The following is a 144179-nucleotide window of genomic DNA, read 5'->3' on the forward strand; positions in this document are numbered from 1 at the left end:
CCTTTTAGATTGATCCTAACATGGGATATGGTAGCAAAAATAACAGAAATCCTCAGACTATAGACAAGCTTGTATGTGAGAAGAATTAGAACGCCAATCACAACAACGAGAAGAATTCACAGTAAAACAATACTAGAAGTTCTCCATTAATATAATTATATTACAATTTACAATAATATATTGACATAATAATGAGTATCTTTTTTTTTGTACTTCCGTTACAAAATAAATTGTGTGGACTTTAAATAAAATCAAAGAAGTGCTCAGCAACAAATAGCATTCCTCTTTTTTGTGTTGTTGCTATCATCTGGACCTAAACACAAATTTGAATCTTTTTTCGAGGTCCATTGTTATCAAAGAAGTGCGATCTAAAAGATATTATTCTTCTATGACTTGTAGTTGATTATATTTTGTATCTTAATGTACCTTAACCAGAATTAATTTAGGTCAAGTAGTTATCAAAGGTACCAGGATTATAATTTAGTACGCCAAATGCTTGTTTCGTCTACATAAGACTCATCAGTGACGCTCATATCAAAATATTTATACATCCAAACAAGTACAAAGTTGAAGAGCATTGAAAATGACTCCTTTTTCATGGACAATCGTTACTATCCAATAATAGTAAATCATTCTATTTTACTCAGTTTGTTTCAATCTTTACCTAAATGCAAAACTTAGATGCATGTTTTTTTTTATTAGTTGTTAGTGGCTTTGAACTAGCTGTCAGTAATTGCAAGTACTCTCAGATCAGTACTTATAGTGTCTTTTTGTTGTTGGGATATAGAAGTACCCGCCCACGTCTACTCTATTTTCTGGTAGATGGATTTATATTTGTACCCATCTGATGAGTTAAGCCTTTTACAACTGATTTTCATAGTTCGTTCTTATGTTGTTCTGTTACGCCACTGTCCCAGGTTAGAGGGAGGGTTGGTATCCCGCTAACATGTTAAAACCCGCCGCACATTCTGTATATGTGGCTGTCCCAAGTCAGGAGGTGCCTTTATTTCAGTGGTTGTCGTTTGTTAATTGTGTTATATACATGTTAGTTTTTCGATCGTTTGTTTGTACATAAATTAGGAATGTTTTACGTTTATCATTTTGGGGCCTTCTATAGCTGCATGACTATGCAGTATGGGCTTTGCTCATTGTTGAAGGCCGTACTGTGGCCATTTAGTTGTTAATTTCTGTGATGTCATTTTGTCTCTTGTGGAAAGTTGTTTCATTATCAAGCATACCACTTTTTTTATATATATTAACCGTGCAAAATGACGAACAAACGTAGTAAACGTTTTTCATCCCCACAAACTCAGTTTTCATAAGAGATGATGACTTTAAATAAAAATAATGTTAAACTGGGTCTTGAAAGGGTAAAATTTATGGATTTTTTTTGAAAAAAAGTGTGTTTCCAGTTTTTGGAGAAAAAAATAAATGTTTTTGATTCTGAGAAAAAAAATTTAGTTGATTCACCCCTAGCTGCCAATATATGTAATGCTAAAATTGAATTAAAAAAAATATTTTCGACTTGTCGCGAAAAAAATAAAAATCAATAGCCCCCCCAAAAAAAATTAAATGGTTGCTGCCTAAAGTTATGTTAAACACCTACAATGAAATGCTTTAAACTGCATTTTCCATATCTGTTAGATACTTATTCATGTGAAATGACAAATTCTGAAAATGGATGCCAAAAATGACTCAATCATGACATATATAAGCTAGCGTAATATGACGCTAATGTGTTATAGAAAGCTGACTGTTTTATTTAAAAGGTAATTAAGCTTTTTTTAAACTGAGTACGGACTATAAAGTGGCACCTTGCTAAAGTTCTTCAGTAGAAAATGAACTCCAGGAATATGTCATACAAATTTCCCTTCATTCACTTCTTAGTTTCATCTTTTCCTTACAGTGGCGGATGCAGGAATTTTCGAAAGGGGGGGTGCTAGCCCAGGGCAAAGGGGGGGGGTGCAGGGGGGGTGCAAACATATGTCCCGATTCAAATGCATTGATCGGCCAAAATAAAGGGGGGGTGCGGACCCCCGGAACCCCCCCTCTGGATCCGCCACTGCCTTACTTATTTCAATCAGTTTTAAATATTGTTTACTGCCTTATGATCACATGACTTTAATAACTGTTTAAATTTGTTTGCTGGGCATTACCGTAATTTACAAATTATGGATTCGGTAATTTCCGCTAAAAAACGATGTTTACCGAATGATCTCATCATACATCAATCTCATCATACAACAATCTCATCATACAACAAAAAACGTATAATGTTGTGAGCACTTCATATAATGGTGTGAGCACTTAATATAATGTTGTGAGCACTTAATATAATGTTGTGAGCACTTAATATAATGGTGTGAGCACTGCATATAATGTTGTGAGCACTTCATATAATGCTTTGACCACTGCATATAATGTTGGGAGCACTTAATATAATGTTGTGAACACATACTATAATGTTGTGAGCACTTATAATGTTGTGAGCACTTAATATAATGATGTGAGCACTGCATATAATGGTGTGAGCACTTAATATAATGTTGTGAGCCCTTAATATAATGTTGTGAGCACTTAATATAATGGTGTGAGCACTGCATATAATGTTGTGAGCACTTAATATAATGTTGTGAGCACTTAATATAATGGTGTGAGCACTGCATATAATGGTGTGAGCACTTAATATAATGTTGTGAGCACTTAATATAATGTTGTGAGCACTTAATATAATGGTGTGAGCACTGCATATAATGCTGATCATTATCATAAGGCAGTCATGGCGTTCCATATTCAAACGTGAAAGTTATTTATACGTGTATTATCTTCAATGTAAAGTATGACATTTCAAGATTCAAAAAAGTATAAAGAACAACAAGATTATTTAATGTGATCTAATTGTATGTTTTTTCCAGTTTGTGCTGACTCAATTAGTCCTTGCCACATATTTAAAGATCATTGAACTATATCCAGCATCATCTTTCTTGAAAATTAACGCAACATTGCAAAATTGCCTTAAGTTTGTTTCTGTTTCTGATTATACATGGCGTTAAAAAATATCATTGAAAGTGTTTAATCGGATTGTTAACCTGATCTTTCCGTGATTTTAGAGATTTACACGACGGCTGATACAGTCAGTGACTTCTGATCATTAAATCACAAACCTTTCGTACTGGAGTTGCATATTTATGTCAACAAAGTGAACAACTATATTTAAGTCAAACAATATCCCGCATCTGATTGAAAATGAATACAAAAAGAAATTGATCTGTGACCACTAAATAGTATACATATATTTGACAACATTGTAACAGTGATTAACCAGCTTAAACAATCTCGTATATATATGTACATGCATCTAAAATTGTTAATCATTTTTCGAATTAGCTGAAGCCAGTCTTTTATTTTCTAATAATTACTGATGAGTTTTCTTCCTTTCTATGTTTGTTTGATTCGTCAGGGCCTACCATACGGACCATTTAAGAATAAAGAATTTGTTTTCGAAAAGAAGCAGAAAACATACATTTTGTTTACTTTCAGAAAATGTAAAACAAAAATTGAAAAAAACTAACTTGTCCTTAATAAAGTTGAGAAAGGAAATGCTGAATATGTCAAAAAGACAACAACCTTGCCAAAGAACCGAATTGTAGGTTTATTATAGTTTTTGTGTCATATTTGCCGAATTAATTCCAACCTCTTTCCACTTAAAAGATAAGTGACCGGGACCTCTATAGGTGATTTTAGTAGGAGATTTTAGTAAACTTCAAAAGCGTGCAAAACAAGAGCTACTGCTTACTGATGATAAAATTTTCGTAAAACATGAAGTTGTTGAGTGATGAATCTGAAAACGCATCCCACGGTATAACTAGCTTATATAAACCCTGAAACCAAATTTCAGAAATCCTTGTAATTTAGTTCCTGAGTGATATTCGACAAACGGACGGACTGACGGATGGATTGACTGACGGCCAGACAGAGGTAAAACAGTAAACACCCACATTTTTAAATTGTGTGATATAATTATGAACTGATACCTGTTTCATACTTACAGTTTTGAACGCATTGCAAACTTTTTGATATTATTTCTGATAACATACTCGTAGAATGTTTTCATTTGAACAAATGGACTTATTGTTTTAAGTACAGGTGTAAATATTGCGGATTAAAGCGTAGCAAAATAAAAGACGAAAACTTTCAGACAGACTTTCTTCTCTGTCGTACTTTATTTAAGCAAATGATCTCGGTGATTAACCATGTAAGATTTTCCGTATTTGGCAAGCATAATATTGCGCCAAATATTAAATTATTTCTCTTTACAATAACTTGCCGTACCAGAAGTATAAAAGAAATCTACCTGCGGAAAATAACTTTTAGCGATTTTTAGAAAATATTTTATGTCTTTTTTATAAAATATTGTTATTGTTTTTCATATATAGTGAAGAAGGTTAATACATGTATAGTATTGCATCATTACATATCGTGGTACTATGTCATCGTGAGACTTGGTGATGTGTGGGATTTTTTTTTAATATTATTTTAAAATTATTCCTCTAAAGACAATAATAAAATTGAGAATGGAAATGGGGAATATACAGTGTATGTAACAAAACAAGCATTTGAAAAGTTTTAATCGAATTTTATCACAGAATTAAAATTATGCTACGTTTAAATTTTGAATCGTGAATACGGCATTATTTTACAGAAGTAATGTACTATAAGAATATACTATCCAATTCGCATGGGTAACGCTATGTTTAGAAAAAAAAATCTCAATTTCAACGTGCAAATTATCGGTTTGTTGTACGTTACGTTCTAGCGTTGACTACAGATACCGACGTCAAATGCGATAAGGGTTGTTTTTGCTTGACGGGCGTCATATATATCCATATTCTGGACTTGGAACAACCATTTCTGGAAGAAAAAGGTGGATCAAATGTGTGTTTATAGCTAGCTTAACCTCCCACTTGTATGACAGATGTACAATATGCAATCTACATAAGCAGATACTACTAAAATCATATATTTAAAAGATTCTCACATTGGTTTATTTTCGAAGCGTCTTCTTATTTCATAGATAAACCGATGAATGAAACATGACACACAAAATTGAACAACAAAGAAGCCAAGAGCTAGAACAATGAAACAGCAGAGAACAGTTGTTTTCAAGTAGATTGTTAAATGTAAGTTTAAGAACAACCCTAAATCTAATCTAAACGCAAGCATATAATATTTATTAATCGATACATGTATAAAAGGATAATGATAAATCGGTCACAAGTGAACATCCCAATGTGTTCCTGTGCAAATAAATTATAATTTTGAGGTAATGTTGTTTCTGTCTAGAATTTAAAAAAAAACATGTTTCAATGCTATGGAAATTCCAATATCACATTTTGAAATAAATCAGAAATAAATAAAAGAGTACATAATACGCCTCTTTATAGAATAAGAAACAAAATTCAAGAATTTTCAAAGTGGTTAACTTGTGTTTGTACTGGCCGCCAAAGCAGCCAACAACATGGTGGTGGAATGCTGTATAAACTACACGGACGTTCTTTAGAATGACATGTCTGTGCGTTCCACAAATAGTCCTTTAGTAAACAAACATATCATAACCACATCACAACTTAAGGCCTCATCTGAATATTGGAATTTCCCTATTATCTATTGGTTACCTAAACTACACAAAGACCAATACAATATCGTTTCATCTTAGCATCTAGTAATAAGGGTCGTACAATTTATCTTTCTTTCTTATAACTACTTCCAAAGAACTTAACATTACTTTTTGTAATTACATATATGAACGTAGTGGAATTATTATGTTTGGAGTGTAAAATATGTTTTCGATGTTTTAGATAAGTTACGTGCTTTTCATGGTCCTTTTGGTTCTGTTGCTAGTTTTGACTTTTCAACTCTTATCACTATACTAACACACAATCTAATCACACAAACGTTTTCCTATTTAATTACATTGCCGTTTGGCAAATCTAAATGCAAATGTATTAGCAGCTGTAACTCATTTTAAAAAGCCTTCTTCTCTAATGAGAAAGGCAAATATGCTAGTTATACTTCTGGGGTGTGATGAGATGATTATAGCTGTTTACTTTCTTTTAACTTGATAATATTGATGCACTTTTCGGTAATTGAACATTTACCAAATGGTTTTTACAGTATTTTATAGTAGAATATTTTGTTTTTTTAGAATAAGGTGCAGAATTTTCAATTGTCATAGAATTTGACATGAGATGACACAATTCTTATATTTTTAAACATGACATATGTTATATCAGTCAATTAGCTATTTAGTGCAAGAATATCCTGCAAATCAAAATAGTAACGTGCGATATGTACTGGTACGATTCTATTAAAATTTAAAACGTGATAACAGTTACGATATTACAACAACTATTGCCAATAAACAGCACTGTTCGGTCTAAGCTTGTAGAATATTTCAAACTTGAGTAATTACAATAGAGGAAACATATTTAAACATCCAAAATAAATAGCAGTTTGAAAACGATTAGAAAAAAATAAAATAATAATAGATTTTGACTAAGGTTAAATAGTTGAACGTGACTGCGTACTTGTACAAATGAACAGAACCAAGCAATTTAAACTGGTATACTATACTGAAAAAAATTGAATTGAAAAAGGTGAAAAAATAAATAGAAGCGTAGACTGTGTCTTAATAAGTAATGTAACCTAAATGGAAAGCACTGCGCGAACTACTACATATATTCATTCATGGGGATTTATCCCATTTGGTGCAAAGGATTTAATTTTCTTATCCATCTTTCAAGTCTTGAATGAGTGTATCCTCCCTAGTAGTAGACCAAGCAGTGTTGTGGTCTATGATTGTTATGGTCAGTCGATTGAGATATGTATGTGTCTCTCTCTATTGTCAACATCTGGTTTCTTTGCTTTACAGTTTTACCAGACGATATACGAGTAGACCGGTACCACGATTTCCCGAAGATTACAGTATGTCGATCAGTACTTTGATTGATTAACCATCTCGAATAAAACTTCGTAAACATTTTTGTCTTATCGGCATGCATGTTTTGAAGATTTGCCCTGTACTTTATCACTAATTAGCGACAAGAAGCGTCAAGAAGCGTCAAAAAGCGACAAGAAGCATCAATTTAAGAAGCGACAAGAAGAATAATTTTAGCGACAAGAAGCGACAAGAAGACTATTAAGCGACAAGAAAATATTTTTTTAAAATAAAATATAAAGAAATATGCATTTATTATTTTTTTTAATATGCGGGCAGAAATAAATTGATATTTTTATTTATTATATTGATAGATAAGATAAGACAAGATATATATTTTTTCCAATATAGGCATAATCAGTACATAATGAATTGATTAAAATTATTCTTCTTGACGTTCCTTTTCGCTTCTTGTCGCTAAAATCTTCTTTTCACTAATTAGTGTGACCGGTTTTTTTCTATACCTGAGAGCAGGAGTACCTCGAGTAGACACTATGTCAGTACTTTGATTTATCAACCAGCTCGAATATAAAAACCTCAATTTTCATAAACCTTTTTGGTCTTATCGGCATCGGCATCGGCATGCATGTAAGATTTGTCACTGTACTTTGTCAGGTTTATTTCTATACCTGAGACCGCGAGCACCTAGCGTTGTCAACGTATATTTGTTCCACCTAACAGAAGTTCCAATGGAAACTTTGTTATAAACATTGTCATAATATCTATTCCTGTTGGAACAAATATTCTATAACATTTATTCCGTTAGGAACATATACTGTAATATTTCTTCCTGTGGAAATAATATTCCAGAATATGTTTTCCTTTTGGAACTTTATATTATGAAGGAACTTCTATTCCGTGACAGGGTAACAGGTATAATGGTCAGGTGTTGCGTTTTAAAAGCCAATCCTGAAAAGCTTGACGGAGTTATTTTCCATGACTTACTGGAGCCTATCGCGGAAAATTTTGTTTACAAATAACTTTTTACATGTTTTATATACGTATCCGGTTTTTTCATCGCACTTGTCAAACAACATGGAAATTTCCAAAACATTGACTGATTGAGAAAGAACGTTCATGCATTACGACATGTCAGCAGACCGAGAACAAGGGTTGATCAGGGTTTGTATTTATATTGTTTAATATTCAGAGTTTGATTTATGGAAAAAAGGGGGTGTCACTCATAGTCAGTGACATCGTGCCTTCTGGAGCTACATATATAAGGTTCATGCATAGACTTTTTACATAATCTCTTACATGTTCCAGGATAAACTTTGTTTATTCATATAAATTAGGGCATGGGGCTCTGAAGATGTGTGCTGATGGTAATCAGTATCCACTAATCACTTGCTAATTATAGCGACAAGACGACTAGAGATAAGAAGACAAATATCAATGAATATAGTGACAAAAAAGTTTAAATAAAACATACAAAAATAACATTGAATAAGTCAAATAATTACAGTTGATTATTTAATTTTTTTTGTAGAATTTAAATTTTTGTTAGATAGTTCCTCAAATGTATAATTTAATCTCTGTGGCGATCCAGCAAAAAAGGTTGGTGGGTCCTGTTTAGGGAGCTACCATTTGATTTTTATGGGGGGGGGGGCTAGGATGAAAAATTTTGTCCTGCCTTTTTTTTAGTTGTAATCTCTGTCCAGCCTTTTTATTTTTCACTCTATTCGGTCCTGCCATCTTTTTATTAGTTTGTCCTGACTTTTTTTCATAAATTGTCATCCTGCCTTTTTTTTTTTTGCAAAGTGTCTCATCCTGCCTTTTTTTTACTCAGAACTCCTGTCCTGCCTATTTTTTTCAAATTTCATCCTAGCCCCCCCCCCCCCCCATAAAAATCAAATGGTAGCTCCCTTATGGACAATCAATGCTGTTCAATGGGGACATATTGTTGGAACCCCCCTTTATCTTGGGTTGGGAACACTATAGGGCAAAATCATTCATAAAGTTATATACTCACAGTTTTTAATTGTACTTAAGATTTATTGCACATTTTTTCAAGCTCTAACATTTTATTTCTTTTTCACCGTGTATCATCAGTACAGCGGATATAGGTACTAACCAAGCGGGTATGATAGATTTTGACCTTACGAGGTAACGAAAATCTTTGTTTTGCTTTATCAATATTCAATGTACATTTCTCAACATTTGAAATTTCTTCTCCTAAATAATTTTCGCTTCGATTTTTCCTATTCACAAAACAACTTTGGTATTATAAAAAGAACAATTAACTTGTACATGCGCAAATAGTTGTGAATTTCAACACCAACTTTCAATTTCGATACAGTTGTTGAGAAATTTACATGTTTTATCTGAAAGAAACCTAATGTAAGGGCAAAAGTAATAGTTACCAATCATAAACCTACCTGTGATTACTCATTCCTTGAAACTTTTTGGGTAATAAACGAGTATGAAAATAAAGGTTTTGTGTACGGTGTACAACTACTTAACTATGCACCGTACATAAGGATTTATGTGGTTAGCTAAACACCGTACACAACGCTTCTTTCGGGATAATATATTGAAAAATGACATATGTATGAACGATTTCAATGCCAATTGTTGAAACAGCTATACTTATTACACACACAGAGTGGCCTTCTACCAGAAAAAGAGTTGCAATGAATATAGAATTATATCGGATGAGACGAGTGCCAACTTGTTTGACAAGTATTTGCACATGTTTTTAGTAATTGTTCTTGTTTTGGGAAAATAATGAGACATCTCTAATCATCAACCTACGACCAAATCATTTCTTAAAACAGCAATAATGTTTAGATTGAAGTACACATTGATATTATGTGAACAAAACAAAGATTTTCGTTACCGTGTAAGATCAAAATCGCTCACGCTCACTTGGTTAGTACCTATATCCGCTGTACAATGATACACAGTGATCATAATCAGAATAATAGTACTGTAGTTGAAAATTTGCCCCCGTCAATTTTGATTTGATGTTCCCAAATATCTGTTTTACCATTTCTGCAACGAGTAGCCTGTCGTAAAACTGCATTTGCGGTGGTGAAATTGCCAACTTTAGATGAGGCAACTCCTGGTATACAGCATTGTTATTCCCTTAATTGGCTTTACAGTGGCGGATCCAGAACTTTTCCTAAGGGGGGGGCCCGCTCCAGTCATGCTTCAATGATTCCCTATATAATCAACCAAACTTTTCCTACGAAAGGGGGGGCTTGGGCCTCCCCCCCCCTGGATCCGCCTATGCTTTAATGTTAGTAACATTATCTCTTTGTTGAAATTTTTTAAAATAAGATTGTTTTATTTCTATTTTTAGATAATTTAGTCAGCTACATATATACATAATGAAAACTAGTGCTTTATACCTGACAAAACACTTGACTATATTAGTGTGCATAAATAGTGTAAGCCATGCAGTAAATGTTGACGGAGGGAGATTTTCACAGGTTCTTACAGACATAGCTAATAACGCTTTAGGAGTTAATAAAATACAGGTATTATGTTGTTAAATATGTGTCTTTTTTCATTTTTCACAGGGTGGATTGAGAGAGATGAAGACATCCATTTGATTTAACCATATTATAATCCACTCATTCTCCGCATTTTATCAAGTCTAAATCCCCCAAATTAGAAATGCAATGCATGACTGGCTCCATTTATAAATATGTATGAATGCTCGATCATCAATCTTTGCAATATTAGAATTTATCTTCTCAATTTTTCTTGTCTTATATAAAAAAGATGTGGTATGATTGCCATTGAGAAATCTCTTCATAAGAGACCAATTGAAACATAAATTAACATTTATAGGTCACCGTACGGCTTTCAACAATGAGCAAAGCCCATACCACATAGTCACCTATAAAAGGCCCCGAAATGACAATGTAATACAATTCAAACGAGAAAATTAACGGCCTTATTTATGTTCAAAAACGAAATAAAAATAATAATATGTAACATTAGCATCAAGCGACATGTACAACCACTGAACTACAGGCTTCTGACAAGGAAGGGCACACACACACAGAATGTATTAGTCTATTAATTTTTATTTTCTTAATCATGTTAATTTATAACTTACTTGAAATTTTACATCATATTCTTGTAAAATGTTAAGACTTGCATAAAAAAGTCATATGTCATTTATGTGGTACTACCAACTGTTTTTAAAAGTAACTTCAATATTGTTTCAGGGATAGTAATTTTCTTTGAATTTCTGAGTTTTGAATTTAGATATTTAATATTTGTACAAATTTTCTTTAGGTTTGTCTGCAAACCATGCAAACTTTTGCAAAACCACAAAATGAAGTACATGTATCTTCAAAGATGCAATTTAGTTTTTGTTCTACAATTCAGGCACAAAAAATTGTCTTAAATCAAATGACTGGAATCTAATGACTGGAATCATTATTTTTCATGTTTGTGGGAGACCATTTTCTCCCATGGGTCTAGGTGGTTCTAGACAAATTTAAATATTCAACGTGGTACACAATTATCTATAGGCTTGTATACAGACAGTTTTATAAAACTACAAAACAAAGTATTGCTGAAAAACCCCCGATCCGCAGAAACTCAAGAAATCTTATCATTTTGTTCTTATTACACCCACACCATGTTTAGAGGTACCATTGAAAATACATTCAAATTTAAATTTTGCACAAGTGATTTTCATTACCTTTCATTTATTTCTATTTATTTTCAGGAACACTATAACAGTTTACGTTACACGAATTCATTATTGGATGGAGAAGGACTAGTAACAGAAGTAATCTAAAATAGTGTGTTTAGTGCCGATCGGCCTAAGAAAAATAGGCAGCACTGAAAACAAGACAAACAAAAACCTGCTCAAGTTGACATTAATTCATGTTCAAAATGTATAATGGTGCATGAATATAACGTTTGTTTTCTTTACCTCACAGTTCTGGTAGTTAGAAATATAATTTGGTTGAAATGCACTAAAAATTATCAATAACTTCATTTTTTGCTATCTTTTAAACCAAAAGTTATATAGAGATTTTTCAATTTACCAGACACATAGAAAAGAATGACCTACCAGTCTTACTAATTTTTGTGAGAAGTTTATTTTTCACAACCAATCTAAAAACGAAAAACAACATGAACAAAAAATTTGTTGAGATTTATATAAAACTACGATATGTTCTGATAGAAATATATGCATCAAGAAAATCAGAAAAGCATGGAAAGAAAACTGACAAGCTTAGTCAATTAAGATTGGAGTCGAGTGCTCTTGCCATTTGCGGGATTAAAAAATGACAACCTCAGTATTAACAGGATAGTTATACAGTACCACTAATTCAGGACCACTAGCCCACGGAGCTCCCTTCAATAAAAGAATAATTTCTATGCTTATACTTCATCATAATAATACAAAATAAAAATAAAGTGCAACTAAGTGGTTTTTATTTTACAGATCTCAGCTTCCTTAAGTACCAAGTTTAATGGACCGATTCAAGCTTTGATGAGAATTAAACAAGCCATTGAAGAGGACATAGACAGTTTTCCAAGCCAGACATCAATGCCTCAATGTTGTCAAGCAACGGGACTTACTAACAATAGTCAATTCAGAACAAAGGTTTGGGCTTTGCTCATTGTTGAAGGCTGTGCGGTGACCTATAGTTGTTGGTGTCTGTGTCATTTTGGTCTCTTGTGGACAGTTGTCTCATTGGCAATCATATCACATATTCTTTTTATGCCCCACCTACGATAGTAGAGGGGCATTATGTTTTCTGGTCTGTCCGTCCGTCCGTCCGTCCTTCCGTCCTTCTGTCTGTCCGTCCGTTCGTTCAGGTTAAAGTTTTTGGTCAAGGTAGTTTTTGATGAAGTTGAAGTCCAATCAACTTCAAACTTAGTACACATGTTCCCTATGATATGATCTTTCTAATTTAATTGCCAAATTAGACTTTTGACTCCAATTTCACGGTCCACTGAACATAGAAAATAATAGTGCAAGTTTCAGGTTAAAGTTTTTGGTCAAGGTAGTTTTTGATGAAGTTGAAGTCCAATCAACTTCAAACTTAGTACACATGTTCCCTATGATATGATCTTTCTAATTTAATTGCCAAATTAGAGTTTTGACCCCAATTTCACGGTCTACTGAACATAGAAAATGATAATGCGAGTGGGGCATCCGTGTACTATGGACACATTCTTGTTTTATATTTGTGTGATATATACAACATAATATATACAACTTGATAGATAGTTACTAAGTGTCTAGCTGCAAAACCAGGATTTTGAAAAATTAAAGGTGTTTGGGGGAGGGGTGGGGCAAAGTAGGCAACATATAAAGTAATAAATATATAATACCTATGGATTAAACATACATGTAGCACTTAAGTATGGTACCTAACACCTTGACTAATATTGATTTGGCTTGTTTAATTTTCCTAAATTTTTTACAAAATGTTTATTTTGACTCTTTGCCAAAAATTTCAAAACATTTGAACTAACCACTTTATCAGAGAAATTTCATTAGTTTATTTATAAAGCAGTTTGACAAACACTTATTTTCATCATCAATATATATTAATATTTTTTACATTTTAATGATTTTTACAGAGTCATCTCCCTATATTGTTGGGTACCACCTTACATGCCTTAAGGCAGGGTAAGGACCTTGTCACAAGTTGTGAGCTCCTATAAATCTGCCTCTGGTGTCTAGGTTTACATTTTTTTAGCACACTGATATAAATTTTCAAGTGATATCTTAGTGTTTTTCTTTACAGAATTTAAAGTATTCATATTATTACTTTTGAGTTTAATTCAAATGTAAAGAAAATATTTTTGAAAGGAGAGTTCTAATCTTCTGAACCTCTCACCCTATCAATCATATCCAACATTGATTTTAGATTAATCTTTTTATTTTTTTTCAATGATAGGTTAACATGAACCAAGCCTGTGTTACAATATCATCATACTCTCCACAAGAACGGAAATTCCCGACAACTAAAATACAAGATGTGATGAAAGAAAACCACCAACGTAATCCAAACCTTAAATGGCAGTACTTCGGGAAAGAAGATGGAATATATGTAAACTATCCATCCTTAAAACTAAATGATTGCTCAAATTACGATCCAAGATTCAGGTAATTATTGATCAAATAAAAACAATTGTTCCAGCAATTATTTATGAATAATTTAATTTTCAATGTAACACGTCTTCTGATTGGCTGCAGTGTTTTGTCTATTAGCCCATACACATAATTTAGTCATGTGATCATTATGTCATCAATGTTTTTTCAAGATTTTCTCCAGCTTAAAATTGAATTTAGAATTTAATTATAAGGAATGATTGTAATATTTTTTCTATCTATTGGAAATAATATAAAAAATGTTGTGCACACTAAAATAACTGCACTGTAGGTTTTATAGTGTATTCCCCATTTCTTATGTTATTTAAGGAATGACTAATATTTTTTCTGTCTATGAAGAAATAACAAAGTTAAGTTTTTTGATCATTCATGAAATCTTATTTTGAAGCTAACCGTTAGCATCAAAGGTAGTAAAATGTATACAATTACAGTTATTTTAACAGCTATTTTACTGTCATTCCTCATGTATGGGTATCGCATTCCTATCCTCTCATATAGAATGACCTACAACTTTGAAGGTTTATATACATGAAATATATATTTAATACTTATGATACCTTTTAATAATTTTTAATTTAGACCATTCTATGTTTCCACGGCAACCCCTGTGCAGAAGGATGTAGTGGTTATTATTGATAAATCTGGATCCATGAGTGACACTCATAATTCTAAGACGTTACTGCAGATAGCCAAAGAAGCGGCCATTTCAGTCCTGGAAACGCTTAATCCAAATGACAGGGTAATGTAAAAATTTAGAAATAATAAGATTAGGAAAAACTGAATAGAAACAGCTAAAAGAGGAAGAGAGAGAGATATAGTTTCAAAAATCAGATTCTTGACCTCTTAACCCAAACGATTTTATGTCCATGCTGTTTAGTAGAGGAAGCATTAAGTTTTACCCTTGGGCATTTTTACATCCGTCCATAAGTCCAGAAATTGGTTTCCCTTCTCTAACTAATTTAGTTTGCTTCAACAAAATATTATGAATCTTATACACAATGCTCATTACAACACAAAACAGATCATGGTTGAATTTGGATGGTGTCACTTTTACCGTTTTGAGTTATCTCCCTTGTATTATACACAATGCTTATAAAAACAAAATATAGATCAAGTACAAATCAAAATCTTTGTCAATTCAAAATTGTTAAAATCCAAACTACTACCATGTAGAGCTTTGCTGGTAACCTTATGACCTGAGGTGTCATTTAAAAGGACATATGACCTTTAAAAGCATTCAAATTATTTAGTTTTTGTCTTTTAAAGTTACCCCATGCCATGTGACTTAAGGGGTGTACTCTACTTAAGCACTTTGACAGGAGATCTAAATTGATATGAAATGTAACACTTTTAGAATTGATTTATTTAAATATAATATTATATGATTTCTGTTAAATAGTAAAAACAAATTTTGAGGGATATTATCAATAAGACAGTGCATGAACAAAGATCAATACAAGATTTTACTGTAAACCCATTTTTATACTTTTCCCGATTGTTACAAAATAATTATGAACATTTTCATTTTTGCAGTTTGGGGTAGTAGCTTTCAGCTCCTCTGCTAACATACCAGGATCTGGTACAATTGGAAGAGATTGTCATGGAACAGAATTAGCAAAAGCCACACCCCTAAATATTAAATTCATGAAGAGTCAAGTGAGTGTTATCAGAAGTGCTGGATCTACTAATTATGAAGCAGCAATGAGAGCAGCCTTCAAGTTTTTTGTGAACAAGCCAGATATGTCTGACGATAGAGGTATTCTATAATTTGATAAGTCAAAGGTGTCATAAAAAAACAATAATCTAAAAGGCACAGTTAAACCTGTATACATTATACTCAAATTTGATTGAATGTTATCCTGGAGGTTAGGAATTTGCTGTTTTAGAGTCCAATCAGTAATGCATTCTGGGTAATATTTTTAAAAGCATAGAAATTCAACCAATGACACAAACTAATTTCCATTTTGGTGTACAACAATGAGATTACCCATAGTTCTTTAGATTCTGTAAAGGTCAATTTAAATATGCGACCTTCACCGTCCAAACTTTGTCATTCATTAACTCAAAAATGTGAAATGCAAATCATGTAAACAGAATTAATTTATACTGGATGTTGCGAGTAACATGCTATATAATCCCAAATTAAAACGCTCTACATTATTTCCTAAAACACCAGAGAAAATGACTCAAATCGACATTTTGTTAATTTGATAGTATCAAGAAAATTTCCATCTTCTCAAACTAAAGTTGATACAAACCTTATAGTAGATAGGTTACGTATTGGATTATCAAAAGAAAAACTTCACCAGGAATGCTCAAATAAAATTGAGAATGGGAATGGGGAATATGTCAAAGAGACAACAACTGGACCAAAGAGCAGACAACAGCTGAAGGTCACCAATTGGTCTTCAACGCACTGAGAAAAACCTTCATCCAGAGTCAAGCCTTTTAAAATACCAAAGAATTAACTTCAATTTATGGTATCATGAAAATTTACTTTTTCAGGAAAAGTAATTCTGTTTTTAACTGATGGTGAAAAAACTGCTGGCGGAGAACCACTAGATGTTATAAAGGAAGAAAATAAAAAGATAAACAACAGTGTGGTGATATTGACATACGGTCTTGGACAGCGTAAGTATCAGCTCAATTTTACGATTACCATAAATTCATTTAGTTGCAAATTTGAAAGCATCCTGCTGACACCTACTTTGATCTTTAATTTTTAAATTTATAGAAAACACACCTCAGACTTCGTCCCTCGAGCAGTAAAATACCTTATAATTAAAATCACATGAATTCATTGGCAATACAACATTTGTGGAAAGTTCCTGAACAGTATATAAAATTAAAGGCTGATTCAAAACCAAAAATCTCCAAATTTAATTATTGTCATTCAATTTCACAGCAATAACTAAAATGCACGTCAGAGGGATATTTCGGCTTATGTAGACAGTTCTAGTTTTAAACAGTAATAACCTTCATTGTATTATATACAACTAGGATGATAGAAGCATTTTTATATTCTTAAGACAGCCCAAGAGAAAATAAATCTGGGATTCGACTGGAATTCTAATGGGATTCCAATTGGGATCCCACCTAATTCCACCGGAATAAAATTTCAGGAATCCCGCAAAGAAGCGGGATCCTGGTGTTAATCCCGGTGGAAATATACTGGGATATTGTGGTTATTTCAAATGGGATCCCACCTAATTCCACTGGGATAAAATTTCGGGATTCCCGCAAAAGAAGCGGGATCCCGATGTAAATCCCAGTCAAAATATACTGGGATAAAATAACAGGATTCTCACAAAAGTACGGGATCGCTATCTAAATCCCAGTGGATATATACTTGGATTTTGATTGCAATATACTGGGATTCCCGGAAAAAAGCAGGATCTCAAAAATAAATCCCCAGCAGGATATACATGCACCAATTCAAATTGCACGTACTAGACTCCACTGCCACTTGGATTCCTGGGTTATTTATGCAAAAGGATACATGTCAAGTTCTCCTTTCTGTAAATTAGTTTGCTGTCTCTGTAGTTCCAACTATAGTAAATGCTGAGTAAAGGTAACTGGAATATCTGCATGCAATCTGTTGGCAGCTCCATTTAAAAATATCATTAAATCCCCTAAAAGTATCAAAAAAATCCGCAAAGAATCATTTGTTCAAGATGTTTTGAAGCAACAAATTCAATAGAAATATTATTGCATGTTTATATAGTAGATTGGAAGCCATTTGGAATCAAATTAATTGCTCTCCCCCTTTTTAGCTCACCTGGCCCGAAGGGCCAAGTGAGCTATTCCCATCACTTTGCGTCCGGCGTCCGTCGTCGTCGTCCGTCGTCCGTCGTCGTCCGTCGTCCGTCGTCGTTAACTTTTACAAAAATCTTCTCCTCTGAAACTACTGGGCCAAATCAAACCAAACTTGGCCACAATCATCATTGGGGTATCTAGTTTAAAAAATGTGTGGCGTGACCCGGTCAACCAACCAAGATGGCCGCCACGGCTAAAAATAGAACATAGGGGTAAAATGCAGTTTTTGGCTTATAACTCAGAAACCAAAGCATTTAGAGCAAATCTGACACGGGGTAAAAATGTTTATCATGTCAAGATCTATCTGCCCTGAAATTTTCAGATGAATCGGTCAATCGGTTCTTGGGTTACTGCCCCTGAATTGGTAATTTTGAGGAAATTTTGCTGTTTTTGGTTATTATCTTGAATATTATTATAGATAGAGATAAACTGTAAACAGCAATAATGTTCAGCAAAGTAAGATCTACAAATAAGTCAACATGACCAAAATGGTCAGTTGACCCGTTTAGGAGTTATTGCCCTTTATAGTCAATTTTTAACCATTTTTCGTAAATTAAAGTAATCTTTTACAAAAATCTTCTCCTCTGAAACTACTGGGCCAAATTAATTCAAACTTGGCCACAATCATCTTTGGGGTATCTAGTTTAAAAAATGTGTGGCGTGACCTGGTCAACCAACCAAGATGGCCGCCACCGCTAAAAATAGAACATAGGGGTAAAATGCAGTTTTTGGCTTATAACTCAAAAACCAAAGCATTTTGAGGAAATCTGACATGGTATAAAAATGTTTATCAGGTCAAGATCTATCTGCCCTGAAATTTTCAGATGAATCGGTCAATCGGTTGTTGGGTTGCTGCCCCTGAATTGGTAATTTTGAGGAAATTTTGCTGTTTTTGGTTATTATCTTGAATATTATTATAGATAGAGATAAATTGTAAACAGCAATAATGTTCAGCAAAGTAAGATCTACAAATAAGTCAACATGACCAAAATGGTCAGTTGACCCCTTTAGGAGTTATTGCCCTTTATAGTCAATTTTTAACCATTTTTCGTAAATTAAAGTAATCTTTTACAAAAATCTTCTCCTCTGAAACTACTGGGCCAAATTAATTCAAACTTGGCCACAATCATCTTTGGGGTATCTAGTTTAAAAAATGTGTGGCGTGACCTGGTCAACCAACCAAGATGGCCGCCACCGCTAAAAATAGAACATAGGGGTAAAATGCAGTTTTTGGCTTATAACTCAAAAACCAAAGCATTTTGAGGAAATCTGACATGGTATAAAAATGTTTATCAGGTCAAGATCTATCTGCCCTGAAATTTTCAGATGAATCGGTCAATCGGTTGTTGGGTTGCTGCCCCTGAATTGGTAATTTTGAGGAAATTTTGCTGTTTTTGGTTATTATCTTGAATATTATTATAGATAGAGATAAATTGTAAACAGCAATAATGTTCAGCAAAGTAAGATCTACAAATAAGTCAACATGACCAAAATGGTCAGTTGACCCCTTTAGGAGTTATTGCCCTTTATAGTCAATCTTTAACCATTTTTCATAAATCTAAGTAATCTTTTACAAAATCTCCACTGAAACTACTAGGCCACAATCATCTTTGGGGTATCTAGTTTGAAAAATGTGTCCGATGACCTGGCCATTCAACCAAGATGGCCGCCACGGCTAAAATTAGAACATAGGGGTAAAATGCAGTTTTTGGCTTATAACTATGAAACCAAAGCATCTAGAGCAAATCTGACAAGAAGTTAAATTGTTAATCAAGTCAATATCTATCTGCTCTGAATTTTTCAGATGAATTGGACAACTGGTTGTTGGGTTGCTGCCCTCCAATTGGTAATTTTTAAAGAAGTTTTGCCGTTTTTGGTTATCTTGAATACTATTATAGATAGCGATAAACTGTAAACAGCAATAATGTTCAGCAAAGTAAGATCTACAAATAAGTCAACATGACCTAAATGGTCAATTGACCCCTTAAGGAGTTATTGCCCTTTATAGTCAATTTTTAACAATTTTCATTAATTTGGTAAATTTATGTAAATTTTTACCAAATATAGTCTTCTGTTACTAATGGGCAAAGTTCATTATAGATATAATTGTAAGAAGCAAAATCGTTCAGTAAAGTAAGAACTTCAAACACATCACCATCACCAAAATACAATTTTGTCATGAATCCATTTGTGTCCTTTGTTTAATATGCACATAGACCAAGGTGAGCGACACAGGCTCTTTAGAGCCTCTAGTTTATTCACAGAAGATTAAAAAAGTAGCGACTTATTATTTTCACCAAAATAACCCTTCACACAACTCAATTAAATTTTTACATACCTACCAGTTTATATGCCTGTTATGTGAAAACAAGATTATTCATTGTTTGTTACAGTGGTGGATCCAGGGGGAGGGTTCTTGGGGTTGGAACCCCCTTTTTTTTGGACGATCAATGCATTTGAATAGGAACATATAGTTGGAACCCTCCCCTTTGTCCTGGGTTGGGACCCCCCCTTTTTAAAATGGCTGGATCCGCCCCTGTGTTAAGAGTAAAAATAGTTTCAGTTTATGCTTTCATACTTTCTGGTGTTGATTTGCTCAAATAAAAACCATAAAAATCATATTTCCTCAATAAATTATATTTATAATCATTATATACACATGTTAAATTAAATTATTAATGCACTGACAATGCCATGGTTAAAAAAGAAAATGACAAACAGACAAATAATAGTACAAAAGACACAATATACAAAACTAAGCAACACAAACCCCACCAAAAACTGGTGGTGATCTCAGGTGCTCCGGAAGGGTAATTATAAGCAGATCCTGCTCCATATGTGGTATCCATTTTTAGCCTAGTCGCTTCTTCATGAAAAAGCATTTGTGCAATGAAGTTTGATTATTTTACCTGTACTTTTATTGGGAAATGTGCTTAGTTTTTATACACCCGTCAAAATTTTGACGGGACATATTATGTTATACAAATGTCTGGTGTCTGTCCGTCTGTCCCTCCGTCCTTCTGTCTGTCTATAAGACAATAAGATTAAAACTTTTTGAGTTATGGCACTTTGTAACTAAAACAGGGGGGTGTTTTTTTCACATGTCGCACCGTATATCAAAAACGATTTTTGATTATAGCTTAAAACTTTACACAGTATACTTTTTGGTGATGATTCAAAATTTCGTTTTTGAGTTATTGAGTATTTTGTAAAAAAGGGGGAGGGGTTTTTTACATTATCGTGCCGTATCTCAAAAACGATTTATGATTATTGCTTTAAACTTTACACACAAGATGACGGGCGTATCATGCGCTCATGGCGCAGCTGTTTATTAGTAATCAACATCACACTAATGTTTAAACTGACAGCACAAAACAGAAGGTACGACACTTGAGTTCAGCAGACTACTAAATGAATAATTTAAATACTGCAAAGTCAGAAACTATTATAGGATGTTTTTATTATTGAAAAAAATGCAAAAGGGTTATATTTGCAACAATTTAAACTCACATTTTGAAATTTTTATTTGAATTAAACAGGATATTCTTTCATATTGCAAAAATTGAAATTGCATCATAGGTTGAAGTGACAAATTCGCAATAATAAAACGCACACAATAATTTCTGAATTTATAGAAAACAAATGGAGACTTTATATCTGATGTCCAAATATTTACAAGTTCAGTTCAGCTACATTTTGCCATCATTGCCTATAGCTATATCATTTAATACATTGCATATAGTTTTATTTCAGAATTAAATGTCAATGCCATACAGAAGTTGAAAGATATGGCCGCTCAGACAAGGACAGATGCTAGTTATGGTGAAATAAAGGTATATTGTATTGTTATTAGAATATAAGAGTACTTTAAAAAAGAAGATAGAGTATATATGTATGATTGCCAACAAGACAACTAGTCAGTTAAAGATTGTTATGTGTTTACTTTTCTACATTGGCTAGAGGTATAGGGGGAGGGTTGAGATCTCACAAACATGTTTAACCCCGCCGCATTTTTGCGCCTGTCCCAAGTCAGGAGCCTCTGACCTTTGTTAGTCTTGTATTATTTTTATTTTAGTTTCTTGTGTACAATTTGGAAATTAGCATGGCGTTCATTATCACTGAACTAGTATATATTTGTTTAGGGGCCAGCTGAAGGACGCCTCCGGGTGCGGGAATTTCTCGCTACATTGAAGACCTGTTGGTGACCTTCTGCTGTTGTTTTTTTCTATGGTCGGTTTGTTGTCTCTTTGACACATTCCCCATTTCCATTATCAATTGTATGTATGATTGCCAACAAGACAACTAGTCAGTTAAAGAGCTCACCAGAGTTTATGTTTTGTTTGTTATTATCATGTATATTATGTTGACTAACTTACTTATTAAGTACCGGTACCCACCAGAGTTCAAATGACTATGATGGAATTAATTAAAAGTCACAGTACTAGTGGTTTGCAAGTCTTTGAGAAATCAATTGGACATTTGGTCCATTAAACCATTCTTCCTAACAGAACATTTACAAATGTCATTTGGACAAAACTTCACTGGTCATTTGGTAATGCATATCAAACTGGTCTCTGGCATTTTCCCGATGTCCTATGACCTTGGTTATGTCTTCATTTTGATCTCTAAAAATAAGAAAGACCCATACCTTATAGTCAGTTATATAAAAGACCCTAAAGTGAAACTAGTAGTTTTTATGAAAAAACCTAAAAATGTTTATTGAAAGTATGAAAAAAACTGTAATTGTAGAACTGTGATTTTTTTCATGATAATAGCCCAAAAAAGGGGAAAAATTGATGAAAAATGGGATAATCATCAAAATTGGCTACTTTCAAAGGGCCGTAACAAAAAAAGAAGTGCACCACCATATGATTTTTTCTACACCAATTATTTATTTACAGTCATATAAACCTAAAAATCAGGTTAAGAAAAAAAGTTTAATTCTAGAATTTTTTGACTCCTCAGAGGAGTACATCCTTAACCTTTATTTTAGGTTTCATTGACTTTTATAGTTTTTTGTCTCAACTTCAGATTTGAATAAAGTTTATTGTGTTACTATAATACAAATTTACATACTGAGAATTAAGTTATGTACGGTACAATCTTTTAACCAGATATTAAATTGGTATTCGATGATATGACGTTTAAACATTTGGACTTATCAAACATAAGAAATTATCTGCCAACATTGAAATACTAAAATTGTTCTTATTTATATTTTTTACAGCCTAAATTCAGGCCATATTTATTAGTATTCTAATATCTGTATTTTTCTTTTCACATGTGTAAAGATTGGTGAATTCAAGCACATTTCTGATCCTGACTTCCTTAGATCTTCGATGGCATCATATTACAATCGTTTCAGTAGCAGTGAAAAAATTCAGAACCCAATATTTTCTGTACCATACCAGGATTTATTTGGAATAGGTATGTTTGTGTTAAGGTGGTATGTGTGTCTTTCGCCATCTTTGATTCTAGAAAAGAGAGAACCTAAGGTTCAGATTTTCAATCAAGTTAGCATGATTTGATGCAGGGATGAAGTGTAGATTATTTTTGCTTGATTTTTAATATTTTTAAATTTGCATTCTAAGTGGAGATAACTCTGAAACAGTGAAGGAATCTACATGGAATTTCCGATTTTGTAATTTAGCTGGAAAAAATGTACAGTGACCATCTTTTCTTTTGATATTCTCAAAGCATTTTTTAAAAGCTATCTTCTCATAATTTATTTTACAATTCTATTATTTAGTTTAGGTTTTAATCTCATAATGATGTTTTTTCCTGTATTATCCGTCATTTTGTCAAACCTGTAGCTTTAGAAAATGCACGGTGACCTATCATTTTAATTATATTTTGAAGATATATCAATGATTACTACGTTTTGGCAAAGAATGAACAAATTCTATCATTTTGAATTTAGACACCCATACGACCTTAGATTAGAACAATTAATGTTTGATCCATTTTATTAGTAAAACGATATAAGATACGGTCTACAGTCAAACCTGCCTCAGAGACCACCTGTATTGAACAAAAACCTGTGTTATAAGACCATTAGATTTAGATCCCTCTGTAGTACATTTCATATATATTAAATTGAACCTGTATTACAAAACCACCATCATATATATATATACTCAATATTTGGTACCAAGCTGTATTATACAAGAAAAGGAAAAGATACCAAACAAATTTTCAAACTCATTTGACGAGGTCAACTATATATATAACAATGCCTTTGCAAAAAAGGAAAAGACCAAAGGACCCCCACAGTATACAAAACACAAAATAGAAAGCTAAAGACATAGCAACATGAACCCCACCAAAAAACTTGGAGGGGATCTTAGGTGTCTCAGAAGGGTACTAAACAGATTGGCTTTATATGGACCCTTGTTATGTTGCTAATGTTAGTACAAACTCTGTGATAAGTCTAATTTCACATTCAAGGGAAAATAGTATGGGATTGTGGGTCCCTGTAAGATGATTAAAAATTATCCATCTTTATCATTTAATGGCTGGATCCCCCTGCATCTCTAATAATATAATGACCTTTCTTCTGACTAATTATATATAATTTTTTTTATAAATGATGAAATTATAGGTTAAATTTAGTCTGTATGCCTGTCTGTCTATTGACCTGGTGGGGAATTGGTGGGCGTGGCTTGTTCTGATATGACTGTCAGTAACTTAAGGGCATACGATACAGTTACAGGGAAGGTAATGACGCTGCTAATGTAAAATGTTATTTTCGCGACGTCAAACTCTGACATATCGGGAAAAGATGCATTTTTCGACTGATTTTTACCATTCAAACTGATTTGATTTGGAAACGAGTGCATGGACCCCTATTTTTTAAAACAGCAATTTGTTTCATTTTGCAAGGAGATTATGTGACCCAAATTTTATAAAACTGTAAAAAGCGCAATTTTTTTAATTTTGATAAACATGCAGCAAAAATTGACGTTTTTTCCTCTATTCATGAACATTTGATAAATATAGAGTTATTTCGGAATAAAAATTGCAAAATTTTTAATAATACTTATAAAATACATAAATTACCGATTATTTAACAAAAACCATTTTGTGTTTATCTTTTAAAACAAAAAAGTTATGTCTTTCTTTCGAAAAAGAAAATAAGGACACAAATCTGAATTTTGAGCAAATATACAAAATTTCGACCTTATTTTACTCAAAAAGTAGCACATGAAGGTATATTTTTTAGTACATATTTGATTTAATCAAGTAAAAAATAGCCTATATGCAAATTTTCATCAACTTGTAAATACAGATTCAAAACTGAATCGTATGCCCTTAAAGGCAAAATAGATCGCTAAATGAATTGGTTTAGACCAACTAAAGTTAAGTGTAATATCAATGACAACCTTTATATTGAATAATTATAATTTTTAATTATGTTGCAATTATAGGTTTGATTTCTTCTATATGCCTGCCTGTCTATAGACCTGGTGGTGGAGAGTTGGTGGGCGTGGCTTGTTCTGATGCGACTGTGAGTGACATCATGTCTCACATTTCATACTTCAGACAAGGAGAGTTATCATATGCATTCATTATTGACGGAACAGGAAGAACTCTCATTCATCCATTGTTACCATTGCCTGATAGTGTGAAGGATGACCCAATATATGTAAATATTGAACATTTAGAACGCTCCTCATCAGCTACCAACGTTATAGAATCAATGAAAATGTAAGTAAAATAAACACTATTCTTTTACATTTATTTTTTATGCCCCACCTACGATAGTAGAGGGGCATTATGTTTTCTGGTCTGTGCATCCGTTCGTCCGTCTGTTCGTTCGTTCGTTCGTTTGTCCGTCTGTCCAGCTTCAGGTTAAAGTTTTTGGTCAAGGTAGTTTTTGATGAAGCTGAAGTCCAATCAACTTGAAACTTATTACACTTGTTGCTTATGATATGATCTTTCTAATTTTAAAACCAAATTAGACTTTTGACCCCAATTTCACGATCCACTGAACATAGAAAATGAAAGTGCGAATTTCAGGTTAAAGTTTTTGGTCAAGGTAGTTTTTGATGAAGCTGAAGTCCAATCAACTTGAAACTTAGTACACTTGTTGCTTATGATATGATCTTTCTAATTGTAAAGCCAAATCAGACTTTTGACCCAATTTCAGGGTCCACTGAACATAGAAAATGAAAGTGGGAGTTTCAGGTTAAAGTTTTTGGTCAAGGTAGTTTTTGATGAAGTTGAAGTCCAGTCAATTTGAAACTTAGTACACATGTTCCCTATGTTATGATCTTTTTAATTTTAATGCCAAATAAGATTTTTGACCCAATTTCAGGGTCCATTGAACATGGAAAATGATAGTGCTAGTGGGGCATCTGTGTATTTTGGACACATTCTTGTTTGTACATTAGTTAGGCTGTTAGTTTTCATGTTTGAATTGTTTTACATTTGTCATTTAGGGACCAGTTTACTAGCTGACTATGTGGTATGGGCTATGTTCATTGTTGAAGGCCATACAGTAACCTATGATTGTTAATATCTGTGTAATTTGGTCTCTTGAACAGGAGAGTTGTCTCATTGGCAATCATACAACATCTTCTTTTTATATAGCTCACCTTATGGGATAAAAAATACTGTCCTGTGTCATATACTATATATTATAAGCATGCTTAAGCCTACAAGTCTGATTATTATGAAATTTGAATTTGAAAAAAAATTAGATGCTGATCAAACTAGTTTTTTACAGGCATAATGTTCCTTTAAATGTGTATGTTATGGAAAGTTGCATTACATTAGCACATTCAGTGTCAGAGTTATTGCCCTTGGACATTTATTATAATTGCGTCCATTGGCAGCGGAAATTGGATCATATTTACTGTTTCATGTGTTATTTTAAATATTTTTGTAGTGGAAAAACAGGAAATAAAACTCTTTATTCCAAAAGAACAGTTCCACGGGGTAACATGCTGTATGAGGGAATTGAAACTGAAGATGTCCTATCACATTATTATTGGAAACCAGTAAGTAACTTATAATATATCATTTGAAAAGGTTTGGTACTGAGACTCTCTTTCAGTTTGTATGATTACCAAAATTTGTTCACTACAATATGACATCTCAGTATCATGCATCAGAAAGACATGGCGTAAAAAGTGTACGTAAAAAGTGTACATAAAAAGTGTACCGTATAAAGTTGATAAACAAAAATTAATTGTCATTGACATTATTTATCTCTTACAATCTTATTCAGTAATTCTTGCGTGAGTTTATAAAATTTCAGATTTACAAAAAACAACAACAAATAAATATTGCTTATTTTGAAATTAAGAAAAAATCAACCATTCAATTGCAACCAATTTAAAGGTTTCTATTTTTGTAGGTCAGCCAGAGTAATTTTTCTGTGTGTATTGTTGTTGGTGATAATGATAAACAGCCTATACTAGATCCCCAGACTGTTACACAAGACAGTTTTGTTTATCATCGATTGGACTATACAATAGATGAAAGGTCAAATTGTCAACATTTTACACGGTTTGGTACAAAAGGTAATTATCTCCCCTTATTAAACAGCCTATACTAGATCCCAAGACTGTTACACAAGATAGTTTTGTTTATCATCGATTGGACTATACAATAGATGAAGGGTCAAACTGTCAACATTTTACACGGTCTGGTACAAAAGGTAATTATCTCTCCTTATTAAACAGCCTATACTAGATCCCCAGACTGTTACACAAGATAGTTTTGTTTATCATCGATTGGACTATACCACAACAGAAGGGTCAAAATGTCGACATTTTACACAATTTGGTACAAAAGGTAATTATCTCCCCTTATTAGACTGTTACACAAGACAGTTTTGTTTATCATCGATTGGACTATACCACAACAGAAGGGTCAAACGGTCGACATTTTACACGATTTGGTACAAAAAGTAATTATCTCCCCTAATTAGACTGTTACACTAGACAGTTTTGTTTATCATCGATTGGACTATACCATAACAGAAGGGTCAAACGGTCGACATTTTACACGATTTGGTACAAAAAGTAATTATCTCCCCTTATTAGACTGTTACACAAGATAGTTTTGTTTATCATCGATTGGACTATACCACAACAGAAGGGTCAAACGGTCGACATTTTACACGATTTGGTACAAAAAGTAATTATCTCCCCTAATTAGACTGTTACACTAGACAGTTTTGTTTATCATTGATTGGACTATACCCCAACAGAAGGGTCAAAATGTCGACATTTTACACGATTTGGTACAAAAGGTAATTATCTCCCCTTATTAGACTGTTACACAAGACAGTTTTGTTTATCATCGATTGGACTATACCACAACAGAAGGGTCAAACGGTGGACTTTTTACACAATTTGGTACAAAAGGTAATTATCTCCCCTCATTAGACTGTTACACAAGACAGTTTTGTTTATCATCGATTGGACTATACCACAACAGATGGGTCGAACGGTCGACATTTTACACGATTTGGTACAAAAAGTAATTATCTCCCCTTATTAGACTGTTACACAAGACAGCTTTGTTTATCATCGATTGGACTATACCACAACAGAAGGGTCAAATGGTAGACATTTTATACGATTTGGTACGAAAAGTAATATACACTGTGAATTCAGTTGTGTCCCAACATTTCTATATTGTAGGATTAATTTGACCTTGACCTCATGGATCTTTGACAATGATAACTTGTAGTAAAACCCCTTCAACCAAAAAAAAAGAGTAAAAATCTGATGTTTTCATTGTGATCAGAAAATAAAACTCATCCTTTTTGTTATGTCTAAAACTCCTATTTGAAAGTAGCTCTTCCTTTCCTGAACCAAGTCTGTGGGTCTATCTTAATTATATCCCCACTTTTAAAAAGGGGGTATACTGTTTTACATCTGTCTGTCCATCTGTCCCTTCATCAGTACGTCAGTCCATCAATCCATCAGTCCACAGTCCATCAGTCTGTCAGTCCATCTGTCCCATGAATATTTTTGTCACATTTTTCTCAGGAACTACACCACCAGAATTTCTAAAATTTGGTTTCAGAGTTTATATATATGTCAGCTATACCGTGTGATGTGTTTTCAGATTCATCACTCGACAACTTCCTGTTAACCGAACACTTGTATCATTTTACACCTGACACCCAAGTTGAAAATTTTCGTCACAATTTTCACAGGAACTATACTAAAAGGATTTTTAAAATTTGGTTTCAGGCTTGATATAAATCTGCTATATCGTGTGATGCATTTTCAGGTTCAGTACTCGACAACTTCCTATTTACTAAACACTTGCATATTTTTACACTATTAATATTATCCACTTGCAGTGGCTTGCAGTTTCACTTGTTTTAAGCTATTTTTGATCATTTTTAACAAAAAATTAGAGGCGTTTTTGTGACTGTAAATGCTAATAAATAAATGAACATCTTATCTTGTGTTGTCACAGATCCCCGTTGCAAACATAAGCAAAAAGTTTCAAAATTGAATGTCAAATCAATATTTATTTTAGGTTACTTACAGGAAATAGAGCTCTGTTTTCTAAAACTTCACAAATGTGGGCTTATGTTCAGTAATACTTAATTTAATTATCTCCCCTTATTTGAAGACATATCTTGAGGGGGATAGGACCTTTTTTTGGACTCTCGGATCGGGACTGTTTTTAAGCTGAGGATTTCAGGATTGACACTTTCGTGATCCGGAAATTCTTTTTTTTCTTATTTTGGGGACCTCAGGATTTCGTATTTTTAAGCCGGGGATCAGGACCCCTCCTATCCCCTCTCTATCTTCAATAGTTACTTGCTTCAGAATATTAATCAGATATATATTTTTACATGTAATATAGCTATAACTGAAGGATGATATAGAATCTGTTTTATGTTACAGATAAATCTGTTGTTATGTTGACTCCTGGTGCATTTCTAGAGCCATTTAATTACTTAGATGTCGATGAAACTAAAGCAATGATTACCAAGTATGAAGATTTTTTAACAGGGAAAAATGTCCTGAATAATCCAGGGTTAAAGGTCAGTATATGTCAAGTCATTTGTTTTTAAATTAAACTAATTCTTTTGTTAGAAACCCCTTTATTGAATTTGGATAGTACAGTAGAAGGCTGTATGGGCAGGTCACCAGGCTTCCAATCAATAGTCAATACTTTTTTTAGTATGGTATGTTTTTTTCTATTTAAATAAAGAAAATTATGTCAATATTGATAATTATAGCATTGGTTGTAATGAATTACATTGACTTCCCAGTTAAGGGGGCTGGCTGGTCTAAATCAATTTTTATACGACCGCAAAAATTGAAAATTTTTTGGTCATATATTGGTGTGATGTTGGCGTCGTCGTCCTTGTTGTTGCATCATCGTCATCCGAAGACTTTTGGGATTCGCAACAGTTTAGGTATAAGGGGCCACAAAGGGCCCAAATAAGCATTTTCTTGGTTTTCGCACAATAACCTTAGTATAAGTAAACAGAAATCTATGAAATTTTAACATAAGGTTTATGACCACAAAAGGAAGGTTTGGATTGATTTTGGGAGTTTTGGTCCTAACAGTTTAGGAATTAGGAGCCAAAAGGGTCCAAAATTAAACTTTGTTTGATTTCATCAAAAAATGAATTATTGGGGTTCTTTGATATGCCAAATCTAACTGTGTATTGAGATTTTAAATTTTGATCCTGTTTTCAAATTGTTTTACATTAAGGTCCAAAGGGTCCAAAATTAAGCTTAGTTTGATTTTAACAAAAATTGAAATCTTGGGGTTCTTTGATATGCTGAATCTAAACATGTACCCTGATTTTTTATTATGGCCCAGTTTTCAAGTTGGTCCAAATCGGGGTCTTAAATTAAACTTTGTTTGATTTCAACAAACATTGAATATATGGGTTCTTCAATATGCCCAGTTATCAAATTGGTGCACATTGAGGTCTTAAGGGTCTAAAATTAAACATTATTTGATTTCATCAAAAATTAAATTCTTGGAGTTCTATGATATGCTGAATCTAACCATGTATTTTGATTTTGTTTATTGGACCATAACAGGTAAATGTCTAATTTAAAATTTTTAAGTTTTTAAGTTTAAGTTCTTAGACCACATTCATTCTGTGTCAGAAACCTATGTTGTGTCAACTATTTAATCACAATCCAAATTCAGAGCTGTATTTAGCTGAAATGTTGTGTCCATACTTGCCCCAACTGTTTAGGGTTGGACCTCTGTGGTCGAATAAAGCTGCGCCCTGCGGAGCATCTGGTTTTTGTCGAGCCTGCAATCTGTTGCAGAAAGCTCGACATAGGGATAGTGATCTGGCGGCGGCGGCTGTGGTGTTAGCTAACTTCTTAAAAGCTTTATATTTTAGAAGGTGGAAGACCTGGATGCTTCATACTTTGTATATAGATGCCTCATGGTGCGAAGTTTCTGTCAGTCACATGTCCAATATCCTTGACCTTATTTTCATGGTTCAGTGACCACTTGAAAAAAAAGTTCAGATTTTTTGTAATGTTGAATTCTCTCTTATTATAAGTAATAGGATAACTATATTTGATATGTGCGTACCTTGAAAGGTCCTCATGTCTGTCAGACAGTTTTCACTTGACCTCGACCTCATTTCATGGATCAGTGAACAAGGTTAAGTTTTAGTGGTCAAGTCCATATCTCAGATACTACAAGCAATAGGGCTAGTATATTCCGTGTATGGAAGGACTGTAAGGTGTACATGTCCAAGTGGCAGGTGTCATCTGACCTTGACCTCATTTTCATTGTTCAGTGGTTATAGTTAAATTTTTGTGTTTTGGTCTGTTTTTCTCATACTATATGCAATAGATCTACTATATTTGTTGTATGGAATGATTGTAAGGTGTACCTATCTAGCGGGCAGATGTCATATGACCTTGACCTCATTTTCATGGTTCAGTGGTCAAAGTTTTGTTTTGAGTTTTGGTCTTTTTTATCTAATACTATATGCCATAGGTCATCTATATTTGGTGTATGGAAATATTTTATGATCTTTATGTCAGTCCCGCAGGTTTTATTTGACCGTGACCTCATTTTCACGGTTCATTGCACAGTGTTAAGTTTTTGTGTTTTGGTCTATTTTTCTTAAACTATAAGTAATAGGTCAACTATATATGTTGTATAGAAGCATTGTTAGCTGTACATGTCTGCCTGGCATGGTTCATCTGACCTTGACCTCATTTTCAAAGTTCATTGGTCTTTGTTTAGTTATCTTGGTTAAGGTTAAGTTTATGTGGCAGTTGTATTAAAGCTTAGCTTTATACTTAGGACTATCAACATAATATCAATGATTAGTATAGAAGGCGAGACATTTCAGCGTGTGCACTCTTGTTTTAGTAATATAGGATTTTGCTATATTTTTCTATAAATTAACTTTATCTTATACTTAATAGAAAAATGAAATAAAAAAATGGGGTACTCGTTCATTTACGCTCACAATCAGCCTTCGAAAGAAGCATACATTTTTATTAATGTCCCTTTTTTCCCTGTTGAACTAATATGAGAAATAGTGGTAATTTGGAAATAAAAAAAGAACTAAATTACAGAAATCGCTTAAATTTTACAATTATTATGTTTATTTACAGCTTATTCAAAAACAATAATAAAAAATATAGGTCACCGACGAGTTAAAAAAGATATTTCAATTTTAATGCCAAAAAATGGCATTTTTGCACCAAAGGAGATAATTTGGAGCTTTTTCAATGATATCTACATTTTAAAAGTCTCTTGGGCCCAACATGTATCGATTTTTTGGAATGATTTTGTACCATATGATAAAGTAACAACTACTAAAGGTAATAAATAAAATTTGTAATGAAAAATAAATGTTTAATTTTTTTCTGAAAATTTTATACCTGCGAATCCTCCTTATTAAAATAAAAACCGATAATTTCACATGTGAAATAAACACACATTCATGAATTAATGTGTTGTTTGGTCACTTGTTGAATGTTTTTCTATATTTGAATTCTTCGATTAGTTGTTCTCTAATTATCATTTCTCTTCTGCTGTTCAGGATTAATGGTCCTTGTTCATTTGAAAGAAATATACATTCATCAGTTCATGTCATTTCCAAAATGTTCAACCAGAAATATAAATTATTTTTTTAATTATATACTGTTCAGTATAAATTGAGAAATTATTGCGTTCATTTATTATTGATTGCGATTTTGTCATTTTAGACTAAAATGAGATTTTATGTTTTCCGATATTGATAACAATTCTGTTTAAATCATATAAAATAATTCAAAGTGCAAGTTTAAATTATTGCGATTCAAACTCTGTCAAAATTTTCCCAACATCAAAAAAATTGCAATAGTTTCTGAACTTACAATCTAGTATAAATTATATTTCAGGAATCCATATTGAATTCTGTTTCCTCAACATACCCTGTTGAAAGTATCTGGAAGTCTAGTAGAGAGTTATCTGAATTTGTTGTATGGAGATATATCGGTACAGCAGATGGCGTGATGAGGCTATATCCAGGTGTTGAACTACCTAAAAATTATGACCACACAAGAAGGGCATGGTACGTTGATATCAGATGAACAATTCAATTTATTTAATATTACATTATATATTTTTTTAACCTTCATTTATCTACCTTTTTGTCTCGCTTGACAGAGTCAAAAAGCGAGACATAGGTATGCTGTTTCTGGCCGTGGTGCCGGCGAAGATGGCGTCATCAATGTATTAGTTTGTAATGAGGTCTAGTTGATGTTCAACAGTCTAGTGGTAAGTCAAATATATTTGGTATGCAGTTGTATTAATTAGTATTGGCACATCTCATTACCATGGAGATAATTTGGCCCTCACTCACTCAGCCCCTCAGTTACGGTCTATTGACTTTGAAATTTTGCTTATTTTTGATGTATTAGTTTGTGATTAGGTCAGTTTAAGAGGAAACACTAGTAGTAAGTTAATGAGGCCTAAATTAAAATATTGTTTGTTTGCTGTCAGCCGACCGACCCAAGTGTGGTAAGTTAATGAGTATTATAAGTATGTAGTTGCATAAGCATTGGAATTATCTATATCTCATTTCCATGGAGATAATTTGGCCCCGCCCCTCGGTCAAGGTTTATTGACTTTGAAATTTTGCTTAGTTTACATGTATTAGTTTGTGTTTAGGTTTGTTAAAAGAGAACTATTTGTGATAAGTCAATGGTAATTTGTATGCAGTTGTATTAGCATTAGCACATCTCATTTCCATGGAGTTATTTGGCCCCGCCCCCTCTGACATGGTTTATTGACTTTTTCTTAGTTTACATGCATTCAGTTTATGTTTGTTAAAAGAGAACTATTGATGATAAGTCAATGGTATTTGGTATGCAGTTGTATAAGCATTGGCACATCTCATTTACATGGATATTTTTTAGCCATATACTTTCAGTCATGGTTCATTGACTTTGAATATTTGCAAAACTTGCATGTTAAAGTGTTACTATTTTAATTTTAACATTTGCATTATCGAAATTACAAAAAAGCGAGACACATCTCTGTGATAACAGTTTATTCTTTCAATTCATTTGATACCCCAAATTTTTTAAAAAGTTAAATATTTATGTTTTACATATTCAAATTGCTTACTTTTAGGATAAAACATGCATCTTGAATTGAATATTTATAGACTGTAAGAAAAATAATCCTATTTTTTATCCTAATCATCAAAAATGTACCTCTACTAAATACAAAGTATTCACAAACATGTTTATGCGCCTGTCCCAAGTCAGGAGCCTCTGGCCTTTGTTAGTCTTGTATTATTTTAATTTTAGTTTCTTGTGTACAATTTGGAAATTAGTATGGCGTTCATTATCACTGGACTAGTATATATTTGTTTATGGGCCAGCTGAGGGACGCCTCCGGGTGCGGGAATTTCTCTCTACATTGAAGACCTGTTGGTGACCCTCTGCTGTTGTTTTTTATTTGGTCGGGTTGTTGTCTCTTTGACACATTCCCCATTTCCATTCTCAATTTTATTTTAATTGATCTTACAAGTATGATTTGTATATTAGTTGTACATAAATTATACCTATATTTTAAAAATGGGGCTATGTTGAATATTGAATTTAGTCACTGTCTGTCTGTTTGTGCAAGTATTTCTGCCAAACCTATCTTATAATACTATTAAATAAGAAGACCTCATTTTGTTTGTCGCTTCTCTTCCTTCTACAACAAATTAATCATCATACATTTGTGTCATAAAGATACCATGCATAGTTGCATTTGTCATCCTCGCTTATGATTATTCCGTTTGGATTATTTTGGGAAGAATATAAAAATAAAGGCATCCTGATATTGTTTTCGTCATTGTACAGGCTTTGTGTCTCCTTGTCCTGTCTGGATCTGCATGCATCAACTGTCAGAGAACAACACTATGTCCACAGCATATAATTATATAATTATAGGTATAAAAGAACTATAGCACTTAAAGGACAGGATGTGGTGTCTGCTCCCTACCTGGATCTTTGGGGCTCTGGATACCTGATTACACTCAGTAAAACTATTACAGAAGGGAGGTAAGCCAATTTGTATCTCAGTCGATTATTAACTATGATGTTAAACAGTTACAAAATGTAGAAGTCAATCCTTACAGAGTGCATTTAAACTGTTTGATAATTTCTAAATTTATAATTAGTTCTGGAAAATTATGTTTGAAATTTTTTTACTTACAGTGACTTGACTGTTAGTGTTGCTATTCAGCAAATTTTGACCAAATTGCAATTTGTTTTATTAACCCAAATTGTTCAACTGGTCAAAATATTGAACAAATTGTTCAGCCAAAATGTGAAAGTGCAAAATGATAAAATAAAACATACTAACAATCCTATAAGACTTGAACTCCACTTTAATGATGTTGTGACAAAATGAGTCTATCAGTTTTTATAGGTATATTATAGTCATTTCCATGGTGAAGGAACTGTCAATATTTTGAATTGCTGTAAAAATGTCCAAACTAAGCTTTCATATAGTTTTTCTTTCTAAAAGTATATCTATATTGATAAGAATCAGATATCATTTTTAATTAAAATATCATAGATTCAGTAAAATATGTGTGAAATATATATAACAATATGCTCTTGATAAGTTTCCATGGGGAGATAACCTAAAATATTATTCTTTTGAATAAAGACTTTTTGGAAGAAATTTTTTTTATCTCCCCATGGACACTTCCTACAAACATATTGCAATTTTACACATATTTTACTGAATATGAAATGTTTTAATTCACATAATGTCTGATTTTTATGAATATAGAATACTTTTAGAAAGAAAAACTATATGAAAGCTTAGTTTGGACATTTTTATAGCAATTCAAAATAATAACAGTTCCTTTAGCATGGAAACGACTATAGTATACCTATACAAACTGATAAACTGATTTTGTCACAACATCATTAAAGTGGAGTTAAAGTCTTATAGGATTGTAAGTATGTTTTATTTTATCACCTTGCACTTTCACTACTTGACTGTGGTTTTCTACAGCAGTTAGTTCAAATTTTTCACCAGTTGAACAATATGATTTTATGGAACAAATTGCAATTTGGTCAGAATTTTGAATAAGTTGCAATTGGTGGATAGCAACACTTACAGTCAAGTCACTGTAAAATAAATATTAATATATAAGAAGGTTTGAGGTATAAAATCGATATTTGACAGCAACCCAATGACTTATATAAATAAAAAAAAAGTATGCCTTGGAAACAATGTTAATTTCAAAATTTAACCCCCATCATATACCTGTCTGTCTGTCTCTCTGTCTGTCAGTCGGTCGGTTGGTCAGTTCGTCTGTTAGTCCATCAGTTAGTCGTTTTGTCAATTGAATTTGTCCGTTAGTTGATCGGTAGGTAGCTCAGTAGGTCGGTACTATTGTCTATAAACTATTATTAAAATAAGGAGACATGGTATGATTACCAATGAATCATTTATGTGTACTACAATGTTAATTACATATTTATTCTTTATAGTGGATCAACATCTGGTCAGACTGTAGCAGTGATTGGGACAGATTTTACAATCAACTATTTTTATCAGATGATGCAGAACACTTACTCAGATTGTCAAAATACACAACAGTACAGGTAGGTCAAAATATATGTCAGTACCGGTAATTTAGAAATACGCTTAATCTACAAAACACTCATCGGTGTGTGGCCGCTCTCAAATAAAAAAAGGATTTTAAAGTACAAAGTTAAAGAGTATTGAGGACCTAAATATGCGATAAGGTTGTAACAAATACGGTGGTCAGGCCTTCAGCTGTTGTCTGCTCTATGGGTGGGTTGTTGTCTCTTTGACACATTCCCCATTTCCATTCTCAATTTTAGCTAAGGTAATCAATTAGAAGGGGGTAGAACATTTGAGTATTTGGAAACGTTCAATTTTTTTTAACAGTAAATTTAATCTTGACCATATCAATCACAATTCATTCCAACACAGTGCTCAGTTGTTGTAAATAACCTAAGTATCATTGATACTTCAGGATTGCTATTGTGGAATATCCTAGGTCATCTTGAATATTGTTGCTAAAACTCATGTATTGATAAATAAACTTCATCCTTTAAGGTTAAGAGGCTTTTTTGCAGATATATCAAAATGATTGTATCTTGTTATTGTATCTTGATTTAAAAAAAGTTTGTTATGGATAATCTCCCTTTTTAGCTCACCTGGCCCGAAGGGCCAAGTGAGCTTTTCTCACCACTTGGCGTCCGTCGTCCGTCGTCGTCGTCCGTCGTCGTCCGTCGTCGTCGTCATCGTTAACAATTTACATTTTGAACTTCTTCTAGAGAACCACTGAATGGAATGGAACCAAACATGGCATAAATGTTCCTTATGAGGTGCTGACCAAGTGTTGTTACTTTGTAGCCGATCCATCATCCAAGATGGCCGCCAGCGGGGGACTTAGTTTAACATAGGACCCTATGGGAAATGCATACAAATGACTTCTTTTAGAGAACCACTGAATGGAATGAAACCAAACATGGCATGAATGTTCCTTATGAGGTACTGACCAAGTGTTGTTACTTTGTTGCCGATCCATCATCCAAGATGGCTGCTAGCCGGGGACTTAGTTTAACATAGGACCCTATGGGAAATGCATACAAATGACTTCTTTTAGAGAACCACTGAATTGAATGAAACCAAACATGGCATGAATGTTCCTTATGAGGTGCTGACCAAGTGTTGTTACTTTGTTGCCGATCCATCATCCAAGATGGCCGCCAGCGGGGGACTTAGTTTAACATAGGACCCTATGGGAAATGCATACAAATGACTTCCTCTAGAGAACCACTGAATGGAATGAAACCAAACATGGCATGAATGTTCCTTATGAGGTGCTGACCAAGTGTTGTTACTTTGTTGCCGATCCATCATCCAAGATGGCCGCCAGCCGGGAACTTAGTTTAACATAGGACCCTATGGGAAATGCATACAAATGACTTCTTTTAGAGAACCACTGAATGGAATAAAACCAAACATAGCATGAATGTTCCTTATGGGGTGCTGACCAAGTGTTGTTACTTTGTAGCCGATCCATCATCCAAGATGGCGGCCAGCGGGGGACTTAGTTTAACATAGGACCCTATGGGAAATGCATACAAATGACTTCTTCTAGAGAACCACTAAATGGAATGAAACCAAACATAGCATGAATGTTCCTTATGGAGTGCTGACCAAGTGTTGTTACTTTGTAGCCGATCCATCATTCAAGATGGCCGCCAGCGGGGGACTTAGTTTAACATAGGACCCTATGGGAAATGCATACAAATGACTTCTTCTAGAGAACCACTAAATGGAATGAAACCAAACATAGCATGAATGTTCCTTATGGAGCGCTGACCAAGTGTTGTTACTTTGTAGCCAATCCATCATCAAAGATGGCCGCCAGCGGGGGACTTAGTTTAACATAGGACCCTATGGGAAATGCATACAAATGACTTCTTTTAGAGAACCACTGAATGGAATGAAATCAAACATGGCATGAATGTTCCTAATGTGGTGCTGACCAAGTGTTGTTACTTTGTAGCCGATCCATTATCCAAGATGGACGCCAGCGGGGGACTTAGTTTAACATAGGACCCTATGGGAAATGCATACAAATGACTTCTTTTAGAGAACAACTGAATGGAATGAAACAAAACATTGCATGAATGTTCCTTATGCCGTGCTGACAATGTGTTGTTACTTTGTAGCCCATCCATCATCCAAGATGGCCGCCAGCATGGGACTTAGTTTAACATAGGACCCTATGGGAAATGCATACAAATGACTTCTTTTAGAGAACCACTGAATGGAATGAAATCAAACATGGCATGAATGTTCCTAATGTGGTGCTGACCAAGTGTTGTTACTTTGTAGCCGATCCATTATTCAAGATGGCCGCCAGCAGGGACTTAGTTTAACATAGGACCCTATTGGAAATGCATACAAATGACTTCTTTTAGAGAACCACTGAATGGAATAAAACTAAACATTGCATGAATGTTCCTTATGAGGTGCTGACCAAGTATTTTTACTTTGTAGCAGATCCATCATCCAAGATGGCCGCCAGCAGGGGACTTAGTTTAACATAGGACCCTATGGGAAATGCATACAAATGACTTCTTTTAGAGAACCACTGAATGGAATAAAACCAAACATGGCATGAATGTTCCTTATGAGGTGCTGACCAAGTGTTGTTACTTTGTAGCCGATCCGCCATCCAATATGGCCGCCAGTGGGGGACTTTTGAATGAAATTATATATAAACATGTTCCTTTCCTTATCAATGAGGTTGTGTTGTCACTTTTAGCCAAATTTTATATTTTTTCATATGATTTCAAAAACCCAAGTAGAATCAGGTGAGCGATACAGGCTCTTGAGAGCCTCTAGTTTCTGTTTAAAATGAATTTTGCAGTGACTTTTCCTGAAAAAAAATTTGTGAAAAATCTTTAATCTTATTATAATAATTAAAATTGATTGTAAGTTATACTGAAATGTGTATTACTTACAAGTTGTTATAATCTGATTGAATTTTGTGAAAATATCCACTGCTATTTGTGTAGGATTCAGCCTTTGCAAGGGCTGTATAGCCATGTAGTCAAGAGGGTTACGTAATGCCTTACTGTCAGGCGTCAAAGGGCCATTTTCGGCTACTTTTATCATCAAATTGATTAAAATTTTACAGTGATTTGTCAAAATATTCTTATCATGATTCGTTAGAGGTCTCAAATGATTATCGTTTCCATTATTTTTGTCAAAAAATTAATGTGTTTCTTCAAAATCATTCCATTTTTAGCTCACCTGGCCCGAAGGTCGTCGTTAACTTTTACAAAAATCTTCTCCTCTGAAACTACTGGGCCAAATTGAACTAAACTTGGCCACAATCATCATTGGGGTATCTAGTTTAAAAAATGTGTGGCGTGACCCGGTCAACCAACCCAGATGGCCGCCACGGCTAAAAATAGAACATAGGGGTAAAATGCAGTTTTTGGCTTATAACTCAAAAACCAAAGCATTTAGAGGAAATCTGACAGGGGGTAATATGTTTATCAGGTCAAGATCTATCTGCCCTGAAATTGTCAGATGAATCGGTCAACCCGTTGTTGGGTTACTGCCCCTGATTTGGTCATTTTGAGGAAATTTTGCTGTTTTTGGTTATTATCTTGAATATTATTATAGATAGAGATAAACTGTAAACAGCAATAATGTTCGGCAAAGTTAGATTTACAAATAAGTCAACATGACCAAAATGGTAAGTTGACCCCTTTAGGAGTTATTGCCCTTTATAGTCAATTTTTAACCATTTTTCATAAATATAAGTAATCTTTTACAAAAATCTTCTCCTCTGAAACTACTGGGCCAAATTAATCCAAACTTGGCCACAATCATCTTTGGGGTATCTAGTTTAAAAAATGTGTGGCGTGACCCGGTCAACCAACCCAGATGGCCGCCACGGCTAAAAATAGAACATAGGGGTAAAATGCAGTTTTTGGCTTATAACTCAAAAACCAAAGCATTTAGAGGAAATCTGACAGGGGGTAAATATGTTTATCAGGTCAAGATCTATCTGCCCTGAAATTTTCAGATGAATCGGTCAACCCGTTGTTGGGTTACTGCCCCTGAATTGGTCATTTTGAGGAAATTTTGCTGTTTTTGGTTATTATCTTGAATATTATTATAGATAGAGATAAACTGTAAACAGCAATAATGTTCGGCAAAGTTAGATTTACAAATAAGTCAACATGACCGAAATGGTCAGTTGACCCCTTTAGGAGTTATTGCCCTTTATAGTCAATTTTTAACCATTTTTCATAAATACATGTATAAGTAATCTTTTACAAAAATCTTCTCCTCTGAAACTACTGGGCCAAATTAATCCAAACTTGGCCACAATCATCTTTGGGGTATCTAGTTTAAAAAATGTGTGGCGTGACCCGGTCAACCAACCAAGATGGCCGCAAGAGCTTAAAATAGAACATAGGGGTAAAATGCAGTTTTTGGCTTATAACTCAAAAACCAAAACATTTAGAGGAAATCTGACAGGAGTAAAAATGTTTATCAGGTCAAGATCTATCTGCCCTGAAATTTTCAGATGAATCGGTCAACCTGTTGTTGGGTTGCTGCCCCTGAATTGGTAATTTTGAGGAAATTTTGCTGTTTTTAGCTCACCTGGCCCAAAGGGCCAAGTGAGCTTTTCTCAGCACTTGGCGTCCGGCGTCCGTCGTCCGTCGTCTGTCGTCCGTCGTCTGGCGTCGTTAACTTTTACAAAAATCTTCTCCTCTGAAACTACTGGGCCAAATTTAACCAAACTTGGCCACAATCATCATTGGGGTATCTAGTTTAAAAAATGTGTCTGGTGACCCGGTCAACCAACCAAGATGGCCGCCATGGCTAAAAATAGAACATAGGGGTAAAATGCAGTTTTTGGCTTATAACTCAAAAACCAAAGCATTTAGAGCAAATCTGACATGGGGTAAAATTGTTCATCAGGTCAAGATCTATCTGCCCTGAAATTTTCAGATGAATCGGACAACCCGTTGTTGGGTTGCTGCCCCTGAATTGGTAATTTTAAGGAAATTTTACTGTTTTTGGTTATTATCTTGAATATTATTATAGATAGAGATAAACTGTAAACAGCAATAATGTTCAGCAAAGTAAGATTTACAAATAAGTCAACCTGACCCAAATGGTCAGTTGACCCCTTTAGGAGTTATTGCCCTTTATAGTCAATTTTTAACCATTTTTCATAAATCTAAGTAATCTTTTACAAAAATCTTCTCCTCTGAAACTACTGGGCCAAATTAATTCAAACTTCGCCACAATCATCTTTGGGGTATCTAGTTTAAAAAATGTGTGGCGTGACCCGGTCAACCAACCAAGATGGCCGCCACGGCTAAAAATAGAACATAGGGGTAAAATGCAGTTTTTGGCTTATAACTCAAAAACCAAAGCATTTAGAGCAAATCTGATGTGGGGTAAAAATGTTTATCAGGTCAAGATCTATCTGCCCTGAAATTTTCAGATGAATCGGTCAACCTGTTGTTGGGTTGCTGCCCCTGAATTGGTAATTTTGAGGAAATTTTGCCGTTTTTGGTTATTATCTTGAATATTATTATAGATAGAGATAAACTGTAAACAGCAATAATGTTCAGCAAAGTAAGATTTACAAATAAGTCAACATGACGGAAATGGTCAGTTGACCCCTTTAGGAGTTATTGCCCTTTATAGTCAATTTTTAACCATTTTTCGTAAATCTTAGTTATCTTTTACAAAAATCTTCTCCTCTGAAACTACTGGGCCAAATTAATTCAAACTTGGCCACAATCATCTTTGAGGTACCTTGTTTGAAAAATGTGTCCGATGACCTGGCCAACCAACCAAGATGGCCACCACGGCTAAAAATAGAACAGGGGTAAAATGTAGTTTTTTGCTTACAACTCTGAAACCAAATCATTTAGAGGAAATCTGACAAGGAGTTTAATTGTTAATCAAGTCAATATATATCTGCCCTGAAATATTCAAATGAATTGGACAACCTGTTGTTGGGTTGCTGCCCTCCAATTGGTAATTTTTAAAGAAATTTTGCTGTTTTTGGTTATTATCTTGAATACTATTATAGATAGCGATAAACTGTAAACAGCGATAATGTTCATCAAAGTAAGATCTACAAATAAGTCCACATGACCTAAATGGTCAATTGACCCCTTAAGGAGTTATTGCCCTTTATAGTCAATTTTTAACAATTTTCATTAATTTGGTAAATTTATGTAAATTTTTACCAAATATTTTTCTCTGTTACTAATGGGCAAAGTTCATTATAGATATAATTGTAAGAAGCAAGAATGTTCAGTAAAGTAAGAACTTCAAACACATCACCATCACCAAAATACAATTTTGTCATGAATCCATTTGTGTCCTTTGTTAAATATGCACATAGACCAAGGTGAGCGACACAGGCTCTTTAGAGCCTCTAGTTGGTTATTATCTTGAATATTATTATAGATAGAGATAAACTGTAAACAGCAATAATGTTCATCAAAGTAAGATTTACAAATAAGTCAACATGACGGAAATGGTCAGTTGACCCCTTTAGGAGTTATTGCCCTTTATAGTCAATCTTTAACCATTTTTCGTAAATCTTAGTTATCTTTTACAAAAATCTTCTCCTCTGAAACTACTGGGCCAAATTAATTCAAACTTGGCCACAATCATCTTTGAGGTACCTTGTTTGAAAAATGTGTCCGATGACCTGGCCATCCAACCAAGATGGCCACCACGGCTAAAAATAGAACAGGGGTAAAATGTAGTTTTTTGCTTATAACTCTGAAACCCAAATCATTTAGAGGAAATCTGACAAGGAGTTAAATTGTTAATCAAGTCAATATATATCTGCCCTGAAATATTCAAATGAATTGGACAACCGGTTGTTGGGTTGCTGCCCTCCAATTGGTAATTTTTAAAGAAATTTTGCTGTTTTTGGTTATTATCTTGAATACTATTATAGATAGCGATAAACTGTAAACAGCGATAGTGTTCATCAAAGTAAGATCTACAAATAAGTCCACATGACCTAAATGGTCAATTGACCCCTTAAGGAGTTATTGCCCTTTATAGTCAATTTTTAACAATTTTCATTAATTTGGTAAATTTTATGTAAATTTTTACCAAATATTTTTCTCTGTTACTAATGGGCAAAGTTCATTATAGATATAATTGTAAGAAGCAAGAATGTTCAGTAAAGTAAGAACTTCAAACACATCACCATCACCAAAATACAATTTTGTCATGAATCCATTTGTGTCCTTTGTTTAATATGCACATAGACCAAGGTGAGCGACACAGGCTCTTTAGAGCCTCTAGTTTTATTGTCTAAAAGAAAATGCATATTTATCGTCATGCACCAAAAATTAACTGTTAACGTCATTTGGAAAGAATTTTTACTGGTATTTGTCATGAACTTACCCCCATCACCACCCTCAGTGAAGGTCGTTAAAAACTTCCATCATCATTGAAGAAGATAGCTGTGGTTATTCAAATTATATCATGATCTTATTTTACTTTTCAGTTGTTTTATAATAGACAGCAGTGGTTATATTGTTATACATGAAGACTTTGCTAATCCTGATTCTACCTCACCCCAAATAGAAAATGTTCATGTAATTTACAAGGTAAGCTAATAAGAATAGATTAACAATTTCAGTCACAGAAAGAAGATGCTAAAAAGTGGCACATTCTAAAAAGAAAATAGCTTTGTAACGTTTGTAAACAAGAAGTTAAAATTGTTTGGGTTATTGGGGATAATTTTGAAATTGAATTAGTTTACCTGATATTGAAGTCTCTATTTAAAATATATATGTATGATTGATTTACTAGTTTATTTTATTTGCAGGAAAGTGCAATAGCTGAAGACTTAATAAACCAGAATATGATGAATAAAGCATCATGTATTGATTTTGAAACTATCAAGGAGCAGTTTACATACAGGGTAAAATTTTTGTACATAAGTATAATTACATAAGATGTATGTTTCATTATAATACATTATTTTGATTGGCTAATGGCAATCTCGTGATATTCCTTAAACAATTGCATTACACAATGCATCTTACACATTCATGATGACACCAGGTCCCACAATAAAGTGCTCAGGTAAATTAAATAAATAATCTTGATAAAAGTCGTGTTTTCATGTTCCTAGCTAAATAATGTAATTGAAATATGTCATTTACGGGGAGATAACTCTTTTATTAAAAAAAATATACTGGAATGATAGGAAAATTTTCAATTTTTACTTCAAGCAAGAAAACATGTTTGGTGACACCATTTTTTCTTTTTATTTTCTTAAAACATATTATAAAACCTATCTTGCTCCGAATTTATTTAAAAATTCTATATCGTAGAATTTTTTTTATACACAAAATTTAGTTTTTTCATGAACAATCTAACCAAATTTAGGCAATTTGCAACGACTAGTAGCTTGGATAATAGCTCGGTGACCGATCCTTTTTATTATACTTTTGAAAGAAACAGTGAAATCTTCATTTTGGCAAAGTTTAAGAAAATTCTGTCTCAAGAAATATATACCTATGATCTACCTTAAGCAGAAAAAAAACACAGTTTTTGCAATTAAACCAGGAGTTAAGAAATAAATAAGAAAAAAGGACATAAATTTCTATGTGACAGCAACCTATCAACAAGACTTCAGAAGATCACCATACATTGACATTTCTACATACTGTAAATTCAGAAATTATTGTGTGCATTCATTAATACAATTTTATCATTTTTGACTAAAATGCAATTTTAATTTTTGTGATATTTAGAAAACTCCTGTTCAATTCATATAAAAAAATTCAAGATGCAAGTTTAAATTATTGGGATTATAACCCTGTCACAATTTTTGCAATAATAAAAACATTGCATTAATTTCTGAATTTACAGTAGTATGTCCAGCTGTAGATTTTTAAATTAGAATCCTTAATATATATACAAAAAACAAATAAACAGATTAACCATGCTGCTGGAAAAAGGTTGTTGAAGGACGTTGACCTATAGTTTGTTAATTTCTATATCATTTGTTCTCTTGTGGAGAGTTGTCCAGTTGGCAATCATACCACATCTTCTTTTTTTATCTCACCTGGCCTGAAGGTCCAAGTGAGCTTTCTTATCACTTTGCGTCCGTCATCGTTGTTAACTTTTACAAAAATCTTCTCCTCTGAAACCACTGGGCCAAATGAAACCAAACTTGGCCACAATCATCATTTGGATATCTAGTTTTAAAAATGTGTCCAGTGACCCGGCCAGCCCACCAAGATGGCTGCCATGGCTAAAAATAGAACATAGGGGTAAAATGCAGTTTTTGGCTTATAACTAAAAAACCAAAGCATTTATAGCAAATCTGACAAGTGTAAAATTGTTTATCAGGTCAAGATCTATCTGCCCTGAAATTTTCAGATGATTTTGTGTTGGGTTGCTGCCCCTGAATTGGTAATTTTAAGGAAATTTTGCTGTTTTTAGTTATTATCTTGAATGTTTTTATAGATAGAGATAAACTGTAAACAGCAATAATGTTCAGCAAAGTAAGATCTACAAATAAGTCAACATGACCAAAATGGTCAGTTGAACCCTTAAAGAGTTATTGCCCTTTATAGACAATTTTTAACAATTTTCATCTATTTGGTAAATTTTGGTAAATTTTTACAAAATAATTTCCTTTGTTATTAATGGGCAAAGTATTATAGATAGAGATAATTGTAAGTAGCAAGAACGTTCAGTAAAGTAAGAACTTCAAACACATAATTATCGCCAAAACACAATTTTGTCATGAATCCATCTTTGTCCTTTGTTTAATATGCACATAGACCAAGGTGATCGACACAGGCTCTTAAGAGCCTCTAGTTCGTAAATCTTAGTAATCTTTTACAAAAATCTTCTCATCCGAAACTTCTGGGCCAAATTAATCTAAACTTGGCCACAATCATCTTTGGGGTATCTAGTTTATAAAATGTGTCCGGTTACAACGCCATCCAACCAAGATGGCCGCCACGGCTAAAAATAGAACATAGAGGTTACATGGAGTTTTTGGCTTATAACTCAAAAACCAAAGCATTTAGAGCAAATTTGATGACGTGAAATTGTTTATCAGGTCAAGATCTATCTGCCTTGAAATTTTCAGATGGATCGGACAACTGGTTGTTGGGTTGCTGCTCCTGAATTGGTAATTTTTAGGAAATTTTACTGTTTTTTGTTATTATCTTGAATATTATTATAGATAGAGATAAACTGTAAACAGCAATAATGTACAGCAAAGTAAGACCTAAAAATAAGTCAACATCATCATCATAGACAAAAATGGTCAATTGACCCCCTAAGGAGTTATTGTCCTTTATAGTCAATTTTTAACAATTTTCTTAAAATTTGGAAATTTTTACTAACATTTTCCACTGAAACTACTGGGCCAAGTTCATTTTAGATAGAGATAACTGTAGGCAGCAAGAATGTTCAGCAAATTAAGATGTACAAACACATCACCATCACTAAAACACAATTTTGTCATGAATCCGTCTGCTTCCTTTGTTTAATATTCACATAGACCAAGGTGAGCGACACAGGCTCTTTAGAGCCTCTAGTTTATACTTGCAAATAAATTTAAAGTGACCTGATTGAAGGCATAGAAAATGTGTTATTTAAATAAAAAATATAAAATAAAATACCCATAAGCATATGAAACGAATAATACATCCCGTATGTCTGCCTACGCCTAGACATATCTATCATCAAACCAACTTCTTTGGAGTTTAGTATGGCATTCATTATCACTGAACTAGTATATATATTTGTTTAGGGGCCAGCTGAAGGACGCCTCTGGGTGTGGGAATTTCTCGCTACATTGAAGACCTGTTGGTGACCTTCTGCTGTTGTCTGCTCTATGGTCGGGTTGTTGTCTCTTTGACACATTCCCCATTTCCATTCTCTATATTATTCTGTAAACATGACTTTTATTCACATTTTGGCAACTGAATGTGATTTACAGGATTTACGAATGATATTAATTCTTGCCCAATCTTTTTACTAGGATTTGACTGTTCATTAAATATTTGTTGTTCTCACTTGACACTCAGGCTTTTTTCCCCAATAAAACAATGGCTGCCACAGAATAGCAATTGTGCTGAAAGTGGCATTTAAGGTGGTACCTAACACTATAGGGAGATAACTCTGTAAATTCAGCTAAACGTTTTAATTACTTTGTGTTGTAAAAGGAATATTAAGCTTCTCAATGATCAAAATTGGTGTTTGTCAAACTGCTATATAACCAGGGTAATTTTTCTGACAAAACGGTTGGTTCAAAACTTTTGTAATTTTTATATTTTTGTTAAAGGGTAAAAGTAAATACTTTGACCAAATTTTGTGAAAGGAGCCAAATTAATTTTTGTAAAAGTGTTGGGTACCACCTTAATGAATGAAAAATAATAAATCAAGTAAATTAATTTTATACCGTATGTTTTGTTTCAGGTTGCAACAAATGGTAATGATAGAATGAATACAAATGCTAAATACAAGATAGATCCAGTTCCTAACAGCAATACATTTATTGTTATAAGACAGAGAGTCTACACAACGTCTACAAGGTGTTGTAGTGTAAGTCATTACCAAATGTACAGTAATTAGAATATGTTGTATGATTGTCAATGAAGAGAACCATACCTGCCAAGTTTACAAAATGCCCATGTGGGTTTTGCGTGCAAGATGGCTGCCATACTTCTAAAAAACCTTCAAGGGGGCCTTCAAATTCAGTGTAATGTTGTTTTTTGGCTTCTTCATACTTTTATAATCCTCTATTCATTTTAAAATTAATTGTTTTGTTAAAATTGTGGACATAATTGCTCTTGAAAAATTTCAATTTGGGATCCTCCATGGGGGAAATCCCCCGCAAATAGTGACAGTTGGCAGGTATGGAGAACTATCAAATATTTGTCAAATGACATAGATGTACTGTACAGCCTTCAACAATGAGCAAAAATCAAATACTATACAAGAGAATATTTCTTGGTCAAAGTTAGCGTTCTCATGTCATTTTTATTATAATATTTTAATGAATTGTTGTAAGAAAAAATCATATCATGGAAGCCTTGATTAATTTTGATTAAAAATACTGATCAACTATATTTTGCAGGAGTTAATTATGTCCTTGAAAATATAGAAATTGTGCATTGTAATTGATGCATTTCTACATTTATTGAAAGATAGTAACGAAAAAATGTTAAATCAACAAAAAGAATTTTATTAAATCCTTAACTCTTCTTTATTGAATTTATGTTGCATTTCAATTTATTCAACAAATATTTTGATGGGTTGAAACATCTTTGAACCTTTCAGACTCCAAAATTACTCAACAGAATGACTTCATAATTTTTGGTCAGCTGCGCTCACTTGTAAGTTGTGCGTACGTTTTTTATCTGTTATACTCCTTTTTCTGATAATTTTAATTATGAGTGAGTTTATGATTGGTCCAACAAAATGTGTTTTAATAGCTATAGGCCTAGGATTTATTATCTAAGCAAATTTAATACATCCTATTTTTATCTTATATTTTATTTTTATAGATTTATGGAATATCACCTGATTCCTATAAATGCAGTTCCAGATCATGTGACTGTTTGTGTTATACAGATGCCGATTTTAATTATTGCAACAATGCATACACTTTGTTAGCGTAAGTATACGCAAGAACATAACTAAAGATAGACGCATAGGGAATTTAATAATTTAAGTCAAATGAGATACAGAAAAAATCCAAATAGTACTGTATTTATTGCAGAAAATTTTATAATATTTTAATAGTTTGCTCACATAATATAAGAAAGCTTGAGTGGAGCATTGTTGTCTTCAGACACATACTTATTTTATACCAACAGAGACTGTATTTATATATATTTCTGTATTTAGAAACTCTGATAAATGAATTAGTTTCCTACTGCTTTTTTCACAGTGATGCTGCACAAACATGTAGTCCTAGAGACCCAGAACTACAGACAGAAAATCTGAATGATGCAGAAAAGATTAAAAATCTTCAATTTTGCTTTGATCCAAAATGTTCAACAAGAACACAGAAATTGTAAGTTTTCTTTTAAAATGGCTAATCTTTTGAAGCTTCCTTTACCCTACAGTTATTCCAATAACTATAACTGGTATAATTGGCCATTGGGACAGGATAAAAAGGTGTCATCATACTTTTGTCATTTTGAGGTTTTGAAAGTTATTTAGACTTTTTTATTCATTATAAAATGCAACAGGATTAGAGTTATGTATCTTTGAAATGTAATTATATTGAAAATGTCATTGTTAGGGGTCTCATTATAAAAATAATCATTGCCAATGAGACAACTATATATCCAAAATCAAATAAAGTGTATGTAAGCAATTATAAGAAACAGTACGGCCTTCAACAATGAGAAAACTTGTTACGGTATACATGGTATAGTCATCTTCATTTCTTGTAAGATATTTATTAAAATTTAAAACAGAAAAAACAAATAAGGAGGTTTTTCTTTTTGACAGATCAAATATATGCAATATGCTGGTGACATTTAGAAAGCTGTTCTTTTATCATGTTTGTTTAAAGAAATAAGTCTTGATGATACACAGATGTAAATACTCGCTATTTTAGTATAACCTTTCTCATTTTTTATATAGATTAGACCGTTGGTTTTCCAGTTTGAATGGTTTTACACTAGTAATTTTGGGTCCCTTTAAAGCTTGTTGTTCAGTGTGAGCCAAGGCTTCGTGTTGAAGGCCGTACATTGACCTATAACGAAATAAAATATATAATTTAACTATAATGGTTTACTTTTATAAATTGTTATTTGGATGGAGAGTTGTCTCATTGGCACTCACACCACATCTTCCTATATCTATTAAAAGAATAAATAACATTTCAAAACATGCTTCATTTTTTTGGGCAGCCAACTGTTGTTTTATAAGTCATACTTTTATTTGGTTTGTTTTGATGATATTGGGAAATACTTCCTTGATAAAAATGCAGTATACAGCCTTTATTATTTATCTGTTTTTTATATGTTTTATTTAATGTTAATTCATGACAGAAAAATCCAAACACTTTCAAACAGTGTATTAACTTGAAGTGTTAGTGACATTAAATGTTATTTTACTACTCCCTCTAGGGATTGTTTTGGAGTGGCAGGGTGCAGTTGGTGTGTCAGGGATTCTAATGACAAGGAACTACAACAGCCATATTGTGCCTTACAGAGTGTCTGTTACTTTGGACAAGTTGGATCTAAAGACCCATATAAAAATTGTGTTGGAGGTAATGTCATAGTTATTGTTAAAACGAATGATTACCTCCATGATTTTTAGATCCTACAAATTCAAATTTCTTCTCATTTATTGATTTCACTTCAGTTTAATGTAAGTTTATTTTTAGCTCACCTGGCCTAAAAGGCCATGTGAGCTTTTCTCATCACTTGGCGTCCGTCGTCGTCGTCGTCGTCTGTCGTCGTTAACAATTTTTCAAACATCTTCTCCTCTGAAACTACTGAATGGATTTGAATGAAACTTAAAATGATTGTTCCTTAGATTATCCTGCACAAAGTGTGTGCTTCGATTTTTGATCCGTCAAAAAACATGGCCGCCGTTACTTAAAATAGAACATAGGGGTCAAATGCAGTTTTTGGCTTATATCTCAAAAACGAAAGCATTTAGAGCAAATCTGACATGGGGTAAAAATGTTCATTAGGTCAAGATCTATCAGCCCAGAAATTTTCAGATGAATCAAACAAACCATTGTTGGGTTGCTGCCACTTAATTGGTAATTTTAAGGAAATTTTGCAGTTTTTGGTCATTATCTTGAATATTATTATAGATGAAGATAAACTGTAAACAGCAAAAATGATCAGCAAAGTAAGATCTATAAATAGGTTAATATGACCAAAATTGTCAATTGACCCCTTAAGGGGTAAATGTCCTTTAATGACAATTTTTCACAATTTGTTCATCATATTTGCTAACTTTAAAAAATCTTCTCCTCTGAAACTACTGAATGGATTTGAATGAAACTTAGCATGATAGTTCCTTAGATTATCCTGCACAAAGTGTGTGCTTCGATTTTTGATCCGTCAAAAAACATGGCCGCCCTTACTTTAAATAGAACATAGGGGTCAAATGCAGTTTTTGGCTTATATCTCAAAAACGAAAGCATTTAGAGCAAATCTGACATGGGGTCAAATGTTCATTAGGTCAAGATCTATCAGCCCTGAAATTTTCAGACGAATCAAACAAACCATTGTTGGGTTGCTGCCACTTAATTGGTAATTTTAAGGAAATTTTGCAGTTTTTGGTCATTATCTTGAATATCATTATAGATAAAGATAAACTGTAAGCAGCAAAAATGATCAGCAAAGTAAGATCTACAAATAAGTTAAATATGACCAAAATTGTCAATTGACCCCTTAAGGGGTTATTGTCCTTTAATGACAATTTTTTCACAATTTGTTTTTTGGTCTCATTTTCTTTATTTATAAACAGTAAGTCATATATATTTGTAATATTGAAGAATTGTTAGCTGTACATGTTTGCCTGGCATGGTTCAATATGTTCAATAAGGCATTGTTTACCAGGTGAGCGATTCAGGCTCTTGAGAGCCTCTTGTTTTTGTTTGTTATTACTGTTCCATCAGTCCCAAGCTAACACATTGCCTTTATGTGGCCTTTTTGTGTTTAGGCCATGTAAAGCAAACACAAATCAGACAACCAATCAGATCCAAGCAAACAAGAGTTTATTGTGTAAGTAATATGCATTATTATACCCCACGCAACGAAGTTGCGGAGGGTATAATGTTTTTGACCCGTCCGTCCGTCCGTCCGTCAGTCCGTACGTCAGTCCGTCCGTCCATCAGTCCTTTTTTTTCTAGGAGTTACGCCCCTTTGAACTTATTTACTTTAATGTACTACTGCAACAGTTTGTCATCGCAACTCCTCTCAAACCACACAACAGAATTTCACGAAATCTTTTTATATGAAAAGGACATATTATGTAGTTGTGCATATCGACAGGAAATTACAATTCAATTTTATTTCTAGGAGTTACGCCCCTTTGAACTTATTTGCTTCAATGTACTACTGCAACAGTTTGTCATCTCAACTCCTCTGAAACTACATAACAGAATTTCATGAAACCTTTTCAGATAATAAGGACATACTATGTAGATGTGCATATCGACAGGAAATCACGATTCAATTTTTTTTCTAGGAGTTACGCCTCTTTGAACTTATTTGCTTTAAGGTACTACTTCAACAGTTTGTCATCTCAACTATTCTGAAACCACAGAACAGAATTTCATGAAATTTTGTAGATAATAAGGACATACTACGTAGATGTGCATATCAACAGGAAATTATGATTCAATTTTTTTTCTAGGAGTTATGCCCCTTTGAACTTATTTGCTTCAATGTACTTCTGCAACAGTTTGTCATCTCAACTCCTCTGAAAACACACAACAGAATTTCATGAAATTTTGTAGATAATAAGGACATACTATGTAGATGTGTATATTGACAGGAAATTATTATTCAGTATTTTTTCTTATACAATTTTTTTTTCTTATACTTATTTAATTTCTCCAATGACAATGTTGGGACGTGGGGTATGTGAGCGTGCTCACTAAGGTTCTTTAATTCAATATGTTATATGAAAAAATGTACACATTTAACACCAAAATTTATATTAATGTCTACAGAAAAGCAGGGCCATTGATTCTTATTATATTATATTTTTAGATAACTGTAACACTGAAGAAGAAGGAGGTATTGGTGGTGGAGCTATAGCTGGTATTGTCATTGGGTTATTAGCTGTTGTCATCATAGCCTTTTGTGTCATTAGACATATCAGAGCCAAGTCCAGTAATTCATCATCAAATGGAAGATCGTCTTTCTCAACAGAAACAACATCCACACAACGAACAAATTCTCATGACAATCCAGCATTTAGACCACAAAATCAAAATTTTTCATTAAGACCCTCATTTCAGCAGCAATCATCAATTAATAATCAGGATCATCTCATGTTTTATCCTCAAAATCAAAGTGCTGAGTACACTGTTCCCACAGCCCCTACAGAACAACCTCCATCATATCATTCAGTAGTTTCTAACGGTAATCAGCCACAGCATGGTTATCCATTATCCAAATAATTCCTATTTTGGAATGGAAAATAGATCAAATATGTAATAAATGATATAATTTGTATCATTGAACATAAATAATGTATTAAGTACTGTAGAACATTCATTTTTTTCGTGGGTTAATATTTTTTTGTTTTGTCTCTCTATAATATTTCATGGAGATTTCATTTCTTGAATTCCTTAAATGTAACTGGTATTATATGGAGGTTAAATTTTCATGTTTTTTAAAATTTCGTGTATATATATTCTTTCCACGAATAAATAAATAAACGAAATTAAATCCTCTACCAAAATTTTTGCTTTTACAGTACCTATATTTTTTAATTAATATAGTCACAAATATTGGCATACTGTACAATTAGCATCTTTTGATGTTTGGTTGTGGTTTATCCTTGGGTTGTTATTTAATTGAATAATGACATATCTCTATTAATCAAGAAAAAAAGTGTACACAGATTTCACTGAACATGTGACTAAGGAGTGATCAGATTAACAGAAGAATCTCAATTTATACATACAATAACATATCGTATAGCTGGTTATTGTCAGTAGAACAAAATTGCCAAATTATATTCTGCCAATTTAAAAGTTCACATGCAAAGGTATTGATAAAAGTTTGTTGATAATAACCGCTATAATATTTTATTAAATTGAGAATGGAAATTGGGAATGTGTCTGAGAGACAACAACCCGACCATACAGCAGAAGGTCACCAACAGGTCTTCAATGTAGCAAGAAATTCCTGCACCTGGAGGTGTCCTTCAGCTGGCCACTAAACAAATATATACTAGTTCAGTGATAATGAACTCTTGAATACCTTCTTCAACGAAAATCACGAAATTTTACACCTGTGAAAATAACCAGCTATATGGTATTACTCTATTCCTATTTGAAACAAGTTTTAATTTATATTTATACACAATGACAGATTTTTATTTCATTTTCAAAAAGAGTTATATATATTTTATACAAATGTAAATTGTTGATTTATAAAATGTAATGTTAGATTAAACTATGAGATAGTTACATGTTATTGTCAGCTGATATTATCATTATTATTGTTATTAATGTTTTTTTTAGCTCACCTGGCCCGAAGGGCCAAGTGAGCTCTTCTCATCACTTGGCGTCCGTCGTCCGTCACCGTCGTCGTCGTCGTTAACTTTTTACATTTTGAACTTCTTCTAGAGAACCACTGAATGGAATGAAACCAAACATGGCATGAATGTTCCTTATGAGGTTCTGACCAAGTGTTGCTACTTTGTAGCCGATCCATCATCCAAGATGGCCGCCAGCAGGGGACTTAGTTTAACATAGGATCTATGGGAAATGCATACAAATGACTTCTTTTAGAGAACCACTGAATGGAATGAAACCAAACATGGCATGAATGTTTCTTATGAGGTGCTGACCAAGTGTTGTTACTTTGTAGCCGATCCATCATCCAAGATGGCCGCCAGGGGGGGACTTAGTTTAACATAGGATCTATGGGAAATGCATACAAATGACTTCTTTTAGAGAACCACTGAATGGAATGAAACCAAACATGGCATGAATGTTCCTTATGAGGTTCTGACCAAGTGTTGTTACTTTGTAGCCGATCGATCATCCAAGATGTCCCCCAGTGGGGGACTTAGTTTAACATAGACCCTATGGGAAATGCATACAAATGACTTCTTTTAGAGAACCACTGAATGGAATGAAACCAAACATGGCATGAATGTTTCTTATGAGGTGCTGACCAAGTGTTGTTACTTTGTAGCCGATCCATCATCCAAGATGGCCGCCAGGGGGGGACTTAGTTTAACATAGGACCCTACGGGAAATACATACAAATGTTTTCTTTAAGTGAAACACTAATTGGAATGAAACAAATCATAGCATGAATGTTCTTGATGAGATACTGACCAAGTGTTGTTACTTTGTCGCCATTGCAACATCCAAGATGGGTACCAGTGGGGACTCAGTTTAACATAGGACCCTATGGGAAATGCATACAAAAGTCTTCTTCTAAAGAACCCCTGAATTGAATGAAATCAAACATAGCATGAATGTTCCTTTCCTTATGAGGTGCTGGCCAAGTGTTGAGTGTTGCTACTGTAAGCCAAATTTCATATTTTTAGCTCACCTGGCCGAAAGGCCAAGTGAGCTTTTCTCATCACTTGGCGTCCGGCGTCCGTCATCGTCCATCGTCCGTCGTCTGTCGTCCTGCGTTAACTTTTACAAAAATCTTCTCCTCTGAAACTACTGGGCCAAATTTAACCAAACTTGGCCACAATCATCATTGGGGTATCTAGTTTAAAAAATGTGTCCGGTGACCGGGCCAACCAACCAAGATGGCCGCCATGGCTAAAAATAGAACATAGGGGTAAAATGCAGTTTTTGGCTTATAACTCAAAAACCAAAGCATTTAGAGCAAATCTGACATGGGGGTAACATTGTTCATCAGCTCAAGATCTATCTGCCCTGAAATTTTCAGATGAATCGGACATTTCGTTGTTGGGTTGCTGCACCTGAAATGATAATTTTAAAGAAATTTTGCTGTTTTTGGTTATTATCTTGAATATTATTATAGATAGAGATAAACTGTAAACAGCAATAATGTTCAGCAAAGTAAGATCTACAAATAAGTCAAACATGACCAAAATGGTCAGTTGACCACTTTAGGAGTTATTGCCCTTTATAGTCAATTTTTAACCATTTTTCGTAAATCTTAGTAATCTTTTAGAAGAATCTTCTCCTCTGAAACTACTGGGCCAAATTAAAACAAACTTGGCCATAATCATCATTGGGCTATTTAGTTTAAAAAATGTGTCTGGTGCCCCGCCCAACCAACCAAGATGGCCGCCATGGCTAAAAATAGAACATAGGGGTAAAATGCAGTTTTTTGCTTATAACTCAAAAACCAAAGCATTTAGAGCAAATCTGACATGGGTAAAATTGTTCCTCAGGTCAAGATCTATCTGCCCTGAAATTTTCAGATGAATCAGACATTCCATTGTTGGGTTGCTGCCCCTGAAATGGTAATTTTAAGGAAATTTTGCTGTTTTTGGTTATTATCTTGAATATTATTATAGATAGAGATAAACTGTAAACAGAAATAATGTTCAGCAAAGTAAGATCTACAAATAAGTCATCATGACCAAAATGGTCAGTTGACCACTTTAGGAGTTATTGCCCTTTATAGTCAATTTTTAACCATTTTTCAAATGTGACGGAAGTAAAATTGTTGATCAGGTCATGATCTATCTGCCCTGGAATTTTCAGATGAATCGGATAATCGGTTGTTAGGTTGCTGCCCCTGAATTGGTAATTTTGAGGAAATTTTGCTGTTTTTTTGTTATCTTGAATATTATTATAGATAGAGATAAACTGTAAACAGCAATAATGTACAGCAAAGTAAGAACTAAAAATAAGTCACTATGACCAAAATAGTCAATTGACCCCCTCAGGAGTTATTGCCCTTCATAGTCAATTTTTAACAATTTTCTTAAAATTTGAAGATTTTCAATAACATTTTCCACAGAAAGTACTGTTATAGATAGAGATAATTGTAAGCAGCAAAAATGTTTAGTAAAGTAAGATCTACAAACACATCACCATCACCAAAACACAATTTTGTCATGAATCCATCTGTGTCCATTGTTTAATATTCACATAGACCAAGGTGAGCGACACAGGCTCTTTAGAGCCTCTAGTTTTATATGATTTCAAAAACCCAAGTAGAATCAGGTGAGCGATACAGGCTCTTGAGAGCCTCTAGTTTTAATTATGACTGTAAATTCAGAAATTAATGTATATTCATTCACCATAATTGTACTTTAAAAGTACACTTTAATCTAGATTTGTGTATATTTTTGTCCTACAGTGGAATATTATGGTGGAACATTTACTGATCTATATTTTTGTTGTAGAAATGTTTGAGGGGGGTCTGATTTAGAAATTCTGGGCTTAAAAAACATGGATTTCAGAGGTCCTGAATTTAAAAAAAAGATTTAATCCAGACATCCTGAAATTCGAAAAAAGAAATCCTGGATTCCAACAGGGACCGGACCGTCAATCCTGAAATCACAAGCTTAAAAACACCTGATCCCATAGTCCTTTCAAAGGTCCTATCCCCTCTCATGTTTTATTGACTGGTGATTTGCCATGTTTTAAGTATACACAATAGTAAAGAGTGTAATTTTATTAATTCTTTTACATGAAACTGTGATATAAATGTTGTATTTGTGAAGAATATTATAATACCTACAATCATGATGATGTGTTACTTGATATTTTTTGTATAGTCATGTTAAATTAAGCAGAAATGCATATACAAATATTTCTCATTTGCTTTTTTTTTAAATATAGGATTAAACAATTTTTCTAGAGGTTATTGATGTGTAAACAGGGGCGGTTTACTCTAAAACTGATTAAAAGTCAAAGGTTATGAAAGTAGTTTCAGAAACATGATTTATCACATGTTAACCAAGAGAAAAATTAAAATTGACCAATCCAATTCAAGTATTTATAGATAATTTTTTATGTTAATCATATCAGATTTATTCCTAATTGAAATTAAATAAGGACCATTATTTAATTGCTTAACATGCAGTGCATGTTTTAGAAAGATTTTCTATTGAACACATATCATTTTTATACGACCACAAAAATTTTAATTTTTCGTCGTATATTGCTATCACGTTTGCGTCGTAGTCTGCGTCGTCGTCGTTGACCGAATACTTTTAGTTTTTGCACTCTAACTTTAGTAAAAGTGAATAGAAATCGATGAAATTTTGACACAAGGTTTATGACCACTAAAGGAAGGTTGGGATTGATTTTGGGAGTTTTGGTCCCAACAGTTTAGGAATTAGGGGCCAAAAAGGGCCCAAATAAGCATTTTCTTGGTTTTCACTCTATAACTTTAGTTTAAGTGAATAGAAATCAGTGAAATTTAAACACAAGGTTTATGACCACAAAAGGAAGGTTGGGATTGATTTTGGGAGTTGAGGTCCCAACAGTTTAGGAATTAGGGGGCCAAAAAGGGGCCCAAATAAGCATTATTCTTGGTTTTCGCACCATAACTTAAGTATAAGTAAATAGAAATCTATGAAATTTAAACACAAGGTTTATGACCATAAAAGGAAGGTTGGGTTTGATTTTGGGAGTTTTGGTCCCGACAGTTAAGGAATAAGGGGCCCAAAGGGTCCACAATTGAACTTTGTTTGATTTCATCAAAAATTGAATAATTGGGGTTCTTTGATATGCTAAATCTAACTGTGTATGTAGATTCTTAATTTTTGGTCCCGCTTTCAAATTGGTCTACATTAAAGTCCAAAGGGTCCAAAATTAAACTTAGTTTGATTTTAACAAAAATTGAATTCTTAGGCTTTTTTGATATGCTGAATCTAAACATGTACTTAGATTTTTGTTTATGGGCCCAGTTTTCAAGTTGGTCAAATCAGGATCCAAAATTATTATATTAAGTATTGTGCAATAGCAAGAAATTTTCAATTGCACAGTATTCAGCAATAGCAAGAAATCTTCAATTGTACAGTATTGTGCAATAGCAAGAAATTTTCAATTGTTCAGTATTGTGCAATAGCAAGAAATCTTCAATTGCACAGTATTGTGCAATAGCAAATATTTTCAATTGCACAGTATTGCGCAATAGCCAGAAATAACTTATTGCACAATATATATTGTGCAATAGCAAGAAATTTTCAATTGATTGGAGTTATCTTTCTTTGTCCAGAATAGTAGTTGAGTCAACTTAAATCATTGTTTTATACAATATACAATGTATATTCACTTTTATTACCAACTGATAAATTAAAACAATCTTTACCATTCAGTGATAACAAGCACCTTTTGTTACATTTTAATATTTTATGATGTATTTAAATGAGTAGTTATTGTTGCAAACTCCATTAGAAATTTGAATTGAGATCAGTTTTGGAAAAAGGGAAAGGGGGATGTGAAAAAAAATGGGGGGGGGGAGGGGGGTTAAATTTTTCTCATTTCAGATTTCATAAATAAAAAGAAAATTTTTTCAAACATTTTTTGAGAGGATAAATTATCAACAGCATAGTGAATTGCTCAAAGGCAAAAAAAATTTTTTAAGTTCATTAGACCACATTCATTCTGTGTCAGAAACCTATGCTGTGTCAACTATTTAATCACAATCCAAATTTAGAGCTGTATCCAGCTTGAATGTTGTGTCCATACTTGCCCCAACCGTTCAGGGTTCAACCTCTGCGGTCGTATAAAGCTGCGCCCTGCGGAGCATCTGGTTATAAGTTCATATAGCATAATTTTTATGCAGTTAAGCTGCATTATGCGAGCACCATAGATTTGTGTTCTACCCAATAAATCCTGAAATACTTGCCATTGTTATTATCTAGCTTGTTACTATGTTATATATAACTAATTGAACACTTTTTTAATACTTTTTATTCTGGATTACAAAAAAAATGACCAGAAAAACCTTAAATGATCGTCGATTTATCCAAAAGTTTTAAAGTTACACATAGGAAGTAGTGCTTATTAAAAATCCTTGTGTAGTTCATTATGACTTGTGCTCTTAGCTAAGATGTCAAAGAACAATTATATGAAATATTTAATCGCCGAAAATTTCTTAAGACAAGCAGTTTAGATTTCCTAAATGACAAAAGTCGTAGGAATATTGTTTGTCATCAATACGTAGTACAACTACGTCAGTAGTCTATTATATAATTCAACTGTTCATGCTATTGGCGGCAATTTCAAATTAGAAAAAGAAATTTTCGTAGCTTTTCAATTTGGAGGCAGGTGTGCAAATTAGCGGTGGTCCGAGACCTTCCACTTTTGCAAGCGGAATTTCGACTAGGATAGTTGGTTTCTAGCTACGCCCGACGTAGTCGCCTTACATTTGAAAGAAAATAAGAAATTACTTTGCAAACCTTTTCACCATGTTCACCAAAATCTCCAATTAAACGAGCTAAAAACTTAGTTTTATCATTATTATTCATGACGGCGATGTTTATTTTGTTCAACCGCTAGCTTTATACAGAATATTGCCGACAAATATTGTATAAATTCGAGTAAAATCGTGTCTGATTGACAAAAACAACATTGTAAACACATAACAATGGCGGCCGTGAAGACAAAATTTTACAAAATCGGATCCGATTCCGGAAGCGGATAAGGGTAATTCCGGGTTTGACGATCATTTACAAAATAAATCCAAGCAGGTGAAAAAATACATCTATGCATGGTAAATGAATATAAACACTAGTATTGTAAACCAAAAGATATATGTAAAAGAAAGAAAAAGCAGAAAAATATTTTATTTAAAAACTAAAAATTACTTTTTGATAAATTTTAATTTAAAAATCCAATACAACGTGACAGCTGGGAACAGTATATCTAACAATATACATGTTCATGGTCACAGTCTAAATTTTCTTTATAAATGATAAATGATGATAATGCATGTGAGATGCTTTTAAAGTGTAAACATATTACTGCAATTTCGAGGGGCTATTTGTTTTTTCTCAATTTTGAAGGGTCAATTAAGGTAGCTGAAAGTTTCATTCTTTATTTTCACAAATAATGCAACTATATTATATATACCTTAATGTAAGTAAATCATATGATATATAGGTGGCATTCTTTAGGCCACTCTACCCCCTCCTGTTTGATAATTTGGAACAATGGCGGATCCAGCCATTTTAAAAAGGGGGGGGGTTCCCAACCCAGAGTAAAGGGGGGGGTTCCAACTATATGCTCCCATTCAAATGCATTGATCGGCAAAAAAAAAGGGGGGGTTCCAACCCCCGGACCCCCCCCCCCACCTGGATCCGCCACTGTGGAAACGGTCGACCTCCCCACCCCTAAACCATATGTGGGGCAGATCCAGGATTTTAGGTTAGGAGGGGCGCAAACTTAAATTTTTGCTGAGCAGAGCGAGGCTAAAAAAAATTGAGGTAAAATTATCGGAATTTTCTTTATTAAGCTGAGAAACAACCCATGCTTTGCAAATTTAAGGGGGGTGCAAGCCCGCAACCCTCCCCCGTCTAAATCCGCCCCTTCATATATTCAAGTATAGGACAATATAATAAATAAAAAATGAAATATAGGGGGAGTCCCTGGAGTTACCCCACCCTCCCTGTTTGAGAACTTGGAAACGGTCGAGATCCACACCCCTTAACCATATATATTCATGTTTGTGACAATATGAAAAATCAAATGAAATATAGGAAGAGTCGCTAGGGGTCACCCCACCCCTCCTGTTTTAGAATTTAAAAATGGTCGAGATCCCCATCCCTAAACCATATATATTCATGTATGGGACAATATAACAAATCAGATGAAAGATAGGGGGAGTCCCTGAGGTCACTGTTCACGCTCGTGTTTGAGAACTTGGAAATGGTCAAGATCCTTACCCCTAAACCATATATACTCATGTATGGGACAATATAACAAATCAAATGAAATATAAGGGAAGTCCCTGTGGTCATCCCAACCCTCCTGTTTGAGAACTTGGAAACGGTCGAGATCCCCACACCAAAACAATATATATTCATGTATGGATCAATATAACTAATTAAATGAAATATAGGGGGAGTCCCTTGGGTCACCCTACCCTTCCTGTTTGAGAACTTGGAAACCAATGAGATCCCCTCCCCTAAACCATATATATTCATGTATGGGACAATATAACAAATAAAATGAAATGTAGGGGAAGTCCCTAGGGTCACCCTACCCCCAGTGGCTTCAGTGAATACCTATATAAGCAACCAATTTTTTTCCCAAAAAGGGGGGGGGGGCGGGCCCCCTGCCACCTTAATCCTCTGCCTACCCCTACCTGTTTGAGAACTTGAAAACCGTTGAGATCCCTACCCCTAAATTATATATATTCATATGTATGGGACAAAATAACAAATCATTTACATTTACTATGGGCAAGTCAGTCAGACCTCATCTTTGATCCCTGTTGTAGTGAACATTTGTCTGATTCGTGTCTCATAACTTTTGTACTATAGAACACACACTCAGTTTTCTTTCCAGGGAAACCAGTCCATTCATACTATTACATGTTCATACTACGTCAAATTGAACTTCTAGCAGTCAAATAAAACCAAGGTCAACTACCAAGTAGAACAACTGCAATCATTGGGAACTTGTACCACTGCAGACTCACCATAAAAAATATACATTGATATATGCATTGCTTTTGAAACCTTGATAACATATAAATTATTTGCCTTAATAAATAAATCATTAGATAAACATGAATGTACTATATATGAATGTTTAATGTTGAGGCAACATTGCCACAGTTTTCATAATTACGGTTGCCATGGTTTTTGGTTAACTGCCTTCAGCGCTTACAGCGCTTTGATTATTTAATATTACCATTATGTTTAATTCCTATACATGTACTTACTAGTAAAGTTCTGTATTTAAATGAAATTCTTAAAACACATTTTAAAAATCAAAATACAAGGTCTATAAACCTTTTTACAGAGATTTTAATACGTTTAAATAAAAAAGGATTAAGAAAGGTATGAAAAAAGTAAAATCACAAAAAATACTGAACTCAGAGGAAAATCTAATCGGAAAGTCCATAATCACATGGCAAAATCAATTGACAAAACACATATAAAAAATGAATGGTTAAGAACTGTCATATTCCTGACTTTGTACAGGCATTTTCAAATGTAGAAAATGGTGGATTTAACCTGGTGTTATAGTGCTAAACCTCTCACTTTGAAGACAGTTACTCATTTACATGATGAATGCATTGAATAATGTAAAATAGTTGAGTCTCAGAATTTTAATTTTTCTATGCATATATATGTTACTCAGATTTATGAATTTCCTTGTGTTTTGTTTTATCTATTTAATGCGGAAAAGTCAAATATTATCAAGTGTGGTGAATTTCTTTATATAATTACCTATGAGTTTTCTAATTTGAAGAGGTTTTTTTTGCTATGATTATTTACACAATTTGCATATTATTAAAAAAGACAGTTTTTTGTTCAAATGGTTTATACAAGGGCCTGTGTTGTAATGCATTTTTTGGGGATAAACAAGTGGAGAGGATGTTTTAAGAGTTTGATATGGTGATATATATATATATTTATATGTATGACCGTATAAAGAAATTATTCCATGACAAATTACCTCAAAATTTAATAACTTTAAAGCAAAGGCTTTCACTAATGACAATTTTGAAAATTGTATTTAATTCCATCAAAAAAATATTTTCAAGCATCACACCATTGTTTTGTGGAATATGAATGCGTGCAAACGTTTTCACCCAATATTAATGACACTAAATCATAGTATACAATGTGTTAACATGCAAACTTAAAGAGCATCAATTTCTTAAAATTCTAAACTTCCTTTTTTATTTTATTTTTCAGAAGTTTCACAGTTTTTAGTCATTGAAATCAATAAAAATTCAAACTGCTATATTTTATAAATCGTTCTTGAATGTTTTAAGAAAAAGAATAAAGACATTCATGGAGTAAATGAGATTAACTTTCAACACTGTTGTTGATGTTGTGAATCCATTATAAATTCAACAGTTCAATAAAAGGATCCAGACTATCTAGTGATCTCCAAATGACCGAAATTTTGTTAAAAGTTTCCAGATTGTAGTTATTGTCTCATTGATGTATACTTCAATCTCTCAGCAGAGGGGGCATTCAGTTTTACCTTTGTCTGTCTGTACAAGTTTTACTTTTGTCTGTCTGTACAAGTTTTACCTTTGTCTGTCTGTACAAGTTTTCATGAATTGTTCTTAATATTTATCTATTTTTGTATCAATTTTACACCTAGATGGCTGTTGGTGCATTGAAATTTTAAGTATGTAATATTAAATTTTGACCTTTCTTTACTTAGAGTAATAAGGTAAAACTTAAATTATCAGGCAATCCTGAATAAAACGGATCAGAGTACAATCATTGCATACACAAACTTTAGATGACATATTTAGAGGATACACTATGTTCAAGCTGTGTTAATGTTTAAGTGTATGAATGGTCTAGCACCTGATTATATATCTATTAAATTTACTGTTTGTGCCGATCTTTATAATTATTGTCTGAGGTCGACAACATCAGGACTTCTTCATGTACCAAGACCTAATTCTGATTTTTTAAAAAGAACATTTAAATTTTCTGGTCTTATTACCTGGAATAATTTACCAAATAATATTAAAGAAATAGATAATTTAGATACATTTAAGACCAACTGTTCAAACTATTTTCTAACTGAACAGAATAAAGATGCACGAAACTAATGTATTTTTTTTTCTTCTTCTACTGAATGCATATGTACTTATTCAATTTAAGCTGCTATATCTAACTGTATTATGTATTTTATTTTGTATGTATTTTTGTCCATTTTCTATTTGTATTAATAGTTTTTGAAGGCCTCATGGAAGATTAACATGTACGGGTAATTGTTAAATGTGTTACCTTAGTTAAATAAAGAATTTTATAATCATTGCAAACATAAAGTAAACAAGAACCAAACCAAACAATGAAAAGCAACTATAATTGACCAATGAATTATAAAAATCTGTATACAAAGTATGAAGCCTCCAGGTCGACTATAAACAGTTTAATAGAAATTGTGTATGCTGAAAGCTAGTACAACATTTTAAAAGCCTTGTTATATTTATTTATACTGACATTTTTGATTTTGGTTTTAATATATATTTTTTCAATTTTTGGAGAAAAAACTTTTCATTTATTTGTTGTAACAAAGAACATATTGTTTGAGATGAGAAATTAATCACTATCTTAGTTCTACTTTACCTCAGTCTGTGAAATCTTCATTTTTTTATATACAAAAAATGTAGATTTAATGATATATATACAGTTCTGGAATCAATTTGATTACCATAGAGGTACATATTAGTTTTTCATTTGCTTTTCTTTATCGGGTTTTACAATAAATTTTATTTTAAATTTGTCAATTATAAGATTTTTTTTGGGGGAAAAATACGAGATATAAACAACTACAAGGATGTGTATCTTTTTTTTTTTTAATATTTTCAATGATTGTGCATATTTTACTTTTACACGGGTTATGCAGATATAGATTATGAACTATAAAAGCATTCAATATTATTATTTTGATATAACAAGAACTAAAACTATATATAATTTGTTATGTTTTATAAATATAAAATAAAAACATAATTCATTACTTTTGATTTGATTTTATTTTAGTGGCCTCGGTTGCCAAGTGCTCTAAGTAGTTCTACTGTAATCACTCTATATCTAGACAGTCAATCTATTGAAAGTCAGTGGTTGTGTTTGGGCACTCCAGCTTCCTCCGGAATATGGCATATGTTATGGTCTTGTTATGTTTTCAACCTAAATCTCCCTCTGTGTGACAGACAACAACATTTTTCACCGTTCCTGCTACGAATTATACACCAAAAGAAATAACTGCAATAATTTCAAAGCTGAATTCACAATTGGTTAGTTCGATATGTGCCAAGCTATAGCAGGAGGAAAAGTTTTCCGGATTTACTATTTTTTATCGCTGTTGCTACGATTTCTTTTATTTTCCACGGCATTGCTGCACGAAAAGTAGTTTTCACTTTTGTACTCATTTTCATCCTCAAATATCTTGCATTTCATGTTACAGCGTGTTCATTTTCACCCGGACCCGTGTAAAGTCATTGATTTTCAGATCATACCAGGCCAAGTTATGCTTTTTTAAATAATCCTCCCCTCCCTCCTTTCGAAATAAGAAAAAAATGTTCCCTTACTGAAAGCTAATAAAAGGACGGTTATCAATTTATAGACAGAGAAACGTATGATCATAACCATCATTACCGTAAAAACTAGGATAACGCTGGTACAGCATGTGTTATTAACTGACTGAATTATGTTAAAATTCTTAGCGAAAAGGAGTGTGTACATTTATATCTGGGCCTTTAATAGACGATCATATGGTATCGGTTTTTCTCATTGTTGAAGACCAGTCTTATAGCTGAATACAACTGCTTTCTTCTGCCTCTTCCTTATTTATATATTATACAAGTATTACATAAAGTTAACATTATCAATGTTACATGCAAATGAAGAAAGGCCAGATGAACTCGGTCAAATAGACATGCTTTTGCTACCGTCCAATAAACCAAATATATTTGACCCACAACCTATGGTACCTGATCAGATAAGCATTTGACCACTCAAACTTAACCGTTGATTGTTCACTGGTCCATTACATGAGGTCGAAGTCAGGTGAACCATGTATGATCGACATGTTTGTAGACCTTGCAAGGATACTATATATTAGTAACCAAATATACTTATCTTAGAAACTATGATAAAAGAGATACGAAGGATACAAACGGGACATTCAAAATCACAAGTCGGACACTTAACCATGAAAATGAGGTCAAGGAAAATAATTATATGACAGATGGGAACTTTGTAACATAATGGTTCTATTTACAAAGTATGGTAATCCGATGCATCTTTCTCGTATGTTTGAAGATATACAAATAGTTTACGAGTTTTCCGCGTCCACCATCATATTATATGCTGTATGTCTCGCATTCTGCGACTTCCTTCGAATGCGATTTAAAAAGAAACAACTGAAATTAGGTCTTTTTTTCTAAACCTTGATGATGGGCTTTCTACTTAATAGAAGACAATTAAACTTAAAAGCTACTGCTATAGCTAAGGTTTCTGGTTATGTTGTTTCGATCTAATTAAAATCATTATTTATATTAACTCGCATGCTCGTTTTTATTAGCTCGTATGAGACTAACGAAAATAGAGATATACATTTTAATTAGATTGATATTGCTACAACCCTCTTTTTGAAGATAAAGTAAAGACCAACTTGTGTTCAATAAGGCACAAAAGTGTGTAAGACGGAGTAATTAACCTAGCAAGTCGGTAATGGATTTAATCTGCACAGCTTGGTTGACCATGATTAACCCGAACGACGTAGGAGTTCGGGTTAAAGGGTCACACGAGCGTGCAGATTAAATCGAATATTCCGATTTGATTGTACAATAACTGTTTTCACACATGACGCCATCAATTCACATAACCGTTATGGAAATATGCAAACAATATTCCGCAATCAACGGCTCCTACAAAGTTTCTTATATGGTAAAGAAAGGGGGTAATACGACTTTGGTAAGTTTTAAATAATAACTTTTTTTATAGATAAACTTATTCTAAAATTGCAATGTAATTGTAGATTATTTTTTATCATTTCTGTTAAAGTTATTCCTTAATTAAGGTCTTTCCTTTTACTAAAGGGAAAGACCTTACTGTATTTCTTCTGATTATTAAGGTCTTTCCTTTTACTAAAGGGAAAGACCTTACTGTATTTCTTCTGATTATTATTATTATTATTATTAAGGTCTTTCCTTTTTCTATAAGGAAAGACCTTACTGTATTTCTTCTGATTATTATTAAGGTCTTTCCTTTTACAAAAGGGAAAGACCTTACTGTATTTCTTCTGTTTATTATTATTATTATTATTATTAATATTATTCTTTTTCCGCCAAACTTTGACAAATTTAGCCGCGTTAACCGTAAGACGTGTCGCTTTCACGTTCACACTTTGTATCGGTGTCATGAATACCTATCTGGAACTCACCCTGTTAGTCGAAATATTTTGTCGGTTCGGAGTAATCCCTCCGAAACCCAAAAACCTTGTTATCGTTCCAACACTGTAACCGTAATAGGTAGAAAAAAAACAAAGGGTGAAATTTGTTCAGGACCAGACCCCGGTTCTTCGTTACATTTGGATCGAAAAGATTCAACGACTCATTGGTAGGGTTATGCCCCTATGAAAATTAACCGGTGTCGGTTGACCACCAAAACTCAGAAACCGTAAGTCGTAGACACCTAGGATCTTCACCAATCATCATCAATTCATGTATCTTTGTAAAATACCTCAAGGCCATATTTGTATGTTGACCTTGACCTTTGACCTAACACCTTGTTATGGGATAATCTCAGGAACGATTATACTTACAGAAGTTTTAAATAGTGGAAAATGTTTGGGTCATTATGGCGCAACTTTGTTACATTTTGATTAAAAAGATTTGACCTTTTTTTAAGGGGCATAACCCCTGTTTTAGGTTTCTGAAAAGACAAAATCAGGTTTTACTATATAACCAAAGGTCCTAGACCCTTGGGGTTTTCAGTAATGGCATTGGGGACTCATGACCTTGACAAAGGTCAAAAGGTCAAAGGTCAAGGTCATGTCCCAGATAGCGAATTTAGTGTTTTTAACCTTATATAAAGGATTTTTAGTGTTTTTTCGAGCTTTTTAAGGTTGACTTTGACCTTTTCAATACATTTTACGTCTGTTTGAACATGTATTTTACATTACAAAAGGAAAGACCTCTCAATTGTTCAAGAACAATTGACAGTTTAATTAGGTCTTTCCACTTTTCCGTGGAAAGACCTATTGGTTTTCTTCTGATTATTATTATTATTTTTTTTCTTCCGCCAACTTTTTGTTCCTTCGCAATTTTTTTGTTTTGCAAGATGTCGCTTAGATATATGGTATATGATATCGAACAATTAATACGCTTTTGAAACTGACACCGCGTAACCAAAATCTTATCCATGTAAGAGTTATCTCCCCGAACACTGTTTTTCTTGTTATCGCTTAATCTTCATAACCGTATAAGAAACCGACTAATTTATTTTACCAAATTGCTCGTTATATCCTCAGGATGATTTGATTCATTTTGACCGAAGTTATCCAGAGACTCCATATGAGAGTTATTTCCCCTTTTATATTTGATATAAGTGATATGCATTTTTAACTGGAAAACCATAAGTGGTAGAGGCCTAGGGTCTTTTGATTTGAGATCCATGGTCCAAAAAAATGAAAATGAGGTCAAGGTCAAAGGTCAAGGTCATGATTAAAATTTTGATTTTGGCTTGTTATCTCTTATTTTCAGTAATCATACAAGATATCGACAAAATATTTTCACACAATTGTTAGTTACGACATGTCGTAACACGTAAATTTTAGTCGAAAGGGTACGTAGACATTTGACGCGAGTTTTCCCCATTTTTATATCTAATATCATACGTATGGTAATATAACTCATTAACAATATAAAGTAGAGGACTAGAGTCTTTTGATTTGAGGTCCTTGGTTTATAACCTTGAAATTGAGCTCAAGGTCATATGCTAATTAAACGTTCTAGATTTTGACCTTTGCTTTTACCTCATATGTACACATGATAAAGCCATGGGACTTTTTGCATTAAGTTGTAAGCAATGTGACCTTAAAAAAACACAACCGGAAGTGACCTTTTGTAAACCGGAAGTAGCTATTTTTTGTACTAAATCAATGTAAAAGTATATAGAACCATATATTTTTGGAATCAGTGTCAAGTAAACTATCAAACAATACCGGAAGTAAACTTTTTAAACCGGAAGTAAAAGATTATCTCCCTTTTCGATATATTTTTTTTATAGAAACCATATATTTTTTTAATAAGCGTTCAATAAGCTGTCATTTGGCGCTAAAATTGACATTTTAAACCAAATTTTAATATTTTAATATAAAAAAGGTCTTAACTGGTGGAAAGACCATCAATGGTTCTCTGAACAATTGGTTTTTAATTATTATTCTTCTTGTTCCGCCAAACTTTGACAAAATTTCCCTCCGTAACCGTAAGACGTGTCGCTTTCATGTTCACACTTTGTATTGGTGTCATGAATACCTATCCGGAACTCACCCTGCGAGTCGAAATATTTCGTCGGTTCGGAGTAATCCCTCCGAAACCCAAAAACCTTGTTATCGTTCCAACACCGTAACCGTAATAGGTAGAAAAAAAATGAAGGGTGAAATTTGTTCAGGACCAGACCCCGGTTCTTCGTTAAATTTGGATCGAAAAGATTCAACGACTCATTGGTAGGGTTATGCCCCTATGAAAATTAACCGGTGTCGGTTGGCCACCATAACTCAGAAACCGTAAGTCGTAGACACATAGGATCTTCACCAATCATCATCATTTCATGTATCTTTAAAAAATACCTCAAGGTCAAATTTGTATGTTGACCTTGACCTTTGACCTAACACCATGTTATGGGATAATCTCAGAAACCATTATACTTACAGAAGTTTTAAATAGTGGAAAATGTTTGGGTCATTATGGCGCAACTTTGTTACATTTTGACCAAAGAGATTTGACCTTTCTATAAGGGGCATAACCCCTGTTTTAGGTTTTTGAAAAGACAAAATCAGCTTTTACTATATAACCAAAGGTCCTAGACCCTTGGGGTCTTCAGTAATGGCATTCGGGACCAATGACCTTGACAAAGGTCAAAAGGTCAAAGGTCAAGGTCATGTCCCAGATAGCGAATTTAGTGTTTTTAACCTTATTTAAAGAATTTTTAGGGTTTTTTCGAGCTTTTTAAGGTTGACCTTGACCTTTTCAATACATTCTACGTCTGTTGGAACATGTATTTTACATTAAAAAAGGAAAGACCTCTCAATTGTTCAAGAACAATTGACAGTTTAATTAAGGTCTTTCCTTTTACTAAAGGGAAAGACCTTACTGTATTTCTTCTGATTATTAAGGTCTTTCCTTTTACTAAAGGGAAAGACCTTACTGTATTTCTTCTGATTATTATTATTATTATTCTTTTTGTTCCGCCAAACTTTGACGAAGTTAGCCTCCGTAACCGTAAGACGTGTCGCTTTCATGTTCACACTTTGTATCGGTGTCATGAATACCTATCCGGAACTCACCCTGTGAGTCAAAATATTTTGTCGGTTCGGAGTAATCCCTCCGAAACCCAAAAACCTTGTTATCGTTCCAACACCGTAACCGTAATAGGTAGAAAAAAAACAAAGGGTGAAATTTGTTCAGGACCAGACCCTGGTTCTTCGTTACATTTGGATCGAAAAGATTCAACGACTCATTGGTAGGGTTATGCCCCTATGAAAATTAACCGGTGTCGGTTGACCACCAAAACTCAGAAACCGTAAGTCGTAGACACCTAGGATCTTCACCAATCATCATCAATTTATGTATCTTTGAAAAATACCTCAAGGTCAAATTTGTATGTTGACCTTGACCTTTGACCTAACACCTTGTTATGGGATAATCTCAGAAACCATTATACTTACAGAAGTTTTAAATAGTGGAAAATGTTTGGGTCATTACGGCACAACTTTGTTATATTTTGACCGAAGAGATTTTTAAGGGGCATAACACCTGTTTTAGGTTTCTGGAAAGACAAAATCATCTTTTACTATATAACCAAAGGTCCTAGACCCATGGGGTCTTCGGCAATGACATTGGGGACTAATGACCTTGACAAAGGTCAAAAGGTCAAAGGTCAAGGTCATGTCCCATATAGCGAATTTGGTGTTTTTAACCTTATTTAAAGGTTTTTCAGTGTGTTTTAAAGCTTTTCAATACATTCTACGTCTATTTGAACATGTATTTCACATTACAAAAGGAAAGACCTCTCAATTGTTCAAGAACAATTGACAGTTTAATTATTATTATTATTCTTCCGCCAAACTTTGACGAAGTTAGCAGCCTAAACCGTAAGACGTGTCGCTTTCATGTTCACACTTTGTATCGGTGTCATGAATACCTATCTGGAACTCACTCTGTTAGTCGAAATATTTTGTCGGTTCGGAGTAATTCCTCCGAAACCAAAAAACCTTGTTATCGTTCCAACACCGTAACCATAATAGGTAGAAAAAAAACAAAGGGTGAAATTTGTTCAGGACCAGACCCCGGTTCTTCGTTACATTTGGATCGAAAAGATTCAACGACTCATTGGTAGGGTTATGCCCCTATGAAAATTAACCGGTGTCGGTGGACCACCAAAACTCAGAAACCGTAAGTCGTAGAGACCTAGGATCTTCACCATTCATCATCAATTCTTGTATCTTCGAAAAATATCTCAAGGTCAAATTTGTATGTTGACCTTGACCTTTGACCTTACACCTTGTTATGGATTAATCTCAGCAACCATTATACTTACAGAAGTTTTAAATAGTGGAAAATGTTTGGGTCATTACCGCGCAACTTTGTTACATTTTGACCGAAGAGATTTGACCTTTTTTTAAGGGGCATAAAGCCTGTTTTAGGTTTCTGAAAACACAAAATCAGCTTTTTCTATATAACAAAAGGTCCTAGACCCTTAGGGTCTTCAGTAATGGCATTGGGGACTAATGACCTTGCCAAAGGTCAAAAGGTCAAAGGTCAAGGTCATGTCCCAGAGTGGGAATTTAGTGTTTTTAACCTTATATAAAGGATTTTTAGTGTGTTTTCGAGCTTTTTATGGTTGACCTTGACCTTTTCAATACATTCTACGTCTGTTGGAACATGTATTTTACATTACAAAAGGAAAGACCTCTCAATTGTTCAAGAACAATTGACAGTTTAATTATTATTATTATTATTATTATTATTCTTCTTGTTCCGCCAAACTTTGACAAAATTTCCCTCCGTAACCGTAAGACGTGTCGCTTTCATGTTCACACTTTGTATCGGTGTCATGAATACCTATCTGGAACTCACCCTGTGAGTCAAAATATTTTGTCGGTTCGGAGTAATCCCTCCGAAACCCAAAAACCTTGTTATCGTTCCAACACCGTAACCGTAAAAGGTAGAAAAAAAACAAAGGGTGAAATTTGTTCAGAACCAGACCCTGGTTCTTCGTTACATTTGGATCGAAAAGATTCAACGACTCATTGGTAGGGTTATGCCCCTATGAAAATTAACCGGTGTCGGTTGGCCACCAAAATTCAGAAACCGTAAGTCGTAGACACCTAGGATCTTCACCAATCATCATCAATTCATGTATCTTTGAAAAATACCTCAAGGTCAAATTTGTATGTTGACCTTGACCTTTGACCTAACACCTTGTTATGGGATAATCTCAGAAACCATTATACTTACAGAAATTATAAATAGTGGAAAATGTTTGGGTCATTGTGGCGCAACTTTGTTACATTTTGACCAAAGAGATTTGACCTTTCTATAAGGGGCATAACCCCTGTTTTAGGTTTCTGAAAAGACAAAATCAGCTTTAACTATATAACCAAAGGTCCTAGACCCTTGGGGTCTTCATTAATGGCATTGGAGACTAATGACCTTGACAAAGGTCAAAAGGTCAAAGGTCAAGGTCATGTCCCAGATAGCGAATTTGGTGTTTTTAACCTTATTTAAAGGATTTTTAGTGTGTTTTCGAGCTTTTTAAGGTTGACCTTGACCTTTTCAATACATTCTACGTCTGTTGGAACATGTATTTTACATTAAAAAAGGAAAGACCTCTCAATTGTTCAAGAACAATTGACAGTTTAATTATTATTATTATTCTTCTTGTTCCGCCAAACTTTGACAAAATTTCCCTCCGTAACCGTAAGACGTGTCGCTTTCATGTTCACACTTTGTATCGGTGTCATCAATACCTATCCGGAACTCACCCTGTGAGTCGAAATATTTTGTCGGTTCGGAGTAATCCCTCCGAAACCCAAAAACCTTGTTATCGTTCCAACACCGTAACCGTAATAGGTAGAAAAAAAATGAAGGGTGAAATTTGTTCAGGACCAGACCCCGGTTCTTCGATACATTTGGATCGAAAAGATTCAACGACTCATTGGTAGGGTTATGCCCCTATGAAAATTAACCGGTGTCGGTTGGCCACCAAAACTCAGAAACCGTAAGTCGTAGACACATAGGATCTTCACCAATCATCATCATTTCATGTATCTTTAAAAAATACCTCAAGGTCAAATTTGTATGTTGACCTTGACCTTTGACCTAACACCTTGTTATGGGATAATCTCAGAAACCATTATACTTACAGAAGTTTTAAATGGTGGAAAATGTTTGGGTCATTATGGCACAACTTTGTTACATTTTGACCAAAGAGATTTGACCTTTCTATAAGGGGCATAACCCCTGTTTTAGGTTTTTTGAAAAGACAAAATCAGCTTTTACTATATAACCAAAGGTCCTAGACCCTTGGGGTCTTCAGTAATGGCATTGGGGACCAATGACCTTGACAAAGGTCAAAAGGTCAAAGGTCAAGGTCATGTCCCAGATAGCGAATTTAGTGTTTTTAACCTTATTTAAAGGATTTTTAGTGTGTTTTCAAGCTTTTTAAGGTTAACCTTGACCTTTTCAATACATTCTACGTCTGTTGGAACATGTATTTTACATTAAAAAAAGGAAAGACCTCTCAATTGTTCAAGAACAATTGACAGTTTAATTGCTTTTGAATTTCTTTCCCTCAATGATATGCTTAGACAAAGATGAGCCGAGGAAGATGTTATATTAACTAAATTTAAAACGTGAACAAACAGAAAATACGGTTTCTCTTTCCAATCATTTATCCCCCCCCCCCCCCCCATTTCTTTTTATCTCCTGCACTAATTTTTAAGACCTAATTTATATGTATGTTTATGTGTTTCGTGTCAACCCCATAACAAATTAAAAGTTTTCAAATAATACACTTCCGCCCGCCATGATCCATTTGTTATTTGTTATAAGTGTAGTTAACAATATGCTGAAACATCTTTGTTTGTTACAACACCAAGATGTTTGTGAAATTCGAATTGATTTTTTGGTTGAACTGGATGAAGTTCCCTTCTATCTCTGTACATGGATTGACGAACACATTTAAAAAAAAAAATTTTCTATATATATGTTCTTCGTCAATTTTGAAGAGCTCTGAATTATTATCGTTGACGGCTTACTTCCTGTGAGCAGGATCTAATCAAAGAAACAATCTCCTATCACTGGATTGTGATTTTATGTCTTGTGTTAAAATATGCTAGTTTTCGAGTCAAAAATGATAACTTAGAATAAAAGATTAGAGAAAAAGAGAAAACAGAAACCGTAGGAATATAAATACTACAAATGTATCCTGAAAAGAAATTCTGATGTGCTTAGAAGAAATGGCAATGTATCTTTCATCTGTTAAATACATGTGTACTTTAGGTTTATCTTTTTTCATACAAAAACATTTATATGCTTTTATGACAGATATACGTTTTTTATAAGTAAAATATGATATGGGAAGGGTTGGGTACGTGCTGGATCCAAAATCTCATGGAAATAATGTTGTACGTCGCATATAATTATATAAACAGTAGTCCAAATAATTATAATAATTGGAAGGCTATTTCAAATTTTACTTTGACGCCTTCCGTCAATGAAAGGCGTAAAAGAAAAAAGTACAATAGCCTTTCAAGACGTCATAGCTATTAGGACTAATATACACGGGTAAAAATGTAGTTTTTAATCAGTAATATGTTAGGACTAAGCTTTTAGATACGCTTCTCTTGGTTACGACTGCATATTGTATAAACATGTATTGCTGAGTATATCCTGGAATTCCAGAAAATTTTGGCAATGGGGAAAATATTTCCATGGAATTTTTATTTCACAACTGATGTCTTCCATAAGTGGGTGGCTTATTTTTGGAATATCATTGTTTTCTCAATAACAATACAATCACTAATCTGTCATTAATCAATCACTAATCCATCAGTAATCGGTCTTAAATCGATCAGTAATCTAATCGATCACTAATCGATCAAACTCCTGAGAGAGTTTGATCGATTACTGATCGATGACTTCAAGTCATCAATCGAGTACTTATGAACTATGATCGATTAGTGTTTGATTACCGATCTGATCGATTAGTTAAGTCTGGACTATATTAAAAGAGAAGTCACATTCTATTTTGAAGACTCCTCATTCAATTTGTGTTTGTTATCTAACTCGATTTATTAGGTTTGAACATCGATAACCTACTGCTATTTTATATAACTTCCCTATTCGATAATTAACATAATACGAACTTATTTACCAACCACGTTATAAAATACCAATCTTTCAAATTAGTGCAATATGTTTTATATTATAGAAAGATAAAAAAAAAAACATTCATACTCGATAAAAACAGTAGAAAAGCCCCACCCTTAAGCCACGTTTTTTTTCAAGTTTCTTCGACTATTTCTCAAAACAATGTAAACCTTTAAATTTTACGGACGCCATCACGAGTTGGTTGACCGTTATGAAATAACCGTTTCACAAATGATATCGGATATGTTCCTTACGTCGTAACTACAATCCCCTTCCCTTTCATGAATGTGACCTACCGAATTAGACTATTTACCGGATTTGTAATCACATAAACAACACGACGGGTGCCACATGTGGAGCAGGATCTGCTTACCCTTCCGGAGCACCTGAGATCACCCCTAGTTTTTGGTGGGGTTCGTGTTGTTTATTCTTTAGTTTTCTATGTTGTGTCATGTATACTATTGTGTTTCTGTTTGTCTTGTTCATTTTTAGCCATGGCGTTGTCAGTTTGTTTTAGATTTATGAGTTTGACTGTCCCTTTGGTATCTTTCGTCCCTCTTTCCTTAAAGTAAGTATATTGTTTATGAATAAGCTAAATGTATTTATTAAAGTTGAGCATACACGTGTTTTCTATTATGTAAACAATCACACGTGATTGTGTGTCCGCATAGTGGTCATCTATTGGTGTTGATATTGGATAAACAGGTTTGTGTTTTTAAATATATGATATTTCGGATTGGTCAATATTTGTCGCATTGCGTAAATATATTGAGTATGATATTTGTTATGTAAATAGCACGGGATTTTTAAAGCGCGAATAGTTGTCTTGTTTAAGTGATTTAAGATATATGGTCATTCGAAGCTCGTATACCGTTCAGTAAGGCAGCTTAGTCTAGGTAAAGATATGTCCGAACCAGTACTCGATCTGAATGAAGAAGATTTGTTAAGGGACCCCTTACATGGTCAGCCCGAACGTCTTAACGCTTCCAATTCACAAGCTAATCAACAAAACCGTGACTTAGTAGACACTTTTGGGCTTTTTAAAGACTATTTGGATAAGAAACTTGTTGATCTAAAGTCCGACATTCTGTCAGAACAAGACAATTTATCCAAGAAATACAGAGATGAGGCTAATATTAAGTTCAAATCAGAAGGGAATCGGATTCAGTTTCGTTTTAATGAGAACATTATGGATGGTCTTAACAAAATCCACAAGGATCTTGTATCTGTTGCTTCCCCCCTTTCTTCTATTACTGGTGATTTGGTGGGTAAACTTAAAGAAAGGAACAAACTCATCAGGATCGCTGATAACTCCACTGGGGGATGGGTTACGGTTAGAGAATATGAAAGTAACGATATCGCCGAAAATGATGAGGACGAGAAAAAGATTCGCCAGGCCGAGACTAGAGCCCTTAAAACTATTAAGGAGAAAAAGACCCGCCCTCAGCCGTATACAGCTAGACCTACTCCAGCAGTTGGAAGTATCGCTACTGCCACTGCTCCTCCTCCAGCTTACGATTTCAGTCGCTATCAACAGCCCTTTCGTACCAGCACTGCACGGCGTGAGCCGTGCCCCATGGACATCTGTCACTACTGCAAGCAGTATGGTCACTGGAGAAGAAACTGCCCACTCAACTTCAAGTCAGCCACAGCTTCTGCACCCAGTTACCAGCCATCCAAACAGCAATGATACAGTTACTGTTAATGATAAGTATCTAGATATAAGTTTGTTATCTTCTAGCTATGAATGCAATAACGACGAACTTGACGAATTTATGTCACAAGTTCAATTTCTTGAAAAATTAGATTTTTCTGCTAGTCATAATTTTAAAGGTGTTAAAGGCAGGCTTGCAAAACATTACGATTTTTGGGTTAAGATTGGAGCTAGTGATTTTGTATTAGATACAATTAAAAACGGTTATGTAATCCCATTTTTAGTGCCTCCCCCTAGTATGCACATGAAAAACAATAAATCTGCTGTTTCTAACTCAGAATTTGTGGATAAAGCCGTTTTAGAATTAGTTGATTCTGGATGTGCTTATGAAGTTCCCTTTACGCCTTATATTGTTAATCCTTTATCAGTAGCCACCAATAAGTCCGAAAAGAAGAGGTTAATATTGGATCTTTCAATTTTAAATAAATCCGTCAAAAAAGAGAGATTTAAATTTGAAGACTGGAAAACAGCTATTCAATTTTTCAAAAGAGGTTCTTATCTGTTTAAGTTCGATTTAAAGTCTGGTTATCATGATTACGACATTTGTCCTCAGCAACAGACGTTTCTTGGTTTTTCCTGGAATGACAAGTATTACTGTTGTTCAGTTTTAGTTTTTGGTCTAGCTTCTAGCCCTTACTTGTTAACTAAATGTTTGAGATCTATGGTCAAATATTGGAGACAAAATTCGATTGATATTGTTTTGTATTTAGATGATGGTTTCGGAATGGCTTCGGATTACGAATTATGTCGGAAAGATTCCGATTTTGTCAAAAAATCACTAAAAGAGGCTGGTTTTTTAGTCAATATAGAAAAATCTGTTTTTGAACCTACCCAAAAGTTAGAATGGTTAGGAATCACTTGGGATTCTGCTCAATTCTGCATTTCTATTCCCGAAAGAAGATTAAATGATTTGTTACAGTCTATAGATGAAATTTTAGACAGATTTTTGTTTTTCTCTGCTAGGCAATTAGCTTAAGTGACTGGTAAGATTATTTCTTTATCACCAGTGTTAGGAAATTTGACTAGATTGATGACAAGATATTGTTACTTGTGCATTGTGCAAAGATTGAGCTGGGATAAATTATTACTAATAGTTTATCCAGCTGAGATTTTGAATGAGCTTAAGTTCTGGAAATCTAATGTGCTTACTTTGAATAAAAAGAAATTGGCTATGTACAGCCCTTCTTCGATAGTAATTTTTTCAGATGCTAGTAATGTAGCCTGTGGGGCTTATACTGTAGAATTAGAAAATAAGATTTTTCACAAAATGTGGAACGAATTAGAAAGATGTAAAAGCTCCACCTGGAGAGAGATGAGAGCAATCGAACAGGCCCTATTGTCGTTTAGTACTCAATTTATGGGCAAAAGTTTAAAATGGTTTACTGATAACCAAAACTGTGTACGTATAGTACAAGCTGGAAGCATGAAGGAAGATTTACAAAATTTTGCCTATTCTATATTTTGTATTTGTAAAGAGCACAATATATTCATTGAATTACAATGGATTCCCCGCACATTGAATTCTAAGGCAGATTACATTAGTAAAATGAGTGATCATGAGGATTGGCAAATTTCAAATGAATTTTTTGAATTTTTAGAAAGTTTATGGGGACCTTTTACTGTTGACAGGTTTGCTAGCGTGATGAATAACAAGACAAAAAGGTTTAACTCACTTTTCTGGAATCCGACCGCAGAAGCTGTAGATGCGTTTACACAAAATTGGCATGGAGAAAATAATTGGCTTGTCCCCCCTATTTATTCAGTAATACGCACAATTAAACATCTGATTTACTGTAATGCTAAAGGGTCTTTGATTGTCCCACGATGGGTGTCTGCGCCATTCTGGTCATATATTTTTAATAAAAACTTGACTTACAAAGCTTATGTTAAAGATGTGCTAGAATTTAAAGAAGCGAATAGAATTTATTCAAAAGGAAGTAGTCCGAAGTGTATCTTTGGAACTGAAATTTTTTTATCACCTGTTCTCGCAGTTAGACTAGACGCTAGTCTGTGATGTTTCACATGGTCCTGATATCAATTTCGGTATTGCAGAGGCATGGTGAATGAGATTTTACGTTGTACATATTACTCAGTTGAGAATGTAAAAGATGAAGGATTTTTAGCGACATGGCCCTAGTATCATATGTTGTAGTATGATATTGTAGTAGGCACGTTTGATACGGTGCTTTTTGTCCGCGATTTGCTTTTTGTCCGCTTTTGCTTTTTGTCCGATTATTTTGCTTTTTGTCCGATACTTTTGCTTTTTGTCCGTTGCTTTTTGTCCGTTTTGCTTTTTGTCCGATAATTTTGCTTTTTGTCCGATACTTTTGCTTTTTGTCCGTTGCTTTTTGTCCGTTTTGCTTTTTGTCCGATAATTTTGCTTTTTGTCCGACACTTTTGCTTTTTGTCCGTTGCTTTTTGTCCGTTTTGCTTTTTAGCTCACCTGGACCATAGGACTAAGTGAGCTTTTCTCATTTTCTCATTATTCGTCGTCGTCATTAATTTTTACAAAAATCTTCTCTTCTGAAACTACTGGCAAAATTAAAGCAAACATGGCCAAAATCATCCTTAGGGTATTTAGTTTCAAAAAAGTATCCGATGACCCCGCCCAATAATTAAGATGACCGCAATGTCTAAAAGAAGAGCATCGCATAAAATGTAGATTTTGGCTTATATATCTGAAACAAAACCATAGAGACAATCTAACAAGGGATAAGAACATTTCGCCTCATAAAATAATGTGGACCAGTCAGAACTTTTCATGTGGGACAATATGAGATCTTAATTTAAAAAAAAGTGGGACAATCGGGAATAAGCCCTACAGACTTGAGCAATTCTAAAATAAACACTGTTGATGTATCTCTTTTAAATTTTCTATTAAAAAGTGTTTTACATTTACGAATGCACTATATTGTATCTGTATCTAAAATATTAAACGCATTTATTTCGTGATAGAAATTAAGTAAATGCTTAAGTAACCATTTTATTACTTTTCCCCCTCTTTTCGAGTTTGTCAAACAAAAATAAACTACTTTGTTGAAAATGCTGTTGTGTTAACCAAAGTTTCCTTAATCTTATTACTTGAATAACCTCGAACTTCCTCGTCATTTGGATATAGTTGCTAAATAATTCCGAAATGTATGGATTAATACAGTTTATCTAAATAAATAGCTACACATGTATTATGTAAACTTTGTGATAGTGTTCCAAAAATGAAGTTTGTTTGTTTGTTATATTTGTAATATTTGTAATGTTTAAGAAAAATAAAGTTGTTGGAAATATGACGAAAATATTACCAGACTTAAAAAAAAATTTTTTTAACTGAAATGTTGCAAAATATTTTGGAGCGACTGTCAATCGGCCATTCGCATATAAGTGCAAATGGTGACTATATATATATTATTAGCGTGAAGAAGAAACTGTGCGTTTAAGCAATAACATGTCGTAAATGTGTGCACTTCCACATGTAGCAAACGCCGACACCATTTAACATAATGATAAACCTATTCAAACGAGAAAACCATTGATTTACAAAACACTATACGACAAACAAATACAGAAACAAACAACAACTATTGAATTACAGATTGAAACTCCGTTCCTGACTTATTCGTATGATTATCATATATAATATTTAGCGCGGTTAAACATCAATTTAGAATTTCAATAACGAAACCATCACTCAAGGATTATTTGATTTGATAAATTTCTAAACTATTCTAAAGTTTCGAGCATATAAAAAAGAAGATGTGGTATGATTGCCAATGAGACAACTATCCACAAAAGACCAAAATGACACAAACATTAACAACTATAGGTCACCGTACGACCTTCAACAATGAGCAAAGCCCATACCGCATAGTCAGCTATAAAGGCCCCGATAAGACAATGTAAAACAATTCAAACGAGAAAACTAACGGCCTTATTTAAGTAAAAAAATGAACGAAAAACAAATATGTAACACATACACAAACGACAACCACTGAATTACAGGCTCCTGACTTGGGACAGGCACAGATTTAAATAATGTGCCGGAGTTAAACATATTAGCGGGATCCTAACCCTCCCCCTAACCTGGGACAGTGGTATAACAGTACAACATAAGAACGAACTATAAAAATCAGTTGAAAAAGGCTTAACTCATCAGATAGACACAAATACAAGTGGACGTGGCCGGGTACTTATACATCCCGACACAAAAAGTCACAATGAACAGATCTGAGAGTACTCGCAGTTATCTGACAGTTATTTCAAAGCCACTAACAACTAATAAAAAGTCATGCCTCTGAGACTTAACGTTCGTTTAAGTCTTTGAATATCCCATGTATTCTACAAATTGGTGTACGTACAACATTGCTCACACGTTTGAGGATGACAGACTAACTTACGACCAGAATGAATAAGAATTAGTCTATATAACAAGATCTAAAATATTTCTAGTGTAAAAGACTTTAACCTCGCCACATTATTTATGTATGTGCCTGTACCAAGTCAGGAGCCTGTATATTCAGTGGTTGTCGTTTGTTTATGTGTTACATATTTGTTTTTTCATTTATTTTTTTGACATAAATAAGGCCGTTAGTTTTCTCGTTTGAATTGTTTTACATTGTCTTATCGGGGCCTTTTATAGCTGACTATGCTGTATGGGCTTTCCTCATTGTTGAAGGCCGTACGGTGACCTAATGCTGTTAATATCTGTGTCATTTTGGTCTTTTGTGGATAGTTGTCTCATTTGCAATAATACCACATCTTCTTTTTTATAAGAATGCCAACTCCTCACACGTACAATTATTACTTCATTTTTTTTTTCTCACTCATCTAATTATTATGTCTATTTTAATTCAATATTGTATCCATATAAATGTATATGAACGCTTACATATATATAATTATTGCGATATCATATATAAGAGAGAGGCAAAGTGTACCAAAGGATAATCACACTAAAAAGGGTTGAAACAAACCAACAAAGCCGCAGCTGAATGAAAAACAACAAGATACACAACAGTCCACAAAACAAATGGTCCAAGAACACAATTAATTCGTAGTGCATTTCTTTTAGAACATAAATGAAAATTAAAAAAATCCCACCTGCGCTTTCTCAATGAAACTTTTACAGTGTGTTGTACTAATTTTGGGACAAATTATATCAAAATTATAGAAAACTTCATCGCGTCTAACTCAAAATATGGACAATTTTGTGTTTAGGGTGTCTTGAAATCTTTTGACAGCTTCCGAAGTGCTAATTGTTAACCTTTTTCAGCTGGACCAAATCACTACTTTCCTGTAAAATTCTAGACCCAAATTTTTTTACAGTGTAATTTCAACCCCCCCCCCCCCCCTACTTACAATGTGAGGCATTAAACAAGGAGAAATAAATTTGGAAGGGGTATAAAAATTATTGTAACCCACAAGTAACCCACTGTTATCACTAGGGACTAATAACGAAAATCAAGGGACGACAATTGTGGTCTCGGACGAAATCATTGAAATTTAAATCTGAGCAACAAGAACCAATGCAACTGTGATGATGTATGGTTAACTGGAAGAGTAAGATAATCCTGCTCCGTCCATTAAGTTTTAAAAAGTTATGTATTAAACTCAAACTCTCGAACACGTTGTCTTGGAAGATCTTTATTCCAAGGGGGTCCTTAATAGTTGCTTTTTGATAATCCTATAAGGAGTTTATAATTTAACTCCTTGCGAACACTTTCATAAGGAACGAAAATTCCCATCTGCATCTTTTTGAAAAGATTGTAAATATTGTTTAAATTAAATAGGGTATCCCATTTCAAACCCAGCGTCTCGGAAAATCTCATTTTAGGGCACTAGACAATGATTAAATGTAGTAATTCGATAATAATACATGGATTTCTCGCGAAAACATCGTTAAGGCGAAATTTAAAGTTTGTCTTGGCTGATTGAAGAAATTTCACAATAAAAACTGAAACGCAAAAACGCAAAAACGCATAAAGATGTTTATTCAGGACAATAACTTATATAAAACAACAGCAGAAATACATATATTGTATCACCAATGGAGATTGTAAAATACTGTAGGTGATACTTAAACGTAATGTTCTATTTATTTTTTTTGTCGTTAAGGGGACTGGAGGGTATTAATCCATTATTTTTTAAATATACATGTAGGATTTTGCTTGTTTTTCTATAGATGAACTTTTATTATATACTAAATAGAAAAATCAAATAAAAACATGGGGTTATCGTTCACTTAAGCTCACAATCTGCCCTCGAAAGAAGCAACCATTTTTGTTAAGGTACTTTTTTTAAGTTGAACTAATAGGAGAAATAGAGAGATATATATATCGAAATAAAAAAAGAACTAAATTACAGAAATCGATTTAATTTTACAACTGTTTAGTTGACGTAAAGCATATTTGAAAAATATCTATAGGTCACCGATGAGTTGAAAAAGACATTTTAATTCTAATGCCAAAACAAAATGTCATTATTGCACTAAAAGGAGACAATTTGGAGCTTTTACAGTGATATAAACATTTGAAAAATAAATCTGAGGCCAAAATCATTCGATTTTTTGGGTTGATTTTTGAGCCAATTCATAAAGTTATAACTAATAGTGTAATAAATAAAATTTGTAATGAAAACAAAAATGATAAATTTTTTGCTGAAATTACCCTCGAGCCTCCGAAAGAGCAAGTATTGCACAAAAAAAAGGAATCATCCTTTAACGGAAACAACTCTTGAAATCATCGGCTATTCGTCGATGACTAAAGGCTATTTATTTCTGAAATCTAAATTTTGTTTTGCTGTTCTGAGTGTTCAAGATGTTACATGCAGCTAAAATATTGGTAAAACATTTGAAAAAATACTGATCTGTATAAAATTTACACAAAAGTAAACGAATGAAAGCCACTGGAATGCAGTCCAGGACTCGGATAAATAAGCACATTTAAACAAGAGTGCACACACATTAATGTCTCGCCTACTTTACTCATCATTAATATTATGTTGATAGCCCTAAGTATAAAGATTTATTACAACTGCCACATAAACTTAACATTAACCAAGATAGCTAAACAAAGACCAAATGAATTATGAAAATGAGGTAAAGGTCAGACGAATCATACCAGGCAGACATGAACAGCTAACAATTCTTCGATACAACAAATATACTTGACCTATTACTTATAGTTTAAGAAAAACAGACCAAAACACAAAAACTTAACACTGTGCAATGAACCGTGAAATTGAGGTCATGGTCAAATAAAACCTGGGAGACTTATATATAGATCATAAGATATTTTCATGCACCAAATATAGTGACCTTTGGCATATAATATTAGATAAAAAGACCAAAACTCAAAAACTGAACTTTGACCACTGAACCATGAAAATGAGGTCAAGGTTAGATGATATCTTCCCGCTAGACATGTACACCTTACAATCATTCCATACAACAAATATTGTAGACTCATTGCATAAAGTATGAGAAAAACAGACCAAGACAGAAAAATTTAACTATAACCACTGAACCGTGAAAATGAGGTCAAGGTCAGATGACACCTGCCAGTTGGACATGTACACCTTACAGTCCTTCCATACACCGAATATACTAGCCCTGTTGCTTATAGTATCTGAGATGTGGACTTGACCACCAAAACTTATTCTAACCTTTGTTCACTGATCCACGAAATGAAGTCGAGGTCAAGTGAAAACTGTCTGACGGGCATGAGTACCTTGCAAGGTACGCACATACCAAATATAGTTATCCTATTACTTATAATAAGAGAGAATTCAACATTACAAAAATTCTGAACTTTTTTTTCAAGTGATCACTGAACCATGAAAATGAGGTCAAGGACATTGGACATGTGACTGACAGAAACTTCGTAACATGAGGCATCTATATACAGAGTATGAAGCATCCAATTCTTCCACCTTCTAAAATATTAAGCTTTTCAGAAGTTAACTTACGCCGCCGCCGCCGCCGCCGCCGGATCACTATTCATATGTCGAGCTTTCTGCAACAAAAGTTACAGGCTCGACTAAAATGACAGGTTATATGAACTGAGTGGCAATAAAAGCACAAGTCTAACACTTGCTTTTTAAAAAATTAAAATCTTTATTTAAAATGGTCATCTTTAAACAAACAAAAATTGAATATGAAAATTTACAATTCCAACAATAGATTGATATTAAACAGAAATGTTTCATTATCATTTTTCGGCTACAATTGGTATATGAACCATCCAAATGTCAAAATATCAACATAGAGTATTTACAAAGAATGTTTCTGTTATGTTGTGCAACTAAATCTCTACAGCAAATGGTAGTGACAACACTAGATGTTAATTAGGATCCAGCGAAAAGCCAGGCTTTTGTCCACGAAGGTAGCAAATTGTCGGTGTGACTATCGCTGACGGCTTTTGGTAACACACGATATGGTTGTTGGTCATGTTGTTATCACCAAGGGAAGGTCATCGTGCTCTTAATTTCCACACAAACTGATATAGCTCCAAAGGTTTAACAATGAACACCAATGGACACTCATGTCAATTGGAAGGCCACGCGGAATCAATATCGGAGATGTTAAAGACAAATGCATCGGTCATGCTGGGCTTTTGTTGCTTAATGTCTAAATGGACATGGCCTATAATTAAAAGATCCTTTTGCGGAATTTGTGGATTATTTGGTCAACTGTATACAGTCTACGAGCAATTGCATCCTGGGAAAAGCCTCATTAGATAAACCCCAATTTGTTTGTAATTGGTTGTCAGAAAGACCTGGCATATAGTCTTATATTTATTGAACTTACTTACTTACAATAAGGGATAAGCCAGCGAGTAAGTCAGCAAAGGGTAAGGGAAGTACCTTGGTATATAAAAAAGTCGAAATAAACAATTGCCGGCTGGCCAAGAGATTCTCCACGTGGGGTATGATGCCAGAGGTAGAAGTAGGCATTGCCTTAAAAAAGGCACAGACCACTTAGGCCCAAGACCCGTACGAGTTTGACAACAATGAATTCAAAGGGTAAGGTGGTACCTCTGTTTGCAACGAAGTCGAAATACACTTTAATAATTGCCGGCTGGCCAAACTAAAAGATTCTCCACGTAGGCCATTTTACCAGAGATAGAGGAGGGCATTGCCATACAAATTTCTTATAGCACTTATGCCCCAGACCCGTACGAGTTTGACAATAATGAATCAAAAGGGGGAGATGGTACCTCTGTTTACAACAAAGTCGAAATAAAGTATTGCCGGCTGGCCAAACTAAGAGGTTCTCCACGTAGGCCATTTTACCAGAAATAGATATGGTAATTGCCTTTAAAATGGCATATAACACTAATTCCAAAGACCTGTACGATTTTGCCTGCAAGGGGTTAAAAATAAAAGGTGTTACCTTTGTTTACAACGAAGTCGAAATAAACCTCTACCTCTGGTATAATGATCCACGTAGAGAATCCCGGAGTTTGGACTACCGGCTACAGTTATTTTGACTTTAATGTGAACAGAGGTACCACCTCCTAATTTTAGCTCTTTACTGACAAACTCGTACGGGTATATGCCATATAAGTGCTATAGGCTATTTTAAAGGCAATGACCACCTATACCCATGGTAGCATGGCCCATGTGGTGAATCTCGTAGTTTGAACAGCCGGCAATATTTCATAACGACTTTGCGATATACTAGAATACCCTCCTTTCCTTTTGCTGGCATAAGTGCTATAAACCATTTTAAAGGCAAGGCCCACCTCTACCTCTGGTATCATGATAAACGTGGATCATCTTTTATTTTTGGCCATCCGGCAATAGTTTATTTCGACTTTGTTATATACCAGGGTACCCTCCTTACTCTTTGCTGACAAACTCGTACAGATCAATGGAATAAGAAGTATGGGCCATTTTAGATGCAATGTCCACCACTACCTTTGTTATAATGGCCTATGTGGAGAATTTCTTTGTTTGGCCAGCCGGCAATAATTCATTTCGACTTCGTTGTAAACATAGATACCACCTCCCCCTTTTAACACTTTGCTGAAGCACTGGTACGGGTCTACGGCATAAGTGGCCATTTTTGAGGCTATGGCCACTTCTACCTCTGGTATCATGGCCCATGTGGAGAATCTCTTCGTTTAGCCAGCCAGCAATAGTTTATTTCGACTTTGTGATATACTTAGGTACCCCCCTTACCCTTTGCTGATTAACTTACACGGGTCTGGGACATACGTGTTATGGCTATGTTAGAGGTAATGCCTACCTCATCCTCTGATATAATACCCCGCGTATAGAATCTCTTAGTTAGGCCAGTCGGCTTAATTTATATTTTCGTTGTAAAAAGAGGCATCGCATCCCCCCTTTAACCTTTTGCTGACAAACTCGTACAGGTCTAGGGCGTTAGTTTTATCAGCCATTTAAAAGGCAATGCACACATTCAACCTAGGATTAATGGCCAACTTGGAGAATCTCGTACTTAAGCAAGCCGGCAATAATTTATTTCGACTTCTTTGTAAACAGAGGTTCCAACTCCCTTTTAAACCCTTTGATGATACCGCGTACTTCTCTAGGGAATAAGTGATTTAGGCCATTTTAGAGGCAATGACAACCTCTACCTCTGGTATCATGGCCCACGCGGAGAATCTCTTAGTCATCCAGCAATAGTTTAGTTCGACTTTATTATATACTAGGGTACCAACCTTACACTTTGCTGACTAACTCGTACGGGTCTATGTCATACGTGCTCATGGTCATTTTATAGAGGCAATCCCTTCCTCTACCTCTCATATTATGGCCCGCGTGGACAATTTCTTAGTTTAGCCAGCGGGCAACAGTTTATTTCAACTTCGTTATATACCGGGCTAATTCATCCCCCTTTTAACTCATTGTTGACAAACTCGTTCGGGTCTATAGCATAAGTGCTATGAGCCATTTTTAAGAGAATGACTACTCCAACATCTAGTATAAGGGCGCACCTAAAAATGTCTTAGTTTGGGCAGCCGTCACTATTTTTGGTGGACTGTGTGATATACTAGAGTATTCCCCTTACCCTCTTCTGACCAACTCGTACGGGTCGAGGACATAAGTGCCATGGCCCATGGACCATTTCAGAGGCACTGCCTACCTATACCTCTGGTATAATGGCCAACGTGGAGAATCTCTTAGTTTGAAGAGCTGGCAATAATGAGGTTTATTTTTACTTCGTGATATACCGGCGAAACTCATGCCCCTTTTAATTCGTTGCTGATAAACTCGTGTAGATCCAGGACATAAGTGCTATGAGCCATTTATAAGGGTTTGACTACCTCTTCTTCTGGTATAATGGCCTACCTGGAGTATGTCTTAGTTTAGCCAGCTTTCAATAGTTGTTTTTTAGACTTAGGGATATACAAGAGTATTCTCCTTGCCCTCTGTTGACCAACACCTACGGGTCTAGGATATTAGTGCTTCGAGCCATTTTAGAGGTAATGCGATATATTGTAAAAGACATGAAATTTCATGTACAAATCATTTATAATGTGAGTATGGTCTGTATTTAACTCCTAAAAGGACATGGTATTTTGAAGTTCAAAATGAAACCTGCCAAAAATATACACATTTTATATCGGACATAAAGCAAAATTATCGGACAAAAAGCAAAACGGACAAAAAGCAACGGACAAAAAGCAAAAGTTTCGGACAAAAAGCAAAATAATCGGACAAAAGGCAAAACGGACAAAAAGCAACGGACAAAAAGCAAAAGTTTCGGACAAAAAGCAAAATAATCGGACAAAAGGCAAAACGGACAAAAAGCAACGGACAAAAAGCAAAAGTTTCGGACAAAAAGCAAAATTATCGGACAAAAAGCAAAAGCGGACAAAAAGCGAATTGCGGACAAAAAGCACCGTATCACACGTTGATTGTTTAATGTCATATGCATTTTATTATAATAATTTATATGAATACTTGTTTAATTTTCCTTTATTGGGTAACACATTTTTCAGATGTTTTCAAAACAAGAAGATGGATTGATATTGGTTCTTTTCGTCAGTCGCAATCTCCATCCATGCAACTCCTTGTAGACCAGATACCTTCCTTTTGTTTGTCATCTAGAGCAGCCAACACTCAACGACAGTATAGATATGTTTTCAACGCTTTTTGTAAGTGGTGTTTATCTATTAATATTTCAAACACGTTACCTGCTTCAGTTATTTCTGTCGCATCGTATTTAGTTTATTTGACTAACATTGGTAAATCTACTAGCAGCATAAATGAAGCTTTTTATGCTATAAGTTGGGCTCATAGATTAGCCGGAGTTGAGAATCCGTGTAAATCGGATTTGGTTATTTCTGTGAAGGAAGGATCTTTGAGATCTGTTGGACACATTGTGGTTAAGAAAGAACCTATAACACCAGAAATTTTGTATCAAATTGTTATGCTTTATGGTAACGATAAATCTAATCTTAAAGATGTTAGAATAGCATGTATGTGCCTTATAAGTTTTGCTGGATTTTTGAGGTATTCAGAATTAGCAAATCTGACAAGAAATAATATTGTTTTTCATGATTCGTACATCGTTTTACTGATAGAGAGTAGTAAAACTGATATTTACCGTGAGGGTAGAGATGTACTCATTTCAAAAACGGACAAAATTACATGTCCCGTTAAAATGTTGATGAAATATTTAGATTTAGCTAACATCAAGTCGGACAGTAATGATTTGATTTTTCGTCCTTTATCTTTTTGTAAATCTGTAAATGGTTACAAATTAAGAAATGGGAAGCTTTCTTATACTACTGCAAGAGAAATTCTGTTATCTACTTTAACATCTATTGGATTAGACAAAAAGTATTTTGGTTTACATAGTTTGAGGTCCGGAGGCGCCACTGCTGCTGCAAACGCGCATGTGGAAGATCGAATCTTCAAAAAACATGGTCGCTGGAAATCAGACCGGGCTAAGGACGGATATGTCAAAGAGAACATCAGTGAACGTCTGACAGTTACTAAAAATTTAGGAATTTAAAAAACACACATTTGCGCCTTTCTTTGTTTTGTCGAAAATAGCTGCACATGCTGGCGAGCTATTCCTATGTAACAAGTGTTTGTTTTTATTTTATAAATACTTTATATGCGTTTGAGGTGACGAATTAGAATATAAATGTATTTATTAAAGTTGAGCATACACGTGTTTTCTATTATGTAAACAATCACACGTGATTGTGTGTCCGCATAGTGGTCATCTATTGGTGTTTATATTGGATAAACAGGTTTGTGTTTTTAAATATATGATATTTCGGATTGGTCAATATTTGTCGCATTGCGTAAATATATTGAGTATGATATTTGTTATGTAAATAGCACGGGATTTTTAAAGCGCGAATAGTTGTCTTGTTTAAGTGATTTAAGATATATGGTCATTCGAAGCTCGTATACCGTTCAGTAAGGCAGCTTAGTCTAGGTAAAGACCCCCCCCCCCCCACCCGGATTAAGATGCCGCTTGTATATTTGAAATGTTTTCACGCATAGATAGATATTTCTACTATCAGTAGGACATTATTAATATTTATATGTATATAAGGTTTCTGATTTTGTTTTTCTATTTTGTAGGCTGTCGTGTACTACGCAGCGGTGTTGCCGATATCATGACATCGGGACTCAATATTTTGTTTTAATAAAATTTAACAGTAAGCTGCACATGCTGGCGAGCTATTCCTATGTAACAAGTGTTTGTTTTTATTTTATAAATACTTTATATGCGTTTGAGGTGACGAATTAGAATATAATATAATTTATTGAAATTAACAGGTATAAATATATGTCATGTTTCATTTTTTTAAATGCACAGTGAAATCAAGTATTTCTAAACAAATTATATTGTTACCACAGAAAATGCAACGACTGTAACAAGTCAGCAATATGACAGATAGTATCCATTCGTTTATTGTGTTTGAGCTTTCGATTTTGCTCTCCGTTTGAATTTTTCTCGGAGTTCGATATTTTTGTTAATTTACTTTTTTTTCTATTTAACATTACAGATTTATAAAATAAAGATTTCAGTTTGACATAACTGATAAAAACGGAAGTCATTTTGTGCAAACAAATACTTGTTCTTTAACCATATGTTCAAAACAATATGTACATAAATTAAATAATAAATGACAATTGTAATTATACACCAGATGCTTCACGGTTGTACCAGATGACAAAGTCGTTTAAAGCGTTTACTTAAACAATTTAGATACGGGATGCTTTCTTATTGAGTTGTTGAATTATCAGGTAAAGTTCTTAATATTTTTTTCTATATCAGAACAAGTGTGGACACAGATCAATGTGGATAATATGTTAGAATGTTTGAGGGTGTTTTCTGATAAAAAAAAAATCTGTAACCCACCCCCCCCCCCCCCCCCCCATATTGTTCCACACTGACAGCCATTTTCAATATCAGACCAGTATTAAACACTAAAAATGTGTAGTGTTGGTTTTTTCAATATTTGAGTTTTATGTTCAAGATTATCTTGTTGGAGACATTTTTGGTACACAATATATGGATTACCAAATGATTCTGTTAAAATGAGATCCACTACTTTACTTTTGGAAAAAAATAAAAATACTAAAAATTAGTAGAGGAACACATAAGCTGCATTTCTGCGTTATATGTAATTTTGATATGCAAGATGGTTTATAAGAACCTGTATGTATGTTCTTCTCGTATGGTTCTCATTATGTCCATTGTGGTTAGCATTTCTTACTTGGAATACTGTAGTCAAGGATCATCCCAGTATCATTAGTGAAAGATTCCCTTTACATGTTCGACATTGTTTCTTAGATGTCTAATAGTTCAAAGTGATGATATCATAATACCTGGCATGCACATGGGGCTAGATGAGCAAGAAAGTACACTTCTGTTGTATCACACATATATTTTAATTCTTTCTTTGAAATTGTCTTTATCTTAGATTCTCCATGGCCTGATTGAAGTAATATAAACATGATAAAGACAAGTTTACCAGAATGAAATAATTTTAATAACATGGTATATCCAATTTATTTGTTTATGATTCTTAATTTCTCTAAATAGATTATTACAAATAGCGTAGACTATTAAAAATATGAATAAGGTTTTGCAGAATTATTCTTGTTTCAAGGTTTTTGTTATGTGGATAGAAATATAAATGAAACTTGTAGGATGCAGTTTTGGATTGGCCATGGTATAAAAATAAATGGTGCTGTAATCCGTCAAATAACATCAACACAAATTAAAAAACCTTAGTGAGCGCGCTCACATACCCCACGCCCCCACATTGTCACTGGACAAATAAAATAACTATAAGAAAAAAATTTTAATTATGATTTCCTGTCGATAAGCACATCAACATAGTATGTCCTTATCATCTAAAAAGTTTCATGAAATTCTGTTGTGATGTTTTAGAGGAGTTTTGATGGCAAATAAGTTCAAAGGGAGGTAACTCCTAGAAAAAAATTTAATCATAATTTCCTGTCAATATGCATATCTACATAGTATGTCGTTATTATCTAAAAACTCCTCTGAAACCATACAAAGTCAGAAATATTTGTGATATGACGTATAAATGTAATGTTTTATACTTCCTAAATTTGTTTTTGAAACAATCTTTTTTCCACAGAAAATGCCAATTTTTGAGAAAATATCCAAACTCGGAGACCGTTATCGATCCGTGTCTTGTACGCTTTCGCATGTTTAGTCGACGTACTGCCCGCAGAATTTAACTTTATATAAATAATATAGGACAATGGGGTAGATTAAAAATTACTCTATTTCAGGCCCTTTTGTTTTCCACATAATTATTTTACCAATAATTAAAAAGTTGCGGGTCGAATCCGATACCGATTCCAATAGTACATGTATATTTCACAAATTACATGATCCCTGTTAATCTGTACATTCAGCCTGTGTCAGGCGCACAACCAAACGGTGTATTGAAGATTAGCTATAAACACGGGTAATAATCACACCTGAACTTCGTCATTATACAGGGAATAACTGTGCACCTTATAATCAGCGTGACTTTACCAAATGACAATACGAATTCTAAAAATTCAGGCTAAAACTAAGGGGTAGGTTCTTTAATTCAGTTAAGGACCCGCGACATGTCGCGGGTATGGTCTAGTTAGCCTTATGCGTTTCGTCCGTATGTATGAATGAATAACCAGTTGCACTCAGGACTCTTCAGTAGATAGTGCAAATGGTTAAAAAGGTGACAAAACCACCTAGCATCATATTCCAGGTAGCAATGTTTGGTATGTTTCAATGTACCTTTTTTATTTGGCTATCTGGATGCAAAGTGTTTGTTTCAAATGCATCTAAAATAATTTAATCTATCTTAAACTATTCATGCTCAGTGGATGCTGCTTCAATATTTCCTGGTGATGACAATTTCAACGATCTTACCTTAGTTGTTTATATCAGAAAGAATGCATTGGCATAACAATGAACTGAGCTTAATGCAAAGCACTTTAATAATACACTTAGACAGAGAGCTCAATCCAGTGATACACTTCTTGAACACCAAAAACAAACATGCCTAACTGCACGGATCGAAGGTCCATGTAAATTAATTATATAATATGTAAATAAAATGTCTATGTACATGTATATAAACTCGCGCCTACATCAATATTCATAGCAGTGAAAAAGTTTTTCTGTGGATAAATATAGATATACATGATATACAGAAGGCTGGTGTGGACGAATGGACTACATCTAGAAATAAGGCCTATGCAATTTTGATAAATATATACATGTATTTACACGAGGCTGGTGTGGACACACTTGCATGGATGCACAAAAAAATCTAGATACATGAAGATAAAGAGAGAGAGGTATTGATGATTTTATACAGAGTTTTATGTATTTTACTTTCGAAAAAAAGACATTCCAATGAAATGGATGTATCAGACATGTCAGATGCAGAAGCTAATCTATTTAACTCTCCCAGTCATCCATTATGGAGTCAAAGTCTGGTGACAGTACTCATGTACAACTAAAACTATGCCTAGTAATTCATCTGATTCAACAAATGCAAGTACTGTGAAATGATTCAAAACAGCCTATTAATTGTGAAGTTATTGCAGGTCTCCCCATTTATGGAAGGTATAACAAATTGACAAATAATTAGATGACCATTAGTCCAAAACAAGGTGTTAGAGAGAAAAAAAAAGCTAACAAATTGACAAATAATAAGATAACCGTTAGTCCAAAGGAACGTGTCACGATAAAAAAATAGCCTTTCAACATGGTCAAGACGTCATAATTATTTGGCTTAGATGACCATTTGATAATTTGGGGGGCCAGAAGTAATATTTTCCAAATTGAATATTTATTTTCATCTGTTATGCTTATTTCAATATTCAGTGGACATGTGGATATGATATTCATTTTCAAAATCCTCCTCCCAAAAAAATCAAAGAATAATCCCATTTCCTGTCAACTTTATACCTATATGTACTACCTCTGTACTCAGATCTTATCCTCTTGCACACTGTTTTTGTTGCTCTCAAGAACATACAAAACTATATTAAGTTTAACTTCTACAGACCCCTTATCTGGGATCTGGGAAATGTCCTACTATAGTGAGAATTTCTTCTTCTACTCGATAGGGATTTTTGTTTGAGGGTCAAAGTTTTGAAGCTATGTGTTAACATGGTTAAAGGGAGGGGGATCATTATGTGGTGACAAATTTGAACATACCCTTCAGCTGATAAACAATTACCGTTGCCTAAGTTTAGCTTCTAGATACCCCTCTACTTAGTGAGAATTTCTCCTCGCGTAAGGTTCCAGTTCTCATTATTAAATCCGACTGAAAACATATGAAAAAGCATCCCGACCTGGGAGTCCTTGCTTTCACCTGTTAAATCTGACAGTCAAGAGACAGGTTATTCCACTGGTCCACAAAAAAAAACAAATTTCACTGACGGCAATCGATAGGGATTTTTGTTTGGGGTCAAAGTTTTGAAGCTATGTGGTAAGGGGAGGGGGTCATTATGTGGTTCATAATGTTCGGGTTTGTTTTTGGGTTGGAGGGGTTCAATCAATTTGAACATACCCCTCAGTTGATAAATAATTACCGTTCCCTAAGTTTAGCTTCTACAGACCCCTCTACTATAGTGAGAATTTCTCCTCGCTTAATTTCTCCTCGCTTAAGGTTCCAGTTCTCATTATTTAAATCCAACTGAAAACATATGAAAAAGCATTCCGACCTGGGAGGCCTTGTCATTTGCCTGAAAAGTCACCTGTGATAAATCTTAGTGTCAAGAGACAGATTATTCCAATGGTCAACTGAGAACAAATTTCACTAACGGCTAGAAATGTTTGCATATATACAAATTATCGACTCCTAGTTATCGACTCCTAGGAGTCGATATTAAGAATTGAACGATGGACAGTTAGTGCGTGATTTTTCTTGCTACCTGATTGGAAGAAATAACGAGACGTGAATAATTAAAGTTTATTGATTGGTTAGGACAATTCAAACCTAGTAAATGTCCTTCAATCCCGTAGAGTATCGGATTTGTCCTCTCTATTTTAGCAATTACATTTTGCCTGGTCATTAATCATGCATATTCATGATATTGGTACACAGGTAATTTTTATCTATAAATAGTCAAATCTTCTGGAGTTTCGTAAACAACAACGTTAAATGATATATACTACTTCATAACGTGTGACCTCACGTGTGTGGTTAAATTTGTTGATTGATGCACGTGGCTATTCTAGTAAATGAATTAATCTACAAAGCGAGAGCACTTTCCATTTTCATCAGCTAAGAGTCGACTAGCCCTTTTTGAAAGGCTAATGCTTGTGCTTACCTTTTCTTTGATGCAAAATATCCAAAAAGAAATGATAAATGTCCAGCTGGCGATATACGATGACCTAATTTTGGGAGAAAATATAAAATAGAGAACTCTACCAAAATTTCACGGAGCTGAATTTCCGGATTATATAAATCGAACGTTTTGGAAAATCTCTCAGGTTTCCCACACAAAACGAAGGTGTCAAGTTAAGAATTTTGAAACAAAAAGATCATTTCAGCGATACAGGCCTAATTTATATGTATGTTTATGTGTTTCATGTCAACCCCATAACAAATTAAAAGTTTTCAAATAATACACTTCCGCCCGCCATAATCCAGTAAATATATATTTTGTTAAAAGTGTAGTTAACAATATGCTAAAACATCTTTGTTTGTTAGAAACCAAGATGTTTGTGAAATTCGAATTGATTTTTTGGTTGAACTAGATGAAGTTCCCTTCCATCTCTGTACATGGATTGACGAACACATTTAAAAAAAAATATCTTTTTTTTTCTATATATATGTTCTTCGTCAACTTTGAAGAGCTCTGAATTATTATCGTAGACAGCTTACTTCCTGTGAGCAGGATCTAATTAAAGAAACAATCTCCTATCACTGGATTGTGATTTTATGTCTTGTGTTAAAATATGCTAGTTTTCGAGTCAAAAGTGATAACTTAGAATAAAAGATTAGAGAAAAAGAGAAAACATAAACCGTAGGAATATAAATACTACAAATGTATCCTGAAAAGAAATTCTGATGTGCTTAGAAGAAATGGCAATGTATCTTTCATCTGTTAAATACATGTGTACTTTAGGTTTATCTTTTTTCATACAAAAACATTTATATGCTTTTATGACAGATATACGTTTTTTATAAGTAAAATATGATATGGGAAGGGTTGGGTACGTGCTGGATCCAAAATCTCATGGAAATAATGTTGTACGTCGCATATAATTATATAAACAGTAGTCCAAATAATTATAATAATTGGAAGGCTATTTTAAATTTTACTTTGACGCCTTCCGTCAATGAAAGGCGTAAAAGAAAAAAGTACAATAGCCTTTCAAGACGTCATAGCTATTAGGACTAATATACACGGGTAAAAATGTAGTTTTTAATCAGTAATATGTTAGGACTAAGCTTTTAGATACGCTTCTTTTGGTTACGACTGCATATTGTATAAACATGTATTGCTGAGTAAATCATGGAATTCCAGAAAATTTTGGCAATGGGGAAAATATTTCCATGGAATTTTTATTTCACAACTGATGTCTTCCATAAGTGGGTGGCTTATTTTTGGAATAGCATTGTTTTCTCAATAACAATACAATCACTAATCTGTCATTAATCAATCACTAATCCATCAGTAATCGGTCTTAAATCGATCAGTAATCTAATCGATCACTAATCGATCAAACTCCTGAGAGAGTTTGATCGATTACTGATCGATGACTTCAAGTCATCAATTGAGTACTTATACACTACAAACTCCTCAGAGTCTGAATTGACCAGTTTTTGTGCTCGACCAGTAAAATCGAGCACACATTTTACTCGACAAGTCTCGACATTGTCTCGACTGTACTTAACTGTACTTAAGTGTACTCGACTAGGTCTCGACTTTACTTAATTAGTCTGATTCAGTACTTGATGATCTTTGTGTAGTCTGAAATGGTCTTGACCAAGGCTCGACCTGTCTCGACTAGTCTCGACCTGTCTCGACTAGTCTCAACTCAGTCTCAACCAGTCTCGACCTGTCTCGACTAGTCTTGACCTTCAAATTTAGTTTTGACTGGTGTAAATCAGCCCATCTAACTTAATTAAATATTGATCTTACAAAATTCAAGCTTATTAGGTAGTTTGATTTATTGCTGTGAAATGAAGGAATTTAATTTTACAATATGTAAAAAAAAAATTATTATATAAAAATTCAGATAGGCATCTTTAATTTTTCTTATAACTTTTTCAAATCAACTTGGATTTTCATCAAACTATGCAGATATCTTAGATATATATCAAGCTTACTGAATCCCATTTCATTTAGTTTTTTGTTGTATTGCTGTAAAATTTAAGAATAAAAGTAATCTTGGTAAAAAAAAGCTAGGATTTGCAATTCGGACAAAATAGAGATAGTACACTTTAATTTTTTTAATAACTTTTTCAAATCAACTTGGATTTTCATCAAACTATGCAGCTATCTTACATATATATCAAGCTTACTAAATCCCAGGTCATTTTGTTTTTTGTTGTATTGCTGTCAAATTTAAGAATTAAATTAATCTAGGTCAAAAAAGCTAGAATTTGCAGTTCGAACAAAATAGAGATAGTACACTTTAAGGTTTTTAATAACTTTTTCAAATCAACTTGGATTTTATTAAAACTATATAGCTACCTTGGTGATCTTACTAAATCCCAGGTTGTTATGAAGTTTTCAAATATTTTTTTGTCAAATTTAATGACATGACACTATACATGATTTAATTACATCAGTACACGTGAGTTTTACAGGTAAAAAGAAAGCCCTACTTTTCTTAAACTCGTGCATTACTTATCTAGTGAATTAAAAGCCCTGCGATTTAGATTTAACAGGATGTTGCAACTTTGAATAAATGTTATTTAGAATTTAAAGCTCTCTGGTAGATGTGATCTTTTTAATAAGTTTGCCCCAAGCAGAAGGTATTGCTTTATAAATCACCACAAATCAGAAGAACTATTTTAATAATTTCTAATGTTTCATCCCTTTTTGATATATTTATATAGTGTATATCAAAAGGAATAAAATATTAAAGGAATTATATTAATATTTTATATATACTTTTCCCCAAATTATGAGAAAAGATATATTTCTAATATCGTAGCTTTTTGACCTAATTAAAATTCTTAAATTCTTAAATTTGACAGAAATACACCAAACAAAATAACAACCTATGATTCAGTAAGATCAATATATTGCAAAGATATTTGTAGAGTATGATGAAAATCTAAGTTGATTTGAAAAAGTTATGAAAAAAATTAAAGTGTACCATCTCTATTTTGTCAAAACTGCAAATCCTAGCTTTTTTTTACCTAGATTAAATTAATCTTTAAATTTGACAGCAATACAACAAACTTTATAACAACCTGGGATTCAGTAAGAAGAATACATCACCAAGGTAGCTATATAGTTTCAATAAAATCCAAGTTGAATTTAAAAATTTATAAAAAAAATTAAAGTGTACTATCTGTATTTTGTTCGAACTGCAAATTCTAGCTTTTTTGACCTAGATTAATTTAATTCTTAAATTTGACAGCAATACAACAAAAAACAAAATGACCTGGGATTTAGTAAGCTTGATATATATGTAAGATAGCTGCATAGTTTGATGAAAATCCAAGTTGATTTGAAAAAGTTATTAAAAAAATTAAAGTGTACTATCTCTTTTTTGTCCGAATTGCAAATCCTAGCTTTTTATACCAAGATTACTTTAATTCTTAAATTTTTAAAGCAATACAACAAAAAACTAAATGAAATGGGATTCAGTAAGCTTGATATATATGTAAGATATCTGCATAGTTTGATGCAAATCCAAGTTGATTTGAAAAAGTTATTAAAAAAATTAAAGTGTACTATCTCTATTTTGTCCGAATTGCAAATCCTAGCTTTTTTTACCAAGATTACTTTAATTCTTTAATTTTACAGCAATACAACAAAAAACTAAATGAAATGGGATTCAGTAAGCTTGATATATATGTAAGATAGCTGCATAGTTTGATGAAAATCCAAGTTGATTTGAAAAAGTTATTGAAAAAATTAAAGTGTACTATCTCTATTTTGTCCGAATTGCAAATCCTAGCTTTTTATACCAAGATTACTTTAATTCTTAAATTTTTAAAGCAATACAACAAAAAACTAAATGAAATGGGATTTAGTAAGCTTGATATATATGTAAGATATCTGCATAGTTTGATGCAAATCCAAGTTGATTTGAAAAAGTTATTAAAAAAATTAAAGTGTACTATCTCTATTTTGTCCGAATTGCAAATCCTAGCTTTTTTTACCAAGATTACTTTAATTCTTAAATTTTACAGCAATACAACAAAAAACTAAATGAAATGGGATTCAGTAAGCTTGATATATATGTAAGATAGCTGCATAGTTTGATGCAAATCCAAGTTGATTTGAAAAAGTTATAAAAAAAATTAAAGTGTACTATCTCTATTTTGTCCGAATTGCAAATCCTAGCTTTTTTTTACCAAGATTACTTTAATTCTTAAATTTTACAGCAATACAACAAAAAACTAAATGAAATGGGATTCAGTAAGCTTGATATATATCTAACATATCTGCATAGTTTGATGAAAATCCAAGTTGATTTGAAAAAAGTTATAAAAAAAATTAAAGATGCCTATATCTGAATTTTTATATAATAATTTTTTTTTTTTACATATTGTAAAATTAAATTCTTTCATTTCACAGCAATAAATCAAACTACCTAATAAGCTTGAATTTTGTAAGATCAATATTTAATTTAGTTAGATGGGCTGATTTACACCAGTCAAAACTAAATTTGAAGGTCAAGACTAGTCGAGACAGGTCGAGCCTGGTTGAGACTTTGTCGAGACTAGTCGAGACAGGTCGAGACTAGTCAAGACAGGTCGAGACAGGTCGAGCCTTGGTCAAGACCATTTCAGACTACACAAAGATCATCAAGTACTGAATCAGACTAATTAAGTAAAGTCGAGACCTAGTCGAGTACACTTAAGTAATGTTAAGTACAGTCGAGACAATGTCGAGACTAGTCGAGTAAAATGTGTGCTCGATTTTACTGGTCGAGCACAAAAACTGGTCAATTCAGACTCTGAGGAGTTTGTAGTGAATTATGAACTATGATCGATTAGTGTTTGATTACCGATCTGATCGATTAGTTAAGTCTGGACTATATTAAAAGAGAAGTCACATTCTATTTTGAAGACTCCTCATTCAATTTGTGTTTCTTATCTAACTCGATTTATTAGGTTTGAACATCGATAACCTACTGCTATTTTTATATAACTTCCCTATTCGATAATTAACATAATACGAACCTATTTACCAACCACGTTATAAAATACCAATCTTTCAAATTAGTGCAATTTGTTTTATATTATAGAAAGATAAAAAAAACAAAAACATTCATACTCGATAAAAACAATAGAATTGCCCCACCCTTAAGCCACGTTTTTTTTTCAAGTTTCTTCGACTATTTCTCAAAACAATGTAAACCTTTTCTTAAAGTAAGTATATTGTTTATGAATAAGCTAATATAATTAATTGAAATTAACAGGTATAAATATATGTCATGTTTTATTTTTTTAAATGCACAGTGAAATCAAGTATTTCTAAACAAATTATATTGTTACCACAGAAAATGCAACGACTGTAACAAGTCAGCAATATGACAGATAGTATCCATTCATTTATTGTGTTTGAGCTTTCGATTTTGCTCTCCGTTTGAATTTTTCTCGGAGTTCGATATTTTTGTTAATTTACTTTTTTTTCTATTTAACATTACAGATTTATAAAATAAAGATTTCAGTTTGACATAACTGATAAAAACGGAAGTCATTTTGTGCAAACAAATACTTGTTCTTTAACCATATGTTCAAAACAATATGTACATAAATTAAATAATAAATGACAATTGTAATTATACACCAGATGCTTCACGGTTGTACCAGATGACAAAGTCGTTTAAAGCGTTTACTTAAACAATTTAGATACGGGATGCTTTCTTATTGAGTTGTTGAATTATCAGGTAAAGTTCTTAATATTTTTTTCTATATCAGAACAAGTGTGGACACAGATCAATGTGGATAATATGTTTGAATGTTTGAGGGTGTTTTCTGATAAAAAAAGAAATCTGTACCCCCCCCCCATATTGTTCCACACTGACAGCCATCTTCAATATCAGACCAGTACCAAACACTAAAAATGTGTAGTGTTGGTTTTTTCAATATTTGAGTTTTATGTTCAAGATTATCTTGTTGGAGACATTTTTTGTACACAATATATGGATTACCAAATGATTCTGTTAAAATGAGATCCACTACTTTACTTTTGGAAAAAAATAAAAATACTAAAAATTAGTAGAGGAACACATAAGCTGCATTTCTACGTTATATGTAATTTTGATATGCAAGATGGTTTATAAGAACCTGTATGTATGTTCTTCTCGTATGGTTCTCATTATGTCCATTGTGGTTAGCATTTCTTACTTGGAATACTGTAGTCAAGGATCATCCCAGTATCATTAGTGAAAGATTCCCTTTACATGTTCGACATTGTTTCTTAGATGTCTAATAGTTCAAAGTGATGATATCATAATACCTGGCATGCACATGGGGCTAGATGAGCAAGAAAGTACACTTCTGTTGTATCACACATATATTTTAATTCTTTCTTTGAAATTGTCTTTATCTTAGATTCTCCATGGCCTGATTGAAGTAATATAAACATGATAAAGACAAGTTTACCAGAATGAAATAATTTTAATAACATGGTATATCCAATTTATTTGTTTATGATTCTTAATTTCTCTAAATAGATTATTACAAATAGCGTAGACTATAAAAAATATGAATAAGGTTTTGCAGAATTATTCTTGTTTCAAGGTTTTTGTTATGTGGATAGAAATATAAATGAAACTTGTAGGATGCAGTTTTGGATTGGCCATGGTATAAAAATAAATGGTGCTGTAATCCGTCAATTAACATCAACACAAATTAAAGAACCTTAGTGAGCGCGCTCACATACCCCACGCCCCCACATTGTTACTGGACAAATAAAATAACTATAAGAAAAAAAATTTAATTATGATTTCCTGTCGATAAGCACATCAACATAGTATGTCCTTATTATCTAAAAAGTTTCATGAAATTCTGTTGTGATGTTTTAGAGGAGTTTTGATGGCAAATAAGTTCAAAGGGAGGTTACTCCTAGAAAAAAATTTAATCATAATTTCCTGTCAATATGCATATCTACATAGTATGTCGTTATTATCTAAAAACTCCTCTGAAACCATACAAAGTCAGAAATATTTGTGATATGACGTATAAATGTAATGTTTTATACTTCCTTAATTTGTTTTTGAAACAATCTTTTTCCAAAGAAAATGCCAATTTTTGAGAAAATATCCAAACTCGGAGACCGTTATCGATCCGTGTCTTGTACGCTTTCGCATGTTTTAACTTTATATAAATAATATAGGACAATGGGGTAGATTAAAAATTACTCTATTTCAGGCCCTTTTGTTTTCCACATACTTATTTTACCAATAATTAAAAAGTTGCGGGTCGAATCCGATACCGATTCCAATAGTACATGTATATTTCACAAAATTACATGATCCCTGTTAATCTGTACATTCAGCCTGTGTCAGGCGCACAACCAAACGGTGTATTGAAGATTAGCTATAAACACGGGTAATAATCACACCTGAACTTCGTCATTATACAGGGAATAACTGTGCACCTTATAATCAGCGTGACTTTACCAAATGACAATACGAATTCTAAAAATTCAGGCTAAAACTAAGGGGTAGGTTCTTTAATTCAGTTAAGGACCCGCGACATGTCGCGGGTATGGTCTAGTTAGCCTTATGCGTTTCGTTCGTATGTATGAATGAATAACGACTCTTCAGTAGATAGTGCAAATGGTTAAAAAGGTGACAAAACCACCTAGCATCATGTTCCAGGTAGCAATGTTTGGTATATTTCAATGTACCTTTTTTATTTGGCTATCTGGATGCAAAGTATTTGTTTCAAATGCATCTAAAATAATTTAATCTATCTTAAACTATTCATGCTCAGTGGATGCTGCTTCAATAATTCCTGGTGATGACAATTTCAACGATCTTACCTTAGTTGTTTCTATCAGAAAGAATGCATTGGCATAACAATGAACTGAGCTTAATGCAAAGCACTTTAATAATACACTTAGACAGAGAGCTCAATCCAGTGATATACTTCTTGAACACCAAAAACAAACATGCCTAACTGCACGGATCGAAGGTCCATGTAAATTAATTATACAATATGTAAATAAAATGTCTATGTACATGTATATAAACTCGCGCCTACATCAATATTCATAGCAGTGAAAAAGTTTTTCTGTGGATAAATATAGATATACATGATATACAGAAGGCTGGTGTGGACGAATGGACTACATCTAGAAATAAGGCCTATGCAATTTTGATAAATATATACATGTATTTACACGAGGCTGGTGTGGACACACTTGCATGGATGCTCAAAAAATCTAGATACATGAAGATAAAGAGAGAGAGGTATTGATGATTTTATACAGAGTTTTATGTATTTTACTTTCGAAAAAAAGACATTCCAATGAAATGGATGTATCAGACATGTCAGATGTAGAAGCTAATCTATTTAACTCTCCCAGTCATCCATTATGGAGTCAAAGTCTGGTGACAGTACTCATGTACAACTAAAACTATGCCTAGTAATTCATCTGATTCAACAAATGCAAGTACTGTGAAATGATTCAAAACAGCCTATTAATTGTGAAGTAATTGAAGGTCTCCCTATTTATGTAAGGTATAACAAATTGACAAATAATTAGATGACCATTAGTCCAAAGCAAGGTGTTACAGAGAAAAAAAATAGCTAACAAATTGACAAATAATAAGATAACCGTTAGTCCAAAGGAACGTGTCACGATAAAAAAAAATAGCCTTTCAACATGGTCAAGACGTCATAATTATTTGGCTTAGATGACCATTTGATAATTTGGGGGGCCAGAAGTAATATTTTCCAAATTGAATATTTATTTTCATCTGTTATGCTTATTTTAATATTCAGTGGACATGTGGATATGATATTCATTTTCAAAATCCTCCTCCCCAAAAAATCAAAGAATAATCCCATTTCCTTTCAACTTTATACCTATATGTACTACCTCTGTACTCAGATCTAATCCTCTTGCACATTGTTTTTGTTGCTCTCAAGAACATACATAACTATATTAAGTTTAACTTCGACAGACCCCTTATCTGGGATCTGGGAAATGTCCTACTATAGTGAGAATTTCTTCTTCTACTCGATAGGGATTTTTGTTTGAGGGTCAAAGTTTTGAAGCTATGTGTTAACATGGTTAAGGGGAGGGGGTCATTATGTGGTGAAAAATTTGAACATACCCTTCAGCTGATAAACAATGACCGTTCCCTAAGTTTAGCTTCTAGATACCCCTCTACTTAGTGAGAATTTCTCCTCGCGTAAGGTTCCAGTTCTCATTATTAAATCCGACTGAAAACATATGAAAAAGCATTCCGACCTGGGAGTCCTTGCCTTCACCTGTTAAATCTGACAGTCAAGAGACAGGTTATTCCACTGGTCCACTAAAAAAAAAAATTTCACTGACGGCAATCGATAGGGATTTTTGTTTGGGGTCAAAGTTTTGAAGCTATGTGGTAAGGGGATGGGGTCATTATGTGGTTCATAATGTTTGGGGTTTTTTTTTTGGGGGGGAGGGGTTCAATAAATTTGAACATACCCCTCAGTTGATAAACAATTACCGTTCCCTAAGTTTAGCTTCTACAGACCCCTCTACTATAGTGAGAATTTCTCCTCGCTTAAGGTTCCAGTTCTCATTATTTAAATCCAACTGAAAACATATGAAAATGCATTCCGACCTGGGAGGCTTTGCTATTTGCCTGAAAAGTCACCTGTGATAAATCTTAGTGTCAAGAGACAGATTATTCCAATGGTCAACTGAGAACAAATTTCACTGACGGCTAGAAATGTTTGCATATATAGAAAATTATCGACTCCTAGTTATCGACTCCTAGGAGTCGATATTAAGAATTGAACGATGGACAGTTAGTGCGTGAATTTTTCTTGCTACTTGATTGAAAGAAATTACGAGACGTGAATAATTAAAGTTTATTGATTGGTTAGGACAATCCAAACCTAGTAAATGTCCTTCAATCCCGTAGAGTATCGGATTTGTCCTCTCTATTTTAGCAATTACATTTTGCCTGGTCATTAATCATGCATATTCATGATATTGGTACACAAGTAACTTTTATCTATAAATAGTCAAATCTTCTGGAGTTTCGTAAACAACAACGTTAAATGATATATACTAATTCATAACGTGTGACCTCACGTGTGTGGTTAAATTTGTTGTTTGATGCACGTGGCTATTCTAGTAAATGAATTAATCTACAAAGCGAGAGCACTTTCCATTTTCATCAGCTAAGAGTCGACTAGCCCTTTTTGAAAGGCTAATCCTTGTGCTTACCTTTTCTTTGATGCAAAATATCCAAAAGAAATGATAAATGTCCAGCTGGCGATATACGATGACCTAATTTTGGGAGAAAATATAAAATAGAGAACTCTACCAAAATTTCACGGAGCTGAATTTCCGGATTACATAAATCGAACGTTTTGGAAAATCTCTCAGGTTTCCCACACAAAACGAAGGTGTCAAGTTAAGAATTTTGAAACAAAAAGATCATTTCAGCGATACAGGCCTAATTTATATGTATGTTTATGTGTTTCATGTCAACCCCATAACAAATTAAAAGTTTTCAAATAATACACTTCCGCCCGCCATAATCCAGTAAATATATATTTTGTTATAAGTGTAGTTAACAATATGCTGAAACATCTTAGTTTGTTAGAAACCAAGATGTTTGTGAAATTCGAATTGATATTTTGGTTGAACTAGATGAAGTTCCTTTCTATCTCTGTACATGGATTGACGAACACATTTTAAAAAAAAATATCTTTTTTTTCTATATATATGTTCTTCGTCAACTTTGAAGAGCTCTGAATTATTATCGTAGACAGCTTACTTCCTGTGAGCAGGATCTAATCAAAGAAACAATCTCCTATCACTGGATTGTGATTTTATGTCTTGTGTTAAAATATGCTAGTTTTCGAGTCAAAAGTGATAATTAGAATAAAAGATTAGAGAAAAGGAGAAAATAGAAACCGTAGGAATATAAATCTTTCAAAATTTCTTTTTCGTGCAAGAATTAATTTTATTGTTTTGAACAGTCTTAAAAAAAACTTTTATTACTTTTTTCCTGTTATGTCAACATTTTTTGGGTGCAGTTGTAGTTTTCAAAATCTTTAAAATTTACCTGTACAGGTTACTTGGGTTTCTTTCAAAACTGACATTTCACCTTTTTTTGAAAATGTAGAATAAGACATTGTTTTAGTCTTTGTTAATTAATATTATTTTTGATTTTTCTGTCATTTGAATTTATTCAAATTTTTTTTTCCATTATTTTATTTGTTTTTATTCATTTTTGTATGATTTTGTTTCTTATTCTTTTAATGTCTTCTTGGAGAGAATTTTGAGAAGCAAAAAGACAAAAATATCAAAGATAAAGTTATTGACTAGCATTTGAAAGACAACAGACATGACAGACTTTAATTATTTTTTTTTTAAAGTAAAAAAAATAATTAATGTACTTGAACTTCATTGTATTTAATTGTTTATTTGCATTATTTAATGAATTATCATTAATAATAACTAATAATCAAGCAAATTATATTTTTAAAGAAACCATGAAGGAAGTAATTTTAAGCAAGCCTGTTTCTTAACAAAATAAAATGACCAGACAATATCAATCCTCTTATAATGAATTTTTAAATGTGAACTTATTAAATATGACACCTTCAGTTTGGCTAATATCTGTCAGTTACAAGGCCAAAATTTGACAAAATACACTTATATATATGGTTAAACTTTGATGGTCTATTAATTAAATCATTTTATTTCTGTGTACATTTATATTGTTGGAAGTGCTGGACTGGTATGATACATATTCTTGGTATACATTTGCAAATATTTCCCTAAACCCAGGCCTTTCAGATAAAGTTAACAATTTCAGGGACTTGAATGAATTAAGACTTTAAAACCCTTGATGAAAAATCAATTTAAAGAAAAATATAAGAACATTTTTGAAAATAGATTTAAGAATAAAAACTTTGGTATAAACTGTATGCTCAAATGTGTCACATAGAGAGTTAGTGGTCATAATTTAGAAATAGAAAATAGTGGACAATATAAAATTCCTAGAAAAGATAGAATATGTAAACTGTGCCACTTGCTGGACAATGAAGACCACTCCTTCCTTAATTGTAAAATTAACAAAACAACTTGAGATAATCTATTTGAAAATTGTTTACCTTATCATAATATTGTCTCTTACCCAAGAACAAAAAGTGATAGAAATGCTAAACCTTTATAACATGAATGTGTTGAAAATATTGGCTCCCTTATACATGTTATAAAATAGTCATTTTTAGAACTGAGGGCAGAAACCTAAAAAAATCCATGTGTTTTAATTTCTTATAGAATTGTTAATTCTTTGCATTGTAATTGTTTTTTTTGTTTGTTTGTTTTTTTTGTCACAAACTACATGTAAATACCATATGTTTATATGACAATACAAGTTATTATCAAATTTTGTTGAATTAATGAATATTTTGAATATATTTATTCAATAAAGAAATAAGGAATTGCCTAAATTTTATTTAGAATAAGTTCTAAAGACATTCTTAAACATTGGTAAAATATTATTGAATGCAGATAAGTATATCTACTATGATTTGAGTATAAATCATTTTGATTTAAGAAAATTAATTTGAGAAACAACTTTTCAATAGAAAAAGGTAGGTATTTGGGAAAGTTTGCATTATATTAGAAGATGATATTCATTTATTCTTCACTTACCATAAAGTACATGTAAAAAATAACTTAAATTGAATAAAAAGGTATAATGTCAAAACAAATAGTCATGAGTCAAATTAAAAAAAAAATCAGCTATTTATTCAACTAGTTATATTATTTCATTTTATTTTTGAATTTTCTTGTCATCACATTTCACAAACACATACATGTATATTTTACCTGAGACACATGACCTGTAAGTTATATAATTTTAACACTTCCATGCAGTCAAGAATTCTCTTTATCCTTGACTAGTTTTTGATTAATGCCTTGTGTATTAATTAAGCGACAGGGGGTATAATGATGGACATATAGGGCCACCATGGTGGACATAATTTTTATGGCCACCATGCATAAGATAGTGTCACAGGTAGTACTGTATATTACCAATATAACAGGTAAAGCTTTGACAATCATGTCACCCGTTATTAACCTGTAAAAATTGAACTTTTTGGATCAAGATTTAGAAACAGAACGAAGAGGTTTTCTCATGTTTCTTAGCGAGTACTAGTCATATACATTTAGTAACTGAGTGTATAATTTCCGACAATGTACATGTATATCCAGAGACATATATACACATATATAAACATGTGTATATATGTCTCTGATATATCCTACAATTTAAATCTGGCTCTGTAAGGTTTAAGGCATATAAACTCTGACTTATGTATTAATTATTTTGAAATAACAAAATGAAAACTATGTCTTATGAATAACCATGATGAAATAATTGTTTTTTCCATAATTGAATCGTGCATTATTTGTGTATTGGATTCCTTAATTGTCTTCTTTCTAGTGTAATCTCTATTTTGTTTACTGACACATGACGAAATAATGCAATAGTTAAAATTAAATATTTTACAAAACCGTTGTCATGATTAAAAGATTAAAACCGACTGAATAAATTAAAATATGAGAGTTCAATTATTATCGACGATGTCGAAATTAGCCGTCAGTAATAAACAATCAGTTAGCGTCAAAGGGAGAGAGCTAACAAATTTTATTAAGTATGTACAAAGCATATGATGTATATTGTATATAATCAGCACTTCTGTAATTTACTGTTTTTCTAAATGATTCAACAAATTTCGATTGTCCAGATGTCAGGATGTCCACACCATGAGTAGTTTGATAATTGCGTGCCGAGTGCAGAATGTTGCCCCTCCTCTGAAAAAGAACGGTATTTTTTATATAAAATCTGGCAAACGATTGTCGTCCAATTAGAACACTCGTTACATTGTTCTTTGGTATATTTAGAATCCGAAATAAACCTAAATTATCTGGAAAATGAGATAATGAATTATCTGAAATTCAGATAATTAATTATCTGGAGATAAATTAGGATTATCTGAAAATCGTTCAGATAAACCTAGATTTTCTTAATATTTTAGAATAAACCGGGATTTTCTCCAGATAATGAATTTTCTGTATTTTCTGAGATAAACTAGGATTTTCTCGAATTTGAATTAAGGTGAGATAATCTTAGTTTATCTGAGATAAACCAGGTTTATCTGAGATAATCCTAGTTTATCTGAGATATTCTAAGATTAATTAATAAAAGTGGTTCAGGCGTGCCATTTATATTGGTGATTTTGAATCTGTTCAAAGTTTTGATTTTTCTACCCTATATACCACATTGCCTCACATTCTAATTAAGAAAAAATCCACACACCTAATTAAATGGGTATTTAAAAAGTCAGAATGTGAATATATATGTTTAAACTCTTTTAGGTCATTTTTAGTAGCAATAAACAAAAAAACTATGTCAATTGGACATGCTTTGATTCTATATCTGCCCTTGAATTTTTACTAGATAACATTTTTGTTCGCTTTGGAGATTTCGTTTATCGTCAGGTTATCGGAATTCCAATGGGGACTAACTGTGCACCACTTATTGCGGACCTGTTTTTGTATTGCTATGAGTTACAATTTATGATAAAAATCAGCAAAGACCCATCGAAACAACATCTGATACACAAATTTAATTATACTTTTAGATATTTGGATGATATTTTGGCTCTCAATAATGACGACTTCAGTATGTATACTAAAAAAATTTATCATGTTGAACTTACTTTAAATAAAGCTAATACTAACAATGACCACTGCCCTTTCCTCGATCTTGATATATATATATATCATTAACGGAAAGCTTAATACTAAAATTTATGATAAAAAAGATGATTCAAAGTCTAATTTCCTAATTATCCATTTTTAGATGGTGACGTTTCCTTGTCACCATCTTACGGTGTTTATATCTCAACTTGAACGATTCGCTCGTGTATGTAACAATGTTTTAGATTTTAACGAGAGAATTTATGTATTACTGAAAAATTATTACACCAGGGTTTTCGATATCACAAACTAGTCAAAACATTTACTAAATTTTAACATCGGTATAAGGACATCATTCGTAAATATAGCTCAACATGCAGACTTCTTATACGTTCAGGTATTTCACATCCAATAATTTATGGAAATATTCTTTATAAAGCACAAAAATGTCAGTATTCACCTCAGAAGCTAACAAAACCTTTAAATAGACTTATTAAGAAGGGATATAGTTACGATACTGTTGTCAGGTCATTAAAGATTGCATATTTTGGCGTTAATATTGATTCACTTATAGGGTCTTTGCATCGGAACTAAACACATTTATTATTAATAAACCAGTTGTTGGCATGACACGGGTTATGTTCTTTTCATATGTGTTATGATGGTATGATACTAAATCCCTCCCGGGGATCGAGGACTGTGCCTGATATTCATATGATGAAGAAATAATTTTTCAATCAGTTTAATTGTAGTCTGGAGCTGGCATGTCAGTTAACTGCTAGAAGTCTGATGTTATTTGTGTATTATTGTCATTTTGTTTATTTTCTTTGGTTACATCTTCTGACATCAGACTCGGACTTCTCTTGAACTGAATTTTTATGTGCGTATTTTTATGCGTGTACTTTTCTGCATTGGCTAGAGGTATAGGGGGAGGGTTGCTGCTCCATTTGTAACAACATCATGGTGACAGAGGAGGGTAGACTCAACAACTGCATAATAGATACATAATTATGTATATAATGTTTTGTTCTTTTGTTATTTTTTATGATGTTTTTATTATTATTGTAGGAACTATGACGTCACAGAAATACTTCGAGATGCAGCATCGACATACCAGCAGGTGCACGCGTAATTTTCCACGATTTATTAATGTCGCAATTCTTGGAGCGTTTATTATTCTGCTTACTGTTATTGGAACGGATAAATGTAGAGATCTTTTCTCGTCAACTACAAATATAGGTAAAGTATTTTCTTCTGTCAAATGGCCAAAATTCTCAACTTTTTCCCGTGTATGGAAATCTCTAACGAAAATATTAAATAATGAGAAGAAAAGATCTGGTGTGTGGCGATTTCAAAATAACACAGACTGACAAAAAGAGAGGACCAAATAAAGTGGGGGGAATCAAGGACTGAGTTAACTAAAACAAAACAACACAGGGCAATTTTTTTCATCCTCTACCCCCCTAAAAAGAAATGGTAGCTCCTTTAATATAGATTGCTCTTTGGCTCCGCATGTTCAGTGAAAACACATACCAGATAAAAAGATGCAACTGTGGGAGACCGGTTTTATTGACTGATTAGGCCCTAAAAAAAGGGACTAGGTAATTCAATGATGCGTAAATGTATGAACTTATGGCAAGCCGTTCTCGTCAAAACTATGTTTAAACCATTTTTCGAAAAATTTACACACTGAGAATTACAAAAAAACACACTGAGATTTAAAAACTTCAAAAAACACACTGAGAATTAAAAATTACACACTGAGAATTGAAAATTACACACTGAGATTTCATAAAGACGCACTGAGATTACAAAAATGAAAAACACAAACTGAGAATTGAAAATTACACACTGAGAATTGAAAATTACACACTGAGAATTGAAAATAACACACTGAGATTTCAAAAAGACACACTGAGAATAAATAAACTGAAAAACACACACTGAGAATTTGAAATTACACACTGAGATTTCAAAAATACACACTGAGATTAATATGCAAATTACTAATGAATATTCATGAGATGAATAATTCAACAGATTAATTTCTTGATCTCAAAAACTCTTGTCATTATAGTGAAATGCGATTCCTTCAACCAATTAACATTTGTAATAAATTTCATGACTTAACATCGTTCATATTCACAAGTTTGTTGCCTATAATTCATATCATTACTACCAGTGTATCGGGACTTAAAACCGTTTTAGCATGGGTCCCTTTTAAAAAGTCTTCCAACTGTTACCCTGATTTCGCAAGTTAATCTTTTATATTTTTGTTACGTTTATATGCTATTATAGACACTTGAGGAAAAACTTCACTGCATTATTTGTTTTTCAGTGCAAATTGTTCCAAGTTTTTTTTATAATTTTAATATAAAGTTTTCACCATTTGGTATAAATATTTTGTAATAAGAATAAGCGGGTATTTTTCTTGTCCTTGTATTTCTAAAGTTTTTTTTATGAATAATTTGGAACCAAATCTAAGGACTAACGAGTTCTGTCCCCTAGTTGCTTTAAGCTTGTAATAGATTCAGATTAAGTATGCTAATTAGATATGTGCGCATAAAAAGTGCGCACAAATCTCAGTGTGTCATTTTAAATTCTCAGTGTGTAATTTCAAATTCTCAGTGTGTGTTTTCAATTTATTTATTCTCAGTGTGTCTTTTTAAAATCTCAGGGTGTTATTATCAATTCTCAGTGTGTAATTTTCAATTCTCAGTGTGTAATTTTCAATTCTCAGTGTGTGTTTTTCATTTTTGTAATCTCAGTGCGTCGTTATGAAATCTCGGTGTGTAATTTTTAATTCTCAGTGTGTAATTTTTAATTCTCAGTGTGTAATTTTTAATTCTCAGTGTGTGTTTTGAAGTTTTTAAATCTCAGTGTTTTTTTTTTATAATTCTCAGTGTGTAAATTTCTCGAAAAATGGTTTAAACATAGTTTTGACGAGAACGGCTTGCCATATGAACTAGCTTTAAGAATTATGAAATAAAAATGTGTTCAAATTTACTAATTCTAATTTGAAGAACCATTTTTGGGCCTTTTCGAACCTTCTCCTCTACATCTGAAATCAGACGATTTTTCACTTTTCATGTATATATAGTGCATACACTATTTCATGGATTTTCTTTTGTAATAGTTATATATTCAATATTTGTTTAAATGTTACGGTTATGGATAAAATTGACATTATAAAGATAAAGCAAGACTGGATTATCTATGAATGTAGACTTCAATAATCTGTATCCGTGTGACACTTTTGGACCTTACAACCAAATTATAATGTCGCTAAAATTTCAAACAATGATGAGACAGAGTTACTTTTCCCAATATTAAGTCATTCTAAGAAATAAACAAAGATTCCACACATTGTTATTGCTTCCTTGGAGGTTTTGTAATTTTGATATGGTTCGGTATGTTATAAATCAATATTTCAAATATTGAGTCTATATGGTGTGCACGAACTTGTCAGCTTAATATAATGGAGCTTTCAGAGCTGACAACTTGTAAAAAAATTATGTACAAATGATATATATTTTTAGAAAACGCACCTGAAGACACACACAAAGCTAGAGACCAGGGTTTTATAGCTCGTCACTCACTGGCAACTACCACGTCACAGAAGCTAACTAATTTATCCAAACAACATGCATCAAAAGAACAAAACAAAAAAGGTAAGGTGCTGGCAACAACCACAGCATAGCAGCTTGATAACGTTTTCAAACTACAAGAATCGAAAGAACATAACAATCAGGTGCTTGCAACAACCACAACACAACAACTTAATGACGTTTCCAAACAAGAACAGGAAGAACAAAACGGAAAGATCTATAATCATAATGATTTAACTGCTTAATTACAAGGGCTGTTCACAGCTGTACCATACAAAACCAGCATTGTACATCTAGTTTATCATCTTTCATGAATATGACCTGCCGAAATAGACTATTTACCGGATTTGTTATCACATAAGCAACACGACGGGTGCCTCATGTGGAGCAGGATCTGCTTACCCTTCCGGAGCAAACGAGTTCACCCATAGTTTTTGGCGGCGGTCGTGTTGCTTATTCTTTTTTTTATGTTGTGTCATGTGTACTATAATTGTTTGTCTGTTTGTCTTTTTCAATTATAGCCATGGCGTTGTTAGGTTTTTTTTTTCGATTTATGAGGTTGACTGTCCCTCTGGTATCTTTCATCCCTCTTTTATCACAATATAATATTATTTTGGATGTAATGCGTCTTCTCATTGGCTTACAGTGTTTTGTCTATCAGATCATTAACATAATTTTATCATGTTACCGTGAGGTCATTAACGTTTTTTCATGATTAACACCGGTTTTAAATGGAAATTAGAATTAAATTATAAGGAATGACTGTGATATGTTTCCTGTTCAAAATAACATAAAAATGTAATGCACACTATATATAAATAGCAAGTTATTCTGTGTGCACCACATTGTTTGTGTTATTTCTTCATAGACAAAACAATATTACAGACTTCAGTTATTCCATAAGTTAAAGAAAAACTTTTTATATGTGAAAATTCAAATAATGTTAGCTATATCGTCTTCGTTCCTCTCCTTTTCATCCAACTGCTTTTCTCTACCATTGATGTCCTCTTTTCACACTCGTCACAACTCGGCCAATTCCGTTCCGCTCAATCTGATAGCAGAGTAGCGGGTTCACCCGAGGATTACCGACTGCTCTATTCAATATCTGTTTCAGTTTTTCACTAAATACACAGACTTTCGGCATGTTAAAGCATACACCTAAAATGTATTGAACTTAATTTGTCATACCGGATTTTTGTTTATAGGCAATGGTTTAAAAGTTGACATGAATGACCGTAAAAAACCAAATGAAACGACAAACTGGATCGAGGCTTTTAAAGAGCTAGCGAGGTTTGTAAATGTACTTTTCAATATCGCATCGGTTTTCTGTGGGATTCATTCAAGTAAATAACTTTAATATTGTTGCATAGATTTACACAGATTTATTTGGTTATCAAAAGAGACTAACAACCGATATTTTTACTTTGACTTTTATTCATTAAAATTATATACTAGTACGTATATTTAATGGCAAGCTCCAGTTTTTGTATCCAGAATTTGCCTTATAAACAACATATACTGTATTTCATATATTGTGTGTGTGCGTATGTGGGGGAGAATTTTATGCAATCCCGCTTACTATTTGAAAATTCTATATCTGATGTAAACAAAGAGCGGGTTTAATTTTTTAATCTTTTTGTTCTACCGAGAAATGTAAGAACCAGGAGATCAGACACATTGAACTTATCTGGTCTTAATAAATGTTTTAATTCAGCAATACTCAAACAAAGTATCAGAACACGAAAAAGTTGTTTTTGCTGTGTCAATCAATTTTTTCCCCGTTTTCGTTTTACTGACACAAGTGCATTGTTCTGCGTTGGCTGTTGCGCATGTTAATCAGAGGAAGGTTTATATGGTTTTCCAAGTGTGCCCGGGCTCCTCCCAAGCTTTTGAGGGACATATTAGTTGATTATTTGGGGAATCACTGTAGCATGAGTGACGCGGGCCTTCTCCTAGGCAGTCAGTAGTCAGTATCCTCCCCCTCTTTATGAAAATGTCTTAACCAGCCACTGTTAATATGAGCATCGTTGATGAAATAGCGAGGTTAGACATAAATTAACAAATTAAAACGTCGGAATTGAATTTTAGAGATTTGAGAAAAGACGATTATTTTTGCCAAAATAAAGTAGAGAGAGGCCAGTTGAAGTTTGATTGCAATACAAGTCCATTTGTAGTACTGAAACCATGTCTGGTTTATTCATTTGGGTAAGTTTTAACAGATACAAGAAATCAAATTATTTTCCTCTGTCTTTTTCTCTTCATCTAAAAAACTGATCTTAACAAAGACAACAACAACAACATAAACAGAGAACCGAACAATATAAAAAAGAAGAAAAGCAACACGTGTACCCGAGTCCGCTGACTGATCACCTGTACAGAACAGAACAGTCAGAAGATACGGCAAAATATCAAATAGTATTATGTATAAAAATAACAAAGGAGATGTGGTATGAATGTCGATGAGACTATCCACCAAAAACCAAAGAACAAGACTGTAGACAATTACAAGCGATCGTATATACGACTTTCGACAATGAGCAAACTTCAATGCATCAATCAAAGATGTGTCAATTTAAGATTGGTTATACACAATATAATTAATTAATTCCGAATTATATATTGAATAATTTTTGGCATGATCGACGTTGCCTGAACTCCAATGAAGAGACCAAAATTAAAGTGCTATTTAACATTAGTTTGAGTATAACCGTTGGATCATTATAGAAGATCAGTATACTATGTACAACATCTCTAGATCTACTCGAGTATAACCGTTCGATCATTATAGAAGATCAGTATACTATGTACAACATCTCTAGATCTACTCGAGTATAACCGTTCGATCATTATAGAAGCAGGATATCAGTATACTATGTACAACATCTCTAGATCTACTCGAGTATAACCGTTCGATTATTATAGAAGCAGGATATCAGTATACTATGTACAACATCTCTAGATCTACTCGAGTATAACCGTTCGATCATTATAGAAGCAGGATATCAGTATACTATGTACAACATCTCTAGATCTACTCGAGTATAACCGTTCGATCATTATAGAAGCAGGATATCAGTATACTATGTACAACATCTCTAGATCTACTCGAGTATAACCGTTCGATCATTATAGAAGCAGGATATCAGTATACTATGTACAACATCTCTAGATCTACTCGAGTATAACCGTTCGATTATTATAGAAGCAGGATATCAGTATACTATGTACAACATCTCTAGATCTACTCGAGTATAACCGTTCGATCATTATAGAAGCAGGATATCAGTATACTATGTACAATATCTCTAGATCTACTCGAGTATAACCGTTCGATCATTATAGAAGCAGGATATCAGTATACTATGTACAACATCTCTAGATCTACTCGAGTATAACCGTTCGATCATTATAGAAGCAGGATATCAGTATACTATGTACAACATCTCTAGATCTACTCGAGTATAACCGTTCGATCATTATAGAAGCAGGATATCAGTATACTATGTACAACATCTCTAGATCTACTCGAATATAACCGTTCGATCATTATAGAAGCAGGATATCAGTATACTATGTACAATATCTCTAGATCTACTCGAGTATAACCGTTCGATCATTATAGAAGCAGGATATCAGTATACTATGTACAACATCTCTAGATCTACTCGAGTATAACCGTTCGATCATTATAGAAGCAGGATATCAGTATACTATGTACAACATCTCTAGATCTACTCGAGTATAACCGTTCGATCATTACAGAAGCAGGATATCAGTATACTATGTACAACATCTCTAGATCTACTCGAGTATAACCGTTCGATCATTCTAGAAGCAGGATATCAGTATACTATGTACAACATCTCTAGATCTACTCGAGTATAACCGTTCGATCATTATAGAAGCAGGATATCAGTATACTATGTACAACATCTCTAGATCTACTCGAGTATAACCGTTCGATCATTATAGAAGCAGGATATCAGTATACTATGTACAACATCTCTAGATCTACTCGAGTATAACCGTTCGATCATTATAGAAGCAGGATATCAGTATACTATGTACAACATCTCTAGATCTACTCGAGTATAACCGTTCGATCATTATAGAAGCAGGATATCAGTATACTATGTACAACATCTCTAGATCTACTCGAGTTACTTTATAATGGTTAAAGGTTTATAATTCAAATCATATACATGTACACTTTATTATATATTATTTTATTCAAAGCAAACGTTTTACATAATACAGATTCATGGAGTTTGATAAATCATGTCACGAATCTTAATGTCGATATCATCATGAATGGTTGAAACAAATCAATAGACAACTTTCGAGTTCGATGCATTTCCGTCAAAAACTCTGGTTTTAGTGAACGTCATTTGTGCGTTTAGGGGCGTCGTCACTTCCATTCCAATGTTGAGCGAGTGGTTGGAAAACTATAATTCTATATTGTACGAATTATACGACAAATTGAATTCTCAAAATTGACAATCAGCATTGATGTCATTAGGGAATTGTCATTAAGTACCTACAGAACAACCATTATTTCTAGTTTATCCTGCACAATGACGATCACCAAGACGTTTGATGAACGTAAATAGTGCAGGGATACAGGCGACCCCCTCTATCTGGTAAATGACGTCATAAAGGCGCGTATAATTGACGAGTTTTTTTCCGGTGACGGATGAACTCGAAAGTGGTCTATTGCCATTGATTGTTTAAGGCCGTGTTCACATTGACCTAAACTCGGTGTTGTGTAAGTGTAACTTACACGTAAACTAAACAAAATTACGTTCCCATTGATAAAACTCAATGTTTACATGTAGTGTAAATCATGTTTTGTCTACATGCAGTCGATACTCGATGTAGGCCTTGTGTAGATTAAGTGTATACAAAACTAAGCATTTAAAACATTAATTTCACCGTGTATATTAAGGAAGAAACGATGTTTGAATAAAATTGATATTTATAACAATTATTAATAAAGTTCTTTGTAGAAATACATGTATTTGAATAATATAAGAAACAAGTCTAAATGTCCGAAATAAGAAATACATAAATTGGTTCGACTTTTTACACGTTCACATCTTTTCAAATCAACTTGACTTACACAGAAATATTTGCCATTGGTCTTTACTCAAAGAACGATTCACTCATAAATGCATTACTTAAAAAGTGTGAGGTAATGCATTTAATTCACTCACTGTGAGGGCCAAGCAAAGGTGAAGTGCATATCACAAGCCAAGAGCCTGTTACTAGTACTCAGCGGTTGTCGTTTGTTGTAGTATATCATATTTGTTTTTCATTCTTTCATTCTTTGTACATAAATCCGGCCGTTAAATTGCTAGTTTGAATTGTTATGTATATATACGGAGCCTTTTATAGCTGACGCGGTATATTGGCTTTGCTCATTGTTGAAACTTGTACAGCGACCTATAGTTGTAAACTTTTATGTCAGTATGAGAGAATGTGGATGAAACATGCATAATACAGGGGAGATACATTTGGGACTCAAAATAAAAGAATAGAGAAAAGTAGCATAAACAATTGAGTACAGGTTTAAAGAATAAAGGATGTAGAATAAAGAATAATCGGCTAAATTTATAAAGAATAGAGAAAAATAGCTACATGAACATAATAAATAATACATATTTAAAGATCCTCGTTCATGTATATGCCCTCTGTGCTGTATATGACGTTGTTGTTCTAAGCCCTTTCTCAGAAGTACAGTAACTGATATTAGAGTATAAGGCAGCATATCATTAAGTAAAAAAATGCATGCGCAATTTGTAATCTGTGGTTTGAATTTTCGTCAGATGTGCCTAAGTTTTAACATTGGATTTACTGAAATAATGGCTGTATCATGCGTGAAATATTTGCCACTAGACGTAAAGTAGAAAAAAAATCAAATCAAAATCAAACCGCTCTATTTGATGCAAAAGAAACCGGAACAGATTTTTTTCAGCCATCAGTGCACATGATAAATAAGTGATGCACGAAAAAAGGAGAAGTAAGCTTAAGGTATACGCCAATGCGACAGCAACCGAACTACACAAATAATCGAAAGACATCTAGAGGGAGACGTGTCGACTTCAACAAAAGACAAATATTCTAACATTATGTCTCATAAGTTCTATCAATTATTTTTTAGTCCAGAACTCGGACATCGTAGAGTCTTTACATTTGTACCATATTGGACTTTCATATATATATATGGTGGTGTTTAACGACCTTGACTGGCTATACAGCCCTCGCACTTTCATATGTTACGATATGTATCAAATTGAAACATGAACGCGGACCTCGATGAGAACACCTGGATTGAAAGTTTGCAAACTTTCAGACCAATGAAATTCATTTTAATATGTAACGCGAACTTTAACGAAAGCACCTAGATGAAATATTAGTTTTTACAAGGATTTGTGTAGTCTTAACTATACCGTACAAGGGCTGTTTAACCAGTCAAGGTCGTTTAAAGCCTCCATTTGTTGAAACAACGCGTATTTCTATATAAAATATAATATATATAGAACTTTTAAATTCATTGGTAGTGAGTCCAATGGTGTCACACACGTCGCACTTTGTCTATGTTTGAGCACAATTTTTGTTTATATTGTTTATATTGTTTATGCTGAATTTGATATTTGTACTTTTTATATTTACATTTACTTAGGATTCTACTTTTACAGGAGTCTAGTACATTTAATTTAGTTTAATTTATTAAGTAGATATTTTGAAAGTCACCATTGCTTTTGCAATGGATGACAGTCAACATTTTACAGGGAGTGGATATGAGGTAGATCCCCTTGAAGAGTACGTGCATAATTTACAAGATACTCATGTTGATACCCCACATAAGAATTTTGATTCTATTAGTGTTAGGTCAGGTACTGACAGTGAAGTCAGTACGTCTGAATACGAAGCAGCCTATGATTGGCAAACCCAGCGCCATAAGAAAAGGAAGATTAATATCTCTCCTGGTTTAAAAACTTATAGTGAAAGTTTACAAAGCACTATCAAGAAAGCTCCTACTAGAAGGAGACTAGAAGTGAAAAAAACTGTTAGCAAAGCGAAGAAGTTTTTCGCTGTTGTTACATGTGTTGATACAGAAATAAAACTGGGTCTTAAAAACCCTATTTTAATACAAAAACTGTTTAACAAAACAGTTGGTATAATTAAAACTTTAAATAAAACTAAAACAGGCAATTTATTTGTAGAGTGTTTTGATGTAAATCAATTTAATGAGTTAAAAAAGCTCAACAAATTAGGTGAGTGGGAAATCAGAGTTAATATTCCCAAAATTATGTCCACTTCTGTGGGGTGTATTTATAGAACCCCATCAGATATAAGTATTGATCAGGTTAAAGAAGCCCTAGAGGCATATAATGTTATCAAGGTAGAAGAAATGTTCTTCTACGATAAAGTAAAGAAACAGAAGGTACGTTCTGCCACTTTAAAATTATATTTTAATACTCCGGAACTACCGGAAAGAGTCAATCTGGGCTTTACATCATATAAGGTCAAATTTTTCTATACAATGTTTTAAATGCCAAGGCTACGGTCACATGCAGAACGAATGTTCTAATAAAGAAATATGTGTCCGTTGTGGTGGTGCACATACAACACCAAATTGTGATAAACCCCCCAAATGTATTAATTGTAATGGGGAACACCCCGCCTCAAATAAAGACTGTCCCAAGAGGATTGAAAATATCAAAATCATAACAAAGGTCGCTAAAGAGAAGTGCAGTTATAAGGAAGCACGGACAGAAGTAAAGCATGAAATTAAAAAACAAGATATAGTTCACCGTCCTAAAACAAAATCTCCCCTTCCCAAAGAACACAAAGAGATAGAAGATCTATTAGTACTTATAGCCTTATTACTTAAGAAACTACCTGCTATTAAGGAAGAAAATGCCCAATTTATTTATATTACAGATTTAGTTAAAACGGTTTTTGGGTTTGAAATACAACCACAAAATCTTACAAAACGATTTACTGAACTTATATAAGCAAATATTTGTTTTACAGGGTAAATTGTACAGAATATCTCTTTTAATAATGTATATATTATATTTGTATTTAAACCTAATATTAGTCATGGCAGCACATTTTACAGTACTGCACTGGAATTGCCAGGGTCTTAAAGCCCATGCACCAGAATTTTTATGGCACTTAGGGTCTGTTAAACATAGGCCTGTATTATTTGTTTACAAGAAACTTTTTGTTTAAATGAGTCAGATTTTATAGATATACAAGGATATATGTTGGCTGCCTTCTCCACGAGAGGCACAAAAAGAGGGGGGACGGCTATTTATTGTAAAAATGGTATTAACTTTACTAAGGTATCGTTAACCAGTAAATTAGAGATTTCAGCTATTAACATTATTTATAATAAGAAACGTTTATTGATTGTCAATATATACGACCCACAATCTGATACAGTTCAGACAGACTATGATATTTTAATAAACCAATTTGATACCGAATTTATTTTATGTGGAAATTTTAATGCTCACCACAATTTATGGGGTAGTGAAAGAATAGACACGAAAGGTAGAGAATTAGCAAATTCAATTTTATATAATAATATTTGTTTATTAAATGAAGGATCAGGCACGCGCCTGAATCCTACTAACCTTAAAACTTCATGTATTGATTTAGCCTTTTGTAGTTTGAATTTAGCTCACAGGATTCAGTGGTCAGTTGACCAAAACACTACTTTTAATAGTGATCACTTTTCTATATCACTTAAAATAGATATCAAAGTTAACAATAGTGAAGAAAATAATAACTTTAAATGGAATTTTAAGAAAGCTGATTGGAAGAATTTTTCCAAAGCTTGTGATGAGAGAATTTCAGATAATTATATTTCTGATAATATTGAAAATTCTAATACTATGTTAACTACTGAGCTTATTGATATTGCAACTCAGTTTATTCCTATTAAAAAATTTAGAAAGCAAACGAAACCTTGTGTGCCATGGTGGTCTGACCAATGCACCAAAGCGATAAAGGACAGAAATAAGGCTAGAAACAAAGCTAGACATACAGGAAAGGGGCATGACTTTATTATTTATAAGGAAAAAAACAAAATTAGTCAAAAAGTTTTACAGGATACACAAGATATATATTGGAAAAATTATTGTAACACATTAAATGACAATTCCAATATTTCAGATTTATGGTATAATATTAAAAAAATGCTTGGTAAAATAAGCAGCAAAAAAGAGATACCAGCTCTTAGAGCATGTGGTCACTTTTTAACTAGTACTATTGATAAAGCAAACTATTTTGCTAAAAAATTTGTAGAAGTTAGCAGTTCTAACAACTATGATAATGATTTTAAAAAGCATAAATCTACTGTTGAAGAGCAGGAAATCAACACGTTTCTTAAATATTATAAAGAAAATCAAGATTGTTTTAACGAAAAATTCACTTTACAGGAATTTAAAGATGCCATTTCAGATACAAACGATAGTTCACCTGGTAAAGATAAAACCAGTTACAGCATGTTCAGACATCTGAGCGACAAAACTTTAAACATTTTTTTGCTATTTTTAAATAAAATATGGTTTTTACAGGAGATTCCTAAAGACTGGAAACATTCTGTGGTCATCCCTTGTTTAAAACAAGGAAAAGATTCCAGTGATCCGTTGTCTTATAGGCCTATAGCTTTGACCTCTAATTTTAATAAAATTTTGGAAAAGATGGTAAATAACCGATTAAGATGGTTTTTAGAAAAAAATAATTTATATAATCCAAACCAAAGTGGATTTCGCAAAAATAAAAATACTTTACAGCAATGTATTAGACTTGATAATGAAATACATAAAACTTTTGCTAAGAAATATATTACTGTTGGCGTTTTCATAGATTTTCAAAAGGCTTTTGATATGCTATGGAAACACGGATTATTAAAGAAAATGGTTAATTTTGGTATTAAAGGAAATTTGCTAGCTTATGTCAATAATTATTTAACATCAAGAACACTACAAGTTAAAATAAATAATACTTTTTCAGAAACTTATTTTGTTGAAAATGGTACCCCACAAGGGAGTTGTATAAGTCCCACTTTATTTAATATCATGGTTAATGATTTATCAACATGTTTACAAGACTGTGAGATTTCACAATTTGCAGATGACGGTGCTATATGGAAATCAGGTTCATGTATTAAGTTCTTACAGAAGAAAATCCAACTAGACTTGGATAATATTTGTAAATGGTGCCCTACATGGGGCTTTAAAATTTCTCCAAGTAAAACTGTTGCTATGATATTTACAAGAAGAAACAATATAAATATATCTTTAAAACTTGGTAATCACACATTAGAAATAGTTAAAGAAATTAAATTTTTAGGATTAATTTTTGACAGAAATTTAACTTGGCAAAAACATATCCAAAGTTTACAAACAAAGTGTCTAAAAGTTATTAACTGTATGAGAGTTCTTACAGGAACAAGATGGGGCGCAACCAGCAATACCCTTAGAACTATTTATATTTCCTTGATTAGATCAAAACTTGATTATGGATGTGATAATTCAGCTTCTTTTAGTACTAAAAAATGTCTAGATAAAATTCAAAATCAGGCATTACGTATATGTACTGGTTCAATGAGATCAGCTTCCTTGAAAGCTTTGCAAGTTGAAATGGGAGATCCACCTTTAGAAATAAGAAGACAAAGTCTAATAGCAAAAGCTTTTTTAAATATGACTAGTTTTGACAACTCACACCCGGCTAAAGCCGCGGTAAATGACACTTTCATTTTTGATTATTACTCCAAAAACGTTAAACGAAAACCCTTTCCAATAACAGCAAGAGATTTTCTAGCTCAAAACAAATTTTCTACTGAATATATTTATAGATATTCAGAATGTCCATGTCCACCATGGCATATCGAAAAATCATTAGTTAAAACACAACTTCAGGATAAAATAAGTAAAAAGGATCTGCCACATTTAATTAAAAGTGAGGCCGAAATATTAATCGACTCAGAATATTCAAAACATTTGCAAATATTTACAGATGGATCTAAAGACCCACATGGTAATACAAGTTGTGCATATGTTGTTCCAGAACTTAAAATAAAAAAAGGTTTTAAACTACCAAACTATATTTCTATATTTATGTCAGAATTAATGGCAATATTTGTAAGTCTTTTATGGCTAGAAGATTTTAAACCTATTAAAACCGTAATTTTTGTAGATTCTTTGTCAGCTCTTCAAGCCATCAGAGCTCCTATTTTTAAAGTAAAGAATCAAATTTTATACGATATTCATTTAATTTTGACTTCACTTAAAAAAGGTGGATCAGAAATTATATTTGAATGGATACCAAGTCATGTCGGAGTAATGGGCAACGAAAGTGCAGATTTACAAGCCAAAAACGCACTTAATTTAGACAACTGCATAGATTTTATACCTCTCTTTAAAGAAGACATTAAAACTGTCTGTAAAAATTTTCTGAAAAATTCATGGCAAAAAGATTGGGAAACAAACAAAGATAGGTCATTATTTAAAATTATAGATAAAGTAAATTTTCAAATTAATATTCCAAATTTAACAAGAGAGAAAGAAATATTACTCTTCAAATTAAGAACAGGATATATTGGACTAAATAAGCACCTGAATAAAATTGGAGTAGTTACCTCAAATCTATGTATAAACTGCAACCAGATCGAAAGTGTAGAGCATAATATGTTAAATTGTAAATTATTCAATTTAGAAAGGAAAATTTTATTTGAAAAACTAAAAAAGCTAAATGTTACTGATTTTTCACTTAAAAATTTACTAAAAGGTTATAATTTTGCTCCCATTTGTGAATATGTGCTGAGTACGAAAAGACTACATTATGTCAACAATACGTAGCAATTTTTTTTTTTTTTTAGATTTTATTAGTTTTTATCTGAACTAAATTCAAATGCTGTATTTTGTTTTACCTTTTACATATAATTCATATAAAAATAGGGGTCTACCTATATTAGGGAGAATTCATTTTCTGCCCCAGGAAAAAAAAAATGTTAAATTTGTTAATGAATACTTTTAATAGTTAAGACATATCATGCTATATTCACCTACATCAAAACACCAGGATAGCTACCTTCACTATATAGAAAGAAATACACAAAAGAAACTCTTTGCCTAAGATAAGGAACAGTACTCACCAAGAGAGCGATATCTTTAATTTTTCAACTCGACCTCGATTAAGAAATCACTACTTACATAGCTACAGAATTAATTTTCAATACATTCATTTTCATATTTAAGCTGCTAAATTTATTACACTTTTTTTTAATATTCAAGTATTAATTCATGTTAAGTCATCGACACAACATATAGACAAGTAGATTAGCGGTGCCAACCAGTGGTCACCCCCTGACATGGTAGTCGTGATATACAGGGTATGAAATTATGTTAAATATTTAACCAGATTGTCGTGTATGTAGCTTGTTTAACAATGGCGTCAGCACAAGTACATCGAATGTACTTACGGGAAAAACAAGCAAGTACAATTCAAACTGGAATCCTTGAGCATCCTAGTAAATTAATATAAAAGTATAAAGTCCCGTATTTTATTATAGAAATAAGTTAATTTATTTTTCTTTATATATATATATATACATATATATACAATTTGGCTTTTTTTGGGGGGGGGGGGGTATATCATGAAACAGTTTTTTGCATTACGGAATCTAGACAGTGGCATGTCCTCTGCCTGACTGATCACCAGACAGAGAACAGGTCAATGTCTGGTTCCAGTTTGCAATTAACCTACACTACCATGGTTAGTACCTCCGTGGGATAGTGCGTATACACGATTCTCACGGGACCACTGGCTGGGGCAACTGATCAAAACTTAAGTCGTATATTTCATAAGCAAATAAGTAACACCTGATTAAAAACAACAAATGAGCGACACACTAGGTTCTTGTAAAATTCACAACAAAAGTCATAAAAAAAAAAAAAAAAAACATTAAGTAAATTCTTTTTTTTTTTGTTGTTGAAAAAAAAACATTAGGAACATATAGGGCGCAATTTCCAGTAGGAAAGCCGTCCTTAAAAAGCCCACAGAAGAAGAAGACTTTTAAAATATATTATTTAGTTTGTTAAAGTTATATTCCTAGACATTTATAGTTAGTTCACCATGCAGCATTCAATAAAGAGCAAAACCAAAACCGCATAATCATTTTTAATTCTCAAAATTACAAATATGAATTCAAACAACTAACGGTCTGATTGATGTACAATACTTATAAAAAAGATAATATATAACAACGACAGATTACAGCAAAAAGGGGGGTTCAAACCGTATGTCCCAATTAAAAAGCATGTATGGTCAAACAAATCGGAGTTCTTATCTACGGAACAACCACTAGACAGTCTCCTGGTGTTAAGAAAATGTGTTTTTTTTTATGTTTTATTCCATTTAGTCATGCCATTTCTTGATTGATTGAAAAATATTGAAGCAAATAATTTTATTAAGTTATTTAGATTTAATGACCTTAGATTAAAGGGTGCGGAAAGATATATTAATGTAACTGTTTCAAAGTTCAAGTTAATCAATTATTGATTTAAATGAATATACAGAATTTATTTTCTCGGGGAATGCTTAATTTTTTTCGTTAACTCGGACATCGTCGAGTCTAACCATACGTATCGAATTCAAACATGAACGCGGACCTCGTTGAGAACACCTGGATTGAAAGTTTGCAAACTTTTCGACCAATGAAAATCGTTTTAATGTGTAACGCGAACTTCAACGAGAGCACCCAGTTTTTACTAAGAAATTACCGATAAAATATAGCTAATAAAATAATATGAGAGCAACATTGCAGAAGTTTCTTTTCCATTCTTGTATTTTTACAATGTGTATGGTCATTTTAATTTATAAGGCAGAATCAGATGCCCCAAACGTCATTATCATTTTATTGAAATGTATTAAAAGGCGTAAGGAATGCCGACTAACAGCCAGACAAGATCGTTTAACTTAAACCTACCCGTTGCTATCGCAAACTTTTTTTTTGTTCATATATACGGGATACATTTTCATTTATTACAAGAATTTTTGTATTTCACGGTGCATGAGAGCACGATAATATACCGTTCCAGAATCGTAACAACGCTTCAATATGCTCGTCCACAATATGCTCTTCCACAATTTACCCCTGTTTTGCTCCAGCGACCGGTATTACAATTTAACACAGTTTTAAATGTTCACTGATCTGTTACTTCATTTACAATTTTGAGCAAGACTTAACCGTTTATTATTAAAATTCAACAAATGTCAACATTATCTTCATCAATTTTTTTTTTTAACAAAAACAATGTTTGGCATTACAAGCAATTTCATATAATAATATACAGCTAGTGAATATTTGTTGTTTACCGAAAATATAAGATTTAAATTATATATGCAATGAACAATTTCTGTGAAGTTACTTTTATTTCCGTGACACATTTAATTTACGAGTACAATATAGTAAACCAGAAAAACAGTAACGGTAAATATACAGGAATACCTAAAGTTTCGTGAGCATTTGCTAGGGACCACACGTTACATATCAGGAGTTTTCATAGCACTTAGCAATTTTTGAAACGAATATGTGAGATAAAGATCTACTGTATTTTGGCAAATTCAAATTATGTAATGCATCCTACTATTTTATTTTCAACAGCTTCACATTTCTTAAACCGTGCATCAATATTTTAATGTTTTATATAAATTTCTTAAATGTCACGTGTTTTGTTCATTCATTTGTTAAAAATTGTGAAACATGCGACTTTATTTATAATATACGCATTTAACTAAATTCGATAAAATTTGAAAAAAATAAACGACATCAATCAAAGTTGTTTTGCTTGACGTGTGATTTACCTATACAAAGCTCTGGTTTCAACGATGTTTAAAACGAATTGATGCCAGTTTAAAATAGTTTAACGGGGGCGTGGCCTATTAGTTTGACGTACATTACCACTAACTTGATTTCAATTGATTCACCGCAAAGAAAACTATTTGACTGGCGTTAAAATGAATTGAAATGAATTGAAATTATTTTTTAATTTTTGTCAATCTTTATCAAATGACAATCAATCTCATTTAAATAGCGTTAACACGTTTTTGTCCGTTCAAGCTAAATTCGGGTTACTAGTGTATGTTTCAAACCGTGTTGCGAAAATTCATACAGTGTCAAATTCCAAGCAATGGTCTTATGTGCAAACAGATGGCAACCCAGCCGATCTGGCGACTCAATCAATAATTCCTTCGAAATTAGAAAATAGTATATGGCTATCTGGTCCGGTGATAACAAATTATGCCGATCAAACTATTGAAAGCTTTGCTCTCATTTATCCTGACACCAATAATGAAATACGTCCTGACATTACAAGTAGAAAAACAACGAGTCTCGATAAACTCTCTTTAGGATCACCACGATTCGAAAGATTTGGAAACTGGAAGTCACTTGTTAGATCAATTGCGCTGATAAAGAACTTTCTTGTTAATAGAATCTCAAAAGAAACTAGGTGCGATTCAGGGATGCAGAGATGTTCGTTGTTGGAGTTGTACTGACAATTTAGTACTTAAGGTAGAAATTCGTATAGTGCGTACTGTGGACAAAGACTGTGTAAAACCAGCTTTCTTCCTTAGACCAGTGACAGAACTTGTGCTATTGTAAAGAACTTGTGAATAGTATAGTGGCATAAATAACATGCCAGACGGGAGTGTACTGACTTGTCCGTAAATATTTCATGATGTTTCCGAAAGTTGACTTACATTTACTATCTTCTTCGTTACTTTCCCCTCTTTTGTAATTTTCCCTTCTTTACATGCTCACGTTGATGATTCAGCATCATTTATTGACATATCTGCCAGATTCCAGCACAGTGTAAGTTTATAGCATATTGACAATTTGAAGAACTGTCTATTGTAAACATATATACAAACATGTATTGTGTTTTGATGACGTATAAAACGTTGGGTAAATGACAGTGATGACAAAATATGCCACGTCACCAGATTATTTGTTTTATTGTTTCACAACCGTTTGTTATTACTTGTGAACACACAGAGACAACATTAACACTATAAAAATGTTCTATACACTTTCAAATACCCGTTTTGGTAATTTTTGTATGATTCATAGCACCCCCCTCATTTCGATATTTTTAAAGTATGGAAAGCAGTTTGTGTCATAATTTTGCATACATAATTTTTGAGACGGGTCTAGATCACTCATCTGCTGATATGGCACCTGCTGATTTTGCACCATTAACCTGCCAATTTTACCCCTACGTAGAACAACTAAAGTTGCTTCCCTTTGTACACTAACGGGTTGTAAATTAAAAATTAATGCTATGTTACTTTATTAATTAAGTTAAATAACAGCTAGCATTAGTTATGTAAGATTGCAGGAAAGTATGATATAAATGGTTTGTAAAATTTGAATTTACTTTTAAGAGTTTTGTTTTTTTATAGTACATAAAATATTGATTTGGGAAACAATAAATTGTATTATCTTGCAACGATAAAAAAAAACAAGTGAAATGAAATTATTTAAACTAAAAGGAGGAAATAGGTTATTTTTTTCTTAAAATTTTATTGTTTGGACACCACTAAAAGAAGTTTGCCACACAATTAATATAATTTTTATCTATGATTTTATAATGAATGCAAAACGATGATTTGAGTAATTTACAAGATGTAAAAAGGGGGAGGATAGTCATTCTAAAATTTGACTTCGTTCACAGTGAATATGATTATCATGATAAATGTAGGGTATCCTTACACTTTCAATGTAATCATGGTGTAAATGTATTTTATAATTTGTATCAATACATACAATCATTATGCATTTTATTCACATATATTTTTATAGAGGAACCTTGATATCATTAGTGTTAATTTGCTTTATCTTTTTTTTCTTGTGTTCCAAGATTTGCTTTTTTAATTAGTAATTACTCATTTTTTCAATTATTCAACATAAAATGACTCTCAGTTTCGCTGTGGTGTTATGATTTATGGAGAACTTGGGAGATACCCCATTTCTTTATATGCAAAATTACGAATGATCAATTTTTGGTGTCGCCTTCTTGATAATACAAATGAAGATAAATTATCCTGTATACTATATAAATTACTATACATTAATTATAACAATTATGGTATTGGAAATAAATGGATTTTATGTATTAAGAAAATTTTTGATGAATGTGGCATGTCAAATATATGGCATTGCCAAGATTATTTTAACAAAAAATGGATACAGTTAAGTATCGAGCAAAAGCTTAAAGACCAATTTCAACAAGAGTGGTGTGCAGATTTACACCAATCTTCAAAAGGTTTATGTTATAGAATTTTCAAGACTGAATTTAAATTTGAAAAGTATTTGTCGACCTTGCCTTTTAATTTTTTATATACTTTGTGTAAATTTAGATGCGGAAATCATCGTTTGCCAGTGGAGACAGGAAGGTGGCAAACTATTCCGAGATCCGAAAGGTCTTGTAATCTCTGTAGCTCTAAAGATATTGGCGATGAATTTCACTACATTATGTCATGCAATTGTTTTAACATAGAAAGAGAAAAATATTTACCACACTATTGTAACAAAAATGCAAACATTATTAAATTTAAAAATGTATTCTCATCTGAAAATGTTGTAGAACTAGAAAAATTGTGTAGATTTATACGATAAATATCATTGAAAGTCTGTCCTCCTGGTTAGAGGAACTGTAATATTATTATAATGTTATTATTTTCACACATGCGAAACAAAGATATGTATTATATATGAACTGTTATTATCTCTGTAGCTATGTACTAGTTTATGAGAATAAAATCATTCATTCATTCATTCATTCCCAATACGGGTAGAGACAGGACGCTACGAGAGTCATCCAATAGATCAATCAAAGAACTTTTAGATCGTAGAAGACGGGTTTTTATACCTATAATTGATGTAAATATGTTTTAATATTTAACTTGTTTTATAATAGCTTTTTGGAAATTTGTAAATACTATAGTTCCTTTTTAATCCGTCTCTCATAATTCTTTTTAGAATGGCATTAATAATTTTAAGGTTTCCTTTTATAATGTGAATTGTGTATACTATATTATTGATGGTGAGACGTTAATAAATTATTATTGTATTATTGTATTGTATACCCCCACAACACTAGCAGAAGAAGTATATTTAATTTACACTGATACACTTAAATATTAAATTAATTGTTTGTGGTTTGTTTTACGTTCAGCATCAAATATTTCATGCATGCTCATGATGGTATCAAATCAATAATGATCATTAATACAACCGGAAGGTCTTTAATCGAAAACAATGTCGACAAATTTGAAATTACACTGGATGGTATATTGGATAGAGAAATTGAAATTTAGCCTTGCAACAGCCCACCTCCAGACCGTGCAAGGAGAAGTTCTTCCAAGGGCTATTAACGTACATGTACAGAGAGCCTGGCACTTTATCTCATCACGAGACAAAGGATGCAAAATCTGCTTTCTGACTAGACGTGGCTGCGTATTTATTCATCCAAAGAACGCCCAACATTCTCAGGGACTTTACTGTCGGTTCAAAGACAAAAGTGATCATATTCCTGCAGTTCCTGAGTCACTTTTGGGGTTTAACACAAATATAATCATTCTTTAAAATATTAAAAGGGGTCTTACGGGACTTTGCTCTTATATCAGAATAAATTCAAATACAAATACAAATACTTTATTGGCACAACACAATTACATTAATTGGCAAAGGCCCATATTTCAGTACATTGTACATTGTAACAACATAATTAAATATGTTATAGTTTTAAAAGAAGCCAAATTCACATTTCTATATACCAGATATTTATGTCGGCGTTTTTCGTTTCCGCAAATTGGCATTACTTTTCCGCGAAAAAAAGATGACGTTTCCGGAAAAAAAGTTTACGTTTCCGCAAATAAATATCTTACTTTTCCGGAAAAAAAGTAACTATTCCGGAAAAAATAATTTATTACTTTTCCGCAAATAATTAAGGAATACCCATTGATCTAAAGCAAAGACGGCGTGCACAAAGTTGACGGCAACTGTAAAATGCGCTTTTTAAATAGTTCTATACAACCGTCTTTAAAATATTTTTGAATAAAAATAAGAATTAGAATTTTTTTATGATAAAATAATAAATGCATGCCATTAAAATCCACATTAATAGTAAAGTAAATTAAAATTTAATCTATAAAGCATGAAACAGACATACAGAAAACGGCAAAAATACGGTGTAACTTGTAACATTAAATAAGCATAAATTAGAGTTTTTGACCTAAAACTTATACAAATTCAACATATTTTCCTGCATTTTCGTATTACAGAATTGTTGGGATTCGGACTCGGACATCACACGAAATTCATCGCAAAAAAAATCAAAAACGATCATGGTAGATAAGTTTGGAATTATCTTCGTTATGTGTAAGAAGTAGTAATTTGGAAGGACTAATAATCGAAATGGAAGAATCGGCAAGAAAAAATATGTAATTGCAATCTTTTTATTTCAAAATGACTTAGTATTCAAAATGTGCATAACCAGAGGTTTAAGATAATCTGCAAAATATGAATGATTCGATAGTCTCGACTGAACACCTGAATTTTTTTAATGTCCAGCTATTATGTTACAATCTAAAGAAATGACGTTTTAACGCTATTTTCTGAAAAGGGTTTCCGACATAGTCGCTAATCATTTCCATTGCACTGCTCTTAGCATATATATATTTATATTTCCAGAATGTCCATTTGCTACACTTTTTTGTTCGAAAGAAAAATGAAATATGTTGAACGTAAATATTTAAAGTTATGTGATAAACTAAGTGTCCAGTGTTTTTGTTACGCGCTTGTTTTCTGGGGGGGAAATGCCGACGTCGTAAATGGTTTTAGTAATTTGAAGACGTTACGTTTGTGGACTCAGCTTTGTGCACGCCGTCAAAGCTATGATAAAAAATAAACATGTATTAAGTTAAAGGTCATCATAACATGTAAGTAAAATACATCATTAATTAATATAAATGTATGAAAACGTATGTTCAAAAATATCTTGATATGAGTTAATAAGTCAGTTCTTGCAGAATATTTGTAGCCAACACGTCGTACAAATTCCATAGTAGCAGATTCACCGTTTACAAGTTTTGTATTTTGTTCAGGAAGGAATTCCATCTTCTACTTTTCATATTTCCGAACGGGTGCTTTTATAGTTAAATTTCTCATCTTTATGTAAGATGTTGTCTTCAGTTTCAATAACACATCGACAAAGACAAATATGGTAGGATGACTAGCGTTAAACTGCTCGTTCAGGTTGGCACAAAAAGACTCGACACCATTTGTTGTTCTCTTTTCCTCGGGGTCAGGAGGTGACGCCCAAATGGTTGGTCGATATCTGAATTGCCATCTATATAAAATTCCAATATATAATCGGCAGACCTCATGCATTTATCGTCAGATGGAGCATCGGCAATTAATTCAAAAAGGCATTCTTCAATCATGTCAGTTGGCAAGTAAGCCAAACCAAAGATTGTTCAATGAAGTTAAACTAATGCTTACCCGAGTCAACTAGTTATATCTAGTAAATTGTAGCTATACTAAGATCAGAACATTTTCTTTATTAAATAGAAAAAACAAATAATTTATCATATATGTACATTCAAATCTTTATAATTTACCAGGTAAATTTGCGGAAAAGTAATAAATACAAATTGCGGAAACGTATACTTTAAATTTGCGGAAACGTAGTATTGGGACTTTGAAAAATTAGCGGAAATGCAATACGCCCATTTATGTAGATAAGAACTTGTCACTTTCAGGACTTTTAAAGAATTACTATTAATGCAGCTTTTAATATTAAGCTGATTTTCACAACAACATGTAGGAAGTATATTTATTATAATAGTTTTAAAGTTTATTCTGTAGTTAAAATATTTTTTTTTCACATTTTAGTAAAAAGTGATTTTCATCTTCTACCTCACCCGATTTACATACATTACAAACTCGTTCATCGGTGCATGGGTAAACCTAAATGTCGCCCTTTTCAATAGCAAGATTGTGTGCACTTAATCTTATTTTACACAGAGATGACCTTTCTTATTTATTACTTAGAACATCAACATAAGAACTACGCTGACTTGAATTATGAAATTGTTGATAAAGTTTTAGTTTGGATGAATCGTGCATTTTTAACCGGATTTTTGTGACAAAAATGTCGGTTATTGATTTGGGGATGTACAGCGGTCAGTAGGGTGGGCGGCAACCAAATGTTGTCCGTGCATTTACTCATAAACCGTTCAACCAAAGCTAAAATTTTAATATGTTGTTACTGATGACAAAATGGAGGTCAAGTTCAATAATGACGATTTTGACTGTTACCGTTCAGGAGTTATGGTTCTTGAAAGATTGAAAAATTGCTTTTCAAGTCGTGTCCGTGCATTTACTCATGAACGGTTCAACCAAAGATTTTCAAATTTTAATATGTTGTTACTGATGACAAATTGGAGGTCAAGTTCAATAATGTCGATTTTGACTTTTACCGTTCAGGAGTTATGGTTCTTGAAAGATCGAAAAAATGTCGTTTCCATTCATGTTGTTGCATTTACTCATGAACCATTCAACCTAAGCTTTTCAAATTTTAATGTCGATTTTGACTTTTACCGTTCAGGAGTTATGGTTCTTGAAAGATCGAAAAATGGCGTTTCCATTCATGTTGTTGCATTTACTCATGAACCACCATTCAAACTAAGCTTTTCAAATTTTAATATGTTGATACTGCTGACAAAATGGAGGTCAAATTTGATATTGACGATTTTCACTTTCACCGTTCATCAGTTATGGTTCTTGTGATATTGACAGGACACAGATAAATGTTAATAAATCCGGTTTGCTGTCGTTGTGACAGCCTCTTGTTGATGATTGATCCTGTGTGCACTCATTAATTAATCGTTGTTTAATACTTGTTAAACATTGTTTAATATAGACAACTTCCCCCCAGTTAGGTTTGAAAATCCTAGATTGTTTAAAATAGAATACATTTATTTGTGCACGGGTTCTTTTTTTTTTTCATTTGCCAGAAAAATTTGGATACAAGTGTGTTTTCAAACCTAAACATATGTTAAAACAAAATTAATAAATAAAATGAGATTTTTTACCACAACGGTAGCGTGCAAAGTTCGGCTCTACAATAAAGCAGCATTAATGGCTTTGCAATGAACACCTAGAATTTCTTTTATGATTTCATATGGATTTTTTCCAAAATGAATTGTCTCCCGAATTATCAAAAACACCACAAATCTCACTACAATACAGCAATATCGGACTTGCTAATGAATCAAATAATTTTTCTAAAAGTTTACAAGGATTATCAAATAAAATTGTTTTCTTAATCTTAAAACATGCTTTTTCCATTGGTAAGGATACCGCTAAATTTAAGTTGCCATTACACATTAACATTATTCCCAAGTATCAATATTAAATTGGGATAAAAGATGACACCATGATTTAGATGTGGTTAAATATATTCTGCACAAGACATGATGAATATTTTGTAAAGTTATACTAAATTCTTTCGGTATTTTTTTGTGAAAGATGAACCTTATATATATATAAAGTGTCTCTTTTGGCCCTTTCTTTACTTCTAACCTCATCGGCTGATATGACTTCTTCCTATAAAAAATTCTGAAAGTGTCTCTATTGATCTTTTCTTTCTTTATAACATCACCTGCTGATATGACCACTTCATATAGAAACCATAGAAAGTGTCCCTGTGGACCCTTTCTTTACTTATAACCTCATCTTTTCATATGATCCCTTCGTGAAGACACTAAAGACAGTGTCTCTATTGACCCTTTATGTACTTAAACATCACCTGCTGACATGATCCCTTCCTAAAGACATCATAGAAAGTGTCTCTATTGATAATTTCTTTACTTATAACATCACCTGCTGATATGACCCCTTCATATAGACACCATAGAAAGTATCTCTATTGATCCTTTCTTTACTTATAACATCACCTGCTGATATGACCCCTTCTTAAAGACACCATAGAAAGTGTCTCTATTGATCCTTTCTTTACTTATAACATCACCTGCTGATATGACCCCTTCCTATAGACACCATAGAAAGTGTCTCTATTGATCCTTTCTTTACTTATAACATCACCTGCTGATATGACCCCTTCCTATAGACACCATAGAAAGTGTCTCTATTGATCCTTTCTTTACTTATAACATCACCTGCTGATATGACCCCTTCATATAGACACCATAGAAAGTATCTCTATTGATCCTTTCTTTACTTATAACATCACCTGCTGATATGACCCCTTCCTATAGACACCATAGAAAGTGTCTCTATTGATCCTTTCTTTACTTATAACATCACCTGCTGATATGACCCCTTCATATAGACACCATAGAAAGTATCTCTATTGATCCTTTCTTTACTTATAACATCACCTGCTGATATGACCCCTTCCTAACGACACCATAGAAAGTGTCTCTATTGATCCTTTCTTTACTTATAACATCACCTGCTGATATGACCCCTTCCTATAGACACCATAGAAAGTGTCTCTATTGATCCTTTCTTTACTTATAACATCACCTGCTGATATGACCCCTTCCTATAGACACCATAGAAAGTGTCTCTATTGATCCTTTCTTTACTTATAACATCACCTGCTGATATGACCCCTTTCTATAGACACCATAGAAAGTGTCTCTATTGATCCTTTCTTTACTTATAACATCACCTGCTGATATGACCCCTTCATATAGACACCATAGAAAGTATCTCTATTGATCCTTTCTTTACTTATAACATCACCTGCTGATATGAGCCCTTTCTATAGACACCATAGAAAGTGTCTCTATTGATCCTTTCTTTACTTATAACATCACCTGCTGATATGACCCCTTCATATAGACACCATAGAAAGTGTCTCTATTGATCCTTTCTTTACTTATAACATCACCTGCTGATATGACCCCTTCCTATAGACATCATAGAAAGTGTCTCTATTGATCCTTTCTTTACATATAACATCATCTGCTGATATGACCCCTCGATATAGACACCATAGAAAGTGTCTCTATTGATCCTTTCTTTACTTTTAACATCACCTGCTGACATGACCCCTTCCTATAGACACCATAGAAAGTGTCTCTATTGATCCTTTCTTTACTTATAACATCAACTGCTAATATGACCCCTTCCTATAGACACCATAGAAAGTGTCTCTGTTGATCCTTTCTTTACTTATAACAGCACCTGCTGATATGACCCCTTCATATAGACACCATAGAAAGTATCTCTATTGATCCTTTCTTTACTTATAACATCACCTGCTGATATGACCCCTTTCTATAGACACCATAGAAAGTGTCTCTATTGGTCCCTTCTTTACTTATAACATCACCTGCTGATATGACCCCTTCCTATAGACACCATAGAAAGTGTCTCTATTGATCCTTTCTTTACTTATAACATCGCCTGCTGATATGACCCCTCGATATAGACAGCATAGAAAGTGTCTCTATTGATCCTTTCTTTACTTATGACATCACCTGCTGATATGACCCCTTCCTATAGACACCATAGAAAGTGTCTCTATTGATCCTTTCTTTACTTATAACATCACCTGCTGATATGACCCCTTCCTATAGACACCATAGAAAGTGTCTCTATTGATCCTTTCTTTACTTATAACATCACCTGCTGATATGACCCCTTCCTATAGACACCATAGAAAGTGTCTCTATTGATCCTTTCTTTACTTATAACATCACCTGCTGATATGACCTCTTCCTATAGACACCATAGAAAGTGTCTCTATTGATCCTTTCTTTACTTATAACATCTCCTGCTGATATGACCCCTTCCTAAAGACACCATAGAAAGTGTTTCTATGGATCCTTTCTTTACTTATAACATCACCTGCTGATATGACCCCTTTCCTAAAGACACCAAAGAAATTGTCTCTATTGATCCTTTCTTTACTTATAACATCACCTGCTGATATGACCCCTTCATATAGACACCATAGAAAGTGTCTCTATTGATCCTTTCTTTACTTATAACATCACCTGCTGATCACCCCTTCCTAAAGACACCATAGAAAGTGTCTCTATTGATCCTTTGTTTGCTAATAACTTCACCTGCTGATATGACCCCTTCATATAGACACCATGGAAAGTGTCTCTATTGATCCTTTCTTTGCTTATAACATCACCTGCTGATATGACTTCTTACTTCAGACAGCATAGAAAGTGTCCCTATTGATCCTGTCTTTACTTATAACATCATCTGATGATATGACCCCTCGATATAAACAGCATAGAAAGTGTCTCTATTGATCCTTTCTTTACTTATGACATCACGTGCTGATATGACACCTCGATATAGACAGCATAGAAAGTGTCCCTTTTGATCCTTTCTTTACTTATAACATCACCTGCTGATATGAAAGGGACTCTATTGATCCTTTTTTGCTTATAACATCACCTGCTGATATGATCCCTTCCTTGAGACAGCATAGAAAGTGTCCCTATTGATCCTTTCTTTACTTATAACATCATCTGCCGATATGACCCCTCGATATAGACAGCATCGAAAGTGTCTCTATTGATCCTTTCTTTACTTATGGCATCACCTGCTGATATGACCCCTCGATATAGACAGCATAGAAAGTGTCTCTATTGATCCTTTCTTTACTTATGACATCACCTGCTGATATGACACCTGGATATAGACACCATAGAAAGTGTCTCTATTGATCCTTTCTTCACTTATAACATCACCTGCTAATATGACCCCTTCATATAGACACCATAGAAAGTGTCCCTATTGATCTTTTCTTTACTAATAACATCACCTGCAGATATGACCCCTTCCTATAGACACCATAGAAAGTGTCTCTATTGGTCCCTTCTTTACTTATAACATCACCTGCTAATATGACCCCTTCATATAGACACCATAGAAAGTGTCCCTATTGATCTTTTCTTTACTAATAACATCACCTGCAGATATGACCCCTTCCTATAGACACCATAGAAAGTGTCTCTATTGATCCTTTCTTTACTTATAACATCACCTGCTGATATGACCCCTTCCTATAGACACCATAGAAAGTGTCTCTATTGATCCTTTCTTTACTTATAACATCACCTGCTGATATGACCTCTTCCTATAGACACCATAGAAAGTGTCTCTATTGATCCTTTCTTTACTTATAACATCTCCTGCTGATATGACCCCTTCCTAAAGACACCATAGAAAGTGTTTCTATGGATCCTTTCTTTACTTATAACATCACCTGCTGATATGACCCCTTTCCTAAAGACACCAAAGAAATTGTCTCTATTGATCCTTTCTTTACTTATAACATCACCTGCTGATATGACCCCTTCATATAGACACCATAGAAAGTGTCTCTATTGATCCTTTCTTTACTTATAACATCACCTGCTGATCACCCCTTCCTAAAGACACCATAGAAAGTGTCTCTATTGATCCTTTGTTTGCTAATAACCTCACCTGCTGATATGACCCCTTCATATAGACACCATAGAAAGTGTCCCTATTGATCTTTTCTTTACTAATAACATCACCTGCAGATATGACCCCTTCCTATAGACACCATAGAAAGTGTCTCTATTGATCCTTTCTTTACATATAACATCATCTGCTGATATGACCCCTCGATATAGACACCATAGAAAGTGTCTCTATTGATCCTTTCTTTACTTTTAACATCACCTGCTGACATGACCCCTTCCTATAGACACCATAGAAAGTGTCTCTATTGATCCTTTCTTTACTTATAACATCAACTGCTAATATGACCCCTTCCTATAGACACCATAGAAAGTATCTCTGTTGATCCTTTCTTTACTTATAACAGCACCTGCTGATATGACCCCTTCATATAGACACCATAGAAAGTATCTCTATTGATCCTTTCTTTACTTATAACATCACCTGCTGATATGACCCCTTTCTATAGACACCATAGAAAGTGTCTCTATTGGTCCCTTCTTTACTTATAACATCACCTGCTGATATGACCCCTTCCTATAGACACCATAGAAAGTGTCTCTATTGATCCTTTCTTTACTTATAACATCGCCTGCTGATATGACCCCTCGATATAGACAGCATAGAAAGTGTCTCTATTGATCCTTTCTTTACTTATGACATCACCTGCTGATATGACCCCTTCCTATAGACACCATAGAAAGTGTCTCTATTGATCCTTTCTTTACTTATAACATCACCTGCTGATATGACCCCTTCCTATAGACACCATAGAAAGTGTCTCTATTGATCCTTTCTTTACTTATAACATCACCTGCTGATATGACCCCTTCCTATAGACACCATAGAAAGTGTCTCTATTGATCCTTTCTTTACTTATAACATCACCTGCTGATATGACCTCTTCCTATAGACACCATAGAAAGTGTCTCTATTGATCCTTTCTTTACTTATAACATCTCCTGCTGATATGACCCCTTCCTAAAGACACCATAGAAAGTGTTTCTATGGATCCTTTCTTTACTTATAACATCACCTGCTGATATGACCCCTTTCCTAAAGACACCAAAGAAATTGTCTCTATTGATCCTTTCTTTACTTATAACATCACCTGCTGATATGACCCCTTCATATAGACACCATAGAAAGTGTCTCTATTGATCCTTTCTTTACTTATAACATCACCTGCTGATCACCCCTTCCTAAAGACACCATAGAAAGTGTCTCTATTGATCCTTTGTTTGCTAATAACTTCACCTGCTGATATGACCCCTTCATATAGACACCATGGAAAGTGTCTCTATTGATCCTTTCTTTGCTTATAACATCACCTGCTGATATGACTTCTTACTTCAGACAGCATAGAAAGTGTCCCTATTGATCCTGTCTTTACTTATAACATCATCTGATGATATGACCCCTCGATATAAACAGCATAGAAAGTGTCTCTATTGATCCTTTCTTTACTTATGACATCACGTGCTGATATGACACCTCGATATAGACAGCATAGAAAGTGTCCCTTTTGATCCTTTCTTTACTTATAACATCACCTGCTGATTTGAAAGGGACTCTATTGATCCTTTTTTGCTTATAACATCACCTGCTGATATGATCCCTTCCTTGAGACAGCATAGAAAGTGTCCCTATTGATCCTTTCTTTACTTATAACATCATCTGCCGATATGACCCCTCGATATAGACAGCATCGAAAGTGTCTCTATTGATCCTTTCTTTACTTATGGCATCACCTGCTGATATGACCCCTCGATATAGACAGCATAGAAAGTG

The 144179-nt window shown here is 33.3% G+C and overlaps 1 protein-coding gene and 2 long non-coding RNA genes across 6 annotated transcripts; all 3 read left to right on the forward strand.

Annotated features, from left to right (window-relative positions):
* The first annotated feature begins 7967 nt into the window (after positions 1-7967).
* Positions 7968-56208, forward strand: LOC143055494 (VWFA and cache domain-containing protein 1-like). Of its 3 annotated transcripts, XM_076228644.1 has the most exons (24): positions 7970-8119; positions 10302-10479; positions 11688-11750; positions 12417-12578; positions 13885-14093; positions 14679-14838; positions 15633-15855; positions 16605-16730; positions 21669-21748; positions 23207-23342; positions 25343-25622; positions 26806-26917; positions 27277-27442; positions 29798-29937; positions 33281-33453; positions 35330-35440; positions 36890-37003; positions 44467-44569; positions 44791-44886; positions 48414-48539; positions 49505-49614; positions 49891-50016; positions 51083-51225; positions 53693-56208. In XM_076228644.1, exons 2-24 carry the CDS (start codon positions 10330-10332, stop codon positions 54103-54105), a joined length of 3522 nt encoding a protein of 1173 aa, XP_076084759.1. In that variant the 5' UTR covers positions 7970-8119; positions 10302-10329; the 3' UTR covers positions 54106-56208. The 3 variants fall into 3 exon arrangements, with proteins under 3 accessions (XP_076084761.1, XP_076084759.1, XP_076084760.1); XM_076228646.1 differs by lacking the exon at positions 51083-51225 and having other exon boundaries at positions 7968-8119; positions 53693-53828; XM_076228645.1 differs by lacking the exons at positions 7970-8119; positions 10302-10479; positions 11688-11750 and adding an exon at positions 11768-11859.
* An 11932-nt stretch (positions 56209-68140) lies between these two features.
* On the forward strand, positions 68141-118021 carry LOC143055495 (uncharacterized). Of its 2 annotated transcripts, XR_012972050.1 has the most exons (5): positions 68141-68240; positions 113277-113447; positions 115748-115879; positions 117022-117106; positions 117905-118021. It is a non-coding gene; the product is annotated as an uncharacterized LOC143055495 (long non-coding RNA). The 2 variants fall into 2 exon arrangements; XR_012972051.1 differs by lacking the exon at positions 115748-115879.
* On the forward strand, positions 90528-92317 carry LOC143054663 (uncharacterized). The gene is made up of 2 exons (XR_012971773.1): positions 90528-90754; positions 92202-92317. It is a non-coding gene; the product is annotated as an uncharacterized LOC143054663 (long non-coding RNA).
* Positions 118022-144179: the final 26158 nt, after the last annotated feature.

The sequence above is a fragment of the Mytilus galloprovincialis genome, chromosome 12 (genome assembly GCF_965363235.1).
Source record: "Mytilus galloprovincialis chromosome 12, xbMytGall1.hap1.1, whole genome shotgun sequence".
In the NCBI taxonomy this organism is placed as follows: Eukaryota; Metazoa; Mollusca; class Bivalvia; order Mytilida; family Mytilidae; genus Mytilus; species Mytilus galloprovincialis.

Bases quoted from the DNA above. Each gene is read 5' to 3' on its own strand.
- LOC143055494 (XM_076228644.1), top strand. From the start codon at position 10,330: ATGAAAACTAGTGCTTTATACCTGACAAAACACTTGACTATATTAGTG. The intron at 21,749-23,206 runs GTATATTGTATT...ACATGTGTAAAG, and splicing joins CTAGTTATGGTGAAATAAAG to ATTGGTGAATTCAAGCACAT. The intron at 50,017-51,082 runs GTAAGTTTTCTT...TACTCCCTCTAG, and splicing joins TCAACAAGAACACAGAAATT to GGATTGTTTTGGAGTGGCAG.